The sequence below is a fragment of the Nannobrachium achirus genome (genome assembly GCF_963921795.1).
Source record: "Nannobrachium achirus genome assembly, chromosome: 9".
Taxonomy (NCBI): domain Eukaryota; kingdom Metazoa; phylum Chordata; class Actinopteri; order Myctophiformes; family Myctophidae; genus Nannobrachium; species Nannobrachium achirus.
In genome coordinates, this window is record NC_137818.1 from 57773089 (window position 1) to 57917267 (window position 144179).

The window sequence follows — 144179 nt, forward strand, 5'->3', positions numbered from 1 at the left end:
ACATAAAGCCTAGGTGATAGCTAGGAAACTACAACGTGGTGAAGTGACTAGCTTTTCACCCTGGACTCTGATAGAGCCTTAACTCCACTTTCTGCCAAACCAGCTAACTCCACCCAATTGGCCCTCTCTTTTTTCATAAGTATATTGAACACCCTTTACTTATGTGTGTTGGTTAAAATAATATTGAACCAATGAAAAGTAGTAAAAAGTAAAAAAAAAAAAAAGAAATGCACTTGAGCTCATTTTCCCAGAAAATGAACATTTTGGAGTTAGGAGGTTTTGGCCCGACAGCAGAGATATACTGTGTGTGTGTGTGTGTGTGTGTGTGTGTGTGTGTGTGTGTGTGTGTGTGTGTGTGTGTGTGTGTGTGTGTGTGTACTGTAGCACTTTTCATGACATCAAATGTGGCCCCAACTATTTTCACAATATTTGAAACAGGGCTGAACTATATTTGTGTTACATTTTGGTCTCAAAAGACCCATAATATTAGAGAAATGTAATGGAGCCAAAAGTATTTACTTTCACATCAGGGTGTAATGATCATTAGACTACCCTGGACTTGGACTAACCCTAGGAGTTGGAATAAATGTAGAATTACGTGCAGAATATAATTTGTATATAGACTACCTAAACATCTTTTGAATTAACACTTATGCCAGTGATCAGCCTCCCCTGTGCCAATGTTGCCTACCCCTGCCATAGGCCTCTAGTTTGTGCAGTCTCATACAATTTGAACGTAAAGTTCACAAGTTTGGACAGGAATCCAGTCTCTACATCAATAATCTCTTAATTCCATCCATTTTGATGTAATAGTTATAAAAGGCAATATTTATTCTGGGTTGACAGTCAGTGGAGTGCAGCAGACCACACCAGCACCAATGCATTTACCAAATGACAGAATTGATAATTGACAGAATTGAGAATCATCTGGCTGCATATTGGAATAATTAGCCTACATTTCTTATCTTTGAAGACTTTGGAATCACACCCAATTCCACTTTAGGTCTGTAGTCTGGATTTATTAAAGACTAGTTGATAAGGAGGTATCTTTATTAAGGTTGTTTCACCCTAGTTTGGAGCTTGACTGTTGAACATGAAACCAATTCATTGCTTGACTGATGATGGACTTTTTCAAAGATACGGATAGGTTACCCTCTGCTGGCCACATTTGGTATTATACTGTATTCCTGTACTGTATGTATGTCAACTTAGTATACCAAGTCACTGAGGGCAACAGGTCAGTGTTTAGAGATTTGCTCTGTCCTAAGAGCAATTGAAGTCCCAGCACAGCAAGTAGGTAGAGGATTCCAACATAAAACCACAAATATTAGGTCATGTAGTTGACAGAAGTCACCATCTGATATCCACTCTATTCCCCTTGAGAATGGAACAGTAGCTAATTTTATTGATTGATTTCCTATGACTAAACCCATTCAACTGTACCCATCTTGGACAATGTTCCTTTAACTGTACCCTTATCTTTAAACCAATTAATGATGACTGAGAAACATCTAATGGCCATCAATTATACACAGACAATTAATTCTCAACCACTGACTCAAGAGAGGTGGACCAGCTCTTGCAGCTCAGTGTCATTGTGGTTAAGAGTCTGCCCTGAGATTGTGAGGTCCCAAGCTGAATCATACCAAAGACTAAAATGATGCTTGGCACTCAACATCAAGGGTTTGGTTTGGAGACTCCCTGCGACATACTATCGGCATGACATGTACTTATATATCAAGCTGCCCCACGCTAAAGAAACATGATAGGCTCTTATAGGGCCATATCAGGAACCACTGGTTCCCAAGGCTAGTTAATTCTTCTGGGAGACCAATAGGTCCATATTATCTTGACTACAAAAGGTTTTGTTTGGTATATAATTAAGATACTGACGGAAAATCAAAAAGATCCAGCATACAGTAGATTTTAACTAGATGAATAAATGATCACTTGCTGCAGTAGAGCAAAACTCAAGCCACATCATCACATATTATGTGCAATCACCTTAGCAGCCAGCGCACTGATGTCCACAGCATCACACTGGTATCCATGGTCAGAACACCATCAACATCATCATGCTGGAAGTATTGCAAACTGTTTTATTCATCGTAAATGAAACGTGTGCCATTCAGTGAGGAGGGAGAAAGACAGGGAAAAAGGGATGAAGAATGTGTTTATACCGTATTGTACGACGGGTGTCGCTTACCGAACAAGCGACATACGCAGCGCACAACAGTATAAACTCAGCTTTATGGGGGAAGGGAAGATGTCTTTGGTCCATATTTGGTGGTGAAAAGGGGTTAAATGAATCGGGAGACAAGAAAAGGCACTTAAGTTTACAGTTGTCTCTGTTTTTTTTTAACAGAACATGGACATAAAGGTCTACTGGAAGAATGAACAGTTGTCTCACATGTTTTTGAACAGAACATGGACATAAAGAACTACTGGAAGGAAGAATGAACATGTCTAAAACATGAATATCACATACAAAATGCCCGGTTGTGAGCAAAAAAATTATATAGCTACATAAAGTATATACAGTAATGATTCAGAACGATAAACAAAAGTGGGCGTAACAAAGATGAACGTCTTTTATGCCCGATTTATACGTAGTTTGCGCACCGGTGTCGCTCACCAAAAAAACAGCCAATCCACAAGCTTGCCATGCGGCGTGTTGTGAGCCGGCAGGTTGGCCATTTCCGCCCCCCACAACGCAATGTATAAATCAAGCATTATTCTACATTTTCCCAGTTGTAAAACAATCACACAAGTCTCTTTTTTCCTCTCTTTTTTTGTGGCTTTTTTCTTCTTTTTCTTAAACAGGCTGTGGAAAGAAGGCAACAACTTGGAACACAATGAAATTATTTCTTTGGCGATAAACCTAAATATTACAAGTTTGGAATGTAAAAAAAAAAAAGAAAAAAAAAGAAAACAAAAGTGACATTGTTTGGTTGAAAATAAAGTTACCCAGGTTTTACCGAACAGACAAAGTCGAAGTTTCAAAACCTCACAGCGACCAACTAAAGAGAGGGAGCAGAACACGCTCTCACACACACACACACACGCGCACCCCTCCGAAGACAAGTATTAAGGAGGATGCAGCGATAATGTAATGATTGGTTTCACGCTATAACCTTGCAGTTCCAACATTATGATGCACATTACTACAAAAGACAGGAGATGAGTCTGTCCGTTTTTGCTCGCAGGCCATGTAGGAAGGAACAACAATGAGGTAAAAGAACCAGCGTTTTTTGTTCACACACTGTAGACACTACAGAAGAGATGCGGCCGCAACTATTACATCGCCACACATCAAGACTTAGACAGCTATTAGGAGAGTCTGTCGCACCACAGTTTGACAAAAAGCATCAGTTCGATTGGATCGGTTTGACTTCATTTTGTTTCTATAGATTTGGGTTAAAGTGAGAAGAGACAACACAAGATCGTAACCGTTCAAACCCTATATACTTCGTTAAGTATATAGGGCCATTTTCTGCGAATGATCCGACCCATAACAGGGACGCTACGGTTTAATGTGGTTAAGTGGTTTCTACTCATCGATACCATCCTCCTCTGCAGCGTGCAGACCCTCTGCTCTACGAGTACCGCGTTACACCGCCATCCGTGTTCCCAGAAAGGCATAGGTGAAGTTGCTGTGACTTAGCGACGCCGTCGTAATGACGGATTATAAATTAGGCTTTATAAAAGGCAAGCGTTTCGTTTATTTGCCATTTGTGTGTGTGCAAATCAAACACAAATAGCAAAAACTAAACAAAACCCAAAAGAAAAGGGGGCAAAAAGAAATCCCACGTGGCAAAAGTCTGGTCTGTCCAGACATTCCAGAAAAGGAGACAACACGTGGACAGGTTAAACGTCGCTTTCTCATCAGCCTTGACAAGTGATGTTGTTTGACATTATTCTTGGCAAAAAAAGGCAACAAGCTAACTCTTTAAGTATCCAATTATAATAAAGAATGAGAAGGAACAATTGCCAACATAAAATATAACTAGTTGGCCGAGAGCGAGGGCATTTTATCACTGAAGCTATTTGATCAGCTCTATTGTCGTAAAGATATTTTACACCTCATTCAAATCTCTGAATCACAGTTTGATATGTTTGTCTTTCACTCTAAAGGATGACAAGACCATCTGTAGTGTCGACTGAAAGTCCGTTCTATCGGCGACGAAAAGTTCCCCTTTGATGCTTCTACTAAGAATGCACTTCCAATGTACTTTCTAAGGCTAAAGGATTCTAATGAAAACGGTAGAAATTAAAGTGATTGGGTTCATGCATCGAGATGATGCACCACAGCAGTAAAAGAAAAAACTAAAACAAAAATTAACTAAGGGATTCATACTTAAGTTGACTGGAAGTAATTATGTCAGCAGTCTCATGTCTGCAGTAAAATCCTCAGTGTTAATTGAAGCGTTATGTAAATCCTAGAGGTACAAATGTAACCAAATGGACTTTTTTTTTTGCAATTTTCTACAACAATGACATGTCCAATACAGGGACGCCAGGGTGATAAAGTGGTTTAAATTAACACTCAGGATTTACCGGTGTGAATCGTTAACCATTTTCTGGGAAGCGGCGAGGAATGGAACGACAGAGACGCGACGATCTCGCAGCGACGAGATCGCCAAGAGGACAAAAAGCGGGGTTTCTACGACGACGATGGAATGATACAAGAAAGTAGCATCTAATCAGCTTATACCGCCAAAAAGAAGTTACACTTTTTTATTATAAGAGAATAATAGTAATAATAACAATAACGAGAACTTTTCAAGTTTGGAGGATGAACAGGGTTTTTTTTTCTTTTCTTTTCTTCGATGCAGAGGTGGCAACTACAGCTCAAACCGACAAAAAAAAAAAAATATGTAAACTCGTATTTTCTATTCTTCATTGAAAGGAGTTAGTGGGAGGGAGGGAGGGAAGGGGGTGTGCGGGCGAGGGGGAGAGGGGGGTTAGTAGGTGGAGGTGGTGGTGGTGTGTGTGTGTGTGTGTGTGTGTGGGGGGGGGGGGGGGGGGGGGGGGGGTGACGGAGCGGGAGGGGGGGATGCCAGGGTCAAGGGCAGTGCGCCCGCGGGGGCCTCTGGGGAAGCCCGTTGGAAGCAGCAGCGGCGGAGGAGGAGGAGGAGTTGGAGCGGTCTTGGCGATGGTTGTACGAGGACGTAGAAGAAGACTGATACTGCGGAGGACCTCTGGAGTTGCTGTTGGCGTACTGGGAGGGGGCTGGTCCGCCGTCGCCCCCCGGACCGCCGCCACCGCTGGTGCTGTTGTTGCTGCCGTTGCCGTGGTAGCCGCGGTAGTGCGAGCGGTTGGGGTTCCTGTCGTGGTAGCCGCCGCCGTTGTAGCGCTGGCCGCCGCCGGAGTGGTAGCCCTGTCCCTGGAAGGTGCGTCTGTTCCCTTGGAATATCTGAGGAGAGGCGGCGAGTCTGAGAGTTAGTGCCATTAACCGGACCTGAGCCCGATTCGACAAATGCCTTATTTAATTGTTTAGTTTTTATGCCTTTTAATTGATAGGACAGTAGACATGCACGAAATGGTTATAATGATGGGGAGTGACACGCAGGAAAGGTCGTCGGGATCCGGTTTCGAACCTGCGACACGCTGTCCGGACTGCCAGGAGTTATTTTTTTTTTATTAGAAGACGTACAAGCTTGCGTACAAGCTTGTATATCTGCTATTTTTGAATAGCCAACACTAAAATATAAAATGCCACAAATGCTTTCCCGGTTTTAATGGGTTATCATAGCCATCATCATCATCGACAACCTTTATTTCAATCTAGAGAGACACGTTAAAACCATTTAACCCCTGTTATGCTTCATAATAAGATGAATAGCAAAAACAGGATATCCATGTACAAGCTCACAAAGCGCTGCAAAGCTTTTTTTTTTTTTTTAATAGTTGACATTTCCTTTGTGATAGCTTTTGAAACATCTTGGAACATTATCACCCATGTCATATCCGGAATAGGGATGCCAGGTTTTGAATGAAGCAGGTTTAATAATGCATGAATAATCAACTGAATAAGGGTTGAACAGTTGATCAAAATGACTGACAGAAAATGACAGAATTCAATTGTAGAAATAAAATGTGCTTTCAACAACTTGTACACAGTTTTTTATACAGAAAAAAAAATAAGTTTTGTACAAAACGCATCACACATTGAGGGGGTTCCCAGCTAAATGTCTGCTAACTTTTGAGAGAGTGTACATATGGAACCAAATGGACCCGTTTTGGGGGTCCATGACCCCAATGCTGGGAGTCTTTGAAATGAAAGAAATAATTTGCTTGAGAATCGGCGTTAACAGACGATGAAAACAATGACCTGTTTGGCTGGTGGAGGGCGGTGCTCGTTGGAGGGCTGGGATGGAGGTGCAGGCGGTTCCGCCAGCGGTGGACTGGTGACGGACGAGGAGGTCGAGCTGCAGCGAGAGCGGGTGGAGTAGCCCGTCCGTGGGTGGTACACTGTATGACACGACACGCATAGCTCATACACTGTATGACATGACATCCACAGTTCATATCCTGTACATCCACACTACAGGACACAACACCAAGAGATCCTATCTTTGCCGTCGGGCAACCACAGGATCTCCAATATATCGTCGTTGTCGGGTGGAAACCTTGTAAGTCCAAAACCTTTCATTTTGTATTTATCATTTAATAATGATTTAAATCAGAAATAAGCAGTTTTCTGCTGACATAAGCAGGAATCATGCAATTGCTTATTTTAAAAATGTATTTTTATTTTATTTTATTCAGGCGGCTAACAATGCTTCCTAAAGAAATGTTGTGTGTGTGACACTTCCTGGGGCTACAATCTGCGGCTCCTAGAAGCTCCACAGAGACTATTTTTTTAGGGAGCATTGTTAATCGCCTGAATATAATAAAATAAAAATAAATAATAAAAATAAGCAAGTGCACGATTCCTGCTTATGTCAGCAGAAAACTGCTTATTTCTCCTTTAAACTAGTGAAAATAGCCGATCTAGAAGCACACAACAGCTATTTTCGCTATTTGAAACTTGGAGATATGCGTGTCGTGCCAGACAGTGACGATATACTATATAGCTTCTTCCTACAAATGATGCTTCGTTTATAATCAAGGATGTGGAGCCACTGTACCTGATCCAAACCCTATTATGTTCGTCTTCAGTGGTTCGATCTCAAACGTGAATCTGACAGCTTTCCCAAGGTCCTCGTCATATTTACGTTCGCTCACAAAGTGCTGCAAAAAACAAAGACATGATTAGTGACGAGTTCGGTGAAATGCTGTGCAGTATACTGAACAACTCATCGTGGTAAGTAAGACTATCTGGTTCATTTAAAGCAAGGGTGGGCAAACATGTCTTGAAGATCTATCGGGCTATCTGGATGGGCTTGTGCGCATAAAGGCTGCCATCTGCACAGTGTAACAGGCTACAGCATCTATCAAAAAGTGATGAGAAGTGATACAAGGAATAAAAAAGCTCTAGGGGAGGTACAAGAAATGATACAAGGAGAGAGTAGTGCTATGTGGTGAGGTGGCAGCTCGGGAGTGAGTCTGCAGTCCTTACTGCAAGGCGGGGATTGTATTCCCCTTTATTTGATGGGCATTTATCTTAAAGTTTATGAATTTCTGTTCAATTATTGAATACTTCCAAAATGAGGTGGTCTTCACTGTCTGGAACTGTGTGATTTCGCCAGCCTTGCAAAAAACTGATCTTGTGAACGAAAAGGTTGTAGATGCCTGATTCAAAAAGCCAAAAAGCACTACAGCATTGTAGTACCAACATATGTCAGCAGGGGGAGCCAATTTCCACTTCAGATGTGTGCATTTTACATACCACACCAATTATGTGTTTATCAAAAAGATAAGATTTCCCCTTTTTGGAAAACGTTTAAATGTCTAACCACTACTTCCGAGAATATTTAATTGAGAGTGTCATCTCAATGCGACTGTCACAGCAAACACGAGAAATGAAGGAATGAGAACATTAGCTATCGATTATAGCAAAGGGAACAGGTCGAATCACGGAGCATCTGAAATGCGTTTGTAACTCGTACAAGAGGTCATGCACAACACAACTTTAAATATCATGAAGAACAGAAGCACTGATCTTATTGTGTTTTAATTAAGTATTTGTGTACAAATGCAACCGTATATTTGTTTGATTGAATAACATCACATCCCATATGAACCCTAGGGGCTCTATTCTGGGGTCAAAGTTGCAGATCTGCAAGTTTAGAACACAACGCACTGCCAGTTATCGAGTCGCTTATTTTCAGTGATTTGGTGTTGAGGGAAATGCCAGTGGATTTAGTTATAGTGCCCTAGGGGACTCCAGTCATCGGGTTTAGCCAGGTAAACATTTCACTGTGTACACACACAGTACAAAGTACTACAGGGAACATGTACATGAGCCATACAGCCAACACATTGAAGAGAAATCAGCCATATGAACACTGACAAAAAAAAGGAGTCATTTTGTATTTTAAAACAAAATGCCACATGCCAGAGGGTTAACCTTTGCTTTTATGAAATATCTTACGAGATCATTAGGATTTTCTAGAAGATTGAACATGCTAGTTTGACCACTTCATATATTCTTTAAATTTAAAAAGGAAGATTCTTGGCGTAGAGGGGAACAAGAGCAGACTAAGTACAGAGTGAAATGTCAAGTCATGTGTTGACAATTCCAGTGGTTAAATACGTATCTGAAAACACAAATTGACATGAATCCAAAGTACACTGATGATTGTGCTGTCAAACATTCAACTATATGGAATCTATGAAAAGATTGTGGTCCCTGCTTCATCTCTCTCTCTCAACTAAGAGGTCCTTGGCCTGAAAACGTTTAAAGACCCCTGTTTTATGGAATCCAAATGACTGAAATCATGGTGTCATGGTGACTGAGATTCATGTGATCCTCAGGTTTAAACAGACTGCTATGTGACTTCATTGGTAACATTCTTACGGTATCTAACATTTAAGCGCAAACATTCATCCAGGGGCCAGATCTTATCAACTAGAGCAGTGGTTCTCAACCTGTGGGTCCCAAATTATTTTGTGGGGTCCCCAGATGATTAACTTAATGTGCAACATTGTTTTCTCTCTCAACAGTAAACAAACCAACATAAAGTTTAAGTGTATAGAGGGTATCTGCACATTTCTAAAGTGACAATTTAAGGACTTTTTAATACCTCAGTCTAAAATGACAAATTAAACACTGGCCATATTGTCAAATATTAGAGGCAGAAATTGTGAAAATAGCAGATCTACATGCTCACAACGCCTCATGTTGCGAGGCGTTGTGAGCATGTAGATTTGCTATTTTCACAATAGAACTGTGTTATACAAAATGTGATGCCTCAACTCTTAGTGCTCGTCAGAGTGGGGTGTCCCCAGTTAAAATCTGGTTATTTTGAGGGGTCGCGGCCTGAAAAGGTTGAGAACCACTTAACTAGAGATGGGCAATTAGATTTCTCCCATATTGCCCATTCCAGCTACCAAGTGAGCAACTGGGGGCACCCCACTGATCTACGCATGCATTTACCTTGATGTCAGCGCGTAGTTCACTTAACTGGTCCTCTGACATCGAGGCTGACTTGTCTGTCAACCGGCGCAGTTCCTCCGCCTTCTTATGACGACCATCCAAAATGGCCACTGAAATAGAAGTTTAAAAAGACAGTGGCAGGTCAATCAATAATTTACGGGAAACAATAGTTTTATATATTTCTTGTTATGTTACAGTAGATGCTGACTTTGGACTCAATCTGTGTGTGTTTTCCTGTGACCCACTGAAATGCAATCACAAAATGTGACCCATTACAGACTTCCGTGTGTGTGTGTCGTTCAGATCTCCATAACACTGCAAAAGGCTAAAGAGTTTGGGTATCTTGGCAACGCAAAATAGTCTTTGGATGTGAAACAACAACATCAGAGATCAGGAGTGCAGGCTATCTTTAAAATCACAGCACTTTAACCTTACAGGTTATTTAAGGTCCCATTTAGCCCCCCCACATGTTTTTTTGTTGACTTTACCGTATATACTATCTGATAAGGCTGTAGAGAATACTTAGAAGCTTCATTTATAAAGTTGACATTCAAAAGTTTTAGTGAAAATTCTTTCTGAAATAAAAATCAAACCTCGGTTCGAAGTGGAGCGGTGAATCTGAGCAGCTATACCCTGTGTGTGTTGCTAAATGCCTAAACTGTAAACTGTGCCTGTGAGTGAGTGGTGAGTGTGCCTGGCCTGCACAAAACAGCGCCCCTCCTTTAACTAGTGTGTTGTGTGTGGCCACTCAAGGTATTGCCAGGCTACGGACACGGCCAGCCAGCCACCCAGCCAGCCACCCACCCAGCCAGCCACCCAGCCAGCCACCCAGCCACATACCCACGGACATACCTGTCTATTGGGAGCGCTTTCACCGCTCCAAAAAGCCACTCCAGTCACAGCTCATTTAAACAGCCTAGGTGCCTGGACCACTACCCTGTGGCCCAGGCCTAAACTTCTTCTTTAAGGGGCCTTTTCCACTAAAAGAACCTTGGTTCCAGAACCAGTGCCGGTTCAACTTTCTTGGAACCTTGGTTAGTCCTTGTGAACCAGCTTGCGTTTCCACCAGATTGAACCATGATTGAACCAGAGGAACCAAGGATTTTGTGGTTCCCGTTCGGAACCAACTTTTACAGTTCGGAACCAACTCCGATTCTTGGTGGAAAAGCTCACCTCTGGTTCATCCCATAGGCGGGAGAAAGAACCAGAACCGGTTCTTTGCCGGTGGAAAAGGCCCCTTAGTGTACAAGGTTCCTTATTTCAGAGAGTCGGATTCCAAATGAATTGCTGGGTCCTGAGCCACTGCTGCCCCATACGTAACGTAACATCCCACCTTTGCATAAGTGTTTTACGATGACGTCACAAAATATGATGACATAGATTGAAAGCTTAGTTAAACAAGAAATGACAGTCCTTTTATACCAACTTGCGTTTTGTGGACTAGCCTTGCTGAGGCGGTGACCAAGAACGCTGAGGAGAAAGTAACGTGAACCCCCCCCCCAAAATCATGTGGGGACCCCCCCGGGTGACCCGACCTACAGGTCGAGAACCACTGATCTATGAGATCAGCACTGTGATGTCAGACATCTATGGCATCAGAACTGTGATGTCAGACATTTATGACTGCAAGATTAATACACAGTCAAATTCTTGGTCCATGAGTTCCATTAGTACATTCTTCAGAGTTTAAGTCATCCTGTGCAACTTTGCTTTTTGGAGTGATTTTTGGCAACATCTGGTAGCTACGTGATCCTTACAGCATCTGCTCACAGCTTGTGTTTGCTGCTGGCTTAAATAAAAATGTAAGAAGAAAAGGAAAGGAAAAAAGACATGACTGATTCCAAGGCACATCCCATGAGTGCCTGCATTATTTTGACGGGAGGTTAGGGGAAGACACTTGCAATTATCATTAAACATAGAATTTAAGTGATCACACAAGTTACACAGTATGGCTTTAAATGAACAGAGGACTAGAGATGCTCCGATTGGGATTTTTGGGGCCTTTACCGATCACCGATCAACTGGAATCTGAATATCGGTATCGGCAGATACCGATATTCCCGATCACAGCGTCAAATCCATAAATTCTTCTATTTATTGTGTTACTGTAGCAGCATTTAGATATTTAATGTTTCTTCTTACAACACATTGACATTGTATATTATTAAGTATAAACATTAAGAGATTGCAGGCTGAAGTCCTTTAGTATCCATTCCAATTCAACTTGTAAGAATTGAAGCTGAGGTTAGATTCAGTGCCACAGATACACATTTTGAAAATAGCTGATCTAGCTTGTAGATCGGCAAAGCCGATACCGATCAAAGCCGATAGAGGCATTATCCGCCGATCGTGATCACACACCGATCAATCGGCACATCTCTACAGAGGACTTTACTATGTAGGACAGTTAGAAGCTTTGACAGATATCCTGGGCAGTAGACACAGCAACATTCTGAAACCATAGCCCGACTGTTACATCCGTCTGACTGATATACACCAGCCATTATTTGGTATTGGCAGTTATGCAGCCAATGTGTCCCAATGTCATTATAGGTGGACATTGTCAAACAAGCTCTCAACACACTGCATTGAGCTTGCAGATTGACCCATTAAGATCTGGAACTCATCCATGTCACTCTAGATTGAGACGCTGTCGTAATATTTTTAAGTGAACATTTATAACTCAAGTCTTTCTTTCTCAGGGGTCCCTGGAACAAAATATTTTGAGATGGGGGTCAGTGGCCAAATACATTTAATGCTAGGGGTCCTTGACATGAAAAGGTTTGAGCACCGCTGATGATAGAATCATGAGTTTTTCAAAAACCTTCTAAGGATTTTGAAGTCATTTATAGAATCGGGTCAATATACTCAAAGACTTCAAAAATAGCAGATCTACAAGCTCACGAGTGCCGTGCTGTGAGCTTGTATATCTATAGCCAAAGTAAAAATAATGGTTAACAGGTTCAAATGTGAAGTGACACATAATGCGTTACAGGTCTAAGAAATAAAATATAAAAATGTTATAATTATAGAGTGGTTAAATAAAAAAGATCTTGTACAAAATATATCCATCATAATAATTCATCTGTAATCAATGGTCTAGGACTCTCGAGTCCAAGTTCAGGATCGGCATCAAACATTTGGCCTCTATTCCCGAACATGAGGATTTGACCACGGGGAGGGCAAAACGAAAAACGGATGAAAACACACTTCAGCTCCTGTGATTGTGCGTTTTGTGGACGACCGGCGGCGACTTGACACAACACAAAAGGAGAGGGAAACAGCCACACTGACACAGATCTAACAACAGAGGAAGAGATTAGTGGGAAGAAGCAGCCTGGTTAAATTGTGGAGGAATGTGGGGTTTTGTAATGTCAGAGCCAGGTAGTGGAGCCCACCCCCCCCCCCCCAGCCCCAACCACCATTCCCTGAACACACCTCAACACAAAGACAGCATTGAGGTTCCCCCGACACCTGACACTATTCACCCAGAACGCACAACAACCCTACACTGCAGTAGGACACAAGAACCCACAATGCCCTACTTCTGGAAATATGCACTCTTGCTCTGTCATGTTACACAACCACACACACACACACACACACACACACCACACACACACACATACACACACACGTTTGTATGACTGCGGTATACTTGCGTGGACATCCTACATTTTAGAACAGCAATTTTAGGAATCCCATGTTTCCTTTTTTTTTTTTTTTTTTTTAAACCATAAACCCTAGAGAGCCTGAGTCGTTATTAGTTGTGGGTGCCGGGGTCACACACACTGAAAATTGTCGCTCTGTAAGTCGTGAGTTTGTAGATCAGCTATTTTCGGGTCAAAATATAAATTGGCAAAGCGCCAACCCTGTTGAAACAGAGTCTATGTGCTAGACTAAAAAAGAACAGTGTAAGATGAATAAGAAGAGGAGAAAAAAATCACAAACCCTAACACCAAACCCTAAGGCCTTACCTTAACCCAAATCTGAATCTTTTCGTAATTGTAAGCCTAAAGCTGGTTGCATTCTTTCGTTGCGTTTTGGAAAGCCGAAATCCTTGAAAGCATTTTTCAGGCCAAGGAGAGAGAGAGAGGAGAGAGAGAGCAAGGCACCCAGTGGAGAGGGTTGCGATCGGGAAAAAAATCAACCCTGGTCCGAAAATAAATACTAAACGGGCGGCAGTGTGCAAACGTGATTGTCATAAGGTGAGGTTGTTTTTTTTTATTTGCCCGAAAAACGCAGCAGTGTGCAACAACCTCATCTCTAATAAATAAAAAATATAACCATTACATAATTTATTCTCCTCACAATGTCTATATCTCAAATTCTACCTTACTTCCATTCGCAACTGGCAATAACAAACTTTGTATTTACCAACTGTATGTATTTTTGCGCTGTTTATTTTATTTTTATTTACTTCTTTTTACTATATCTACTGCATAGTACTGTGTTCTATCCGTCTGTCATTCAATGTTATATGAGATACTTCAATGGTTTCCTATGGAAATAAGCTTAGTCTTTTCTAGGATCTCCTTTTAGTTGACCTTGTACCAGTGAACTGTACCGTCATGAAACTGTAATTTTTTTCTATGCAAACTTCTAATAAAGTCTTCAATCAATCAAATCAAACTTGTGGGGACATTTGGCCTTCACAAGTACAGTAACACAAGTACACACACACGAACGCACACACACACACACACACACACACACACACACACACACACACACACACACACACACACACACACACACACACACACACACACACACACACACACACACACACACACACACACACACACACAGGTATGTTTCCTGGCATAGCAAGGCCCTGAGGGGCACCTCTCTTACATATTTGCACATGGCTTGTTCTAGCTGTTTTACAACGCCTTGCCTGTGCTCAGATTCAGCGCAACGGCAACTCTGTGATACTCTTGTGACGCTTCTAAAACATTTCCTCAACGTGTCAGCTGCTGGGGCCCGCAGGCGTGGTGGTGCTGGCTGAGTGGCTGGCGTGTACGTGCATGCATATTATACGTCAGTCACACACACAGCATCTGAGTTGAGAGCAAATACTTCAATGAATGTACTCACTGGCCTCAGCTTTGACTTTGTCCATTTCTGCCAACAGGGTAACTTCTCTGTCCATTAAACTGGGGAGAGAGAGAGAGAGAGGGGGAGGGATAAAAGGGATATTCTTTACTTTCCAAAGATAAGACAGCTTTTGCACTTTCAGTCAGACTGGAACCCAGATATATTAACCAACCACTTGAACCCTAGAGCGGTGTTTCTCAACCTTTTTTTTCTGCATGGGCACACTTTTCATGTCCCAAGAATCCATGGGCACACCGACATAATACCGAGGTGTAAATATCGTCACTGTCGGGAAGAAACCTTGTATCTCCAAGTTTCAAATTTGTACGTTTATTCGTTAAGTGAAGCCCTGCTTCATCATACAAGGCCGTCGCACAACAGTAGTGAAAACAGCAGATCTACAAGCACACAACGCCTCGCGGTGCAAGGCGTTGTGTGCTTGTAGATCGGCTGTTTTCACTAGTTTAAATCATTTTTAAAATGATAAATACAATACTGGCTTTCAAGCAGTTTCAAGGGGCACACTTTACCCTTCTCAGGGGTACACCAAAGGGCCCCAGGCACAGTGGTTGAGAAACACTGGTATAGTTGCATGTTGCAAGGGAGAGAGAAGAGGGACCGCAATTGTTGGTTGAACAATTAATGTGGTTAACCTGCATTAACCTGCTCATTTCAGAGGAAACAAGCAGGTTAATGTTGTGATACATTGACTTTCATTCCATGCAGTAAACTTCTAACCATAGGGCTTGGGTTTCGTTTCATAAGACATAACAAAACTTCTAACCATAGGGCTTGGGTTTCGTTTCATAAGACACAACAACACTATCATCGCCATGTCATGTTGAGCAAAGGTAAGCTAAATTGCACTTTGATTCACTGATGGACATTGGAACCTTTAAAACCACTTTCCCTAGACTGCTTAGGTAAACTAAACAGATGAGCACAAACACTCTGGAACACGGAGGAGATAATGTGAGCGGAACAACCCAGGTCATGTCAGCCCCAGAGTCTGATAGCCTGTCAATCACCAGCGACAGATTCGTTTTGAGTCCCTGCTGGCACCGCTGACCCCCTACAATTGGGTCATGTGGGAGCGTGCAGGCCACCGTTTCCCCATCGTGGGCCCACGGGGACCACCGGTGGTCCAAATTATTATAGTATTACTGTATACTAATGGCAATTAGGTTATGGACAGATTATGGGGTGATTGACAGATGATATGTGGCGATTGACAGGTTAGGGTGATTTGACAGATTATGGGGTTATTGATAAGACTTCTGGGGGATTGACCGACATTCAGGTGATTGACAAGACTATCTGGTGATTGCCACACATTCGGCATTTGACATATTTATCATAGTCGGGGGCCTTATGGAGATAGAATGGTAATTTAGTGCTAATCAGTCTAAAAGCGCCAGATTTTGCACAGATGTAGCCCAGGGCATGCTCTAATGATTTAGCTGGGGCGCCCGAGTTGGCGACCTTCGGGGTCGCCACAGCGGCCAAATCAAGTTGGGCTCCCATTGACTTTCTATACAGGAGGAAAATACCCAGAAAAACTTTTTTTTTCTGGTAGGATGTGAGGGGTCTAACTAGGGGTTTGTCATGAAGCTGAATCCATTGCAAGCAGTTGTTTTGCACAATAAACATTCCTTGGGCCCCAGAAAACAATGGTTTAGTGATGAGTCATCACTTTTCATCAGTTTCATCAGTTTTGTGGGCGTTTTCTGGGGCTATTTGTAGCCCAAGGAATATTTTTCGTGCAAAACAAATGCTTGCAATGGATTCAGCATCATGACATACCCCTAGTTAGACCTCTCACATCCTACTTAAATACCCAGAATTCTTTTTTTTTATTATTTAAGTAGGATGTGAGATTATTTTCCTCCTGTATAGAAAGTCGATGGGAGCCCAACTTGATTTAGCCACGGGGTCGCCGACTTGGGCGCCCTAGCTAAATCATTAGAGCAAGCCCTGGGCTACATCTGTGCAAAATGTGGCGCTTTTAGACTGATTAGCACGAAAAATCCCTAAGGCCTCCGACTATCAGGAGATTGACAGATTATGGGGTGACTAACAAGTACTGTGGGTGACCCGACAGAATATTATGTGATTGACTGAATTTGAGACCATCAGGTGGTATTTAAGGACCCACTGGACGTTTGAAAAAGGAGAGGAAACGTACCAGTTCTGCAGTTCAGCGAACGTCTGCTTCATCCTCTTGATGGAGGTGTCCATCTCGTCTTTAACCACCATCCTGTAGCGGGTTAGCGAGGCGGCACACCTCTGCAGGTCCTTCACAGAGCGGTCGATGTTGGACGCTGAGGACAAACCAACACATGGTTCAGAGTTAACCAGACATTAAACAAGGGCTGCACGATATGGACAAAATTTCATATCTCAGTATTTGACATTTCGATATCAATACGATATAACGGTACAGATTTTAAGTGCTATTTGGGTTCCCACACTTGTTATTTGATATTCTAAGTGTAGCAAAAGGCAGCGGTTTGGCCGATATATTTCCCAGGGCGATATATCGCCCATCGTCGTCTTTTGCGATACTGATATTGTGCAGCACTAACATGAACTACATTATAGCACTCCAATCCTGGGCATGTCATGTTAAGTGAACATTCGGTGAAAATAGCGGATGTCACGGCCCACTGTGGGCTTGTAGATCAGCTATTTTCGGCATTTTTTTTAGATGGATCTGTAGTACAGAGCTCAGAGATATATTTTATTTTATAGCAAATAAAAGGTGGATTTGTCTTCCAACCGCGGAGAAAAGGCTTTCGACAACCAATAACCGTTCTTTGTTTGTGAGTAACAAAAGTATACAATTTACTTTGACTAAAGGTTTAAGCCATGTGTAGCCATCGTAAACCTGGTCAATGAGGAAATGCATAGTCTCTGACATAGTGTTGAGAGAGACACGCGGCCAGCAGGACAGGTGTCTTACCTATCTTGTTTCCAGATGTTGTGTGTTGGCTGCTGTCAGTGGTGAGCTGCGAGGAGGTGGAGGAGTTGGAGCCTGCTCTGTGTCTGTTCTTGCCACCTCCTCTGTAACCCTGGTGATTTCTCCCGCCTTGGGGAGTGGTGGAGGCCGGGGGGGCGACGACGCTGCTGCTGGGACTTTCTGCCTCTGCAGCTGCAAAGGGAAGACCCATGACAATAGAACATTCAGCATGTGCGTCCATCTAGAGTCCCAAGTGAAGTCCCGATTTACACTTTGCAGTAGAAACGTTTGTGAGCTTGTAGACGACATACGACAACATATAAACATGAAAGTTCGCAACACCATTGTGTGAAAGATTTCATTTAAGTTTCAGTTTTCATGTAGTTGACAGGCGGGGGCCTTCCTCCAATCATGCTCAAGTGGGGGCGGGCCTTGGTGCACGTAAGGCCCGCCCCCACTCGACCATGATTGGAGGAAGGACCCACTCTATCCTGATTGGAGGAAAACATGTCTCCTCCACCAAAACATTTTGTTATTATTTGAATTAAATGAAATCCCTAACCATACCTTTAAGTTTCACCCCCATTAAGGGAATATTCTTGAAAGAGAAAGAAATATATATATATATATATATGTTTTGCACGGAGAAAGGTCAAAATCAGAAGCAAAATCAGATAAAAGAGCTTTTCTGTTTGCCAAATCCTTTGATTTATATGGGCATGTTTCAAGAGAAGCTCATATGTAAACGCTTCAGTGCCATAAACCTAATTGTAGGAGCTATTAATGTATGTTTTGTTGCCGACATGTTATTATACTATATTTGGCACTTGCTGGCGGGCATTCGATAGACACAGCACATGTTTTCTATACAGGGAGCACAGGTGCACAGGTGCAACAATTAGCATGGGGACGGGCAGAGGGGAGCACACACTGTTCTTTAGCAGACACCAAACAATGACGGACAGAAACTGACAATCAAGAAGAAACAAAGAGAGAGAGAGAAACTACAAAAGGTTCTCCGGTATAGTAAAGTTCCTCTTTTTGTCGTTGTCAGTACTAGGGCTGTCCAATTAAAACATTTACATAATTTTCACAAAGGTAATTGTGATTTAATCGTGTGTTTGGCATTGAACAATGGAACATATCACTACATTTTACATTTCTGTTTGGCTTTTAAGCTTCATAAACAAAAGAAGCAAAGGGCAGATACGAAAAATAACAACTTTATACTTTATATGAATAAAGTATAAACTTTATATGAATAAAGTATAAAGTAATCTGCTATTTCCACTATTTTTTAAACTCCAACATAGAAATTGTTATGACGATTATTCAAAAATAATTGCGATTGTCTCAAATAATTGCGATTTGATAATTATATAATGATTGTGACAGGCCTAATTGTCGGGCAGAAACCTCTGCATAAATCATCTCAATATTCTATTGAGATGATTTTTGGTTTTTTCACAAATTAACTCCCTACTTGAACACACGACAGCGTCACACAAAAGCATCAGAAGTAACAGATCCACAAGCTCGAAACGACTAAAGCTACTTTTGCCATTTTTGAATTTGAAAACGGAAAATTAACAGTTTTGAGGTTTCCACCCGACAATAAGTTCACTAAGTTAACAACTGCGGGAAAATCGACTGGACATTCTCTTGTCTGTATCCGCGTAGGATCAGAGGGATGGGATATTGGATTCAGTTGCTGTTACAATAATCATCTGCACAGGGTTCCCACGGTCATGAAATTCCTGGAAATATTTTGAAATTAGAAACATATTTTTTCAGTACTGGAAAAGTTTTGGAATTTATCAAGGGTCCTGGAAGGTCCTGGAAAAAATAGCTATGCATTGTCTTTGGTTATTGATTTTGTTAATACCTCTGAAATGACAAATTAAACATTGGCCAAATTGTCAAATATTAGAGGCAGAAATTGTGAAAATAGACGATCTACATGCTCACGACGCCTCGCAACGCCTTTTCAGGCTGCTCACAGCCTGAAAAGGTTGAGAACCACTGGCATACCCTACCTTCTTTGGGCATTGCGCATAGGAGTAAGCGACTTGTTATTGAGCTGAATTATTGTTATATAGTCCTGGAAATTGGGTTAAATATTCTGGAAAGTTTTTGGAAATTAATTGGTAAAAATGTGTGGGAACCCTGTCTGCAGTAATCGTGATATTAATATCTATACAAAAACAAAATGCTCAAGCAGAAAGACGCCCCGGCCCAGGGCAGGCCCATCACCTGTGGTTTCGGAAGTGGCGGGTTCAGAGTCCAGCTCGGCCGCGTCCAGGGAGGCAGAATCCAACTGTTCACTCAGAGAGTCCAGGGACTCTCCGTCCAGCACCGAGCCGTTGGCGTGGAAACCGTTCACCTCCTCCGCGTCCTTCTCCTCTTCGGGCTGGGCCTCCTCTGGTGGGGGGGTGGGGGTGGCTTCCGCCTGGAGTTTGGGCTTCTTCTTCTTCTTGGGCTTAAGTGGAAGGCATCACAACGTTAGGGCTGTCACGATTATGACATTTGACATGACGATTAATTGTCACTCACATAATTGCGATTAACGATTTAATTGTGTTTTTGTCGTTGACAATTACATTTCTGTTTGGCTTTTAGGCTTTGAAGTTGCACATGGCAGATATGAAACATAACCTATATACAAAGAAATTACATATTTGACAACTTTATACTTAAAAAAGAACATTGATAGTGGAAATAGCCAATCTACAAGCTCACAACGCGTCACGATGCAACGCGTTGCAAGCTTGTAGATCTGCCATTTCCACAATGTTTTACTTTAAAAAAATATATATTTCAACATGGAAACGATTATGAAATATAATCGCGATTATGTCAAATAATTGCAATTAGACCATTATGTAATAATTGTGACAGCCCTAATCAACGCCAAGAAAATAAACTCCCAACGTTTTGAAAATCGTGCAGATTTGTCTTTGAATATTTCAAATCCTTCTAAGACTTTTTGAAAAACCAATGTTTCTATGTCAGTGGTGCTAAACCTTTTCACGTGAAGGACCCCCAAAATGATATGCATTTGGCCACAGACCCCCATCTCAAAATATTTAGTTCCAGGGACCCCCAGAAGCAAAATTTGAGTTACAAATGTTTGCTTAAAAGAATACATATATTCAAAGATTTGCCCACATTTTCACGACTTTTCAAAAATAGCAGATCTACAAGCTCGCAGCGTGGCACTCGGTGCCGTGCTGTGAGCTTGTATATCTGCTATTTTTCAATAGCTAATTAGGGCCCCTCCACCTTGGGCCCTAGTAACTCAGTCCCACTTTCCTCCCCCTTGTGATGCCCCTGCAAACAGTAGAACAATGGGAATTCCTCACCATATTCAACGTGGGATCAGATTCAACCACAGATCATAAATACATAAATAAAGAAATAGTTTGGACGTTGTATTACCTTCTTTTTACCGGTGACACTCCATTCCTTTAGGATCTCGACTGCACTGCCTGGAGTGGAAAGGAAAACAAAAGATGAACTCACTCAAAGACAGAATACATCTTTCAAGTGCGTATCCAGGATCTTGCACTTTTATTGCACAGGACACGAAAACCCTCTCGCACAAGAAGTTGTCACCACCCGATTAGCCCCGAGGTGTCGTTTACTGTAACTATGTAAATAAAAAGGGAACAAACAGAGTTGTGACGGAGGCAGACATCATTCTTGTTCTATAATTAACCTAGCGGCGCTGAACCAACACCTCTTTGTATTGTATCTGACCAGTGACGCAAGCCGCGACAACTATGAGCGAAGGCATGCGTCCCAGAGAGCTTGCAGTAATAACAGACTGCGTGGTGAGAACACAGGTCTGATTGCAGCGCTGCGCTCGGTAAGAGAAGACTGTTACATGTGTTTCTGGCCCCAGTCCAGTGAGGTTAGGGATGGGACGATAAGCGATGTTATCGTCTATCGTGATGAATAAACACTCACGATAATCGTATCGTGGAGATTTAATTTATCGTGATATCGTCCTCCGTCATGCACTGGGATCAATTCACCTTTTATTTGCCGAGCTGCATATCCGGTACCTTTTAAACCCTCTATACTTGGTAAAAGGTACTTAAAATATAGGTTCTTGATACTGTCTTTTTTTCAGTCTCTATCAAATGTCTTTGCCAAAAAATAGCCGATCTACAAGCTCACAAAGGACACAAGCATCTCTGAAATGTTCATGTTGTCCCATCCCTAAGTGAGGTTAGATCACACAATGCAAGCCAATGTCAAATCATGTTTAAACCACAATTAACCACTCAAAAGTCAAAATCCAGTATACTTTGTTGACCGCAGTGGTGGTAAAAAAGTACTGTTTTACTTAAGTAAAAGTATCAATACTGCAACATAGAAATACTCTGTTGCAACTAAGAGTCCGGAATTCAACATTTCTTTTGTACAAAGTACTCATTATGCAGACTGTCCCATTTCAAGTTTTCAAATATATAAAAATCTTTTGAAAATGGCAGAGGCAGATCTATAAGCTCACAATGCGTCACAATGGGACGCATTGTGAGCTTGTAAATCGTCTATTTTGAAATGGGGCCGGAAAAATGGTGAAAAGTGATGAGTCATCAAAAAAAAGTTTAAAAAATCCATCGCAAGCATTTGTTTTGCATGAAAAACATTCCTTGGGCAAAAATTCAGACCCAGAAAATGGTGAAAAGTGATGAATTATCACCTTTTTTTAACTTTTTTTTGATGACTCATCAACTTTCACCATTTTCTGGGGTTGAAATGTAGCCCAAGGAATGTTTTTCATGCAAAACAAATGCTTGCAATGGATTCAGAATCATGAAAACACCCCAGTTTGACCCCTCACGTGCTACTTAAAGCAGATTTTTTTCTTTTTTTTATATTTTTCTTTTCCTGTGTAGTCACAGTGTATTGGAGTTGATGGGACAGTGAATATACAAATGGCCATAACTTTTTTTCGCGATGTTTCTGGTAGAGCAGGCCTGTCATTCTGTGGACCTTAATGACCAAACTAATAGATAAAACAGAAATATAAAGTACGGCAGAAAATCACAGGTCCCCTCCCATTTTTGGGACTGGGTCCCCGACTATAGGGTTCAAGTGGTTAAACTTTATTGCATTGGGTTTTGACCTAGCAGTCGTTACCCCTGGGTGGTTACCTAGCTGTTGTTACCTTAGGGTAGTTATCTTGCTCTTATGTCACAAGTCACACTTTAGTACACAAATGAACAAAGCAGTTTCTAGCAATCTTATATCCTATATCAAAATTGGCTGACGGGAGGGCGGGCGTCACTCTGACTCAGACATAATCATAAGCAAGCCCGATATGCCCATATATAGGCATGTCACAATCTATGAATGTGCCGAGTTGAGTCTCCTTTGTGTATCTTGAGAACGGTGTTCAACCAACCGACATCAAACTTGGTGTTTTGTCACTGAGGACCCAAGGGAGTGCAGTGCCCAGTGGAGAAAGTCGGCCGGATGAGCGGTTTTACAAAATATCTGTCAATCCACAAATCTCTTTGTACCTATCTGTCTATGTCCCTTTTATGCCCATATATGGAACTGCCTGGTGGCCTCCAAGTACAATGATAATGGGTACTGTACTGCACCAAGTAGTCTGATTATCGAACGAGCATTGCCCAACTCCTAGTGTTTTTATTGTCTGTATACAATGATTGATAAAAGGTACCATCATCACAATACGCGCAATAAAAACACAAGATTCCTGTATCATACATAACCCGACATTGCTCATTTGTGTGCTACTAGAAGCTAGATCAGCTATTTTCACAATATTAATCTGTGGGACTGAATGTAACCTCAGCTTCAACTCCTACAAGTTGAATTGGATACGAAAGGACCTCAGCCTACAAAAGGAGCTCAGCCTGCAATCTCCTACTAAATAATACAATGTCAATGTTTTGTAAGAAGAATCATTAAATATATAAATGCTGCAAAAGTAACACAATAAATAGAAGAATTTATGGATTTGGCGCTGTGATCGGGAATATCAGTATCGGCAGATACTGATTCCAGTTGATCGGTATCGGCCCCAAAAATCGCAATTGGAGCATCTCTAGTTATTCCATACTATATTATATATCAAGTAGGTCGGGAGTGGCTTATTGTCGGTATCAGCCGGTAACACGCGGGAGTCTGTCCCCGTTACAATGCGCTAGACCCCTGGGAGATGGACTGCTGAGGTGGAGCGCCACACCTACCATCAGCTCCCAGTACTTGCCGCACTACTTGCCAAGCCGTGCTACTCATACGCTGAGTTAGGGGTGGGCGATATGGCGATAATTATCGTCTCGGCGATACAGCTTTGCCACGATAGGCCATTTCAGAATATCGTTTCTCTCGTGATACAAACAGTCATTTAGAAAAGGCTCTGGATACAGCGAGTGCACGTTCCATGAGTCGCAGCTCTATTGCTTAATTTATACTTCTATAGTACTGTGGTGTAATTCGCCAAAAAGAACAGATCTACAAGCTATAACGTGTCGCGGCTCAACGTGTCATATAGTTTGAGGATCTGTCCCCTGCTTTCACGGCCCCTCCCCCGTGCAGCACGCAGACAGGCTACAGAGTGTCTACAGCACTGACTGAGTTGTGATTGTGTGCAGGAGCACGGCACAGTGGTCCACGATTTAGTTTCACTTTCACGGGACTTTAGTAAAGCAGTGATGCAGCTTGGCCTGCATTCTTTGAAGCATATTTTTTATAATGGATGCATTAAACTAACAGGACGCAAACTACTTATCCGTCCTGCTATCGCTATCAGCCATCTCACTGCTTGCAAAGCTGAACTGTGCTGGAGTCTCATCCATAGCTGTGTGTTCTGGCAGTATTGATGAGATGATTTAGATCACCTTGTAAATCCATGCATCTGTTTTTATTAACTATAAACAAGTAGCTATTTGCTGCTATTTGTAAAGTGCTTATGTTTTCACCATTGATGCATGCGTGTGTCGTCGCGAATCGCGGTGAAATCGTCGCGTCTATTTTGCGTCTATTTTATCTATTACATAATTGGCTTAGTCATAAAAACCATGCCATTATTGTTAGTAGAAAAGCGAAAAGCTAGGATGATAATGAGTGAGTAATTCTCTAAAAATAAAGCTTGTATCATAACAAACCTCCTGACTTTGGTTGGTCATAAGGTAATTTGTTTTCCCTCAAGTTTCAATGGTAAGGCATGGGTTGTTGTCAACCTGTGGGTCGAGACCCCCAGAGAGGTCCCGCCAAATTGTTTTGAATATAGCCTATCTACAAGCTCACAACACTCAAAAAACATTTCAAAGGAACCCATAAAACATTTCTGGGACCCATTTGAATGACCTGAACCATCATCACACCAACTAGTAAATATTTTGAGGTAAAAGATGATAATTGTTTAATCAAACATCTGAATGTTATCATTAAAAAAAAACTATCTTTCTATCTGCAGCATAAAAATGAATAGATTATCTATAGAATATCTGTGTGGGTCTAATAAACCAACCATAAGGTAATTTGTTTTCCCTCAAGTTTCAATGGTAAGGCATGGGTTGTTGTCAACCTGTGGGTCGAGACCCCCAGAGAGGTCCCGCCAAATTGTTTTGAATATAGCCGATCTACAAGCTCACAACACTCTGATAACATTTTAAGGGAACCCATAAAACATTTCTGGGACCCATTTGAATGACCTGAACCATCATCACACCAACTAGTAAATATTTTGAGGTAAAAGATGATAATTGTTTAATCAAACATCTGAATGTTATCATTAAAAAAAAACTATCTTTCTATCTGCAGCATAAAAATGAATAGATTATCTATAGAATATCTGTGTGGGTCTAATAAACCAACCATAAGGTAATTTGTTTTCCCTCAAGTTTCAATGGTAAGGCATGGGTTGTTGTCAACCTGTGGGTCGAGACCCCCAGAGAGGTCCCGCCAAATTGTTTTGAATATAGCCGATCTACAAGCTCACAACACTCTGATAACATTTTAAGGGAACCCATAAAACATTTCTGGGACCCATTTGAATGACCTGAACCATCATCACACCAACTAGTAAATATTTTGAGGTAAAAAATGATAATTGTTTAATCAAAAATCTGAATGTTATCATTAAAAAAATCATAGATTAGTCTATCTATCTTTCTATCTGCAGCATACAAATGAATAGATTATCTATAGAATATATGTGAGGGTCTAATAATCATAATAAACCTAAAAACCCGCATAAAACAGTATTGTGATAATATCGTGTATCGTGATACTGCATGAAGCATATCGTGATAATGCTTTTATCCAGTATCGCCCACCCCTACGCTGAGTTGGCGGTGCCCAGAATCGAACCCATGACCTTGCGGTACAAAGGCGAGAGCTCTACCGACTGAGCTACCCAGGCACAAAATACTACTGAGCGGCACGGGGGCTTTGACCTGCTCCGTTTCCGACCTGGGCCGGTTCACCCCTCCTTAGGCGACCTGGTGGTTCACCCCTCCTTAGGCGACCTGGTCTTAGGCGACCTGGTATTGTGATGATGGTACTTGTATTTGCCTGCATCTCTCTCTCTGCTCTCCTTCTCTCTTTCTGTAGCGTTAAGTATATGTAAAGTGTCTTTTTTTTTAATACATTTATTGCAGATTGCAAATTTACAAAACGGACTTCTTCTTGAGAACTTGTTGTGATTGACACTTGAATAAAATTGAATTATAGAATATATATATATATATTGGATCATCGATTAGTATTTACAGACTATTGAAGATATCTCGCCGATATTGGGAGTTACATGATGGCAAGGTACCTACACAACCCAAACATCTACCAAAGTTTAAAATGTGCTTTAGGCAATCTCAGATTAGAATGGATTGCAGTCTATTGATCCAAATGCGGGGGGGGGGGGGGGGGGGGGGGGCAGCAGCAAGGAAAAACAAAGTCAGTAATAAAACAAGACAGGGTCAAACAACGATGTGGCTTCCTCCCATGTGGATCCCTGACAACAAATTGATGATAAGGTCAATATGGCGACAGTGACTGTTTCTGGCATCCAAGCCTTTTGTTCTCTTTCTGCACTTTGAAGTAGATTTGAGTGGATTTGCAGCGAGTCACTGTGTTGTAGACACAATTTGGACAAGGTTTCAGGCAGCCTGACCTGAGCCCCACTGACTTCAATTGTAGGTACCGAGTCGGCCTACTGGCAGTATGCACAACTTTCTTTTGGCACTGATCGGTCCAGCGAGATTAGTGATAAACAGACAGACACACACGCTTATAGATGGCTAGCCTCTTACGGGCAGTAGCTAGCTACAAGTAGCTTAGCTACATAGCTTAACTACATTTCTAAGTAGCGTAACGGAAGCTAGCTACATTTCTCTGGGGATAGCTTGTAGTGTAGTTGAGCTAAATTTAATCAAGAGTAACTAGTAATCTAGCTTACTACATTTTCCAAGTAGCTGGGCCATCACAGTCGGGATGAATAAATAAATTAATAGAACAGTCATTACAATAGTGTCCCCAATAGTGAGGGGTATACATTTAATTTAAAGCCAGACAGAAGGTTTCCAGTTTCAGTCTGTTTTATAATAAACATTTTTCTCCCAGCATTTTTTGCCTGCATGCCCATTTGTTTAGTGGAAAAAAGAAGAAAGAAAAAGTAGTTTTGATGTAGCCAGCTATTTTTGTCCTGTAGCTTGTAGTGTAACTTGCTAAATTTCTCTGGGGATATCTTGTAGCGTAGTTGAGCTATATTTAATCAAGTGTAACTAGTAGTGTAGCTCACTATATTTTCCAAGTAGCTTGCCCATCACTGCTTACGGGGCCACAACATAGAAGAAGATGCGAGGTGATTTACATCCGTATCTTTGCTGTCGGGTGGAAACCTTGCATGTCTAAATTCCTTTTTTTAATTTGAATTAAAAGAAAATATTAAAAAGGTAGTGACAATAGCATCGCAACACTTTGACTGAGCTTGTGGATCGGCTATTTTCACTACTTTTGTGCGACACTCTTATGTATGATGAAGCAGGGCATTCGTTTACGAAAAAATTAAAAATAAAAGGTTAGAAGCAGTGAGAAATACGGAGAAGAAATGCAAGGTTTCTGCCCGACAGCAATGATATACAGTTAAAACATGAGACACTGCTTCCGCAGCTAGCATGGCGATCTTGGGCTTGTGCTTTAGAGCAGTGGTTCTTAACCTGTGTGTCGCGGGACCCCCAGGGTGGTCCCCAAATTATTTTGGGGGGTCCCCAGACGATTAACTTAATGTGCAATATTGTTTTCTCACTCAACAGTAATCAAACAACATACAGTTTAAGTGTATAGACTATAGAGGGTATCTGCACATTTCTAAAGTGACAATTTAAGGACTTTTTATTACCTCTAAAATGACAAATTAAACATTGGCCAAATTGTGAAATATTAGAGAGAGAAATTGTGAAAATAGCCGATCTACATGCTCACAACGCCTCGCGTTGCGAGCGCTGTGAGCATGTAGATCGGCTATTTTCACAATAGAACCATGTTATACAAAATGTAATTCTTCCTCAGCTCTTAGTGCTTAAAATATGATTATTTGGGGGGTCCCAGCACAGTCTGCGTTGTCCCTGAAATGGTTGAGAACCACTGCTTTAGGGGCAGTCTTTGTAGGCCAATCAGTCAAACCCTCAGGTCAGGTTGCGTCACCCATACCTTCTAAGAAAGCTTGGACAGCTTTGTCGATGCTGCACTCGTAGTGCTGCAACACCAGGGTGATCTCGTGGTTGCTTTTGTTAGGGACGACGGCCCTGACAGCGCTGATCTGTAACAAACAAATAGACAAATCAAAAGTAAGAGCAGAACAGGTTCAGCGTCAATATCACTGCTACAGAATCATCTCAGATTACACTGAAACACCTCCACGTTACGAGAAGGAATTATGTAAACCAATACATTGTTTCCTTACCTATAAATACAGTACACATACGTGTGTGTGTGTGTGTGTGTGCGTGCGTGCGTGTGTGTGTGTGTGATATTGTCGTGCACGAGTGCATGCATCTAGTCTCAAACTCAGAATGTTCAGCGAGTTGAAAGGTGTCATCATCACGGGACGAGACAACTTATATTTTCATTTGTTATTTTAAATGACATGACATAACAAAACAAGTTTGATTTAAATATTCAAGTACTTTTTTTGGACCCCTAGTATTTTCTTCCATATACAAGGTAGAGCATACAGAATCCCTTTAATGAAAACGTGATACCATTCTAACATCTAACATGTGGGACAATTTATGAGCGCTACCGAGATCCCTGAAGTAAATTTATGACAAACTTGGAATTAGCCAACATTACGCTTAATTTATACTCCACGAAGGTGCCGCCCGCCAACGTGAACACATCTACGTCTGTTCTTTTTGGCAAGCGACACGTCATACTGCACTGTAAAATCCTAAGCTCCAAAGAGTACTCACCAAAACGACAACCCAACTCAGATATTAGTTTAGTTACTTGGGAACTAAGACAGACCAATTCTTAGGCTCTTTTTCCTGCCTGCTAGCAAATCCGATTTGTTTCTCAAATCTGATCCTTAGGATCGACTGTCCAGTGTCCATGCTGTGAATTTGCAAGTGATCAGATCAGATTTGTGTATTCAGACATTGTCGGCCTATGCGCTTTGGATGCTATGGACATTGGACAGGCAGCGACACTCGTCAAAAATAGCCGATCTACAAACACAGCTTATAGATCGTCTACTTTTATATTTCATTCCAAACAATCTAAGAATGTGCTTCAAATCTCCTTTGCAAAAATATGTTTCCATGTGTTTTTTTTTCCTCCAACCAACCTCAACCCTTTTGTGAACAAATACAGTTTGTATTACAGCTTGTGACCTAAAAGAGGGATTAGCGTTTGCCTGGGACCCAAACTAGTCAAAACAGCAGATCTACAAGATCACAACACGCTGCGTTGCGCTGTGAGCTTGTAGGTCGGCTATTTTCTTTTTTCATGAAATTCTTAGCTTTTTGGCAGAATGTTTTTTGAAAATGTTTTGAAATAATAATTAAAAACTAAATATAGAAACCAAAAATTAAGGGACCCAAGTTCTACAACTTCTACGCAGTTAAATGAACACTACTTGGCTGCAGTGTTGTTCATTTTGACAGCAAATTTTGATTTAGTTTTAGTCATAGTCTATTGAATAAAATGTCAATTTCAATAGACTAGCTTTCAATAGACTAGCTTCCAACTGAATATCATAAGATTTTAGTCGACTAAATCTGCAGTTTATTTCGTCCACAAAAATGTATTTTGGCAGGCCTTGATGGCGTCGTAATGACAGATTTTACACTTGGTTCATGTTGGTTGCATGCTGAAAATAGGCGATCTGCTGTTTTCAGAGCACAACCAAACATAAATAAAATGACCTGTCTTTTTGTACCACTGATCTCTTCTCCACTAGTCCCTCCCTAACATTTTAGTGTTATTTTTATTTGTTGACGAAATTGCCAATATTATTTAGGTCTTAGTTTTAATCATCATGGCTTAGTTTTTATTTATTTTCCGTCATTAAAAAAATGTCATTGTAGTTTTAGTCTACGAAATTAACTACGACTGTGCATGTCAATATTTTAAGCAATATAATAAAAGCTTACCTTCTCCTTCATTCTTTCACACGTCCCCCCCTGGGACATGACCACTTTTGTGTGAGTGTCAAACACCACCCCAGCAGCATCTGGGAAACAGGACAGAAAAGGAAGCTTTATTTTCTGTTGGGCTTCCGGTTAAGGATTTGCAAACCACTGTGGCTCCATTTGCAAAACAAAAGACCGGTGTCAGCCATTATTAGTCCAAGATATGTTCTGGCGGTTTCCTGGACAGAATTGATTTCTAATGGCTAAACCTGCGCTCACAAATGTTTTTTTTTTTTACAAAAGGTGACCCTATAGACTGAAAACGCAGACTGTGCATATGAATTGTTTAGTACGCTATCGCTTCCAACCCAACTTTATTATTCATGACTAAGACACGAATAACCTAAAAGTGGCCTTGCACGACCCCTTGCGGTATTTGCCAAAACGTTATTTATGTCGAGGAGTTGAGGAAAGAGAGTATTGATGCAATGCAGTGAAAGTGGTATTGGGCTGAGATTAGGAAACATGGAAATAAGTCATTTGTTTACAGGTGGCCTCTGGGTGGCACCTGCTGAAATAAACCAGTGGCTTACCACTGCCTGGAATTAACCGCTTTCAAACTGGCATAGCTGATCTACAAGCTCACAACTCTCCGCAATTATTTTTGAATAGGGCTTAAGTGGTTAATGAAAACACCTTTGTCATAGGCCCAAGTGCTGACCAACACGTTATGGGGCTTTTAAGCCGTGACATCATTTTGTAGGCAGAGGAGAACTCTACCCCCAGAGCATTTTCTGTCCCTCACTATTTCAACAGATCCGAGACAAAAAATAACGACTAAAGTATAGTTCTAACACTTTCCTTTCAACAACAAAGAGAAGAAAAATGTGTAAATAGTACAAATAGTAAAAAGATTCACGGAAACTGGGGGCAGAAATTCTCCTCTGCCTACAAAATGATGTCATACGCGGCCCGGTGGTTCACTCTGACCGGCCCTTATAGGGTTAATGTCAAATTACAAAATAAACACATTTTCAATTTTTTTTCAAAATAAAAGATGCCAAATGCCGGGTTTTCAAAAAGAATTGGACCGCTTAAGTATTTATTTACTTAAGTCGGAGGTAAACCTGTGTCTTTAGTTTGCGGGGTGCATATTTTGCGGGGAGCACTGCCTTTTGGCCCTGCTCTATATGGATAATAGCCATGACTTAATCAAGGCTGTCCTCAACAAGACCAAGATCTCAATCACGTTTGAATGGGTAATGCCCAATAGTGTACATAACGTTAATAAAGAACGACTCTGCAACTCTAGAATTCATATGCATCAGAGAAATGGAATTATAAGTCTATTCAAACTCATGTCAATGAGTTCAGCAGCAGCAGCAGAGTTGGTCTCTAAAGTACAACATGTGGCAGATCGCTGCATGACATTTCTCTCAAGAATGGAAAAGATTTAAAGAGAAAAAAAACAACTATAGCTGAAATGAAATGGGTCAGAGTCGAGAGAAGAGTTAACTAATAGTAACAATAAACACAGAGTTCTTGTAAATGTGGTTCATCCAGATGCATGAATGCATTATGACGTATTACTCCACACACTCGTCTTTTGGGCTCTGACAGTAGCTCATCCACCTGCGAGGCCACGTTTACACACACGTACGCATGTGAAATGACTTAAGGATATGAACTACTTGGGAATTAGGTCTCTTCTTGCCTGCTGGCCTGTCAGCAAATATTTGATACTTAGTGGCTAAATATACACTGCAGTGACTGTACAAAACCAAACATAGTATAAATGTTATAATCCTGATAGGGTTAGGGTTAGGGCATTCACCAAATATTCGAATATCAAAGTCACTATTCGACTTTGTTCACCGAAGTCGAATATTCGCTAATTTATATTTTTCTTTAAAATATATATATATATTTCTTCATGGTTTATAAAGCTTGGCTTGATAGGAAGTCATAAGAACCCTGACAAGCACTTGGAATGGTATTACATTTAATGTAATCTCTCGAGACAGCCTCAGATTCACTACAGACCGATCGGTGTCGCCCTTTCTTTGACGATGGGTTACCAGGGTTACCAGATTGCATTTAATGTGACTCGGTTCCGCAGATAAATATTGTGAAAATAGCAGATCTACATGCTGTTGTGACCATGTAGATCGGCTATTTTCACAATGTTCGCCTCTTGCTTACTTAATATTTGACAGTTTGGTCAGTTTGGCCAGTCCTGTCGAATATTCCACTATTCGAATACTTTGAGGTCGAATAATTTGAATACTAAAAATCACTATTCGTGAATGCCCTACATGATAGCAGGAGATAAAAAAAGATACATACCATTTTGGCTGTTTTTCTTTGCCATGTTGGGGAAAACTCCTATTCCACACTACGTTAACCAATAAATGTTTTGCTGTATAGATTCTCAAGTCAAGAATGATAAATAGCCCTTCGGATATTCCGTTTACTCAGATCGTTCAAATAAAGAGGCAGGGGTGTTGGGAGTTGGGTTGTCTTCTCTTCCACTGGAGGCCAAGCGTGGCTGACAGCTGGCAAGAGAAGGTTGGAAGATCAGGTCTCCTTCTCCAGGCTACGAGTCAACTTCTCTTCTCGGTTTTACACAAAGTTGATCCAATTCTGGGGGAGAGAGGGAGAGCAGACACAAATGTAGTCGATGACTTAGCGATCAGAAAATGTTCAACGTCAGGATAAATGCTATACCTCAAAGTTTCAATTGCTATATTAATACCAGTAAGACTCCCTAATCGGGAGATAAGCGACCGTAGGTCGGTTATCTCCACAAATAGGGCAAAAATGTGTTTTTCCAAAATCTCCCTGATCCATGTTGATGACATGAGTGTAGACATACTGTGTAGTGATTTTCGTGATTTTAGGGCAAAATCTCTAGAAGAGGGCCATGTGAGAAATGAGGGGTGGGGTCTCCGCGTTGCCTTGGCGGACGAATAGGTACCGGCCCCGGCTCTCCCGGACGCTCCCAGCCCGAGTTACGGCATTTTATGTGAGCTGCAGTGGAGGGGGTCCTCCACTGGGGGCGTCACCACTTTTGCATCCGTTCTGGAGCACCAGGAGTGGGTGGTCCCCGGGAATTCCCCGTGAGCAGCCCCGTTGGGGTGGTCATTTGGTCATTTTTGCACATTTGGTCATTTTTTACACCTGGGGGTCCCCCAGGGACCTGGGGGTCCCTGGAGCTCCGGGGGTCCTTGGAGGTTGTAGTTTGGCAGGTAAGGAGTGTGTGTGCAAAATTTAGCATGGATGGGGGCAACGGTTGTGGAGATATGAGCAGGGCAAAAGTGTGACGTGTGACGTGTGACAGACAGACGGACAGACAGACGGACGGACAGCCCGTGGAGGTTTTGATAGTAAATGCTCCCTACAGTCGCAACTAGAATTTAACAAAAGCAAAAGCAATAGAGATGTTATAGAAGTGTCTTAGCTTTTATTTTAGGTATGTCAGTTCTATAAGCCAGTGGTTCTCAACCTGACAAATAAAACATTGGACAAATTGTCAAATATTAGAGACAGAAATTGTGAAAATAGCCAATCTACATGCTCACAACGCCTCGCGTTGCGAGGCGTTGTGAGCATATAGATCTGCTATTTTCACAATAGAACCGTGATATACAAAATGTAATGCCTCAACTCTTAGTGCTTGCCAAGGTGGCTCCGAGTGGGGGGGTCCCCAGTTAAAATAAGATTATTTTGGGGGGTCGCGTCCTGAAAAGGTTGAGAACCACTGCTATAAGCAAGTACTATTTACAGTAGTCTTCTTTTCATTCAAAACGTTAAAATGGTAACACACAAATCTATTTCCTTTGGCCATAAAACATAGAATGAAAAACAGACTTCAATAAATGAAGTCTTTCTGGCGCTCTGTTGTGGACAATCTGCACTCACTATTGCCTTTGGCAACGCAACACATTTCACGTTTCAAATTAAGTTGGCCTCCGTTGTAACATCTTTGCGGGCATTGATGATGATGTGGCCTAATGGGGATGTGGGCATTGATGACAGGGTCTAATTGGCAGACATTGAATTTCCGATGACTCAAACATAACATTATGACTGACTATGAACTGGTCTCAACAGGATTTTACATCCTAGAGAAACACTTTAAATTAATGGCATGACTAAGTACATGAGTACTTAATTTAGTACCACTTCACAACATTTGACATGATATGCATATAACATTATTTGAAATATGTACAGCTAGGAAGTATGAATTAAGCTTATAGTTGGGAGTGCCACAGGCCTCATTCCCTCCTAAATATGATCAGATCACTTGGTTTTAGGCAGGTTTCTTTTCCAAATATTTTACATTTAACTTGAAGGAGTAGTTCACCCCCAAAATGACTTTCTTTCTATTGATTACTCACGCCATGGAGACTTGAGTTCAATAATATTTTTTTTGTTTCAGTCACATTCCTAAGATGAAATTTCATTTCAATAAATTTACCCCCATTGATTCCGGATGGGGACCCGAATGCATTTGGGTCCCTAGCCGGAATCAATGGGGGTAAGTATACTATAATCACTTTTTTGTCTTAGGAATGCGAAAAATACAAACAAATATTATTGAACTCATGTCTCCATGGCGTGAGTAATCAATGGAAAGAAAGTCATTTTGGGGGTGAACTACTCCTTTAACAGTTAAAAAGCTGTATTTCTGGTGACACATCCAACAACGGCTCATAATAAAATTTATACTGGATTTGACGGTCACCATCAACTTAGTCTCGCCAAAGCACTTCTTTCTCTACCTTTTGCAAAATGGAAATGTCAATCTTTTTAGACACTTCTCTTCCGAGTCTGAGTTACCTGCATCACAAAAACAATACTGGTCTAACTTAGATATTAGCTGTTTTTTTTACATGTGGATTACACATCCACAAGTTCCACATTCGCTTCACTATACATGATAGTTGAGGTGCATTCACATTGAGCGTGACACGATCATGTTTTTGAGAGCCCTACATAAGTCAATATGATGGGAGGTGCATAGTCCCTCCTAATACAACAGGAGTACAATATGTTTTGTTTCACGTGTTTGCCAGAGAAGCTTGCAGCTTACAAACGAGAAACCAAAAATACACAGGCGTGGTATGGGTTTGCATGCCAAATCCTCACACATGATCATTTTAACCAGTTTAGGTGGTCCATAAGTGAAGTTGACTCCAGTCCTTAGACAAATGCAAAAAACTGAAAAAGTGGCAAAACCATGACAATGCATCTGCAAGATACTATACTGTTGCCTATACCATCGAACCTGCAAATTGATATCCAGGAAAGGGGGCAGTGGAGTTAAAGGTGAAGACTGAAGAGCCTGTGAACTGCCTGCAATCTAATCATGTGTCACACTAGTTACAACAGGCTGTAACTAGTAAGTTACATCCCATGTCCCAGTTTAGCCTATATACGAATTTGAGTGATCTGGAGCTTGACAGATTAACCTCACTGTTGTCATACCAATATGAAGGAGAGGGCTTTGATCAGAGTAGCAGCACACGTTCACGTCATACAACAATGACAGATCACAATCTTACAACAGAATCCACGCAACAAATTATGTGTGTGAGCGCTCGGCTTCTACTGCCGACAGCTGCTTTGTCCAAATCAGATTTAATTACGGCCCTTCATGTCCCCTTCAACGCTTGCCTTCAAGGCTGCCGTTAAGCAAACCAGGTTTCTCTTTCTGAACCAGGAGCTCGGGAAAAGGAAACGTAAACTTTGTAAATCCACACCCCCGTCATTATGTGTTCGCATGCCACAGTCCTGTATTACGTGCCACCACACCACACCTTTTGTAGACGTCAAAGGCACACAAGCCCAGTCAACAAGTGACACTCGACGGGGTAATCATGCAATGACTCGGACACATTATTGTGTTTATCAAGAGGGATGGTGCTTGAATCTTCGAGAACACTTAGTGCACTTTGTGTTGACTTGATTAACACACAAGCTGCTACCGCACAATAACCTTTTGAAGACAGCAAATGAAGCAACAGATGTAAAGTGTCTAGTTGACAGAAATGGGAGAGGAGTTCCATGCTCCTGAATGACATAACTACTCTGAAACCCCTTCGTATCATGTCACTTGATTAAATAAGCACACTCTAGTCTACTTGTTGGGTGCTTTGTTGTCATTACTTTAGAATAATGTCTATTTTTATGTTATACTTTATAGTATATAGGCTTAAATGGATATTAACACTAGTTACAATAATTCTAAATGCAGAGACAGGGAATGCAGACAATTTATTCAACATTCAGGGAAATCACTTTATCCCCCTAGGATTGATCAATTGATTGAATGCTTTAGTAACAGCTTGCAAATAGTACAGTCGTACAATTATACAATGGTGCTAAAAGGATCACACAAAGAGCCTTAAGGCCTTGTTTCCATTGTGGTCCTGTGTATTCAATTCATAGAGAATGCTTTGTATTGATGATTATTATCATTGTCATCACCTGCCTAACCGACTTGCAGCATGCTACAATGCATTCCACATGTTGCACTCCATTTTCCATGACACACATACCAATTCCAAAGTCAAACCAAAGGAATGATGTCGCTGGACCCTTCACAACCCCGGCTTAGATAAGAAACCAAATTTGAAAGTGTCTTTGGAGATACATGTAGGCTAGCCCCTCTCGAGACCCCAAAATCACCTCTTTTTGTATTTTGAAGTTAAGAGACCCCAAAATCACCTCTTTTTGTATTTTGAAACTTCAAAATACAAAAAGAGGTGATTTTGGGGTCTCGAGAGGGGCTACATGTAGGCCTATATACCTAGTCATTTCATAACTAGGTTCAATGTTGCAAATCTCAGATCAGAGATGTAAGATTTTGTACCAGTTGCCACTTGCCAGCTACATTTAATTTCAGAACTTATTTGATATTGTGTTAAAAAACTATCACTGCCAGACAAGCAATTCTGATACAGACCGACAGTAAATATAAGACCAATTTCACCAGTGAAATAAACATGAATGAAAAATTAGGGAGAATTACAAGTCGGTGGTGGGTTTCTAACTTGGGTGGGATACAGTGCATCCATCAACAGCTTTTTTTAAGACCTCTGTCGCATAGCTTGTGATCTAAGCATCAAACGTGAATGCAATCAAATGCATTTTCAAGAGATGTGAGCAGATCTCCAGACAGTTCCGAGACTGTTCCAGGACCCGCTGCAGACAGCAGCACACCCTGCTAAAAAAAGGGGGAACCAGAGAGGGCTCCGTCTTTCATTCGCTCATTCGCATAATTTTGGCTGCAGCTCTGGACTGAAGCTGATGGAGGGAGGGGGGGTTCTTTTGCAGCTTGCTAACGTTTTTCCACACACACAAAAAAAATGACTGACCACCATTTTGTAGGATTTTAGAATTTCCAAAACAACAACCACCACTACGGCAGCAAGGAGCTGTGTATTTCACCAAGAATAGACGTTTTCTGCAAAAAAAAATACAAAAAATAAAAGAAATCTGCTCTGCTCTGCGCAGCATCAGCTACTAGCATAGCAGCAGCAGCAGCCAACTGGCTAAACGCTTTTTATTATTCAACGTAACGCTATATAGCTGCAACACGGCTAACTAACGTTACACGAGCTTACTTGGGCGTTATGAGCCGTATAATGCGTTCGTCTTGGATGTATTTCTGGTGCTCCGCGTTAAAAGAGGGTTAGTTTTTACCTGTGAGCTGCTGTGTGTGGGAGCCGCTGCTGCAGAGTCCTTTCAGCCTCTGATGTTCTGACGTTAAAACGTCTCTGCAATATTTTCCTCAGCAGACACCTCGCGGGTTGCCAGGTCTGACCGCAAAACCTCCCCTTTTTTAATGGCTTTAGTTCAGTGGTTCTGGAAAAAAAATGTTTTGAATGAATTTGCCCGCGGACCCCCATCTCAAAATATGATGTGCCAAGGACCCCCATACAAGATTTGTGGTGTTAACATTTTCAAAAATATTCAGACATTTATTAATAATGAGGAAGTTTGGTGTTTTGAAAATATATAGGCCTAAAAGATGGAGACATAGGCCTATAGCCTGTGGGCTCTGGGGGCCCCCTATTAGACCCCGGACCACCATAAAGGCCCATTCCCACTGGGCCAGATAACAGATATAAAAAATCTCTTTCTCCATTCAAGTGGATGGTAAGATACAGATTTTTTTTTTAAATTTTGTATCTGTATCTTACCATCCACTTGAATGCAGAAAGATATCTGTTATCTGGCCCAGTGGGAATGGGCCTTTACTCTGAGTCTCAGAGTTATGGTGGTCAGAGTCTGAGAGTGTACAAATGGAACCAAATGGACCCGTATTTGGTCCATTTGCAAGGTAACGTAAGTGAACCATTTGGTTCACTCTCAGAGTGAACCAATTTAACCAAATGTTGTAGGCCTACACTCTCAGAGGTTCCTGACTATCCATCATTTATCTGGGGACCCCCTGGAACCCCCTCAAGTTCCCAAACGTTTTCATGTCAAGGACCCCAAAACTACATGACACTTAGCCCGCGCGGACCCCCATTTGAAAAGATATGCCAGGGACCCCCAAAGAGAAGAAACGGCTCTAGCAGTGATTCTCAACCATTTTCATTTCAAGGACCTCCAGTTTGACATGCATTTCAGCTACAATGGACCCCCATTTAATGGCATTTCTAGATCTGGGACCCCAATTTATTTTCTAAAATCAATGTTAATTTAACTCTGACACTGAGAGTGTACTCTAGCCTATTTGGTTCCATTTGTACACTCTCTTGAGATACCCATAAGGGTCCATTTGGTTCCTGACTATCATTTAGCTGGGGACCCCCTGGGAACTCACTCAAGGACCCCTGGGGGTCCTGGTCCCCACTTTGAGAACCTCCCTGCAGCAGGCAACTGGAGTTGTTTTGTCACGATTTCATAATACTTTTGGATAGACCCTTTATTTATCTCTCCTTGGTTATAGAAACAGTAGAATAAAAATCTATAGGAATTTATTGAACTGAACTGAACTGACCTAGTATTTTTTGCTGACTGGCATTTCATGAAAAATAAATTATCATAAATAGAATGTGTCTCATTCAAGTCGACTGATTCGTTTAATGTTAAACTAATCATCATCAGCACCATCGTGTGTGTTAGGCTACGATATAAAACTGTGCGTAAAAGTAATGTCTGTAATAGATTTGCCTTAATAAAACATTTATTTAAAAACAATCCTGAAAACACCCGAGTGAGAAACATTGTGAACCTGGCAACCCCGGATCCACGTCGTCATTTCCGAGGTCCAGGAATCATCAATGTAGGTGTGCTTGTTTTGCTGCCTGAGGCAGCCCGGCGGTCATTTACACCAGTGGTTCTCAAACCTTTTCATGTCAAGGACCTCAAATTGACACGTTATTAGCCCACGGACCCCCATTTGAAGAGATATGCCAAGGACTACCCATATAAGAGACTAAAGAGCAGTTATTTTTACGGCTCTAGCAGTGATTCTCAACCATTCTTTTGAGAACCAACACACTCAAATGCCCATCATTTGTCATCGACTTTATGAATGTGACGTTTCTAAACCAAACCCACATGATTATTCTGCATATTCGGCATTGTGTTGACAGAACTTGCCACGAGTCACGACACAATGTTTGCTTGGAGGGAGGTAACGTAAGCTTTTCAATAAAAACACTGAACTGTGTGCCCCCGAAGCGAGATGAAGTGAGGAAAATCAATTTAAGATCGACGTCACCAACAACTAGCTACAATAAACTAACCTCGCCTACCAGGCTTTCTCCCGGGAGAGAGCCTGGTGATCGTTCACAACAGACCGTTTGGTTTCCGCCTAAAGCGCGGAAACCACTAGAAGAAGCGGCGTCGCTTTGATTTGGTTCCCACCGTTTGTTTCCCCAATCCCTATTAAAATGCTCGAGTAGCCTAGTGTGGTCTTGCCGGTCGCTAAAAGTTGGACTAAAACATGCATATACCAAACTAATTTTTCAAAAGCAAAACTACTCCGCATCGAGGAGTTTATTAGATAGGCCCTAAAAGTATGTCCTTGAGCGCAGGGGAATTATTTTGGGTTAAAACTGTTTCCGGTGGATATTTCCGGCGAAATTGTAGTCCTTGAGTACTACAAAACATGACGTTTTGTGGTTTCCGCTCCAGACCGGTTACAAACCCGAAAAGTGAAGTGATCCCAGACTAACAATAAACATACCAAGGATACGGCGTTGACGTCACGTCACAATCAACCAGGAAGTGTGTGAGTAGCCTCTAAAGCAGGGGTCTTCAACAGGGGGTCCGCGACCCCTAGGGGGTCCGCGGAGGTACTGCAGGGGGTCCGCGAAATTGTTGCCAAAAAAAAAAAAAAAAAAAAAGTTTCAAAAAATGTTTTTTTTTTTTGTGTGCCTTTTTCCACATTTATGTTAAAAAATAAATCATGATTCTATTCATTTTGAATAGCTTGAATACATGATTACTATGCAATTGACATATTGTTGATATTATTGACATTTGTTCTCAGTTAATAAGTAGTATGTTTAGAAATGGTTGTGGTACGGCCCACCCTGCTCGCTGTAACTTGTACATGTTTAAAATAAAAAATATGTCGTAGCCCCGACCCCCCCACCCTACGAGGTGGTAGGGGGTCCCTGCTCCATCTCCCCATCAGTTTGGGGGTCCCCGGCCTGAAAACGTTGAAGACCCCTGCTCTAAAGTAAAGGTTCAGGAGTTGCTCAACAATATGATTTTTCCCCCCCTACTGAATGAATGCATACTTTTGGGGGGTTTCGCAATGAGAAAGCGGTTGAGAACAAGCTTGAGTGTGTGTCAGAATCTGCACATTTTATGTAATGTGACAAACAAATACCCCATAATAAATAAATCACAGTTATGAAAACCGGCACTTCTTGTCCGTATGTATGTAGGCCTATCTTTGTAACAATGTCAACAAACAGGACAGCAACTATATCTCCTGTCCTGTTTGTTGACATTGTGACATCATATTGTTGCGACATCACCTCATCAAAGGTCAAACCCTGGATGTCCATCCATAGGCCTACATGGAGACTACTGGATCATCAGCTAGATTTCCATATATGGAGCTGACCTCTACATCTGATTCCCAGAAGAAGCCCTGTTAGGGCAACCACACTAATAGAATCCCTTTTATGACATCAATATTAGGGAATGCCCATATTTGGGCATATTGTGCCATTTTAACCAGTGTGGTTGCAGCGACTTGCAAATTAATTACGTCCTTGTCCCTTTATGCCCATATGGAAATCCCTGTCTTCTACATTGGATTCCCTGTTAGGGCAACCACACTAATAGAATTCCTTTTATGCCCAACAATATTAAGCCCATATCTGGGAATTCCCATTCAATAGAATCCTGTTTATGCCATCAATATTAATCAATTAATTAATTAATTATGAATTAGTCAATTAATCAATTAATTGATTAATAATTATGTTTTCAGATCCAGAAACAAAACAAAGAATCAAACAATGAGAGCTTGTAAGCTATTTCCAATATATTTTTTAAATAGAGTGGAGTGTTTAATTCATGATGTAGGCTATTTAGGATCATCCCGAGGAATCTGGGATAAGACACCAACATATCTTTTGGGTTATCGATCTGAAAAACCTTTGGGGCCCCTGCGGCACGCTCATGTGGTGACATCACTGTGGCATCCTGATTCCTTGGCATCTTCATCCCAGCGGTCCAGTGTGCACTGTGCAGGAGCAGTGCAGCAGCACCACGTTCAACCAAAATGGCGACCCCCTATGTTGAAGATGAATCTGGTGAGGGTGAGACTGCTGCGGCTGCTTTGTTGTTAAATGTTGTTGTTGTTGATAATCAAATGTTCTGCTTTGGAAACGTGGCTATTGGTTTGCAGCCAAACTTTGGATTATTGTGCATTATGTGACTACAACGTTAATAACAGTAGAGTGCGTGCAGTGGAACGACATGCTAAGTTGCTAAACGTTAGCTGATGTTAGCATCCCTCTTCAGTGTGACAGTGGCTTAAACTTAAAAAGTCCTGAATATAACAGTAATCACACTTTATTTCTCTGTATATTAAACTGTATAAAAGTTATCAAAGCACACCTGGCCTGGCCGCCTAAAGAGATAACAGCATCTTTGTCAATATTCATATTCATAATTAATCCATTTATATTGTTTATGGTGGTAGGTTGTGTTTTCTTTTATTTTGGCAGCATGCATCTGTATCTGTGACTCTCAATACTCTACCTCATGCATTAACCAAGGGAAGGTGCAACCCTTACCTGTACCCTCGCCCCTCGGTTGCTAATTAGTGTGGTTAGGTCCGAGAATGTTTTGCTACAATACTACAATACTCTCTCTCTCTAGGCCTGTATTCTTTGTTTTTGATTGATTGATTATTTTATTTGACAAAAATGGATTCTACATGGATGCTACAATATTCTCTCTCTGGGCCTGTATTTCACTGCACATGATGAACATGTGACAAATAATATCTTTGAATAGAATTGTATCCTGCTTACAGTCCAACAACATTATTCAGTTCATCACTTTATAGGGGTGTGTGTGTGTGTGTGTGTGTGTGTGTGTGTGTGTCCAGGTATTATGTGTAATTGGAAAATTGTTTCAACCTCTCTAGGCCTAATATAAATGTGTGTTTTGTTTTGTTTTTTTGTAGGGAAATACATTGCTGCTACGCAGCGACCGGATGGAACCTGGAGGAAACCGCGGAAGGTGAAGGACGGTTACACTCCGCAGGAAGAAGTCCCTGTGTAAGTTCAATTCTTTTTGATGTACAGTTACTGTACTGGGGGTATAGTAGCCCCTCTCGGGACCCTAGTTACCTTTGTCAAAGACAAAAAAGGTAACTAGTATGGTCCCGAGAGCATTCTATGTATTGGGGCTCAGCAGAGTTTTTATTTGGCTACCTACCACCTTTCTGCCATGCATTAATCAGGGTTCCCACGGTCATGAAATATTTTGAAATTAGAAAAATATTTTTCCAGTACTGGAAAAGTTTTGGAATTGATCAAGGGTCCTGGAAAAAATAGCTATGCATTGTCTTTGGTTATTGATTTTGTTAATACCTCTGAAATGACAAATTCAACATTGGCCAAATTGTCAAATATTAGAGGCAGAAATTGTGAAAATTGCGAGGCGTTGTGAGCATGTAGATCGGCTATTTTCACAATAAAACCGTGTTGTAAAAAATTCCTCAACTCTTAGTGCTCGTCATGGTGCCCGGGTCCCCAGTTCAAATATGATTATTTCGGGGGTCACGGCCTGAAAATGTTGAGAACTACTGGCATACACTACCTGTCTTTGGGCATTGTGCCTAGGAGTAAACAACTCGTCATTGAGCTGAATTATTGTTATATAGTCCTGGAAATCAGGTTAAAAATTCTGGAAAAGTTTTGGAAATTAATTGGTAAAAATGTGTGGGAATCCTGATTAATGCACCATGGCAGCCTCAAGTAGAATATAGTTCAATATTTGGAGAGGAACTCTGCTCATCCTCAGTCACCAAACAAACAACATAGAAAAAAAATGTGGCAGAACCTACCTCTTGCTGAGATCCAACGCTAGAGCGGTCACAAGGATTCGGTATCTGGCATTCATGTTATTGTTTACTGTTATTTACTCTGTTATTGCATTTTGCTTGCCTTTTGACTCATTCATAGTAAAACTACTTTTCCCCCCCTGTGGACACAGCCCCATAGACTAGGGTAAACCATTAAATGTCCACATATTAATGTAGACGTGTAAAAAGAGAAGGAGGCGTATTATTAGTTCCCAAGGAAGTACAGTGTCGAGTGAGATGTCGATCGGATGAGTAGTTCTCCAGAACCGGTGCAGTCTGCACTCTGCACTAACTAGTACAGAGGTACCCAAACTGGTTAGCTAGAGAAATTTGACGTTTGGCCAGGAGGACCCAAACTAGTGAAACTAGCAGATTTACAAGCTCACAAGGTGTTGCTTTGTGCCGTGTTGTGAGCTTGTACACCATTTTCACTACTAAACATGTGTTTTGTAATTTATGGAATTTCTTAGATTTTTGTTTTATTTCTTTACTGAGCTTTTGGGAATGGTTTGAAATAATGATAATTAAATAACAAAATGTAGGAAACAAAAAATAAAGTGACCCATAAACATGTGTCCGCGACCCACAAATGGGTCCCGAGACTCCCGACCCACTGTTTGGGAAACGGTGAACTAGTATGTCAAAACCTGTCGTCAGACAATCTTTTCTTTTTTTGCAGATACGAGAACAAGTTTGTGAAGTTTTTCAAAAGCAAGCCGGACCTCCCACCGGGCATGAGCCCAGACGACGCAGAACAGTCCAAGAAGCCGCAAAAGATCCCCGGCTGCGACGGCGGCGGAGGTGACACGGCGGGGCTGTCCAAGACGGCCAAGCGCAACATGAAGCGCAAAGAGAAACGAAAGCAGCAGGGCGGCAGCACCGGCGGCGGCCAGGAGGAGAGCGAGGCTGACGCCGTGGAGTCGCTGAGAGACGCGGTCGAGAACGCGTCGATCTCGGAGGGGGGCGACGACTCGACGCAGCCGCCCGCCGCCAGGACACCCGCCCGCGCAGATTCTGCTCCGCCCGACGCCACCGAAAAGGCCAAAAAGGTGAAAAACCTCAAAAAGAAGCTGCGGCAGGTGGAGGAGCTACAGCAGAAAATGGACTCTGGGGAGATCAAGCAGCCGACGAAGGATCAGTTGGAAAAGTTGGAGCGCGCCGACGGCTTACTGGAGGAACTGAGGGAGCTGGAGGCCGATTCGTGAAACGGACAAACGGTTGGAAGCACTAACTATGAAAACACAGAATAACAACAGACTTTGAGATCTTGGCGTCTTTTGGAACACGTGGTCTCTGTTTTGAGGTATCTTGTCCCCACTACTCAACATGAATGAACACACTACTACCCGGTAACAACCTCAGTGCTAAATTCATCCATTTGCAACTCTTTGGGAGTGCACAAATGGCTTTGTGCACTCTCAGGGTTAAATTAAGACCGTTGTTTTCCCCAGCAGTAGTTGACACACTCCTGGCAAACTGTTGACATGGTCCCGCAGGCAGGTGAAAGCTTTTGGAGTCCTGCGTATGCGTTTGGATTGGCCACAAAACTGCTCACTGGTTATTCATCCATAGTTGCGGTTTCTTTTAAAAACCACTGCTTATTGGATTGTTTCTTTTTCTTTTTTCTTTTCTTTTCTTTTTTAACCTTTAAAAACAAAACAAAGGGATATTAATTACACCTGACAAACACATGATATTGTATAAATGCAGCTGGTTTGAATTGGTTGGTTGGTTGGAAGAGGAGCTGTCTGTCACCCTCACTTCTCGCTGTGTCTTCATTCAATCATGAGACTAGATATTCCTTGTTTTTAATCATCACATAGTCTAGCCTGGTTTTTATACTATTGAAAATAAAAGAAATCGAAAATATAATCTACACTATCTATTGAGGTATTTGGTCAAAACTTAGATTGGATCCAAATCCACCTATTGGAAAGAATTTAGTTCAGAGGACAGTGGAAAATGTGTCCAAACTCCAAACTGAGCGACAACCAACGTAAAGAACAGGACATTTTGCATAACATTTGACTGATTTTGAGCGAGCAACTATGATTTTTAACAGATTTCTTTCCAGTTACTTGAATAGCACCTGGAGGGCATTTGTGTGACAAATACCCGCTGTTACTGACAACACTGTGTCGTATCTCTGCAGCAACGTCACACATTAAATCCTGATGTAACTGACGATACAGGATTTCTCACAAATCTAGTTTGACCTATGTGACTCCTCAGTGTTAATTTAACTCTGCAAATGGAACCATTTTGTTACATGCTTGCCATTTGCCCAGCCGGCAACATTTTACTATTCCAGCCAGGCGTAATGAATAATTAATCGTCGTAATGTAATAGAGGTCACGTGCGTATCTACATTTAATATCCGGCTAGCCTAATAATGATGATTGCACTCATAATAACGTAATAAGGCAGCGGGACAATGTGGCCGGTGATCATTTTTGGTCGATTCGGCCTCGAACGGAAAACCTGATTTGCACACTTGAGATACAAATGGATAAATTGAAACTGAGGTACATTCTATTGTGCAGGATGTAACTGTGGCATAATAGCAATGCAAGTCTTAGGAATTCCAGTTTTTCATGGATGTTCATACGATATTTTATATAAATGGAAGTAGGGGTAAAACGGTGAATCCAGTAATTGGTTACTCGAAGGACACAAAATTAATAAAACTCAATTTTAGTAAATAAATAATGGGTTTCGTTATGTGTCATGTAAACGATTTCAATATGTGCTATTTATAACTGAATATGTTCCTTCCACATGTCATGAAAAGTTAGTTTTTTCTTTTTTTACTTCTGGCTGAACAGTATTAAGCAATTTCATTTTTGGGGTTTGAAAACTTGATGAGCACTACATTACCATAATTTTGTACTTACCATATTTCACTGTCATTTTATAAAATGCCTAAAGTAATTTTTTATTGCAGCCCTAAATGAGATTTCCATACCTTTAATTAATCAAAAGAAATCTGTTCACCGACTATTATGCCTTCCCTGCGTGGTCCTAAGCTGAACAATGTCCCATAAATTATAACAATTTACCAGAATTATGGCACTTGACAATAAAATATTGGCACACTTTTTCTTTTCCAGCACTTTTCTCCCCAACAGTCTAAATTTCTTTGCTATTAAAATAGTGGTTGAATATATTTAAATATACCAAATGTCAGCAGACGCACTTTATAATCGCCTCCACCAGGCCGTATAATATTTGCCTCTGAGATGTAATGGAGTAGAAGAAAAAGTACAGCAAATTGGCATTACTCCAGTTAAGTAAAAATACCACAAAATTGTACTTGAGTAAATGTACTAAATTACTTTACACCACAGTCAAGTTCTGCCTCTCTGATATCAACAAACTATGTTATTTCTCTGTAATGGGGTGGGTGTGGGGATTGTAAACTGTTGCCACAAAGCTGGAAGCTCCCAAGAATGTCCAGAATGTATCTTCTGTAGCGTTAAGATTTCCATTCAATGGAACACACTAATAAGAAACACAAATGCCCGATGTATCCTTAATAAGTTACACACAAGCTTGTATATCTGCTGTTTTCAATTTGAGACGACAGCACGTAACTAAGAATACCTCAGGCCACTTAACCACAAGCCCTATTGTGAGGCAAAACATTCAGAGAAAATAGATATGTTCACAACACGACACTTTGTGAAGTTGTAGATCAGCTACTTTCAGCCAAGTCATTTTGTGTAGAGGGGAAAAAAAGGAGTTGTCTGTAATAGACCCCTAGGGCTTTATGGGTCATATAGTCAGTTTGTATTGTATCAACATTTTACTGTTATGAGTTCACACAAATCAAGAGTCTCTTCCTTCCTGTCTGTCGTCTCACTTTACACGTTTACACGCAACATACACTGACATAACATAGGCAGGTTTACACGCAATGCACTGACAGAACATGGGAGGGGCCTTCTGCCCACATAAAGGAGACAAACAATTTGTAGCAATGGTTACATTGTTTTGCATGAACAAGATCCTAGACTATACGCACTGTAATTTACTCTAGTCTTAGAGGGAGTGTGGCAAGTTGTTTTGCTCAAGGAATACTTGCAATAGCCATAAATTCATACCCGAGGGTTATAAATATTTTCATTGAGAAATATGTTTTGGGGATCTTTGGCAAACACGAATCCTCACTCTGTTAACAGAACTATAGAGAAACGACGAGTATACATCAGGCGTAATCACTCTGCAGATAACAAGTCTGTTTGGTTCCATTTGTACACTCAGTTAAAGTAAGACTCAGGATTTCTTTGTGTTCTGTCAATCCACTGGAGTGATGTGCTGAAGTTACATAGGTCAATCATTCAGGAAAGAAATTAGCTTAATAAACACATGGTACAAAAGGGTATCGAACTACAAACATTTATCACAAACCCAGGGGTGTCGCACCGAAATCTGGGCCCTGGGTACTTTAACTATTGAAAAATAGCAGATATACAAGCTCACAGCACGGCACAGAGTGCCGCGCTGCGAGCTTGTAGACCTACTATTTCTGAAAAATCGTGAAAATGTCTTTGAATATTTCAAATCCTTCTAATGTTTTTTGAAAAACTTAAGTTTCTATGTCAGTGGTGCTCAAACTGTTTCATGTAAAGGACCCCCAAAATGATATGTATTTTGGCCATGGACCCCCATCTCAAAATATTTAGTTCCAGGGACCCCCTCAGAAGCAAAATTTGAGTTACAAATGTTTGCTCAAAAAATACATATATTCAAAGATTTGCTCACAGCATGGCACCGAGTGCCGCGCTGTGAGCTTGTAGATCTGCTATTTTTCAATAGCTAAAGTGTAAAATAATTCCAGGCCCCTCCACCGTGGGCCCTAGTAACTCAGTCCCACCTTCCCCCCCCCTGTGACGCCCCTGCACAAACCAGTTGTCAAGATGAAATTGACTAATGAAATAATCACTTTAAACCTATAACAAACCACTTTGTTGAATGGGGTCCCCGTGCCCTATTTTAGGCTCCCTCCTTTTTACCCTTGTCAAAAAGTGGTAGTGTAGGAGATCAGCACCAAGTCAGTAAAACAGTGGAAAAACTCAGAAATGGACCAGGAAGCAAGCTTGCAGCAAAGATCCAACAACTCTCCGCATGGCAGACCTACACTCAGTCACAGTGTGTCACATTGTGCCACACTATGAGCTTGTAGATCTGCTATTTCTGAACAAATCATATTACAATTGTATAATTGTAGGGTTCTTGACATGGAGAAAAAGTTTGAGAACCACTGAGCAAGGATTTAGAAGACATTTTCAGAATCGGACTCAGGTCTTAGTTACCGGTAATGGGGAAAATGTGTATCTAACAGACTACTCTGTGACAACCCTCTGCTACACCAAATGTCTTTGCAGAAATTACCTATTTTCAAATATGACCAAATGTTCACCCCAGAACAGAGATGCTAGGGTTCAAGAGGTTCTTAAAACTGGCAATCCCCTAAGAAGTATATCATTCTGAATCATGTTAGTCAGTGCACAGAAGGCGTTCCTCTCCTGACAGCTTGAATGATGTTCTGGTCTCATGTAGAGTACAATGCATTCCTTCTGGGTCCATTGTGTGGTTGTGTGGTGCTATAGAAGCAGTGATGGTATAAGAACTGGATGAGGAGTGGACATGTACTGCAGTTCCGTCAGACCTCTCTTGGATTGAATTAAGATGATGAGCCACAGTCCAGTTATGATTAGACAGACATCTCAGTGTGTGTTTAACTGAGACAAAGGCTTCTCAATAATGGAAAGATATCAGCATATCAGAATGGATTACTTGAAATCTGTGGTGCTTCTTGTTTTGGCCACAACAGCACCATCTGCTGCCTTGAGCAGAGACGAAATCACAGAAGCTTTGGTAAGAAAACACTTTGCCTCACCACATCTGAACAAAAGTATAATATAATAAAAAAAATATCTAGTTTGCCTATTATTCTCTGGGCTGACCTGAAGTGTGCAGGTATTAATTATAGATTCCATCTACAATACTGTGGAGGGAATTTATGGAGTTAATTGTCTTTAATCCTTTTTTAAGCAATAGCTCTTAAAATGTTTCTATACATATAAATCTGGTATTTTTTTGGGAGCAAAATGGACTACTGAAATGCATTGGTTTCTATAGATTTACTTGCAAAATAATTTAACAGAGAGCTGTCATTAGTTAGTGATCAGTAGCTTTATGCGTTTACCAACATGACCTTTAAATATTCCCTGTAGGTCTATTTGAGAAGTTATGGCTATCTGCATATTCCACTGGACTCTAGGAACCAAAACGTTCCCCGCGAAGACATAGAAGCAGCCCTGAGGTAACTGTCTAATATCTTTTGTTTTTATACAATATTCACTTTTAGGTGTAAGACTTGTTGTTATTGTGATGTTCATCCCTTGTCTAGCTCTATGTTATGTTCTAATATGTAATGGAGTAAAACCTCCATGATGACATATTGTTTTGTTGTGTGCATTTTGGTTCTATAGACCACTGCTTCCCAGTAGGTCAGGACCTATTTGTGGGTCGCGAGTAGGCCTACACATAAAAATCCATGTTTTTTTATATATTATTATCATTCTTTTTTCTTTTTTTTTATGAATAAATGAAAAGCTTTTGGACGTAAATAGTTTTGGACATACAAGGTTTTTTACGTGTTAAATTATTTTTGTTGCACATAATCTTCTAGATCACGATGCCAGACTAAATTGTCATATTTGATTTGATCAATACTATAGGGCTGTATTTTGATTGTCTTGAGTACCAGCTCTTATGACTTAACTTAAAGGCCTGTCCATATTGTCTCCGACCACCGAACTTTTCGTCAGAGAGTTACGACTTTACGGCGTGTGGCTTTCCGAACTGTAATTCGGGGTAGTGCTTTTCAGAAAATGCGAGTGACGTGATTTTGTAGTTGGACCGGACCTTTCAGACGAAAAGTTCTGTGGTCAAGTTCAAGTTACTTTTATTGCCACACAACCAGGTTGGTGGTATTTAGTTTCAGCACATAAAATGTTGCAGCTCTGACAGAAACAAGGAACAAAAACAAGTACATATAGACATTTGCCCTATTACCACAACCAACAATAAAAACATGAAAAACAAAAATAAAGGACAGACAACCATTTAGCTAGTGTGAGGAGGGAGAGGGAGTGGGGTACTGAGGGAGTTTAGAGTTCGTATGGCTGTAGGGTAAAAACTGTTTTTGAAGCGGGAGGTCTTGGCATGGATTGATCTGTAGCGTTTCCCTGATGGTAGTAACTTAAACAGACGGTGGGCTGGGTGGGAGGGGTCCTTAATTATCTTACTGGCACGAGTGATGGTTCGGGATGTATATATAGAGTCCAGAGTGGGGAGGTCACAACCAATGATTTTTGCTGCCTTGTTAATAATACGCTGTAGATTGGATTTTGAGAGACAGGAGACAGTATGGACAGGCCTTAAAGTTAAGGCATAGGAGCTGGTACTTAAGACAATCAAAATAGAGCCCATATATCTATAACATCCTTGTTTTTTTTTTCTTGTTCTTCTTAATTTATCTCTCAGAGTCTTTCAGAAGGCCAATGACCTTCCCATGTCTGGAACGCTGAATGAAGCCACTCTGACAGTGATGAGAAAGCCTCGCTGTGGTGTGGAGGACTCTTTCAGCAACACATCCCTCAGATACAGTGTGATGGGTGGGTATTTACACTAGCCTCGCGTAGACAGACAAATCTGCCATTGCAAAGAAAAATTGCCCAGTGATATTTATTGTCTTGCTATGCGAGGCTATATTTACACGGCACATTTTGTTTCCATAGCCATATTTAAACCTGGCATCCCTATTTTGGGCAAAGAAGTTAAAACATTTCCATCCATTTTTTCCACAATGTTGCACGGTTTATTATTATATGATTTAAAAAAGATCTTCATCAGTCAAAATATTTAGAAAATAAATCTCTTGTCTCGCAAGTTACTGTACTATGAAAAGCTTGTTGAGATTTTACGTGACACAATTTAACAGGCCACTGGCGTAAGAAGACGCTGACCTTCCGCATCTATAATTACACCCCTGATCTGGGACAGGCAAAGACCCGGCTGGCCATCCTCACCGCTTTTAGGTACTGGAGTGACGTGTCGCCGCTCCGGTTCCAGGAGGTGCACCGGGGGAGGGCAGACATCAAAATCTCCTTTCACAGAAGAGATAAGACGTGTCCGGTGCCTTTTGATGGCCACGGTAGGAGCTCTTTCATGGATAAATGTTCTCAGTCGTCCCTCACGACTGATTTCAGTCATTTGGATTCCACAGAAGCCATGCAGCATGTCTTCTATTTTCAGTTATTACTTATTTTAAAGGAGTAGTTCACCCCCAAAATCTCATTTTTTCTCATTATTACTCATGCCATGGAGACTTGTAAGTAAGTAGCCTTGCCAAGCCATGAGGCCCATAGGGCAGGAGCCTATCTCCTGTTTCTGTAGCGTGAGGCAGCTTGATGTACAACACGTACACCCCCTGGACATGACGCTAGTATGTTGTAGAGACTTAACCCAATCCAACCCTTGATGCTGAGTGCCAAGCAGGGAGGCACTGGGTCCAATTTTTCACAGTCTTTGGTATGACCCGGTTGGGGAATTAAACCCTGACCTCCCAGTCTCAGGGCGGACACTCTAACCACAAGGCCACTGAGCTGGAGACTTGAATTGAATAATATCTTTTTGTATTTGTCGCATTCCTAAGACAAAAATGTGATTCTAATGAATTTACCCTGACAGTTTCCCCACCCAGTGCCATCCAGGGCCAAGCATTCGGGTCCCCATCAATCAATGGGGGTACATTTACTATAATCACATTTTTGTCTTAGGAATGCAACAAATACAAAAAAATATATTATTGAACTCAAGTCTCCATGGCATGAGTAATCAAATGAAAAAAAGTTATTTTGGGGTGAACTAGCGTATTTGAAGTGATCAATATTACAGTATAGTACAGCACTTTAGTAAAAGTACTTAATTCCACCACTGCTTAACAGACTATATTTTTGTGTGTTGTGATGGGAGATTTGTCTTATGATGATTCAGATGTGGGATGATAGTTGTGCAGACTCTTAAATGATAGTGGATTCTAGATGTGTGTTTTTAGGTAAATGGACTTTTAGATAGGCAAATGCGTTTTTAGATTTGAAGTTTTATATTGTAATCAGCAAAATAATTCAGTGTTTTTTACTTGTCTTTTTTAACTCTGTGATCATGCTGAAAGTTGAATAAAGTTGATTACAGTTTATGATTAGATTGTGTGATGTCATGATGGTTGTCTTGTGAATAGGACATGATGGTAGTTTATGATTGTGTGATGTCATGATGGTTGTCTTATGATAGGACGTGATGGTAGTTTATGATTAGATGGTGTGATAATAGTTGTCTCAGAGGATGTACGGTATGTCGGCTCATCATCAGGACGTGTCCTGGCCCACGCCGAGTTCCCTCAGTCCGGCATCGTCCATTTTGACGAAGATGAACTGTGGACAGAAGGGAGGGACTACGGCTCCAACCTGAGAATCGTAGCTGCCCATGAGATCGGCCACGCTTTGGGTCTGGGCCACTCGCGGCACTACGGCGCCCTGATGGCGCCCGTTTACATGGGATACCGTTCCGACTTCAGGCTCCATCCAGACGACATACGAGGCATCCAGGCTTTATACGGTAACATCACAGTAGGCCTATGGTAATAATAAAGGCAGGGGTCTTCAACGTTTTCAGGCCAAGAACCCCTTTGTTGAGAGAGAGATGAAGCAGGGACCCCCCACAACCTTTTCATAGATTCCATATAGTGTATTTTGGATTCATGGCGATTTGTGTTTTCAGATAACCACGTAAACTGTCAATACTTAATCAACTTGACCTTTCACTCTGTACCTAGTCTTGCTATTTTTCCTGACAATCTACAAGCTCACAACGCAGCGTGAGGCGTTGTGAGCTTGTAGATCTGCTATTTTTGGCTAAGGTTCTCAGGATATGGACACTAGGGTTTAAGTGGTTAATGTAAAAAAAGGAGAAAAAAGGTTACTATCACACAAAGATTTGGAGGACCCCCTGTAGTAACTCTGAGGACCCCTGGACCCCCCGTTGAAGACCCTTGTATTAAGGGCCAAAATTCTTCTTTTTCAAGTAATACTCTATCTATATGTAGGCTAATCTGCATAACATGTTCCCCTCCTCTCTGCTCTCTTTAGGAAAGCCAGTGAAAACTCCCCCATCCAGAAGATCAAGCCCACCGGTGGCTGTCAGACCCCCAGTACCTTGCAGGGCTGCTATGGATGCAATTATGCTTGGTACAGTCAGGCTGGTCCCACAAATACAATGATGTGCATTATTCATCCATACCATGTGTTGGACATTGCTGACACATTCATAATTATGCCGTGAAATAAGCCTATCACTTTTACACTATTTGGTGTGTTCATAAGTGATTTTCTGTGTTAAAACTAGTTTCTGTGTTACTAGTTTCATTAAAAACGCATCCATGCCTTGGTTGTCCCACACAAGCCATCACAATCTCATAAATCATGTTTTGGTGTGAGCATTCGGCACAAGTGCCAATCAAAGTGACTGTACTGGCCAATCACAGGGCTTATCCCGGGACTTGGCAAAACACATAAAAGCATAACATCCGTTTAGCAGAGTGTGATGGCTTGTTGTGTGGGACAACGATGACATGGATGTGTTTGTAATGACAACTAGTTACACATTCATGAAAAATAAAAACACTTTTGACCACAACTAATAGTGTAAAAGCGATAGGCTTATGGGCTCCACTCTATGATATGAGAGCTGCTGAGTTCTGCTGGGGAAACTGGACAGCAGGGGCATTTGTGCCTAATAGACCCCATGGACATGGTCTTTTTAGATCAATACAAGTAGGAAAATGAGCCTAGAAGTGATTTAGTTGTCAACTCTGAAAGTGTACAAATGAACATCAAACCTAGCATCTGTCTAAAGTAACAACATCCAAATAACATTCTTAATCCCCCTTGTGGGGAAACAGTACATGTCTATCGAAATATAACATAACAGATGTGAACAAGGATGAGAAAAGGAAGGGAAGTCTGCACACTATTGCTCCCAGTTGAAAATCCATTTTAAGTTTCAACCAACATTTCGACCACTGTGGGTCTTCATCAGGACTTCCCTTCCCTTCTATGTACTTATCGTCGTTGTCGGGTGGAAACCGTGTATGTCCAAAACCGTATGTTTTGTATTTATCATTTAAAAAATGATTTAAACTAGTGAAAACAGACGATCTACAAGCACACAACGCCTCGCGGTGCGAGGCGGTGCGAGGCGTTGTGTCCTTGTAGATCTGCTGTTTTCACTACTTTTGTGCGACGGCCTTGTATGATGAAGCAGGGCTTAGTTTGCGAAAACATTTACACATTTAGACTTGGTGATACAAGGTTTCTGCCCGACAGTGACGATATTGTTGTTCAGCACCCGAAAGGGTTTTTGTTGGGATGTGCGTGCATCCCCTTGGACTCTATTTCAACAAGTAGCTTACCTATCCAACATACATCCGCCTAGTACATCTAGCATCAAAATATGGACCACAAGCAGTGATACAAGCAGTGTGGAATGCTACAGTAGGTGGGCATGGAGGTGCAGTTTCCTTTTAACTGTGTACTTACATTATTATTTTGTTCCCTAAAGGTCCACAGCATAAGACATATGTCTTCAGTGGTCAGCATGTGTGGACAGTGACTGACAGAGGTACCACCAGCCCTGTTCCCATCAATACTCTGTGGAAACATCTACCTGGAAACATCAATGCAGCCGTTCACTCCCAGAGAACAGGCAAATCCTACTTCCTGAAAGGTACAGTATGTTGATACTCTCTGACTTGTGTGATTGTACAGTGTATGACGTGTTGTGTATGCATATTTGATATCTGCTGCTATAATTGTTGTGATATTTGTTTCTGTTACTTTCAAAAGTGGAAACACAATTTGTGGGAATCTTGCACAGAACAATTCACCCACTCTTTGGTGTGAACTTGCAATATGACAATAAACTTAAGCTGAGATGAGTTGATAGCCATTATAGTGTGTCCATGTGAGCAACAATTAGTCTTTAACATTAAAACGTAGTGTTCTCTCCTTAAGCTTTGACTGGTTTTGTAATACTGTGATTGCAATGTTTTGCAGTAAACTGCATTACACTGTCCCTTGTTAAACACACATAATGTAAGTGTGTGTTAGGGCATTCACAAATAATGTTTTTTTAGTTCAAATTATTCGACCTCAAAGTATTCGAATAGTCGAATATTCGACAGGACTGGCCAAACTGTCAAATATTAAGTAAGCAAGAGGCAAACAATTTTCACAATATTTATCTGCGGAACCGAGTCACATTAAATGTAATACCTACAATTCCAAGTGCTTGTCTGGGTGGGGGTCCCCAGTTGAAATATGTTTATTTTGGGGGTCACGGCCTAAAAAGGTTTGAGAACCCCTGGTATAGAGCATTAACAAATTAATTCAGGGGCATTGACAACTCATTCTTATGACTTCCTATCTAGCTAAGCTTTATAAACTATATATTTTTTAAAGAGAAAACAATAACAAAATAAAAATAAGCGAATATTCGACTTCGGTGAACAACGTCGAAAAGTGACTTCGCTATTTGGTGAATGCCCTAGTGTGTGTTGAACAATGTAGACAGTAAACATTTGTGTGTCTTTCTCTTTAACAGGGGACAAGGTGTGGAGACACACAGGCTTCAAACTAGACTACGGCTTCCCCAAACCCCTGACCAACATTCCCGCCAATGTTGATTCAGCCCTATACTCCAGCAAGAACCAAAAATTGATCTTTATCAAAGTATGTCGTGAAAATTGCAGTTGCTCTCAACTAGTAGTCCGTGTTTGTTGGTTTTTGCAACCCACGTGCACGGGAGGTTGACCTTTTACCATCTGTGCATATTTCAGGGCAGTGGATACTGGCAGTGGGATGAACTTGGACCGACAGACTTCGGAGCCTATCCCAAACCCACGGGGCAGCTGTTCCATGGCATACCCAGCAGTCCAGATGCCGCGGTCACGTGGGAGAATGGCCACATATACGTGTTCAAAGGTAGCCAGTACTGGCGCGTAAACAAAAACCACCAAACAGTGGAGAAAGCCTCCCCTCTCAAGCACTGGATGCAGTGTGACGACTAGGTCACTAGAGGCCACTGCAGGCCCATGATTCTAACGTCTGGTCAAAATGAAAACATTATACCACAATGGGAGGACATGATGATGGACATCAATACTCAATATTTACTCAACTCAAAATGGAATGTGGACTCCTCCTTTTTGCTGTATCATCAAATTAATGCTGCATCTTTGGCATCACAGGGGCTAAGCTGGCAGTCAGAAGGACATAAATAACAAACTCAGATGTTGAGATGTGGACTTCTCCTCTAATTAACACTTCCACTCATTTACACTGGGTTCACAGAACAATGGAAATGATACCACTCATTTCACTCAGCCCAGAATTACGAGAATTCTGATTTGTGTTGGCGGCACTGCTGTGGTGGGAAGTGGGCACTAGGCTGCAGGCACACTAGTATATTATATTTATTGCTATGGTGCTACCCGGCAGGGGAATTTGTTTTGGACTGTGGTGGTGATATATAACGGCATCTCTGAAATGCTAAATGAACAACCTCTTTATCTTTGCCCACAATATGCCACCTGTTAGGTGGTAATCATATTAAATCAAGAGGTAAACAGAATGTCATCATGGCATTGTTCTGCCTGTGCCTGGCAAAAGGTACTGTAATGTCGAACTGGGAGGTCTATATCTAAAAAGGATGCTTTAGCTTATGGATGTATGGAGAGAACGATAGCCCCCATGCAAGGACTAGAGCAGTGGTTCTCAACCTCCGCAAAGGCCGCAAACCACCAAAAGAATCATATTTGAACTGGGGACCCCGCAAAATAATCATATTTGAACTGGGGACCCCAAAAAATCATATTTATTTGCGTTGAGGCATTACTTTTACTGTAGATTGACTCAGTTCCACATATAAATATTTTGACGCCACGCAAGGTGTCGAGCTTATAGCTCAGTTTTTTTCAAAATATTTGCCTATTTCTTAAATTATTTGACAATTTGGCCAATGTTTGACCAGTTTTATAGTAGGATTATAGTTTATTGATTACTTGTTATGCAGTAATGGTCTTTTATTTTGTTTTTGTTTTGTATTAAAAAGGTCTTAAAAGTCCTAAAATTGTCACTTTCACTGTCAGAACTCAGAGTCAGAATTATAGCCCAAATAGATATGGCAAATTACTGTTAAATTGTTTTGAAGAGGTGAAAATCCCACCCCCATCATGTTAGGGTTTATTTCATGTCATGTAAATGGTAAATGGTGGATTTATATAGCGCCTTTATCAAAGGTGCTTTACATAGATTGTGCATTACCTTCACCCATTAACACACACACACACACACACACACACACACACACACACACACACACACACACACACACACACACACACACACACACTCAAACAGCGATGGCGGGGGAAACCATGCAAGCCATCAACCAGCCCATCGGGAGCAATTAGGGGTTCAGAGTCTTGCTCAACTTAAGGACACTTTGACAGCCCAGCCAACTGGCCACTCTACCTCCTCAGCCACTGTCAATCAATCTATCAATCAATCAAACTAACTTTATTTTCTCGTCACACAGTTACAAAAGTAAAAGAGTTAAATTATCACCATATTATCATCAACAGGGTTTCAATGATGTTTGTTGAAAATATATAACAATAGCATGGTCATGTCAAGATGGATGGTATAATTAAAGAATATAACAAGTTTTCTTTTTACAGATTTATTTTTATTTACATGTGTTTAATGATTGGAGATTGTTCTAGTGCACACATAATAAGGCATATATCCATATGTTACATTCTCAAAATAACCTTATTGTACATATTTCTGCCAATTGTGAGGACTGCTAAACAGCATAACATAAATGTTTGGTACCTTTAATTGATATTATATTATATATATATTATATTTTGTTTATGACACCAAACTGCCAGGTGTTCTGTCAAACTTGCGGTCAGTTCACTCTTAGCATTCAGCAGGCCTACACACAGTAAAATCATTTAATGGCGCTGTAAGTATACGGTATATACTGTACCGCTTTTTGTAGCTCCATTTTCTGATGCTAGTCATTGCTATCGAGAGTTTGTTCAGCAACAGGAGTCTCCCAGTGTCCCTAGCTCTAAACAGAAACTACATCTTCAGGTGGGACGCCAATTTCACCTCTCTCGAGGTGAAATTGAAATCAGCTTCAATTTTGTAGTGTTCCAGTTCAAATTATGTCTGCTCTTTTTGTTTAAACCTGAAAATGTATTTTTGTTTACCCAAATATATTTAACAATAGCTCTATATTCTCGTGTTCATTTGATTCCGTGTGTATACTCTCAGTTTTAAATTAAGGCAGGTTTTCACTGTGCAATAGGTTCAGTAGTACATTTTGATTGCATATAGGATGATATTAATACACCAAACCTTGTTGTAATTGTGTTGGCATTTGTACTGTAAGACTGTTATCTCTTCAGCTATTCCAGACACATTGTTTAGGCATGTAGTCACCAGCTATATATGAATGGTGGAGCATGTAAAGGTTAGTATTTGCAAACCTTTAAAGGGCATTATAACTGTCTAACACTCGCAGCAGAGCTGTAGAAGATTATGATGATAACCAGTTAATTTTGAAACATACACTCATGTTGTTTTCTCTCATCGTTGCTCGCCATCTTAGGTGTTGGGTGATGGAAATAATTTAAGTGGATAATATAACTTTCTCCTATAGGGACATTTACTGTTTTTTATGGACTGTTAGAGGAACATTTTCAAGTGAAGTTGGATCCCTCCATGATTTGACACTTTTTGTGTGTTGTCTTTTTAGTAGGGATGTCCCGATCATGTTTTTTTTGCTCCCGATCCTTCCCGATCCGATCTTTCGGCAATGCATTAAGGAAAAAGAAAAGAAAAAATGCTTTTATGCTGTCCCTTGAGGTTTTTATTTATTTATTTAAATAACAGTATCCATTCTATCCAAGCTTCTTTTTTTTCACTTAGTGCAGCATTGTATCAAAACAAATTAAAAATAAAACTCATCAGCTTATATATTTTTTAAATATATAAAGACAAGGTGTTTCTCGATCTTTTTCTCCCGATTCCAATCTTTTGAAATCGGCCCCCGATCTCCACGATTTCCGATCTCCCGATCCGACCGGGACATCCCTACTTTTTAGTGTACTGTATAGATGTTTTGACTTTGACTAGTGTATGTATAGCCTACTGCAGTGTCTATAGACTTAATAGTGTATGCTATAGATAGAGATGTGCTGTGAGTCTTTGGTATACAGTAGTATACTGTTGACTGTATACTGTAGAGAAGTGTGTTGTGTTTTTAGTGTACGCTGTAGAAATGTGTGTTGGGTCTTATAGGTGTGTTGTGTCTAGTATATACTGTACTGTAGGTCTCTACTAAGACAGTGTTTTTCAACCCTTTTCATATCATGGCCTATTATTTATTCAGCATTTGAGCCACAGACCACCATTTGATGAGATTTAGCCTCTCAGAACCAAAACGTAGAATATTCTGTTATCGTTGGATAAGATTTTGTCCACAATTTCATGCTGTATTGATGTGGTACCATAGGAAAGATACTGTAACAGGCAAATGTTGACCAAAATAAAACAAATTCTTCCACATTCTCTAATTGTGTAGACTTGTTATAAAGTAAGTGATGCGGATGTTGAACAATAATGTAACTCTTTTGAGGGTGTAAAATGAAACCAAATGGACCCGTAATGTCAATTTGGTTTTATTTTACACTCTCTATATGGATCAATTTGGTTACCAACTCTCCATCATTTAGTTGGGGACCACCTGGAACCGCCTCAAGGACCACTGGTGGTCCCCGGACCACTGGTTGAGAACCACTGCTTTATATACTGTAGAGATGTGTGTTCCTTCTATAGGGCAGATTTGTTCAGTCTTTAGACGGTCCATACAGGTGAAGAGGCAGTTAGTGGCACAGTGGATCGAGTATCGAAGTCATAGTCAACCACTGTGTGTGTGATGGTGCTCAGGCTGCTGCTAGACGACCCTGTACCCATCTGGCGCTCTTGAAGGCTCTGCAGATAACTCTGAAAGTCAAGTGGGAGAGAGAGAGAAATTGATACACTCAACTTCACGTCATGAAAAAACACGTGGTCAGGCTATAATTGTTAAATGCTCCAATATTCTCCATGCATGTCAAGGGAAAGACACATTTTTAAACTATTGGCTTAAAAATGCGTTAATAATTGAGACGTATAGTAGGCCTATATCTAACTATTAATTTACCGAATGTCTGTCTGTCTGTCTGTCTGTCTGTCTGTCTGTCTGTCCGTCCGCCGTCTGACCGTCTGTCATGCTGACATCACTGATACTAAACAGTGTCGCCACCATGGTAACAATACCCAACTGACATCACTGACTGACATCACTACAGTGCCCAAATTTGGAGATGACATCACAGACTGTCCTGGACACGGAACACCATATATGGGCATTAAAGAGTGCCAGCCAGACAGACGGTTACAACTATTCTGCCCAGCGGGCACCGGTCTGGGTTCTCCAACATTACTACTGAGACTCCTACATTCAATCCCTCATCGCACACCTCCTAGCACAGGACTAGTTAATTCTGAAAATGGGAAATACCGTATGTACAGTATATCACCACACATTCACAAGCAACACAGAGGTAAATCAATATGTACATAGACTAAACTAAAGACAAATGAGTGTGTGCATAGGCATAATAATCAGTCATCTGGGAAGCTGAATTGTTAAGTGTCATTTTACATCTTAATATGAGCTACTGACCGGAGCTAGGACGTCGCCAGCGTAGCGTTTGAGGAGTGGCGGCTTGCGGCGGCGCTGTGTTCCACCTGGTCTCCTTCTGGAAGGGGCGTAACTGTACTGTGGGGTCTCATCTTTCTGCTGCTTGCTGTGAGAACCTGAGGAGAGATCCAAGAACATGATTATGTATAACCTCATGGAATATCTGTTATTTGAAGCATGACCGTAAAATGCTGTCTAAAACGATGGTTCTTAAAGTGGCGTCCGGGGACCCCCAGGGGTCCTTGATGGCCTTCCAGGGGGTCCCCAGACAAATTATGGATAATTAGGAATGTGGCTGTAATTACGGGTCCATTTGGTTCCATTTGTACACTCTCAGAGTAGAAACCAAAACAACCTGTGTGGTGACTATAGAGTGAGAGTGTACAAAATCTCTCAGAGTTATGGTGGTCCGTGGTCTAATGCAGGGGGTTCTCAATGTGGCTTCCGGGGACCCCCAGGGCCCTATCAGCCATTAAAAAAAAAAGAACAAGAAAATCATGACATCCTACATTTACAATTGATAGATAGAAGAAGAAAATTCGGTGCCAGTGTGTGTGCTGAAACCCAATTCTGTTTTAACATGGACATTTATTATATAGGTAGGCTATATGTTTAAGAATTTCACCATGAAACTTTGCATGAATAATGAATGAAGGCTTTTTAAATCATTTCTCTGAAGAGTGCCTTGGGTCTTTTCTTTCTTTTGTTGAGCCTTTATGTACAGATTGCGGTTTTCTTTTTTGGAGCTGTGCAAACCGCTTCCCACGCTTGACTTAGTGTGTATGTCCCTTTGTATTCATGTATGTATGCAGTACCAACAGCTGCAATACCGCTGGGTTACCAGTGGCAGGCCTGGGTGACCAAGTGGCGCTGTTGAGCAGCCGTGACACACACAAGCACAAGCACAAGCACAAGCACATTCCTCTCACACCCACACACACAGGTTATAGCTTAATGAAATGAACTGCTCAAATGCACCGCTCACTTCAAACTGGGTTCGATTTTTCACGGTATAGGTTAAACAGAAGCACAGTTTCCCTCACCTTGTCTGTGGACCACACCGCGGGCGGTGACCCTCCACTGCACCAGCAGGCCCATCAGACACAACACGGGACAGATCCCAGCGATGGCCCAGCTGACCCAGCACAGCGGCCGGGGCGGGCCGCCCTGGCAGAGCACGTCGTACGCGTGCACGGTCAACCTGAAGTCCTCCGCTAGGTAGTCCACGCACACCATGACCGCGGTCGCCCCGAACGCGGCCGTGGCGACCACGGTGAACGGCTTCTGCCACTGCAGCGTGAAGACGGCCGCCGCCACAGCGGCGGTCAGCAGCGCCGCGAGGGGGAGCCAGGCGGGCGTCAGGCTGTGGAAGTGTCCGATCAGCGCCAGCACGGAGGCGCTGAGCAGGCCGCCCAGCTGGAGGCCCGTGAGGAACAGGCCCATGGTGGGGACCAGCATGGTGACCAGGCCGCACAGCACGCCCACGCCCAGGCCCATGCCCGCCTTGGTCTCCAGCGCCAGCTGGGCCTTGTACCCGGCCTCCTGGTGGTACAGCAGGAACACGGCGGACGAGCCCAGCTTGAAGCCCGCGAAGAACATCACCATCTTGAAACACCGGTATCCTGGAAACAAGAAGGTGTGAACCTTCGTGTCGTCTTGCATTGATTTAACTTCATGTGGACTTTCTAGAATTAATTGATTTCATGCATGAATGCTAGAAGACAAGTTAACATATTGCTTAATACTGGTTGCCCTCACATGTTTGACTGATGTACAGAATGTAGAATAAACATCAACTTTTCCAATCAGATGCCCCAAGTGGCCCTTCTTCAACTATACACCCCCCATCTGTCTCCTCCATCAAGGGACCTATCCACCCTGACAGCTCATTACACACACAAAATGTCTAGTTTTTCAGTGGTACTTTGGGATGGTTCAGGTGCTACTGTACTTTTTTTTAAATGTTATCCCATAATTTTTGTAACCCATTTTTTTCACCCGTGTTAGTTGTCTAATCTAATCCTGGGCGTTAGCTCCCTCTGCCAACCTGACCTCATGCTTCCTTCTATGCATGAGGAGTCCAAGCCGCTTCTTTTCATCTGACAGGGGGGAGTTTCCCTATAGTAGGACGTAGCGCAAGGAAGGAACACTTTATTCCAACCAGTTCCTTTCCCCTCCAACAGGCTGGCCAAGGAGAGGAGGTATAGAGACCAGGATTACTGCATGTTTTTCTTTTTCTTTTTTCTTTTTTTGAGGGTACCTACACTTTTCGGGGTTGTAACCGGTCTGGAGCGGAAACCACAACACGTCATGTTGTAGTACTCAAAGGACTACAATTTACCGGAACTATCCACCGGAAACAGTTTTAACCCAAAATAATTCCCCTGCGCTCAAGGACATACTTTCAGGGGCCTACCTAATAAACTCCTTGATGCTGAGTAGTTTTGCTTTTGAAAAATTTGTTTGGTATATGCATCTTTTAGTCCAACTCGTAGCGACTGGCAAGACTACACTAGGCTACTCGAGCATTTGAATAGGGATTGGGGAAACAAACAGGGGGAACCAAATCAAAGCAACGCCGCTTCTTCTAGTGGTTTCCGCGTTGGGCAGAAACTAAACAGGCTGTTGTGAATGAACACCAGGCAAAATGCTACTGTACTGTATTAGTACCGCTGTCAGAACCTGTGAAGCCCCTGCATGTTTTTTTTTTCTTCTTTAGAACAGCCATTCTAAACTGGTGGGCCTCAGAGCACATCCCCAGAGGTGCTGCCATTTATAAATATTAGATATATTCATTGAGACATTCATGTTTTGTTTTACACATTCCAATTTTGCAGACAAATAACTCCCATATATTATACAATGATCGCAAATATTAGATAGATGTATTCATTGAGTCAGTCATTCATGTTCTGTTTTACACATTTCAATTTTGCAGACAAATTGCTCGCATATATTAGAACATTTTCGCAAACACCTGTCACATTGATCTGTGTGCAGTACTGTTCAGCAGACTATGGGCCCGCTTCCCAGTGCATTGGAAACACAAATAGCCTGATTTGTATTTATTTAAGCTCATCAGAAAAGAGATTGACAAATGCCCCTTTATTTATTTCATAGGCCTATACATGTATTTTGGTACATGGGCCCTGACCATCTCTTGACACATGACCCAGGTGGGCCTTGAGTTATTGAGAACCACTGCTTTAGAGGTTCTCTACCGGTTCCCCTGCTTAGTTTTCGGCACGTCGGTTCTATTCAACAACTAACCATTGTTAATTATTATATCCATACTGGTATAATCTGAGTTGTGTATATTAGTGTCTACGTTATGTTGTGTTTGTTTACCTAAAAAGCAGTAGACAAGTCCGAATACGATGCATATGGAGCAGAGAATGCAGGGGACGACGTCAAACCGGTCGTTAATGTCCAGCAAACATAGGTCCACGTCGAATGAGCCATCTGGTCCCGGCTCCTCAGTGACATTCAGCGACGTGTTGGACATACTGGCAGATTATATTATTGTTCCAGTTATTGTGTTATTGTGCTGGGCCTTACAGGACGCCACTTTGAAGAGGGGGCGTTGGAATGCCGCTAGCGTCCAGGGAAAGAGGAAGCACCATGATTAACGTTGTAAACCATTTCCTGTCTTGGCACCTGCAAAGAGAAGAGGGATTTTCAGCTCAGTACACACAATAAAATGTGTGTTCATGTATCCATTTGTACACATGTGAACCCATAAGGGTGCATTTGGTTCCATGTGTAGCCTATTGTGTACACTCTCAGAGTAAAATTGACACACAGGAATTTATGATTTTTGGAGCGGTGGAGCCGCCTCCCAATGTTTCGCTTTGTCTGTGTCTGTCTGTCTGTCCCTGTTTACAGTTTACAGTTTAGGCATTTAGCAGATGCTTTTAATCCAAAGCGATTTACAATAAGCAGGTAATACATCAATATAATAAGCAAGATAATTATGTCAGTACATCAACAACAGTACAACAAATGCATAGGAAAATCAGTCTAGAAAAAATAACAATAACATAGGTAGACCACACACCTAATCTTCTAAAAACGTCTAAAAACCTAAAAAAAAAAAGAGAAAAGCTAGCTGTTAGGATGAACTTTGACCAAGTGGCGCGCTATGTTTCTTTAGTACAACGGTGTGTGGCCAGAATTATTTTTCATTAGTACAACAGTGTGTGGCCTGACGGAGTTATGTTTCAAGAGTACAACGGTGCGTGGCCGCAATTATTTTTCATTAGTACAACGGTGCATGGCCAGAATAATGTTTCATTAGTACAACGGTGCGTGGCTGGAGTTATGTTTCATTAGTACAACGGTGTGTGGCTGGAGTTATGTTTCATTAGTACAACGGTGCGTGGCTGGAGTTATGTTTCATTAGTACAACGGTGCGTGGCCGGATTTTTAAGCTAGAAAAACAGGAACAGATTGAGAAGACCACTGTTGTGCAGCCTAGACACACGCACACACTCACAGGGTATAGCTGCTCTAATTCACCACTCCACTTCGAACTGAAGTTTGATACATTTTCACTGGTTCATCTCAATGAGTCATCCATCCATACAATGAACACGCACGCACGCAATATTACTATACTTTTGAGTACACACCTGGGGTGTTATCCAAGCTCACGATCACGTATGAGAGAGTCCAGTTCTTTCCTTTTCCTCACATACGGGAAGCAGAGTAGGAAAGGAAACCAATGCTAACGTCTGTATTTCCTAAACCTTGTGCAGGACAGCACACGGATGAGGAAATGACCCGCTGTCACCCTCACGGAATCGTATTGTTTTGAACATGTGGTTAAGTGCTCCGTCTACCCAAAACATCGTTAAACAAACACCCCGACAATAGCTCACACTGTTCCGCAATGTCACATAGGAAATACCAGTTTTGCATTGCATACAATGGGCTAATTGTGGCTTAAAAAACGGATTCAAGTAAAGGATTGTTGCCAATAACAAATGCCACAGAAAAAAAACATTACTCACCCAACACAAAATTAGTGGGGGAAAAATATATATATTATAATACTGTAGTAATAGGATAGCTAATTACGAACGATGGTGAATGTATACATACACTTTGTATGTGTGTGTGTGTGTGTGTGTGTGTGTGTGTGTGTGTGTGTGTCATATCGTTGTAAATATGTATTTTCACAAGCTGAAATTCATATTTTCGACATTTTAATAAACGTTTTTGGGTCTGAAAATGTATTTTTTAAACCCTATACATACGTAGTTGACCGGAGCCCCTCAGGCCTCTATACTTGGGCCTCTGCACTGAATCCCTTCACCGAAAATAGCAAACAGATCTACGAGCTTGTAGATCTGCTATTTTCGCCGAATATTAACCCCAGAATAGGGACACTGGGTTCATGCGGTTGCCTCAGGGCCAAGAGAATTCCTGATAACAATTCCAAATCAAACATTGATTCAATTATATTGGAACTAAGTGAACCGCACTGTGCCGTGCAACGCTTTCTCACAAATTGTTTCCATATACGCTATGGCTCATAGTTTCAGATAAGGTTATCTGAATCTAATTTGGGCCCTGCCCAGGATGTAATACTAATGTGAGTTTCTGGGAACCCAAAACCCAGGACACGTATACTCCAAAAATGTCCCAAATCAAAATCACAGAACTTTAGGGGTTTTGGATTACCCTTCGTCGCGGATCCTACACTCATGAAGAGTGTGGGATTTTGTAGAGTGTTTTGTTTTGTCTCCTAGACCTTGTATAAGCTCTTCAGGCTGAGCCTCGGCTCAGCAAATTGGAATTACAGGAGCTTTAGCAGCCTGTGGTGTCAAGCTGCCTGTTTGTGAGTGTTGAGAACAAGACACTGTCTCTTTCTGAAAGGATCTCTGCTGGTATAATCAATATTTTTTCTGTATTTCAAAAGAATATGCCCAAAATTAACAATGATTTATTTATTACTCATTTTGTGCTGTTTGATATTTGGACCCAGACAAAACAACTTTACATTTACTATTTCTGTTGCCATAGGCCTACTGAACAAAGTAAAAAACAAAACAAAAAAGTCAGTGACTCGTCTGACAGACGACTAGAGGTGCTCAATAACCCATTCTTCTCCTCTGTGGAAAATTGTTTATAAGTGTCCTACCTGCTGATGAAGCATTATCTTCAAGGAGCAAACGTGAGAGCAATATAAGTCCTCTGCCTTTGCCAATTTGTCAGGTATATACTATAAAAGTTCCTGGGCCGTGTATTTTTCCTCCGCGCGAGCTGCTGCCCGAGGCAGTAACTCCCTCATTTGTGCTTCTGTGAGCAGCTGACAGTGTGTTCCACTCTGTGAGAGAGGGACCATCTGTCCCCATGCGTGCTGGACAGTGACGGCACGGCCAAGGCCAAGTCAAATCACTCAGCTCTCATAAGAGCTCTCACTGTCATTATAGGGCAGTGCTTCTCAAACTTGGGGTCGGGACCCCGAGTGGGGTCCCCAAATTATTTTGTGGGGTCCCCAGATGATTAGTTTAAAAATGTATGTCTCTTACTCAACAGTAAACAAACCAACATACAGTAAAAGTGTATACAGGGTATCTGCACATTAAAGTGACAATTTAAGGACTTCCATGACAGTTTTAATACCAAACTGGCCAAACTGTCAAATATTAAGCAAGAGGCAAACATTGTGAAAATATTTTCACAATATTTGTCTGTGGAACCGAGTCACATTAAATGTAACACCTACAATTCCAAGTGCTTGTCAGGGTGGGGGTCCCCAGTTCAACTATGTTTACTTGGGGGTTTGTAGCAACTCATAATGTAATAACGGCTCATAATGTAATAAGGGCTCATAATGTAATAAAAAAAATGTAATAAAAACTCATAATGTAATAATCAGCTCATAATGTAATAAAAAAACGAGCGCATAACGTAATAACAGATTTTTCAATAATGTAATAATGTAATAATGTGTTACATTAAGAACCTCCACATAGGAGGCTCATAATGTAATAAAACTTCATAATGTAATAATGGCCTATTTTTTTGGTAAATATCATGGTATTTGCGACCGACCTCCACGGACCCCCAGGGACCCCCAGGGACCCCCTGCCACCGCCGCCAAATAGTGCAAAAATGACCAAATCAACACCCCAACTGGGCTGCTCATGGGGGAATTCCCAGGGACCACCGACTCCTGCTACTCCCAACAGTCCTTCACCTTCATTGGTTTAACTTTGCCCCGCCCCCTCCCCTCATTGGCCGAAAGTTTATTTGGCTTTACTCATCAACTGTTTGTCGTACAAACTTGTGGGTGGTGTCAATTGACTTGATTAAGAGTCCTTAACCTTAATTGGTTTAACTTGGCCCCACCCCCTCCTCTGATTGGCCGAAACTTTATTTGGCTTTACTCATCAACCATTTGTCGTACAAACTTGAGGGTGGAACCAATGCCACTCACAGGCCTTTTTGTGTACATACTGTGACCTGATGGTCGCTTATCTCCTGATTAGGGAGCCTTACTGGTATCATGGTAGTATCATGTCAGTATCATGGTCATTATCCTGGTCAGTATCCTGGTCAGTATCATGTCAGTATCCTGGTCAGTATCATGCCAGTATCATGTCAGTATCATGGTCAGTATCATATCAGTGGCATGGTCAGTATCCTGGTCAGTATCCTGGTCAGTATCATGGTCAGTATCATGTCAGTGTCATGGTCAGTATCATGTCAGTATCATGGTCAGTATCATGTCAGTGTCATGGTCAGTATCATGTCAGTATCATGTCAGTGTCATGGTCAGTATCATGGTCAGTATCATGTCAGTGTCATGGTCAGTATCATGTCAGTATCATGGTCAGTATCCCAGTCAGTATCATGCCAGTATCATGTCAGTATCATGGTCAGTATCATGGTCAGTTTCATGTCAGTGTCATGGTCAGTATCATGTCAGTTTCAAGGTCAGTATCCCAGTCAGTATCATGCCATATCATGTCAGTATCATGGTCAGTATCATGGTCAGTATCCTGGTCAGTATAATCTCAGTATCCTGGTCAGTATCATATCAGTGGCATGGTCAGTATCATGGTCAGTATCATATCAGTGGCATGGTCCGTATCATGGTCAGTATCATGCCAGTATCATGGTCAGTATCATGTCAGTGTCATGGTCAGTATCATGTCAGTGTCATGGTCAGTATCCCAGTCAGTATCATGCCAGTATCATGTCAGTGTCATGGTCAGTATCATGATCAGTTTCATGTCAGTGTCATGGTCAGTATCATGCCAGTATCAAGGTCAGTATCATGTCAGTGTCATGGTCAGTATCATAGTCAGTATCATGTCAGTGTCATGGTCAGTATCCCAGTCAGTATCATGCCAGTATCATGTCAGTATCATGGTCAGTATCATGTCAGTGTCATGGTCAGTATCATAGTCAGTATCATGTCAGTGTCATGGTCAGTATCCCAGTCAGTATCATGCCAGTATCATGTCAGTATCATGGTCAGTATCATGTCAGTATCATGGTCAGTATCATGTCAGTGTCAAGGTCAGTATCCCAGTCAGTATCATGCCATATCATGTCAGTATCATGGTCAGTATCCTGGTCAGTATAATGTCAGTATCCTGGTCAGTATCATGCCAGTATCATGTCAGTATCATGTCAGTATCATGGTCAGTATCATGTCAGTGTCAAGGTCAGTATCCCAGTCAGTATCATGCCATATCATGTCAGTATCATGGTCAGTATCCTGGTCAGTATCATGCCAGTATCCTGGTCAGTATCATGGTCAGTATCATGGTCAGTATCATGTCAGTATCATGGTCAGTATCATGCCAGTATCATGATCAGTATCATGGTCAGTATCATGGTCAGTATCATGCCAGTATCATGGTCAGTATCATGGTCAGTATCATGGTCAGTATCATGGTCAGTATCATGGTCAGTATCCTGGTCAGTATCATGGTCAGTATCATGGCAGTATTGTAGGCTATATCATGTAGGGAAGGAAGGTCACCAGTCTCTGTCTGTCTGTCTGTCTGTCTGTCTGTCTGTCTGTCTGTCTGTCTCACTATCAGCAGGATCACACCCTTATTACTTCATAATGTAATAAAAGTTATTAATGTAATAATTGCCAATTGTTTTTGAAAACTATCATAATTATTACCTCCATTGAAAAAGGGCCAAGACAGAATGTCTGTCCACATATATAATTACAGTCTTCTTGAATTCTTCACCAGCATAAATGTATAATGCAATACCTTTTAGTCTCTAATGTATCTTGAAATATTATCTATACAATCAATATAGTGTAGGCATATGTATATATGTGTACAAAACATTGGTGGAGGGGTGTAGTATTGGCCAACTTGGCCAAAAGACCCGATAAGATATAATATATATATATAATATATAAGAAAATAAAAACATGTTTTGACAAGGTCTTTGTCATGTGTTTTTGAAAGAAAGATGGTTAATTTACTTATTTGAAAAGACCAATCCTTTAAGTGTTTTAATGTATAAGATAAGAGATAAAAGTTGTATTGATCCAGCAGGGAAAATTCAGGCTCCACAGTCTGCAACAAAATATATACAGTATATGTACACCCTGAGCAGTGCTAGCATAGTGTTGACGATTAAAAATAAAATAGAACACACAGAAGCATAACTGCTTGTTTCCGAGCAAGTTAGTCCACCAAGCGAGATGATTGTAGATAATATTGTAGATATTGATTGAATTATTACCTATAATATATACACATATATACATATGCCTACACTATATTGATTGTATAGATAATATTTCAAGATACATTAGAGACTAAAAGGTATTGCATTATACATTTATGCTGGTGAAGAATTCAAGAAGACTGTAATTATATATGTGGACAGACATTCTGTCTTGGCCCTTTTTCAATGGAGGTAATAATTATGATAGTTTTCAAAAACAATTGGCAATTATTACATTAATAACTTTTATTACATTATGAAGTAATAAGGGTGTGATCCTGCTGATAGTGAGACAGACAGACAGACAGACAGACAGACAGACAGACAGACAGACAGACAGACAGACAGACAGACAGACAGACAGACAGACAGACAGACAGACAGAGACTGGTGACCTTCCTTCCCTACATGATATAGCCTACAATACTGCCATGATACTGACCAGGATACTGACATGATACTGCCATGATACTGACCATGATACTGACCAGGATACTGACATGATACTGCCATGATACTGACCATGATACTGACATGATACTGGCATGATACTGACCAGGATATCTGACATGATACTGGCATGATACTGACCAGGATACTGACATGATACTGGCATGATACTGACCAGGATACTGACATTATACTGACCAGGATACTGACCAGGATACTGACCATGATATGGCATGATACTGACTGGGATACTGACCTTGACACTGACATGATACTGACCATGACACTGACTGAAACTGACCATGATACTGACATGATACTGACCATGATACTGACATGATACTGGCATGATACTGACTGGGATACTGACCATGATACTGACATGATACTGACCATGACACTGACATGATACTGACCATGATACTGACATGATACTGACCATCACACTGACATGATACTGACCATGATACTGGCATGATACTGACCAGGATACTGACCATGATACTGACATGATACTGACTAGGATACTGACCATGATACTGACATGATACTGACTGGGATACTGACATTGATACTGACATGATACTGACCATGACACTGACATGATACTGACCATGATACTGACATGATACTGACCATGACACTGACATGATACTGACCATGATACTGGCATGATACTGACTAGGATACTGACCATGACACCGACATGATACGGTCATTATACTGACATGATACTGACCATGATACTGGCATGATACTGACCAGGATACTGACCATGCCACTGATTGCGACCGAAGGTCGCATAATACTCTGAAGAACCGTGTCACTTGAGTGTCCTTCCGTATCCTCGTGACCGTCCGTATTCTCTGTGATGTCAGTGTGATGTCAGCGAGTTGTGACATCACTTCCTGTACAGGGCGGCTACACGAAATGTGGATAACACTATATATGGAGATAGTCCAGTCCATCATGTCATATGGGACTAACGTCATAGAAAGTAGCCATTGTTAGGCCGGAGTCATTGGCTGTCTAAACATGGAGATGTGGATAACACTATATATGGAGATAGTCTAGTAGTCCAATATGTCATATGATATGGGACTACCGTCATAGACAGTAGCCATTGTTAATCCGGAGTCAATGGCTGACTGTCTGTACAGGAAGTGATGTCACATGACATACTTTTTATGCCCATATATGCAAGACTACCTGGCTGCAGACACTAGGGTCCTGTTGATGTCCACGGGAGACAGGAACATCAACAAGTGGCAGGAAGTGACCTCACACCTCTTTCTTGCTCTACCCCATGGAGGTTCTGTTTAGGGTTAGGGGGTAGAGTTGGGTTGTCTAAAAGATAAAAGATAACATGTACACATAGCGACAATGCGGCTCAAAGGGACTGTAGTGCCTTGGACTGCAAGGCAGAGACGTCACGTGACCTCCACAAGCGGCATGAAGTCACTTGACACTGTGAGGTCACTTCCTGCCACTTGTTGACGTTCCTGTCTCCCGTGGACATCAACAGGACCCTAGTGTCTGCAGCCAGGTGCTGCTCCATATATGAGTCCTAACATGGAGATGTGGATAACACTATATATGGAGATAGTCTAGTCCAATATATTATGGAACTACCGTCATAGACAGTAGCTATTGTTAGGTCGGAGTCAATGGCTGTCTGTCTGACAGTCTGTACAGGAAGTGATGTCACATGACATACTTTTTATGCCCATATATGAGTCCTTCTGTACCACATCTCCATGTTTAGGCAAACTCCACACAGAAAGGCCCTATCGCCAACCCAACCTAGGGTGTGAGCGATAGGGCCTTTCTGTGTGGAGTTTGCATGTTCTCCCCGTGTCTCCTAGGGTTGATACCCTCACAAAAACATGAACAAACTCCCCCCAGAATGACAACAACTAGAATCGTCAGAGAAACGCTGTGGTTGGCCAGATGGTCAAGAATTGGCGCGACCTCGCCCTTTAGGGCGAGGTCATTTGGACCTATACATGGAGAAATGGAGCAAACCTGTTTGGCCTAAACATGGAGATGTGGTACAGAATGACTCATATATGGGCATAAAAAGTATGTCATGTGACATCACTTCCTGTACAGACAGTCAGACAGACAGCCATTGACTCTGGCCTAACAATGGCTACTGTCTATGACGGTAGTCCCATATGACATGATGGACTGGACTATCTTCATATATAGTGTTCTACACATCTCCATGTTTAGGCCCTATCGCTCACACCCTAGGTGGGGTTGGCGATAGGGCCTTTCTGTGTGGAATTTGCATGTTCTCCCCGTGTCTCCTAGGGTTGATACCCTCACATGTTCTCCCCGTGTCTCCTAGGGTTGATACCCTCACAAAAACATGAACAAACTCCCCCCAGAATGATAACAACTAGAATCGTCAGAGAAACGCTGTGGTTGGCCAGATAGTCAAGAATTGGCGCGACCTCGCCCTTTAGGGCGAGGTCGCATGTCACCCTGAGGTCGCATTCCACCCTCAGGTGTCTTACTAGTATGATACTGACCATGATACTGACATGATACTGGCATGATACTGACCATGATACTGACATGATACTGGCATGATACTGACCAGGATACTGACATGATACTGACCAGGATACTGACCAGGATAATGACCATGATACTGACATGATACTACCATGATACCAGTAAGGCTCCCTAATCAGGAGATAAGCGACCATCAGGTCACAGTATGTACACAAAAAGGCCTGTGAGTGGCATTGGTTCCACCCTCAAGTTTGTACGACAAATGGTTGATGAGTAAAGCCAAATAAAGTTTCGGCCAATCAGAGGAGGGGGTGGGGCAAAGTTAAACTAATTAAGGTTAAGGACTCTTAATCAAGTCAATTCACACCACCCACAAGTTTGTACGACAAACAGTTGATGAGTAAAGCCAAATAAACTTTCGGCCAATGAGGGGAGGGGGCGGGGCAAAGTTAAACCAATGAAGGTGAAGGACTGTTGGAGTAGCAGGAGTCGGTGGTCCCTGGGAATTCCCCCATGAGCAGCCCAGTTGGGGTGTTGATTTGGTCATTTTTGCACTATTTGGCGGTGGTGGCAGGGGGTCCCTGGGGGTCCCTGGGGGTCCCTGGAGGTCGGTCGCAAATACCATGATATTTACCAAAAAAATAGGCCATTATTACATTATGAAGTTTTATTACATTATGAGCCTCCTATGTGGAGGTTCTTAATGTAACACATTATTACATTATTACATTATTGAAAAATCTGTTATTACGTTATGCGCTCGTTTTTTTATTACATTATGAGCTGATTATTACATTATGAGTTTTTATTACATTTTTTTTATTACATTATGAGCCCTTATTACATTATGAGCCGTTATTACATTATGAGTTGCTACAACGTTGCAGTAGATTAGAGATTATCATGATTGATTATGTGTGACGTTATAGAGTAGATCATGTGTTCATTGATTATATTAATATCTAGGTCTTTATGATGATAATAATACTTGATACTTGCCAGACTGAGGCGCGAAGTGACAAAACCAATCCACTGAATGTAACGTAGCAGGCTGGTAACCAGACTACCTGGAACTCCCACGAGTAGTTAGTCGATTAGACACCAACCCACTAAGGAGAAAAATGCATGAGAAAGGCCACATAAATAAACTGCATAAACGTTCACGGATTGGTCACTCTGTCACTGTAGCGGGCTGAATGCTTATCTTGCCGATGCAATGATGACATGTTTTGTAGCTGAAGTTGCGGTGCTTTATTTACTCCACAACAACACAGTTAGATGATATTAGCGGTGAAGCATGTCTATAGTCAGGTAGCAATATTACCGCTACAGAGCGGATAAAAGCGCTACATTTTCATTGAGGCTTCTCTAGGACCTACTGATGGATTTTAGCCTAGGGGCCCACCATAAATGTTGAAATGTTGCACACAATAGCAACAGCACACAATATAATCGTTTTTATCAATATGCATTAAGAGGACAGACCAATTCGCCTTTTGATTGTACAAACTACGCTTCAAGGGATAAGGTGAACCAGCCTGTTCTGTTAATGGATATTGACAGTTATGTGTGCTGTATGTATACAAAGTTTTGACATTTCTTCTGGACCCCTAGGCCAAAAGTAAAAGAAGCAGGATGCTAAATTTGGTGCTTTATCCGCTCTGTAAAGTTAATGTTAAAAAACAGCATTAAGCCTTTGGACTAGTATGGCCCAGCAGGGGTGTTGCACCAAATTCTGGGCCCTGGGTACAAAGATTCACTGCGTTATTTTGTGCTTTAACTATTGAAAAATAGCAGATATACAAGCTCGTGCCGCGCTGTGAGCTTGTAGATCTGCTATTTTTGAAAAAGTCTTTAAAAGGTTTTGTGAAAAACCTATGTTTCTATGTCAGTGGTGCACAAACCTTTTCCTGTCAAGGACCCCCAGAATGATATGTAGTTGGCCAAAGACCCCCCATCTCAAAATATTCAGTTCCAGGGACCCCCCCCCCCCCCCCCAGAAGCAAAATTTGAGTTACAAATTTAACCTTAAAAAATAATACATAAACAAACATTTTCATGACTTTTCAAAAATACCAGATATACAAGCTCATGCCGCGAGCTTGTAGATCTGGTATTTTTTCAATAGCTAAAGTATTAAATAATTCCAGGCACCCTCCACCGAGAGACAGCCGCTGGCCGCCGCGTCCACGTCCATGGACGCGGCCGTGGACGCGTCCATGGACGCGGACGCGAAAAAAACGTCCGTGGACGCGAGGCCGCGTCCACGGACGCAAACGGCCGGCCGTCCCGGCCGTGGACGCGGCCGTGGACGCAGACGGCCGGGGACGCGGCCGTGGACGAGGCCGCGGACGTGGACGCAAACGGCCGGCCGTGGACGAGTCCATGGACGAGGCCGCGAAAAAAAGGCAGCGAAAAAAGAAAAAAAAGGTGTCTATTGTATGTATTTTTTGATGGAGAATTCAAATATGACCTTCTTTTTTGCATAGGACAACTCTAACCTGCATCAATTGGTATTTTATAATTGCCAATTGTACCCTATCCATCTGAAAAACAAATTGGATGTCTATTGTATGTATTTTTTGATGGAGAATTCAAATATTACCTTCTTTTTGGAATAGGACAACTCTAAACTGCATCAATTGGTATTTTATAATTGCCAATTGTACCCTATCCATCTCAAAAACAAATTGGATGTCTATTGTAGATATTTTTTGATGGAGAATTCAAATATTACCTTCTTTTTGGAATAGGACAACTCTAACCTGCATCAATTGGTATTTTATAATTGCCAATTGTACCCTATCCATCTCAAAAACAAATTGGATGTCTATTGTATGTATTTTTTGATGGGGAATTCAAACGTTACCTTCTTTTCTAGATAGGACAACTCTAACCTGCATCAATTGGTGCATCAACCTACTATCTATCTATCTATCTATCTATCTATCTATCTATCTATCTATCCATCTATCCATCTATCTATCCATCTATTTATTTATACTTCACCTTTAGTCCAGAAGAGAGTTCAGCATCAGGAACTTGCACACATGGAACTGTGTCATGACTGTGTCATGGAGCTAAAACAGGGCTATGTTAAATACTCAAAATGACTCTGATGGACCAATCAGGGTGGTGGTGGGGGGGAGGGATCAACAATAGACAGAAACTGGATAATGCTTTGTTAACTGTCCCACCTAAGTCCCTGCTAGTCTGAACAAACATCACCTTCCCTCTCATAACACTACTACTACTACATTTATATAAAGCTGCTCTTGCATTTGAATTCAAGTCTGACACAAGTTAAGGTTAACTTAGGTAGTATTTCATTTTGCTGGCTTTTAGGGTCTGTGTGTGAGTGTGTAGGCTCACAAATTATTATAATTGTCATTAAGTGACTCTATCTATCTATCTATCTATCTATCTATCCATCTATCCATCTATCCATCTATTTATTTATACTTACTGTTTACATTTTCTATAAATATTTATTTCTATATAAAACTCAGTTGTGTGGAGTTATTGTGTGCCTTTTCTTGTAGCTAAAGAGTCCATTTGTTCACTAGACATTAAGTCAAGGTTACTATTTTGAGTTGAAGCTAAGTGTTTTATTGCTTTGTGGTTTAACATGATTTAAAAGGCAAATTCATTGTTATGGTTACTTTAGAAGACTGCTTTTGCATTCATGAGTTAAAAAGAGAGCCAAGCTAATTTAAAGAGTTAAGTTAAAGGAACACAAAACATGACCTAACTCGCTGCCATTGGACAGACAGTTACAACATAGGCCTACTCTTATCTTTCACAGAACAGACAATTATCATTTGTTTTATCTATTTGAGACTATGTAGCTGCTCTATGGGAAATAGAGCATTATATCAGCCTATTCAATTGATAATGACCAATGGGTGCCAGTTTCTAAGTAGTTAACCATATTAACATAACAATATATGTGGCCTAGACATGGATATTGCCCAATCAACTCGTAATCTACAGAAATGTCCACCACATCACACAGTATAAAACTTAGTAGGCTCAGTGGATTCACCTATGTTAAATCATGTCAGGTTAGTTTGGTTCAAGGTTCAAGTATAATAATTTATGAGACAAAAATGTAAACAGCACAAATGTACAATCACATCTCGGCTAGAATGATAACATAAAGTCCTGACTACTCCTTGTTATTGTGGTCCTAAATACTACAATGATTAGTTTGGATGCATTGCTTCTATCATGTCCAATTAAAAATAAATACATTACATACATACAGAAATCTGCCTTCTCCTGTATTGTATTAGTGACATTCATTATAAATAGTAAAATAACAGGACAGAGCAAAAAAGGCCTCTGTTGTGTCTTTATCTGATCACATGCAATCAGACACTCACACTGCACAGCAATATATAAACTTTATTACAGGCTCAAGGCCCACAGGGTAAGAAGACAATACATTACAAAGATAATAATTTAAAAAAACAACAACAGAGAGTACATTCACAAAGCACCACCGGAGCTAAAGAGGCACTCATGCCACTCATGCCAGTGTCCACTAATGGTAGACGTGTACCTGACAGAGCTACATCCAGGGTCTGTCATCAGTCTCTGGAACAATCTGAAACAATGTATCTTTCCTGTGGCTGTTATAATGAACACAAACAGATCAGAAAGTAATTTAACATACAACAATGTAAGGGATTCCTTTCTATTAAAAGCAAAATCATAACTGGGTCAAAGTTGCTTGGTTCTCCCCATATAAAGGCATGTAGGTAACAGTAACATGATATTATGTCATGAATGATAAAAGTAATGTTTAAACACTTTGATGTGTGTGAGTTTATCTGGAGACTTACTCAGTCTGTGACTTACAGAGATCTTGATGGTCTTTGGGTTCCACCCGTTCATCAGAATTGCCGCTGGTGCCGTCTAGAGATTTCATCTTCACTTGAAGTCTGGAGTCTATTATGTACAGTGTATTCTGGACAGTTGTGGACACTCTGCAACTAACCTAACCTAACACACACTATGTGTTAATGTTGATCAATATAATAATGTAAAAATACAAAGTTAAGTAGACCTAAGTAAGAAATAGTAAATACATTGTAATAATACATTGAAGGGGAAAATGTAGGAAAACAAATGCAACTCAGCATTGAATTTATGGCAAACATTTTGCTAACCCTTTCCAAATAATATACAATTAAGAAGTGGGATGTTACACTTAGTAAGAGAAAGAATTAATGAAATATTACATTTTTAAAAAGCTAGAAGACTCACCTATTATTGTAACCATGTGAATTGCTAATAATGTTATGGGTCAGATGTGTAAAGATCTATCACATTGTATTGTTCTTTTCAGACTCAACAATAATAATGATGATGTTACTTAAATGCTGATCAATGTGTGAATCTGGCTCTTATCAGGTGTGTGTTTTCTCTCCCTGTCCTGTGCTGTCCTCAGTTAAACCAAGACAGTGCTGTTGTGACCAATGTGGAAAAAGCCTTCAGCTCAATTTATTATCTCAAAGTAGACCAGAGAATTCATACCGGAGTGAAGCCATTCAGCTGTGAACAATGTGGGAAGTATTTTGCTAGGTCTGGACAATTAAAAGATCATAAGCGTTCACATACTGGAGAGAAACCTTATTGTTGTGACCAGTGTGGGAAAAGATTTGTTCAAAAGGGGATTTTAAAAGAACACCAGAGAATTCACACTAGAGAGAAGCCCTATTGCTGTGACCAGTGTGGGAAAAGCTTTACTCGATTGTCTTATCTCAAAATACATGAACGAATTCACACAGGAGAGAAACCATACAGCTGTGTCCAATGTGGGGAAAAGTTCAGTTTAATGGCTGCTCTGAAAGTACACCAGAGATTTCACACCGAAGAAAAGCCTTACTGCTGTGAACACTGTGGCAAACGTTTCACTGTAAAATCTAGCCTCGTACAACACAAGAAGATTCACACTTGAGAGAGACCTTACTGCTGTCACCAATGTGGGAAAAGGTTCACTCTGAAGACGGCTCTGAAAAGACACCTGAAAATCCACACTGGTGAGAAGCCATATACTGCTGTGTCCAGTGTGAGAAAAGGTTCAGTGATATGCATCATCTCAAAGCACACCAGAAAAATCACACTGGAAAGAAACCTTATTGCTGTGACCAGTGTGGAAAGAGCTTTCCTAGACTGGAACATATCAAAATACACCAACAAATTCACACCGGAGAGAAACCTTATATCTGTAACCAATGTGGGGAAAGCTCTGTCAGGTACACGTCTACCGTTAGAGGACACTGGCATGAGTGCCTCTTTAGTTCCGGTGGGGCTTTGTGAATGTACTCTCTGTTGTTGTTTTTTAAATTATTATCTTTGTAATGTATTGTCTTCTTACCCTGTGGGCCTTGAGCCTGTAATAAAGTTTATATATTGCTGTGCAGTGTGAGTGTCTGATTGCATGTGATCAGATAAAGACACAACAGAGGCCTTTTTTGCTCTGTCCTGTTATTTTACTATTTATAATGAATGTCACTAATACAATACAGGAGAAGGCAGATTTCTGTATGTATGTAATGTATTTATTTTTAATTGGACATGATAGAAGCAATGCATCCAAACTAATCATTGTAGTATTTAGGACCACAATAACAAGGAGTAGTCAGGACTTTATGTTATCATTCTAGCCGAGATGTGATTGTACATTTGTGCTGTTTACATTTTTGTCTCATAAATTATTATACTTGAACCTTGAACCAAACTAACCTGACATGATTTAACATAGGTGAATCCACTGAGCCTACTAAGTTTTATACTGTGTGATGTGGTGGACATTTCTGTAGATTACGAGTTGATTGGGCAATATCCATGTCTAGGCCACATATATTGTTATGTTAATATGGTTAACTACTTAGAAACTGGCACCCATTGGTCATTATCAATTGAATAGGCTGATATAATGCTCTATTTCCCATAGAGCAGCTACATAGTCTCAAATAGATAAAACAAATGATAATTGTCTGTTCTGTGAAAGATAAGAGTAGGCCTATGTTGTAACTGTCTGTCCAATGGCAGCGAGTTAGGTCATGTTTTGTGTTCCTTTAACTTAACTCTTTGAATTAGCTTGGCTCTCTTTTTAACTCATGAATGCAAAAGCAGTCTTCTAAAGTAACCATAACAATGAATTTGCCTTTTAAATCATGTTAAACCACAAAGCAATAAAACACTTAGCTTCAACTCAAAATAGTAACCTTGACTTAATGTCTAGTGAACAAATGGACTCTTTAGCTACAAGAAAAGGCACACAATAACTCCACACAACTGAGTTTTATATAGAAATAAATATTTATAGAAAATGTAAACAGTAAGTATAAATAAATAGATGGATAGATGGATAGATAGATGGATAGATAGATAGATAGATAGATAGATAGATAGATAGATAGATAGATAGATAGATAGATAGATAGATAGATAGATAGATAGATAGATAGATAGATAGATAGTTAGAGTCACTTAATGACAATTATAATAATTTGTGAGCCTACACACTCACTCACACACAGACCCTAAAAGCCAGCAAAATGAAATACTACCTAAGTTAACCTTAACTTGTGTCAGACTTGAATTCAAATGCAAGAGCAGCTTTATATAAATGTAGTAGTAGTAGTGTTATGAGAGGGAAGGTGATGTTTGTTCAGACTAGCAGGGACTTAGGTGGGACAGTTAACAAAGCATTATCCAGTTTCTGTCTATTGTTGATCCCTCCCCCCACCACCACCCTGATTGGTCCATCAGAGTCATTTTGAGTATTTAACATAGCCCTGTTTTAGCTCCATGACACAGTCATGACACAGTTACATGTGTGCAAGTTCCTGATGCTGAACTCTCTTCTGGACTAAAGGTGAAGTATAAATAAATAGATGGATAGATAGATGGCTAGATGGATAGATGGATAGATAGATAGATAGATAGATAGATAGATAGATAGATAGATAGTAGGTTGATGCACCAATTGATGCAGGTTAGAGTTGTCCTATCTAAAAAAGAAGGTAACATTTGAATTCCCCATCAAAAAATACATACAATAGACATCCAATTTGTTTTTGAGATGGATAGGGTACAATTGGCAATTATAAAATACCAATTGATGCAGGTTAGAGTTGTCCTATCCCAAAAAGAAGGTAATATTTGAATTCTCCATCAAAAAATACATACAATAGACATCCAATTTGTTTTTCAGATGGATAGGGTACAATTGGCAATTATAAAATACCAATTGATGCAGGTTAGAGTTGTCCTATGCAAAAAAGAAGGTCATATTTGAATTCTCCATCAAAAAATACATACAATAGACACTTTTTTTTTTTTTTTTCGCTGCCTTTTTTTCGCGGCCTCGTCCATGGACTCGTCCGCGGCCTCGTCCACGGCCGCGTCCCCGGCCGTCTGCGTCCACGGCCTCGTCCACGGCCGCGTCCACGGCCGGGACGGCCGGCCGTTTGCGTCCGTGGACGCGGCCTCGCGTCCACGGACGTTTTTTTTCGCGTCCGCGTCCATGGACGCGTCCACGGCCGCGTCCATGGACGTGGACGCGGCGGCCAACGGCTCTCGAGACGCACCTCCCCCCCCCCCCCCCCCCCCCCCCCCCACCCTTGTGACGCCCCTGTGGCCCAGTCTGCTGTCTGCTGCTCGCCAATGCAAATGGCCTTTTCTCTGGCATTGTGTTTAAGAGTCCGGGTCCACCAGGCAGCACACTTCTATTTTACCAAGCGGAGAGCACAGCAGATTTGTCAGTCCCTGCATTATGTATGGGTCAATGCACATTGGCGAAACCGTGGAGGAAAGAAATGCTTAAAAAAAGCACAGAGTTCACAGATTTTGGACAAAAAGTCAAAGTGAAAAAATAATAAAATCACCCCCAGCTTTCCCTGCATAGATGGTCAATGTGCATGTTGAGATCGACTGCAGTCAATCCACTAAGGACGGAAATGAGAGTTTGGGATTATACAGCGCTCACTGCCATTAGCTACTTTACTTGAAGTTATTTGTTTATATACGGAACAGCTTGCACGTTAATAAACATTCAATAGGCTACATGTACAACAGTACAAGATATGAATACATTGAACATGATGTCATGTAGCCGGAAGCTAATTTCCATCCGTGTATAGTCCCACGTTGGCCATGTATAAAAACATCACAACAACATCATGACAAAAACCTTAAAATCAACATACAATAAACAACTGCCAAATACATTAAGAACTAGAACTGCACTCTGTTGAGGTGCCAACTTGCGTCTTGTGCAGTATCCACGGGTTTCCAACGCCCCATAGTGCATTGCGCAGACGTTGTACCGAGCTTCCGGCGCCGCGGCCGAGTGTGATCTACAAGCTCACAACGGGCTGCATCTGCGACGCGACGTGAGCTTGTATGTCTGCTGTTAAACCGGAAATAATCTCCAGTAAACTCCCGCGGAAACAGGTGGATACAGGCCATGCATGGCCTACTTGTGTGCCAGCAGAGCGCGCCATGAGGTGCGCTCACCACTGGCATCACCACTGGCGATGCCAGTGACATCAACAGTGGCATGCTTTGCTGGTCCCTCATTGGGCTACGGGCTTAAACACACACGGACACCAACATACCTACATACATACTGTACCTACATACACAGCCGAACACAGTACTTGCGCGCTCTGCTGACGCAAGTAATAAAAAGGTATCAAAGTACACGTGCATATCTCCTGGTATGGACAGTTCTGTCTATGACGTCAAACAAAAAAAATCATGCATTCCTAATGAAGGCTCCGGTCCCTGCAGTCTCTGACATTTACATTCAGACACTTAGCTGATCGTCTCCAGAGTGACATGTCATAATTGAGCCAGGACATGGTTGGTCATCATGGACAGATCTATGGCTCTGTTTACAGTACCTTGTCTAAACAACAGCCCACGCGTATGCCTTCAAGGTGCTTGGGAGGTCTGACTCTCTGCCAGTTTGAATCAACTTAAAGCTACAGTCAAAAACAGAAAATAAATTGCAAGAGCAATGACATGAGAATATAAGAGATAGGTAACTTGGATTGTGACTTTATATCGGTATTTCACAATTTGATTCCAAATCGATTATTATTATTTTATTTTATATATATATATATATATATATTTTTTTTTTTTTTTTTTCAATTCAAAATCAATTCTTGATTCAAGTAGCTATAACTGCATAGTTGGATTTCTGGATCTAACTCCAGTCCACAAGACATAATGTGACAAATGATGGCATGAAAGCAGAGTATAGTGTGTAAGGTTTTATGAACTGATTGCAATAATGTAAACAAACAAGGGAAAACCTTTTTTAGTCAACCAGCTCTTTTGGGAACCCCATGTCTGAGAATGTACTGCAGTTTCATTATGGGTACAAATGTTTTACCAAGAAAACACACTGACAAGAAAATGAAGGCCATATCTGTCTGAGGCTTTAACAAAATAGTAAAAGGCAGCGAGCCTCGCCATGACTGGGTTGCGCCGTATAAATGGTGCCAACAGTTCACAGCGTATCATATCAAATATGAGAACAATTGTTATGGGAATGACAGGTAGACTATTTGCCACATAGACTGCAGAGACACAGCAGGACTGCAGCGATGCTGACATAACCAGACATCATAAAGCTGATCTCAACTTCACCTGCTGTCATTGCATATGCATTTGCTATTAGAGCTGTCAGTATAGATTTTGTGAGGATTTGTACCTGCATCAAAATGTCTTTTCAACGTCTCTCTCTCTCTTTTTTTTAATGATTTCCTCGTAATCATAGCATCCTGCATTGTCACCATCGACTTGATTTACAAAGGATTAATTGATTTTCTAGGAATATGATTTTCAAAGAAAAGTGTAAGACCCAATAGATGTAGGCTATTACGTTAACAACAATGGGACGATGGTGTGGTGCATTAATACAGTGGATATAAATTCATCTGGCTGAGTGCACTGTAAAAGTGTAACAGTGTTCATTTATAACTCAATGGAACCAAATGGACCCCAAATGGACCCGTATGGGTCCATTTGGTTCCATTTGTACAATCTCTGAGTCAACCGAAATCAATAAAAGCATCTGAACGCTTCCCGACTTGCACTGTATGAGAGCAGCCAGCAACCATCAGAGATGCCAGAAGAAGGTTTCGGTGACCGAAACATAATAAAGATTTTCTCTTCAACTGTGAAAGTCAGGCAGCGTGCGGGACAGACAGGTGCTTTTATGGATTTCATTTATCTCTGTGTGCTTCACAAAGACATTTTCTACCATGGTGTGTGAAAGTCTCTTCAACAGTTACAATCCCTGAGTTAAATTAACATTGTTAACATTGTTAGTAGGCCTACCTGACAAAAGAGAAATGTCTTTTCTGATGTCATTGCATGTAAAATTCAGAGTTAATTAAAACATTTACCATATGAATTTATGAATATATAGGCCTAGATAGATAGATAGGCCTATAGTTTCCATCTCGCACGCACGCACTCACACACATGTGGATTAGTTGTATTGATGCAGGGTTATGGATGGTCATGTTTCACATTAAGAGGACAGAACAGGAGGTGTGCATGATTAATCAGTTAGAAAATTAACAAGCCATGCATACAGTATCTGTGCCATAACCTGTACAAACGCCTTCATTAGGCTATATACCTCGAACGTCATACGTCAAAGTGACATATTCATGATATACTTACAGTACATGCAGAATGGTGTGTAGACAATTATGTAGAATAACTCACTTTAAAGCAAATGTCCATACATAAATGTACAGTTTCATTGATAAGCTCTGTATTCATGCATCCATAATATTCCTTATGACAGGGACTGTTTTATCGTAGCTCTTGATATTGACTAAAACAAAACAAGCTCACAGCGTTAGCCTGCAGTGAAGTTCAAAGTACAGTGTGGTGCCCACCAATCGATCTCAAATGTTTACGTTGTAAAGCTGAAAACTTTCCCCCTCATAGATACTACGCACTTCAGTAGTTTATGTCCTGTCTCCAATAGGATATATGCACAGCAGCCATATTAGAGAGAAGTTGGGTCTCTTCTCACTTCCTTCAAAGGTGTTACCAATGATACTAATGAAGGCTTTGTTCCATTTCATGTACCACAGTGGTTCAAACTTTTTTTCAAGGACCCCCATAACTCTGAGAGTGTACACATGGAACCAAACGGGTCCATTTGGTTCCATTTGTACACTCTCAGAGTGTACAAAATCTTAAGGGGTCATTTGGAACCCCCTATAGGAACCATGTCCATAAAGGTTCCTGGGCCGCATTTTGAGAACCACGGGTGTAGCAGAGTGTTTCCAGTGAGCCAACATCTTATGACATTGTCCCATTGACCACATGAACCCCTGGCCTACTGTATATATACAGTTGTGTAAACCCATTAAAACTTCAAACTCCATTTTAACCATGAAAACACACATCCCTGGTTTCCGGTGCATGACTGATCTTTTCCTAATACGTGACTCTGCTATCAGGTATAGGACACCTGCTGAGTGACAAGTAGTGGGCTACTGCCTGAAGCTCACAAGAGCAATGTTAAATAAAATAAATATGGATGAATAAAGAGACAGCCAAAGGACTATATCTTAAATTGTTGTATTTGAAGAGAGTCAGACAAAGAGACAAAAAGACAAAACAGTTAGCATATATCGGTACATGGCAGCTTTCTCTCTCTTTCAAGATGGAGGTTAGACATACCGGTACAGTATATAAAAGAATATGGTAGAACCGTGGAAGTCTTTGTTTGGTTCACAGATCATAACAAGACGACTAGTTAACTTTACACTAGCAGTGAAAAGTGATAACCAAAATATGAACTTCAGGGTCATATGAGCCTCATACATGGATCATACATTTATGTATCATAAATTCCTATCCATCAAGCATTATCTCCCCTAGGCCAAGCAGGGCCTCTTAAAGCCAAGCGGTAGATGTTTGACCCAGTTTTGAACTTTTGAATCCCACTGGTAGGACATAGAATTTACAGACTACAGCTTTCATTTGTAATACTCATGAATTACTAACGCCGGCAAGAATTGATTTTCACGCTGGCAAGTCGCATCGGTTCTCGGCAAGCAAGTACGGGGGACTAAGGAATACAAATTAAGCTCAAGGGGTGGCGGACAACAGCACAGCGATGAAATATTCATGGGATGGACAGCAAATGGTTTCGAGAGGTTTGTACTGCAATGATTGATGGGAAAGAACCTTTGAGCCAAATGCTATGCACGCACACATATACACTCGCACGCACGCACGCACGCACGCACGCACGCACACACACACACACACACACACACACACACCATTATTGAGCGGTGGTCACACCGTCTCCATAGCGTGGCCGTGTGTGTATCTATGTATGTGGGTCCGTATGTAGCCTAAGTACCCCTGGTGACCAGAGAGGTGCTATTGAGTCTAGTCTGCCCTGAGCATCAACTGCAATACCAGTGGTGGCCTGAGTGACATGGATGGATGGATGGCTCTCTCTCTCACACGCAAGCAAGCCCCCCCCCCCCCATATTATATATATATATATATTTTTTTTTTAATATTTTTTATTATAATTATTATTATTATATATTTGTTTTGCTGTTGCGCAGCCTCCACGACCACCGCTCAGTTCACACGGGTGTGATTTTTTTAATCTATGGTGAGAGATAAACCTGAAGTGCCCTAGGTCAGTGTCTCATAGCAACCATGAGGTCTATTCCCACATTATGATGTTAATAAACTCCAATAGCAAACTGTTGATTCATTTGAATGCTTTTCTGCTTCAAGCAGTGTAATACGGGCAGTCACTTATCCCTAGGCTATGTGTAAAATGATATTATAGGATATGATTCACTGTCATAGAGTATATCGTTGACGTCTGGTGGAAACCTTGTGAGTCCTAAACCGTTCCTTTTTTATTGTTATTTAAAAACAATATGATTTAAAATAGAGAAAATAGCCGATTGTACTGCTCACACTACAAATGTGAGCTTGAGCTCACACTTGTAGATCTGCTATTTTCACTCTTGTATGATGAACAAGGGTAGGGATGCGGTATCGGTACTCGTGGTATCGGTACTCGCCCCGATACCGGCCTATTTTGCGGTATCGGTACTCGTCAGATACTGCTCACAAAGCGCCCGAGTACCCTGTGTGTTTCGCCACTTCGCCTTTCTCTCTCTCTCTTAAAGTATCAAAAGTAAAAATACAAAATGTTTGAGCATAGCAGATCTAGAAGATCATGCACAGTACAGGAATTTCCATTTGCTAAACCTGAAAAAAAAGTGAAATGTGTGGCAGTTGTGCCATGTTCTGGGAAAGCAATGCATGTTATATACAGCCAGAAAATGAGGAACATCTGATAAAAAAAAGTAAAAAAAAACGTAATTTAACCCTCTAAGGCCCACGGTTGTAATATTGCAACGTTTGTATTTTATCCAAAAAAAGGTTTAAATCATTTTATTTTAGCTCCCCCTGCCACCTAAACATCACCATTGGATTCTATTGTTTAGTATTATAATGCCATTGGCCACAATATTTGCATATAAATACCCCCCACAGGGGCTGACATTCACACCCGCCACACCCGCTGACATTCCAGAGTTTTGACGAACAACATCTCACTTTTTCATGGAAGCTATTCCTCACAAAAAAAATAAGTAAAATGCCTGTACTATTTTTTTTGGTGATCATTAGAATGTCTAGAACATGTACATATGTTATTATTGTGAAAAATATCCCCCATATGTAAATTAGAGCATGATTTATGATTTATGATTTATGGCTATAAAACCTTACAAAAACATTTTTTTGAAAAAAACATTACATTTTCCTCTTATTAGGACTCCTACAACACCATCTGATTTTTTTCAATTTTTTATTTCAAGTATTTCTATATTTGGGCCTTAGAGGGTTAAAGACATTTTGTATTATTAATTGTACTCGTATCGGTACTCGGTATCGGCGAGTACTCAAAATGAAGTACTCGTACTTGTACTCGGTCAGCAAAAAAGTGGTATCGGGACATCCCTAAACAAGGGCATCAACCAAAATAAATAAACATAAACATTTGAAACACAGAGATACAAGGTTTCTGCCTGACAGCAACAATATTGATTGATTGATTTCTTTTTTTTGGCATATTAGCATATGAAAACACGTGCAATAGTCAACAGGATGAACACAAGAAAGCTTCAGGCTTATTTCCATTGTGGTCCTTTCAAAGATGGTTCAATTCACAACAGTAATATGGACTATGGGACTATGCTGTACTCAACTCCCCACGGCCCGCCTCCTACATTCAGGGCCACCACTGCGTAAAAGGCACAGGAAGCCCTGTTGAAGCACTGAAGATGCAGTTCCAACTTTGACAAACTTTTCTTTACCACATACAAAAAATCATCCATATTAAACAACTCGCACAGAAGCTTGCACGCATAAATCGCTGCGGGACATTTCACACCACTATTCCAAATTTAAGCACCATGTTAAACAACTCGCACAGAAGCTTGCGCGCATTCAAGCGTAATCATCGTGGGACACTTCACCTCACAATTACAAATAGATTTTTCATTAAGCTACGTGTCCATTGCATGCTGTGCACTGTTAATTATTACCAGGATCTCACAATACTTTACATTATTATTTCACAATATAATACTGTATTCTGAATATTACTGTGTAATCACACCATCCTCTGTGATAACACAACGAATGACTGTACTCTAAATTGTTATCAGGATTACACAACACTTTACAATATATCTCACAATAAAACATTGTGTTCAGAATGTTATTGTGATATCACAACAAATGACTTGAACCGCGCTGCATTGTGGGATATCATTTCAAATTTTCATCCATTGTGAGAGGGAGAAGCAGTGAACTGATGGTGAAGATGGAATTATGAAATTATGAAGTCAATTTCAATTCAAAGGAGCTTTCAGAAGTCGTGTGAAGTTCATAACAGTGCTCTGCTAAGGTAAGTCAGTTTTCTCTCCTCCACCTTATAGTTGTGCTATCAGTCTTGCTCCAGCAAATTGTGTGCAGCACTGCCGCCGAAAGTTTTTCATGTCTGTAATAACATTTTAAATGTGTGTTTCCCTCACACACCGTTATAAGTAACTAAATAACAGATATACAAGCTCACAGCGGCGGCACTCGGTGCCGCGCTGTGAGCTTGTAAGCCAAGCCGGTGTGTGTGTGGTTTGTGCCGCTCACAGGCTCACGTCCATGGGGCTTTAGTGTTATGTAAGTCGGCTACGCAATGTTCGCCCTGTCGGTTCAATACGACCGACGCGCGGGGAGCTCTCCCGCGACGCACAAGTTACGCGGGGGTCCATTGTGTGGTTTCTGTGTGGACACAGGCTCACGTCAGCGGGGCTTAGTGTCATATGTTGGCTGCTTACTAGCGGTAGGGAACGTTCGCCCCGCCGGTTCAATACAGCCGACGCGCGGGGAAGAATGCGGGTCCATTTGGTTCCTATCATTTAGCCGTGGACCACCTGGAACTCCATCAACCGGACGCGATAATGACCGGACACCACTTTGAGAACCACAGACAATCCTTGTGTCAGTTGTTGTATCCTTACGCGTTACGCCGGGTCCATTTGGTTCTCAACTATATCAATGATAATATTTGCACCGCGGGGGAGGTTTTATGCTCCAGTGTGGCTAAAAGTTGCTGTTGTAAAAGCAGCCGATCCACAACACAAGCCAAGCGTCACGACACAGGAGTCTGTAGATCATTGGTTTTCAAAGTGGGGTCCGGGACCCCTCAGGAGTCCTTCAGGGAGTTCCAGGGGGTCCTTGGCTAAATGATAACAGGTCCATTTGTTCTATTTGTACATTCTGAGAGTTAAATTAACATATATCATCTCAGAGATAGAAATGCCATTAAATGGGTGTCCTGGGGGTCCTTGAAATTAAAATGGAATCACTACAGAGCCTTAAAAATCTTCTCTTATGGGGGTCCCTGGCGTGTATATCTTTTCAAATGGACGTCCACTGGCAGATAAGTGTTAAATTGGGGTTTGTTGACGTGAAAAAGTTTGAGAACCACTGGGTGACACCATCAGATTAATGATTGATTATTACCATACCTGACGTTGTGCTGTCCACTGTAGGAGCATAAATTCAATTTCTGTCAGAAATCCCATCATAAGTATAATGTCCTTAAATCCTTATGCATGGATTACATCTATATATTTAATTGCCTACATTAAAACTTTGTTTTGACTTTGATGGAATCTCCTCGCCCCTCCCCTTTCCTCCACATGTGAGACATTATGGTCATTAGGGTGACATAGGGTGATTTTTTGCCCCTTAATATCATAATGTAAGCATACCTAGAAAATAATGTAAGTCAGAAAATACTGGAATGTGTCTGAATAGAGATTTTATTTTTTATCTTCATCAAATAATATTAAAGTAAAATAAACTGAACATTTTGGAAAGATTTCATTTTTTTTTATGTACCAAACAGTACATGCCACAGAGTGATACGCCACTCTGTGGGCATAAATAAATTGTGTGTGTGTGTGTGTGTGTGTGTGTGTGTGTGTGTGTGTGTGTGTGTGTGTGTGTGTGTGTGTGTGTGTGTGTGTGTGTGTGTGTGTGTGTGTGTGTAGATTGTGGAATGCATTTAGCATTTCACCTCTTAACAATATCACACGATGGGTATCTCTGTTCAGGTGATACAATGAAACCTTGGGCCTGGAAGGATGCTGTCCATTGAAGAACAAGTGATGGGACCACATGATGTCTGCAGTATCCTGAGGATGGCACGTGCACTCTGGAGTTTATCCAAAGGTATTATACTTATAGGCTAATGAAAATTAATTATACTGAATTTAACATTGTTAATAGAATTTGGCATAGAATAATACAAAGTAGATCTAATGTGATTGACAAATTGATTGAGGTTCTAGATAAGGTTTTAGAGGTCCTGGAGAGAGTTTGGTGTCAGCTTGAGATCTCTTGGGCATGGTCATTGAGGTGGTTGTTGTCTTGTCTTGTCTTATTTATTTTACAGGCGTGTGCCGCAGCCGCTGATGTGCAGAGGACAGAGAAATTACCAAGCACCCCCTGCTTGATTGTTCAAGGTACTGTTGATATCTGGATTTTATATTATAATCTACATGATCATAAGCTACTTTTCACATAAGCTGATCAGTGTCTTGATCTAGGACCCCCGAATTGACAAGCCAGTAGACCCCATTTGAAAAGCAATGCCAGGGACCCCCATAAGAGAAGATTAGGCTACAGACCCCCCATTTAATAGCATATCAATCTCTGAGACCCCAATCTACAGTATATTGTAAAATCTATGTTAATTTAATTCTGAGTGTACAAATGGGAACAAAATTGACATGTTAGGGTCCATTTGGTTCTGAGTTACATACCCAATAAGGGTCCATTTACAGTATATTGTAAAATCTATGTTAATTTAATTCTGAGTGTACAAATGGGAACAAAATTGACATGTTAGGGTCCATTTGGTTCTGAGTTACATACCCAATAAGGGTCCATTTAGTTCCTAATTATCATTTAGCTGGGGACCCCCTAGAACTCCCTCAAGGACCCCTGGGGGTCCCCAGACGATTCATCAACCTGGTTGTAAAAATAGTGTAAGTAAAGTGACTAAATCTGGCTTATATTTCTGTCTTACCTTCAAAAACCCTTCAAAATCCCAGACAAAAAAACATTGCTGAATCTGACCCTAATTTGAGAATTGTCCTAAATGCCCGTTAAATCAAAATAAAGTGAGTTGTGTCACAGTTTGTGATGTTGCTGATCATTGAAATTCTACTCTTGTTCAATTAGCATTTCACCTCTACAATATCACATAATGGGTATCTCTGTTCAGGTGATTTAATGAAGTCTATGGCCTGGATGCTGTCCATTGAAGAACAAGTGGTGATGGGACAACACGATGGGATCATTATTGGATAGCTGTGGTTTTCGCGATCTACTACAACTTCAATCTGCTCCTGAGGATGGTGTGTGTACTCTGGATTGGAGGTATTGTAACACTGAAATTGTACTGAAACATTGTACTAGGGGGCACGGTGGCGCAGTGGTTAGTGCTTCGCCTCACAGCTAGAAGGTCCTGGGTTCGATTCCCGCCGGGGGACGCTGTGGGTGCTGGGGGCGTGTCTCTCCCTCCGCGTCATCAGCGCCCACACCCTAGGTGGGGTCGGCGATAGGGCCTTTCTGTGTGGAGTTTGCATGTTCTCCCCGTGTCTCCTAGGGTTGATACCCTCACAAAAACATGCAGTAATCCTGGTCTCAATAATGCCTCCCCCTGGCCAGCCGGGGCGCTTGATGGAGGGGAAAGGAACTGGTTGGAATAACGTGTTCCTTCCACGCGCTACGTCCATCCCGGGGAAATCCCCCCTGTCAGGTGAAAAGAAACAACTTGGACTACTCATGCATTGAAGGAAGCATGAGGTCAGTCCGTTGTCTCCCCAGGCACGGCAGAGGGAGAGCAGAGCCCAGGATTACATAGACAATTCGCACTGGGTGAAAATGGGTTGCAAAATTGTGGGATAAAAATTATATTTAAAAAAATAATAAAAAAAAGAAACATTGTACTGGATTGCTTGCAACATTGATACTTGAATGTTACTTACTCTCAGTACTACTTTCTTTCTGTGGTGTGTAGGGCAGGGGTTTTCAAAGTGGGTAACGGGGCACCCTGGGGTGCTGCGACGGCAGTCCAGGGGTGCCGCGAGATCATTTGATAATATTTGGAATGTATTTATTTGGACAAATATTTAGTATCATTTAAGTACAGTTCTAACCAAAATGGCTATTATCGCAACGTTATCCTCTCAACATAATCACTTTTCACTAGTTTAGTACATTTTATGGATGATAAATACAAAACTAACGGTTTTGGACAAGGTTTCCACCCGACAACGATGATATGCTATAAATATAAGGTGCTGGGAGTGAAAATTATAATGTAGGGGTTCTTCGGATTAAAAAGATATTTATGGGGTACCCTGAGACAAAAAAGTTTGGGAACCCCTGGTGTAGGGTTTACTTAAGGGAAAGGGGAACTGCTGCATGTGCCTTGTATAAACGGTGCAATATATGTCTATGTGAAACTAAAAGTTGTTGTCTTATTGTTTACAGGTGCTTCATGGGAGAGAGGCTCCAAATCGAAGAAGCGTGGCGGTATCAACCCACACGTGAGCACACTTTTGAGACAACTTGTGGACTTTGAATGGTCGATGGTATTCAGGACTCCAATATGAGACACACTCATACGCATTTGAAAGAACTTGTGGACTTTGAATGGTCGATGGTATTCAGGACTCGAATATGAGACACACTCATACGTGTTTCAGATGCCCTACTCTTGTTTGTCCAACTCCACCTGCCATTATTCTTATCTGGATATGTAAAATTGCCAATATTCTTTGCTGATGCCCTGTCACTTCATTCAGCAATGCTCGCCTCTTCTGTCTCGGCCTGCACGTTAGCAAGGTGCATACTGTAATCATTAGGTTGCTTTGTTTTTACCACTGCTGTGTTGCCTTATACCTTCAGGACTTATGTGACTGAGTGCAATGTTGAGGTGTACTTCACATACTTCGTGCCTGCTGAAGTGTGTTCATATAACACACAGGAGGGTTGCCAGAGAGAACCAGTCACCATTTCTTCCCAAGTTGTGAAGGCAACCTCCATTTGTGTTATATGGACACATCTCACCTCTGTTCCAACTGGCATGAGGGTGAGTAGATGAGTTATTTTGCAGTTAAAGGAACAGTTCACCCAAAAGGGAAAATGTTGTATCTACTCACCACCATGCTGATACAAAGTCAGGTGAAGTTTTTTAGTCCACAAAATCACTCCTAGTCAAGAGTTTCACAGGAAAACAGTGTTGCAGCCTCCTAAATAACTAAAGTCTATGACAACCAGTTTTCAAACTGGTTAAAAAAAAGTGCCTCCAGACACCAGACCAAACTCCAGGAGTGTTTGTAGACTTAACACTTCTAATGAGTAAAAGGCTTTGAGAGAGACTGGTGTGGTTCTTCTTTGTCCATTTGAAATGTTGCACTTTGTGTTGGAATTGTACAATAAAAAGTTTAAATGAATGAAGTTGTATTTTTTTGTTTGTTTTTGTTTTAGCATGTTTGTTGTATGTATGGTAAAATCACAGTTAAGACCCATTCCCACTGAGCCAGATAACAGATAAAGAAATCTCTTTCTTCAGATATTTTTCCATTCAAAGTGGATGATAGATAGTTAGATACAGATAAAAAAAATATCTGTCACAGATAAAAGAAATATCTGTGGCAGATATTTTTTATCTGTATCTACCATCCACTTTGAATGGAAAAATATCTGGAGAAAGAGCTCTTTTTTATCTGTTATCTGGCCCAGTGGGAATGGGCCTATAAATTCAAATTTACAATATTTTACAGTATTAGATACAATTTACTGTAAATTTACAGTAAATTACTGCCTACTGAGCTGCCTTACATTCACAGTAATAGTGTAAAAATACAGGCAACTACTGTAATATTACAGTAAATAACTGCAATACATACTGCTAAATCACAGTAAATTACTAACATTTCACAGCTGTGAAATTACAGTAATTTACTGCGCAATATTTACTGTGAAAATTACTGTGAAAGTAATGCAATTATTATCCAGTAATTTACTGTAAATTTACGGCGAATTATTTTACAGTGTGTGTGTGTGTGTGTGTGTGTGTGTGTGTGTGTGTGTGTGTGTGTGTGTGTGTGTGTGTGTGTGTGTGTGTGTGTGTGTGTGTGTGTGTGTGTGTGTGCACGCGCGTGTGCGTGCGTGCTTGTGTGTCGGCTGCTCAACAGTACTTGCTCCCCCAGCGGTATTGCAGCTGTTGGTACTCATACATAGATACGGACATACTGTAGTGTCCTACACAAACACTTCAAACACGTCAAACATGCACATGGGAGCTGTTTGCACCGCTCAAAAACAAGATGAGACAAAAAGATGATAACAGAAACAAAAACAGAACACATATAGGGCCCAGAACTACATCAGCACCACAAGAGCACACAACCACAAATCTATATGAAATGTAAAGACGTTCAATAAAAACTATGTGATGAATGTATAATCAATAGAAAAGCCTGAGAAAAAAGAAGAAAAAAAATAAGTTCTGTACTGTTTCCGCTTAAGCATACACATCACTTGTGTGATGAGTGAGTGTCTCTTAAACAGGATTGTGTGACAGTGACATTAGACCTATCTTAAGATGAGTTCAAAACGGACTTTTGAGACATACTGTACAGTACCTTGATCTGTTTGGAATATACAGTAGATACTGCCCACAACTTTCTGGATTACCAATCTTCAAGTTGGTGCCTTGCAATGTTTCCTCCACTGTCTGTGAGTGAAATTGAATGTGTGAAAGTATTGCACATTGTAAACTAAGCGCTTTGGATAGAGGCACCAATTGAACCGTTTACCAATTAATGAGAAATGAACCGTGACTTCTGCTGTTGATACTGAGAAATAACTTCAGGCTGCAAGACCCGAAACTGGGAGAAAACGATCGGAGGCTAACGTACTGTAGTATTAACCCATTTAGGCCTGAACACATTATGACGCAATATTTTATGCTTTAAATATAAAAAAAATAGCAGATATAAAAGCTCACAGCGCGGCACCGAGTGCCGCGCTGCAAGCTTGTAGATCTGCTATTTTTGAAAAATCGTGAAAATTTGAATTTTGACCCGATTCTATAAGTGTCTTTTGAATCCTTCTAAGATTTTTGGAGAAAACCTAGGTTTCTATGTCAGCAATCTGGCCAGCCATCGTCAAAGAAAAGGTCCTTTTCACTCAACTGGAGCTCAGTTAGTCTGTTCTTGAGAGACTACTATGTCAGTGGTGCTCAAACCTTTTCATGTGAAGGACCCCCAAAATGATATTTATTTGGCCACGGACCCCCATTTCAAAATATCTAGTTCCAGGGACCATGCACCCAGAAGCAAATTTTGAGTTGAAACTTTGAAAATACATATATTCAAAGATTTGCACACATTTTCACGACTTTTTCAAAAATAGCAGATCTACAAGCTCGCAAGCTCACAGCGCGGCACCGAGTGCTGCGCTGTGAGCTTGTATATCTGCTATTTTTCACTGGTTAAAGCATTCAATAATTCTAAGCCTAAACTGGGAGAAAACGATCGGAGGCTAACGTACTGTAGTATTAAGAGACATGTGAACGTCTGTGACTATTAATATCCAGCAGCTGTGCACAATTGAATTCGCATACGTTAGAGTTATACGTTAAGCTTTGTTTAAATAGGTTGACAAATTGCTATGCTCAGTGATTTGGTGACAGGATGTGAATACCCCCGGCTGCAGTGTGGACCAGGCACATGCACACATAGACATCAAAGGGGGCTTGAGCCCCTGCCCTTTTATCTGTCTGTAAAAAGTGCCCTCTCCAGTCCATGAATGTAGTTTTTACTATGGTGAAAGAAATGCAAATGCCCTCTTTCCATGCCATACCCAAAGGCAGCATTCAAAAGAATTGCCTTGTCCAAACTCTCCTGAACTTGAATGCAGCATCTTATGTTGAAATAATTGCCCTCTCTGCGTAGAAATCCATGCCGTAAACCACATCTCAAGTATTCACTTGATTAGTTTAGTGTGGTATCAAGTAACGAAAATAGGCGACCTCCTTGGAGGTCTGCTATTTTCGATATTTTCACCAAAAAGCCCTTTTCGAAATTTCAGCCCCTGCCTCTCTAACATTCTCTGCATGTCCCTGGTGTGGACAATAATAAAACTGTGTCTTGACAAGTACTGCAGGTTCACTAGTTTAGAACCACCACTTAAGTTACTGTCAAACAAAATGAAACAGCACAAGAGGTGACATTGTGTACTGGGAGCATGTGTGGTCTGCAGAAGTGATACTCAGCCTGTGGGCAGAGGCCAACTGGTGGGCCGTGAGGATATTATAAGAGGGCCCCCACATAATTGGCAGAATTTATTGATAGTTAAAAATAATAATAATAAAAAAAAAAAAAAAAAACATTAAAGGGATAGCTCACCCAAAAATAATCATTTTTTCAATTGATTACTAACCCCATGGAGACTTGAATTCATGGATATATTTTAGTTTTTGTCACATTCCTGAGCCAATAATGTGATGACCAGCATGGTTCCCTATGGAGACACAAAGAGCCTGCTTTCTTCCCTATGGAGACACAAAGAGCCTGCTTTCTTCCCTATGGAGACACAAAGAGCCTGCTTTCTTCCCTATGGAGACACAAAGAGTCTCCTCAAATTATTGGCTTAGGAATGCAACAAAAACAAAAAAAGAAGGTCACAAGGTTTTCTTTAAAACCTTGTGAAAGGGGGCACCCGCTGGACTGGTCCAGGCGCATACCACATATGCGTCGCCACATAGGCATTGATGCCTGCTGGCGTCGCCGGTTCGATTCCCAATCCGGACGACCTTCGCTGCATGTCACTTCCCGTCTCTCCCCCCATTTCCTGTCAGTCTACTGTCCTATCCAATAAAAGCCCAAAAAACTAATCTTTAAAAAAAAAACCTTGTGAAAGACTTCCGCACACCCACCCAGTCCCTTTCCAAGCAGGTGCCCAGGATGAATGTGAACAGATTAGACCTGCACAGTCGCGCACACACACTGCCACTTGCAGGTTCAAGACAAGAGCTTATTAAAGCGCAACGTTTCGGTCATGAGTCCTTCTTCAGACTGTTCATGTAGACGCACATATCTTGAAAGAGGAAGGTCTCACGACTGAAACGTTGCTCTTTAATAGATTGTTCTTTAAAATCCAGGAAAAGTGAGTTTTCGTTGTAAAACAGATGATGAGTAACTTAAAGTATAGATCAAAGCTGGAACTATTGGAACTATTGATCATAACATGGTCAGAAAATGCACGCGGTCCAGCCATCTGACCACTTAACACCAGTGGCCGGATGGCTTGGCCATGAACCAACGCCTTTGAGATTTTTACGTGGGCCCCAAACCAGGAAAGGTTGAGAACCACTGGTTTACAGAGAATGAAAAGCAAACAAAATGACAAAACAAAAAAACATAAAAAGAAAGAAAAACTAATTCCGTCAATTTTCACTTCATTGGTACTGTAATAACCTGACTTTCGCCAGATGGTTTGCAGCATTGCGTATGCCTGCATAACGCTCTGCTTCTACCATCTGGACTCGGGTCCAGCACAACCGATGTAAGGGGCGGGCCATTTTTTAAAATTCTAAAGCAGGTGATTGGATATGGCCGTGCCAACTCCAACGACTCATATTGGCCTGTCTGCATGACGTTGCACCCAGAATCCGCCTCCTGGGTTTCCACGTGGTCTGCAATCAGACTCTATTGGCTCAGAGCCGCTCAGAGCCCGCCCATAGCTGCCGCTGATTGGTCCGGCCAGGGACATTCCGAAGGGAACCCCTCCTCCGCAAGTGAACCCAGATGGTAAAGCAATGCATAAGCAATGCTGCCACCATCTGGCGAAAGTCAGGTAAGTACTGTAATGCTTTAAAACTGATCTTCACTAAAGGACATTTACATTTTTTATGACTATAATTTGTCCCTCTAATGATGTAATGGTCACTTAGTGGTGATGTCACACGTCAATACAACCACAAAAAAATATGAAGTAATTACGTAAAATATAATTATTTCAGCATGATTGAATTTAATTGAGTTGAATTACTAGTCATTTTCCTTACCTATTTACTTACTTACTTACTTACTTACTTACTTACTTACTTACTGACCTTTTCAGGGATCGGCCATTAAATTAAAATAATTTGTTAACCAATGCTCCCCAGTTGTCCGCTCCTGTTTTCTCATTAAAATAATTTGTTAACCAATAGTAAGGGAAGGTTAGGAACTCCTTCCCTTATTTTAAAATCATGTATGGTGACTTGTTGTGTGTTTCTGCTCACCTGAATATTTCTTGGACTGAAATGTCTAGCAAGAACATTTATTGTGTCATATGTGATGATCTGTACGGTGGCGTTTTCCCATACAGAAATCTTGATGACAAACAGCAGCGGGTGTTTCTAAAAAATATTTGGAATAAAAACTTATCAGAAAAGAAGAGAGACATCATGTGGCTGGTATCTGTAAGGCGACTGGCCGTTAGAGCAGTGGTCAAGTGGAGCTTATATGTAAAAACTGCTAAATGCCCTTTTGTCAATTGTAACGAAGACGAAACAGTAGAACACCTGCTGGTGGATTGTCTCAGGTCACAATACGTTTGGGGGGAAATGTCCCGTATTGGTTTTAAAGTAAAAATAACGTATAACGCAGTAATGTATGGTGTTTTTGAGGAGACTCTTTCAACCATGGACCAGGACTTTTATTGGTCTGTGGTATGTACCACAGTTAACAAACTGTGGAACACCCGCTGTGTAATGACAATCAAGCAAGAGGCCACATCTGGAGAGGTGGTCTTTAAGCAAATAGTCACTGAGCTGAAGAGACAAAGAACTTTGGACTCGAAAAAAAAACGTACTGAAGCCGTGGCACCTTTTGAACTTGTAATTCTATATTTATATATATATATATGTCACGTTTTTTTTGCGTCTCAGAGAATTAGAGAAACGGAGCGCTTGCCGTGCCGCACAGGGCGGAACAAGCGGTCGCCACAACAACGTCCTCCAGGCGGAGCCACTCGATTGTCCACGACATTGCAAGCGGCGCGAAGGCCAGCGGACCTTGGTCCTGCTCTTCGCCCCCGAGCGCCGCAGGCGCGAGTGGCCGCGAAGAGCGGGCCAGGGCCGCGTGGCCGGCGGAGCGCCGCGCGAGTTACGAAGCCGTGGTGAATGCAATCGTTATATTTATGCCCAGGCCGTAAGGCCTGGGCAAGCCCACGATAAACGCCCTGTCCAAGTGACTACAATGGAGCTAATGGCTAAGCTAGGCTAGGCTAGGCTAGGCTAGGCTAGGCTAGGCTAGGCTAGGCTAGTAAATAAAGAAAGAGAGTCGCAAACGAGTGACGTCAGCGCCTTCACTATTGAATGGCTGCGTCGCCATCTGGTGGTGATTAGTGTGTGGTGAACTACAAAACGAGCGCTCTTACCACAGTCTCCCTGAGTTACCCAAAATGACTGTAACATATATATATTTTTCTATTTTTCTATATTATTATATGCTTTCTATCTAAAGGCCTATTTTGTTAGATGTTGGGGAAAAAAAGAAAAAAAGGGGGAGGATTTCCAAAAAAAAAAAAAAAAAAAAAAAGTAATGCCCTTACATATATTTCCTGTACTTATAATGTAATTACTAGGGTTGCGGTATCGGTACTCGCGGTATCGGTACTCTGCCCGATACAACCCTATTTTGCAGTACTCGTACTCGCCCGATACTTTTCACGCCAGCGTCCGATACCAAGCAGGGGCGTCACAAGGGGGAGAAAAGTGGGACTGGGTTACTGGGGCTCAAGGTGAAAGCCAGGGCCTTAATTATTTTTATACTTTTGCTATTGAAAAATAGCAGATATGCAAGCTCACAGGGCCGCACTGCAAGCTTGCAGAGCTGCTATTTTTTAATACCCTATGAAGAACATTCATGGGGGGCCAGCAGTGAATCCTTGTACCCAGGGCCCAGAATTTGGTGCGACACCCTTGGCAATGAGTGAACGGAGCGAACGCTGGCATTCAGCGGCAGCAGGCTGTCTGTCTGTCTTTCTGCTGTTCAACATGAGTAGGGCTACATTGAGTTATTTAGCAGCATCATTCATCATTCATTAATCTTAAAACTTGCTACGATGCAAAGTTTGTCTGAGTGCTTTGCCTTTGATGGAGAAATCAAATCCAAAAAAGGCGACTGGATGTGAATCACTCACTCATTACCTCGGCAGCTCGGCTCGAGCCTGTTGCATCAGTGTGATCCGCTCATCTGAAGAATAATCCATTTTGAGGTGAGATTTTGAGAACATGGAGAAAGTAGTCTCAGTCATAAGTTGGCTGCGAATGCCATAAATAATGGTTTAAAGTAGGCCTAACAGTGATGAGAGATGAGCGAGATGAGAGAGGTCGCTTAACGAGAGTCCTGTCAGTCCAGCTGCGCTGCTGTGCGCTGTGCTGGGGAGTTAATTGGTACTTGCCCTAGTTTTACGTCTTTCACTGGTGATGTAATCAATTATTTTGGAGCAGATTCCAATAGTATAAACATTATTAAAAGGCTTTCATATACTCTTGATATCTTTTTCAAATGAAGTTTAGCCTAATAGATTGAAATGTGCTAGATTTTGGCTATTTTCTGCTTGTTAATGTCAATAAATAAATTCATCAATTAATTTTCAGTTATCCGAATAGGTTTCAAAATTGTCGTGTACATGTCAGTGAAATTAGTCGCTAGGAACATCCCTAATTTTAAGATTTGTGAGGATGACAACACATTGTTTTGTATTATTAATTGTACTCGTATCGGTACTCGGTATCGGCGAGTACTCACAATGAAGTACTTGTACTCGTACTCGGTCAGCAAAAAAGTGGTATCGGGACATCCCTGGTAATTACATTCTAATGTATTGACATGCCTGTTCCTGATTTGCTTGTATGCATGTAAATGCTTAAAATAAATGACTGTAAACTGCAAATTCTCAATAAAGTTTATTTAAAAAGCAGGAAGGTTAGCCTATTGCTACATCAATCCGGGAACTAAATCTAAATCACTAGCTTTCTTCACAAATGTGTTCATAAAGGTGTCTACTATCACCTCTGAATTTTGTCAAACCCAACTCCCTTGACATACTTTGTGGGAGCCAATCAAAGTTGGAGGTATTGGGATACCCAGGGCATGGGATTAAGGGGGGGGGGGATGGCCAATATGAACGTATGAAGTGTATAATTAGGGTATTGTTGGGCTGCTGAATCCATTCCAACCATTAGTTATCAGTAGAAATGACTCCTTGGCCATAAAAAAGGCCTAATTGGCTAAGGCTTAGCCAATCATGTAATTCGAGTTCACCTGTGTCCTGTTAGTCCCTATGTTTTAAACCCTGTGTTTGAGTGTTCCTTGTCAGATTGTATCATGTTATCCTGTGTGTCATGTGTGATTACCCACCTGATCTTGAATAGTTTTCATGAATTCAAACCCTACTCCAATTTTATTTTTTATTGACAATATTATATGTCTCATGGACAAACGAAAGTAGGTGTGGCCTATTTTATGGCCAAGGAGTTATTTTAACTGAAAACGAATCGTTGGAATGGATTTAGCAGCCCAAAAAAATACCCAAATTACACAACTCACACATTTATATTGTCCATTTTTTATTTTAATCCCAGGCCCTCGGGATACCCAATAACTTTGATTGGCTCCCACACAAAGTATGTCAAGGGAGTTGGGTTTGACAAAGTTCAGAGGTGATAGCAGACACCTTTATGAACACATTTGTGAAGAAGGTTAGTGATTTAGATTTAGTTCCCAGATTGATGTAGCAATAGGCTAACTTTCCCTTACTACAATGCTCCCCAGTTGTCCGCTCCTGTTTTCTCATTAAAATAATTTGTTAACCAATGCTCCCCAGTTGTCTGCTCCTGTTTTCTCTCTACAGCAAATCTGTTCTCTGAAAACAGAAAAAAAAAAGAAAAAAAGCCAGAACTCAGTCACACTCACAACGTGGCTCGACGCAGCGTTTTGTGAGCTTGTAGATCTGCTGTTTTCACACACTCACGACTGAATAGAGTCACTTGGGTTTCATGTGGTTATTTAAAGTGACATATCTGTCGGTTCAAAAGCAGTTGAAATGGTGTATGTAGTAGCTAATCTCATTTCAGCCGCACTTGTTATCTAAGAAAAATACTGAAAACATAACTCTGTCAAGTTGCATTTAATTTCACACTCATAAATATTTCAAATGACAAGCATCTACTGTAGACTGCAGACATTTTTAAGGAATTACAAATAAAAGGTTCACAAATTCCTCTGAAGCATGTATACTGTAGTTATGTGTATAACATGTACAAATATGTTAACATAATGTCATATCAGATAACCTCACAAATGATGGTGTGTATTGCAATGCTTAGCCAATAAACGACTTAAACTCTTTACAGTACTTAATTGACTAGAGTACACAGAGCTCTATACTAGATTTCTCCTTTTTCCCTCTAAACCAAATCTCTTCACCCAAAATAACATATCTACAAGCTCACAAGTTGCCACACAATGTGAGCTTGTAGATCCAAATGTTCGCCAGGATAGGGACATTTAAGTTAATTTGGGCAAATGACAACACTACAACGACAACATCATAACCAGTAAGACTCCCTAATCGGGAGATAAGCAGCCGTCACGTCACATACACAAACTCTAGAAGGCAATCGTAGCCAATCAGGAGGGAATATGGGAAATGGGACAGGTCCATGTTGATGACATGACTTTAGAGATACTGTGTACCGCTTTGAATGATTTTAGGGCAAAATCTGTGGGAGCGGTGTCCAACAATGTGTTTAGCAAAAATAGGCCTGATGGTGGCGCTAGAAGAGGGCCATGTGAGAAATGAGGTTGTGGTTTGTCAGCCAAGGAGTGTGTGTGCAAAGTTTGGCATGTATAGGGGCAACGGTGCGGAACAGTAGGGCAAAAGTGTGACGTGACGGACATACTGGCGGACTAACATCCGGTGGAGCTTTTCATAGTAACTTGCGACCTGAAGGTCGCAACTATTCTTTCATACTTTCCAGAAATATATATTTTTATGACATGCTATTTACAATAAAGTTGGAACTGTTACCCCCGTGACCGATTCCAGATAAGCGGTTGAAGATGGATGGATGGATGGATATTTGATTGGATGTAAGTCTGGACAACTAACAAAGTGGCTTCAGTTCCATCCGTTGCCATGCACCATTTCAATTGAAATTGTCTAATACCCAAGTTTTATGTCCATTACTCGCTCTCCCAGTGGAGAGAGGGCATTGCAACAATGTCGAAACTACAACAAAGATGGTGGTGCATCTAGTGTCCAATCTGTCGTCTTCAAATAACTTAGTCAACATTGTCAATAGAGCATCGCAGTGAGGTGTCGGAAGTAAACTGCCCATTCATTTACCCCATAGGGGATTTCATTATCAGCCATACAATCCTAACAATTCAATGTACACTTACCAGTAGGCTTGTGGTTGTAAAATGGTTCTATATGCTCCTGTAGAACCCCAGAGTATGTATGCAATCACTCTAGTTCTAGTAAAAACATGTTTAATAAAGATCGCACGGAGAAGAACTGCATTACCCATACTGCAAAAAATTTACATCCGGTGAAATCGACGTCTGTGATTGCTGGAGCTTCTTCTTCTTTCATGTAGTTTGCGGATTGCGGTTACCTCGGAAGTAGTTACTGCCCCCTGTCTGCCCGGCCGATTATTGCACTTCAGCAGAACTCCGTGAGCGAGTGTCTTTCTTTTACAAATATGATGTGCTATTTTAAAGATGACGATAATAGCGTCCACAGAGATGGAAATCACCACATGTCAGGCCATATGCTGGCCTGGATAACTAAACTGAGCGTGATTTAAGGGATATATTTCAGGAAATAAGTGTCATTCGCAATGCATTCTGGGAGTGTTGTTTCCGCAATTTTGAAAATAATGATGTACACAGTCTTGTACCCTGCCCTTTTTTTCAGCTTTCTAATTAATTGTTGCATTAAAAAAAATTGAATATTATCATGATTCCTCACAAGCCGGGGTGGCTTTGTCAGAGGCTTAAAAGACGTTAAATAAATACTTTATGAAATATCTATGGAAGAAATGAATGGGGAAAACACTTCTGACAACGGAGTGAGGACGGGGTGGGGCTTACACTGCGACGCTCTATCAGGTGTCCTGCCTGACATCGGCTCCACCAGCTCCAACCACTGCCGATGGCAGATGCAGATGTACTATTTACATTGTACTAACATACTCTATCATCTATCAAGCATAAAATAGGGTTAATTTGGGTAAACTGTTCCTTATTTTTGCTGGGGACCCCCTGGAACCCCCTGAAGTACGGTACGAAACTGGGGATCCCCGGACCCCACTTCGAGAACACCGCCCTACTTGATCAAACACTGGACCGGAGACGTATTCAGCTGATACTGAAAGCCGTGCATGTGTTGTCCTCCGCGAAGTCGAACCTCTTGTTCTCCCGGGCCGGCTCGGTGCTCTCGTGAGACGAGTCCTTGATAACGCTGTAGTACACCGGCGCATCGTACTTGCTGGCGTTCTCCCTCTTGCCCCGGCCTCCCTTGCACCGGCAGAGGTTTCGAAAGGCGGCGCGGAACTTCTGAGACATGAGGTTGTAGACGACCGGGTTGATGGCGCTGTTCATGTAGACGCACATCCGGCAGAAGAGCACCAGCCAGGTGTTGTGGTAGGGCGGGTCCATCAGGGAGTTGACCACCACCAGCGTCCGGTACGGCAGCCACAGCAGAGCGAACAGAACCACCACCACAGCCAGCATCTTCGTCACCTCGAGAGTCAAGGAGATACGGAGGAGTGAGCTATAGCGTCTCGCGATAATTAGGAGGGATAAAATAATTATCCTGATGGATATTATTATTATGTCCAATGCAAGCCCTTTGGGCACGGTCGTTGAAAGATTATAGGTTATAACGAGTTGACTAAGAATAGCATGGAGATGACGAGCAGAAAAGGTGGGAAATGTATTAATGTATTACTATAACAAATGTTTCCAGTTACCAGAAATAGGCCACTTAATGATAATCATTAATATTTGAACGAAGGGCATAGATAGTAGTTGAAGCCGTACCACATATGGTAGGCTTTGATGCCCAACAGCGAGTCTTCAGTTGGGTGGACCTTTGCATGGCATGGCACTCCCTGACTGTCTCTCTACTACACACTAAGACTATAAATAAAGGCAAGAAAATGTAAACAATATATATCTCTGCTGTCGGGTCGAAACCTCCTAACTCCAAAATGTTCATTTTCGGGAAAATGAGCTCAAGTGGAGTTAGGAGGTTTTGACCGAAGGGCTTTTTACTACTTTTCATTGGTTCAATAGTATTTTAACCAACACTCAGATGTAAAGGGTGTTCAATAGCCCTGATTTACCGGTATGCCAAAAAATCAAAAACCTCAAAAACAGAGTTAAGAGGTTTTGGCCAGACAGTGACGAATATATAACTTCATTTATGACTACCAGTAGTCACGTTATGTTCTATTTCCTTTGGTGTGTTACGACTGACGCGTGTGTGTGTCTCTGGTTGGGGTACCTGTTTTCTTGACGACAGCGCACCCCTGTGAGCCCCGGCGGGCCCCTGGTGCACGGAGCCCCTCTCGCCGAGGTGCGACGGCAGCGGGCTCACGAACAGGATCCGGGCGATGAGGCCGTACAGCGCCACGGCCACGGCCAGGGGCACCACGTAGAACAGGGTGAAGTCCAGGAAGTAGACGGGCATGTAGAGGTTCCGTGACACGCGGTAGCCGCAGGTGACCGCCACCCCGTCGGCGTAGACCGTCTCCTCCGTGTCCACCAGGAAGAACCACATGATGCAGTAGAGCGACGTGAAGAGCCACACGCCGGCGATGATCCGCTTGGCCCGGGAGACCGTGCACAGGAACTGGGCCTTGATGGAGTGGCAAATGGCGATGTAGCGCTCGACGGTGAAGGCCGTGATGGAGCAGGACGACACGTTGATGCCCAGGTACTGCAGATAAGTGATGCAGACGCAGCCGCTGTAGCCGTACACCCAGAAGGCCAGCACGTCGGAGATGTTGGGCAGGCCGGCGGCCAGGAGCACGATGAGGTCGGCGATGGCCAGGCTCACCAGGTAGCAGTTGGTCGGGGTCACCATGTGCTTGGTCCGCAGCACCACCAGGACCACCATGACGTTCCCGGCGATCCCCACCCCGCAGATGAGCATGGTCAGGAGGATGGTGATGACCTGCTCCTCGACCGGGTTCAGCGGCATTTCCGTCAGGTTCAGGACGGTACTGGAGTTGGCGTCGTGAGCGACGGTGGCGGTGGCGGCGGTGGCGGCGGTGGCCGCATCCACGGTGTCCATCGTCTTATATCAGGGGTCTTCGACGTTTTCAGGCCAAGGACCCCTTAGTTGAGAGAGAGATGAAGCAGGGACCCCCACAACCTTATCATAGATTCCATTTAGTTTCATTGTTTGACAGCACAATCATCAGTGTATTTTGGATTCATGTTGTGTTTTCGGATATTTAACCACTTGAACCGTCAATACTTAATAAACTTGACCTTTCACTTTCAGTACTTGGTCTGCTCTTTTTCCCCTCTGCACCAAACCTCTTTGCGAAAAATAGCTGATCTACAAGCTCACAACGCCTCGCAGCGCGAGGCGTTGTGAGCTTGTAGATCTGCTATTTTTGTCTGATTTTGGTTGATATAAAAAAAGGAGAAAAAAACTTTCTATCACTCAACGATTTGGAGGACCACCTGTAGTAACTCTGAGGACCCCCTAGGGGTCCCGGACCCCCTGTTGAAGACCCCTGTCCGTTGATCATCAGGCCATGGAGCAAGAAGCCTTTAAAAAATTGTAACAAAATACAGATCCAAGTCTAGGATTGTTTATTCACTTGTCTTGTCTGCCGGGGCTCTATACTAGATCTGCTGATCTACAAGCTCACAACACATCTGTACTTCTATATTCGCAGATTTTTCACACCAGAATATATTATGCTATGTGGTTAAAGCAGATATTAACACAATCCTTTTCACTTGGGGAAACACATATTTGAATATCTGTATAGATACAAATACCTCTGATAAAACGCCACTCAAACACTATTATACTCTGTTGGCCCGGGGTCCCCCATGGGTCTGTACTTGGTCCCCCTCCTTTTTTTTCCCCTCTACACGAAACGTCTTAAAAATTGCTGAACTATAAGCGAGGTCACAGCATACGGTAGATGGGCTAGCGTTGAATGATCACCTGTTTCTGCCGAATGTGTGGTTGTTAGGGTTAATACTTATGGTTATTCTATGTTATTTATTTAAGTGATAACATAAGATTCCGCACAAAAAATAATAACCAGAGCATACAGAAATGACACTTTGGTGACACTCGATATTTGAATTGATGAACATCTGACAGCTCTCTTTTAAGAAAAATGAAATAAGGGCTTACCATGTTCTGCAAAGAGCCAGACTCAGTGAGCATCAGGATGATGAAATAGGCAGAGCTGCAGACCTCCGGGTTTAAGGAACAGCAATGACTCCTTACACTGGGCAGCACTTCTCTATACAGCATCACATCACTTACAACCAACAAGACCCTCTCTCTCTCACTCTGTGTCCCTCTCTCTCTCTCTCTCTCTCTCTCTCTCTCTCTCTCTCTCTCTCTCTCTCTCAATTTCATTTCAATTCAATTCAATTCAATTCAATTCAATTTAACAGGCTTTATTGGCATGACATTTGTGTTGCCAAATGCACAAACAACATGAACATGATCATAATATGACATGTCAATCTCTCTCTTTCTCTGTCACTCTCTGTCTCTCTCTCTGTCTCTCTCTCCATCACTCTCTCTCTCTCTCTCTCCATCACTCTCTCTCTCTCTCTCTCTGTATCTCTCTCGTCACTCTCTCTCTTCTCAAACTGTCTCTCATTCGCACTCTTTCTGATCTGTTTCTATCTGTCTCTCTCTCTCACTGCTTGCCTCGCTCTCTCCATCTCTTTATCTCACTACCTATCTCTGTCTGTCTGTCTGTCTCTCTCACACACACTCACATGCACTGACGCACGCACGCACACTCACCAGACACTGACTGACAGACTATGCTATGCGTTGTCACGTAGAACCACCTACTCCAAAATCGATTTGTGCTCCAGCCAACCGTGGTGTGTCCACTGCGGGCATGGCTCTCATGATAAAGACCCATGTCATTATTGTACAACACAGAAGATAGCCAGCGATTCAACACCTCATCTATACTTCAGATATTAACTACCGAGCACGACTGACTCATGCAATGCATTGCGAGCTGTTATTGGTATTTTCAGTGAAGAGATTTGGTGTAGAAGGGGAAAATGATAGACCCCTGGGATAGCCTATATACGGTATACACCCCAGTCAACATGGGTTCATTCCAGTTATACGTTGTAATGAACCATAAACAAAACATAATTTGTGTGCATATACAGTGAGAGAAAATCACACATTACTACTACATATACTACTACATCCAACCACTTTACAAAATAAAATTCACGCAATCCGTGACCAATTACTGTAAGCCCAAATGTATTCAAACCAGCTCAATGGCCTTAGAGTGTTTGCCTAGAGATTGGGAGGTTGGCGTTATAAAAATGGTATCCAATGCCAGGGGCGTCACAAGGGGGGAGGGGGGGAGTGGGACTGAGTTACTAGGGCCCAAGGTGGAGGGGCCTTAATTAGTCTATACTTTAGCTATTTTTTTAGCTACTTTATGGGTCCTTTAACTGCAAATTTCACCAAGACTTCAAAAAACCTAGGAGTTACCTTTGACCAAAAAATGAGTTTTGAATCGCATATTAAGAAAGTAACCCAAACATGCTTCTTTCAATTAAGGAACATAGCCAAAATTAAACCTTTATTAACCAAACACGATCTTGAAAAGCTCATCCATGCGTTTATTTCCTCGCGCTTGGACTATTGCAACGCATTGTTTTCCACCCTGAGCGCCTCCTCCATTCATCGCCTCCAGTTGGTGCAAAATGCAGCGGCCCGGCTTTTAACCAACACGAACAGGAGAGCACACATCACCCCTGTTTTAATAACGTTACATTGGTTACCGATTCAATGCAGGATTGTTTTTAAAATTCTTTTAATCACTTACAAAGCTCTACACGGCATGGCTCCTAAATACATAGCTGAGCTATTGCATTATAAGTCTAATGTGAGAACTCTGCGATCTTCCAATCAAGGCCTCTTGGCTATTCCGTCAACAAATTTGATAACCAAAGGTGATAGAGCTTTCGAAGCAATGGCTCCCAACCTCTGGAATGGCCTGCCTCTATCTCTGAAACAAGCAGCGTCAGTCGATTCTTTCAAAGGGCAATTAAAAACGTACCTTTTTCGCAAACATTTTTATTTATAAACTGGTTTTATCCATTGTTGATTTTTATGTATGATGTCTAGTTTGTTATTTATTTGCCTTGTTGTCGTTGTTTTATTTTGTTGTTTTATTTTTGTGATGTTGTTTGACTTGCTCTTTTAGTGTACAGCACTTTGTAACATTTGTTTTGAAAAGTGCTCTATAAATAAACTTACCTTACCTTACCTTACCTTACCTATTGAAAAATAACAGATATACAAGCTCACAGCGCGGCACCGAGTGCTAAAGCACAAAATGTGAGTGAATCCTTGTACCCAGGGCCCATAATTTGGTGCGACACCCCTGCCCAGTGCCTCTCTGCTTGGCACTCAGCATGCAGTGCTGGACAAAGACCTCAGCCTCACAGCTCACAAGGGCTTAACTGCATGGTCAATTCATAATGTACCTTTTCCCTTCCAAAAATGTAGTGGGAGTCAGCAGTTTACAGTTTAGGCATTTAGCAGACGCTTTTAATCCAAAGCGACTTACAATAAGCAGGTCATACATCAATATAATACGCAAGATAATGTGTCCGTACATCAACAACAATACAACAAATGCATAGGAATATCAATCTAGAAAAAATAATAACATAGCGATGGCCAAAATGCAAAACCTCCTATTTGTAAATGTCATGATTTTTGGATTTCACTTGAAATGAGGACAACAGGCTATGCTGCACATGGTCAGTCTGTCTGCAAGATTGTTCTGCCCCTCATTTTTTTTTTTTTTAAATGTCATTTGAATAGAACCCCGATTTTTTAGTAAGTGTAAAACCTCCTATCTGCATTGCCTTGTTGATTTAAACCTTTACCACACAAAGAGGGTGAGTTGATAAAAAATGTTACTGATAATAACAGACCTGTAGAATGTCTTGATCTCAAAAGGAGCATAATTATGTGCTGTAAAAAGTGTTATTTAACAAAAGAAATAGCCTAACTATTTCTAGGTAAAAACCTCCTATCTGCATGTTGTCGACTGCAGATAGGAGTTTTTAACCTAGAAATAGTATAAATAGTAGATAGGAGGTTTTGGTGTTGAACACACATTTTTCTTTTTCATTTTCCCAACAAAGTGAATCTTTCAGATAGGATGTTTTGCATTTTGGCCATCGATAGTAAAGTACAGATACTTAAAAATATATACATTCAAGTGCAGAACCCAGGTAAATGTAATTCATTACTGTCCACCGCTGGCGTCATGTCCAGGGGGTGTACTTGTACATCGACCTGCCTCACGTCACACCTACAGAAACAGGAGATAGGATCCTGAGCCAGGATCCCTGACCCGGGGCCACATGGCTTGGGAACCATTGGCTCCCAAGGCTATACTTAGCATGTTTAAAGTCTTCTGGCCATCCTCGCTGGCATGTTGCTAAAGCCCTTTATGGCCAAACTCATCAGAAAACCTAATATAACCATCTGTACATCAGAGTGAGACAACACATTCTAATGAACCACTTAAAGCCCCCGTTCGGCCTGGAGAGCTCTTGAGCCCTCTATCTACACAGCACACAGAGACATATGAATACTAATGGCGACCGATGAGTGTGAAAAACGAGTTTTCTATTATATGCCAAGTCCGGTGTCCAATAGCATATTACTGCCTTTCAGGACTTATTTTTACAGTAAACCATCATCAAATAAGATATAATAAGACATAAATGTTTATTCTGTTGCAACATGAGGCACAGACTTTTGCATTTGTTGTTTTTTAGTATAACAAACTCTCTGAGTCTGAGTCAATACAGTACATCAATGATCCTATATAAATGCACAACTGACAAAGAAAGCATTTATGCATTTATTTATTATTAAACATGTTGTTTATTTGCACAGTCAATCATTTCAACTGTCATTCAAACTGGCATGTATAATAGGGTTATATACATTTATGACACATTGCATTTGATTGCTGTGACCGATAAGACATACTGTAGTGTAAAGCATCGTGACGGAGTGGAAGATGAAAGGTAGACTGATGATTGCATTTAGTTCAAAGGTCCCAAATCTCTGCTGTCACACAAATAGTACTCTTTATATTTAGCACATTGATGTGAGGCTTTATTTGACCAGAAATGCATGAATAATTCATAATATCTTCCAGACCCCACACAGACTGTGACATTTAAAAAAAGAAAATCATGGTTAGATGAGGCTGGAATTAAAATAGACCATAAAGAGGTGTGCTCTCTAAATATTCCAGGAATATGAATCATTGTGAATCTAAAGCTTGGTTCAGTCACGGTTTGTGACGAGACAAAACAGTTTGAAGCCTGATTTGGTTTGTTTGTCGTGTATCTTTGCGTGCCAAACATGTTAAGCATGTAACATCGTTCAACATTAATAATCTTTATTTATAGAGCACCTTTCAGACTATAACTGTAGTTTCAAAGTGCTTTACATTCAAGTTAAAACACAGGTTAAAACAAAGCAATAAGTTAAAATATAGTCAAGAGTCAAATTAAAACTGTGAAATTAAATGTCGATCCGTTAAAGGCAAGATCATAGAAGCGGGTTTCTAGCTTAAAGCCATCATCAACAGAGGTTGCCTGTCTGACATGCAGGACATTAGTACTGTAAGTAGCTTGTAGCCTATTGGGAACCAGTGGTTCCCAAGCCATGTGGCCTATGCTCTGAAGCTTGATGTACTGTAAAAGTACATCCCCATGACGCTAGCATGTTGCAGGAACCTACCCCCAGACCAACCCTTGATGCTGAGTGCCAAGCAGAGATGCATGGATTGGGTACCATTTTTATAGCCTTTGGTATGACTCAGCCATGGACAGTCTCAGTCTCAGAGGGCAAATACTACTGAGCTGGTTAGAAGACTTAGTTTAAACATAAGCTTAAGAGACCACTTCGGACATTTTCAACCATCTTCATCATCTTCTTTATATAAATGGTACTCACGTTCACGTTTGTCATTATAATATGGTACCATGTTTGTCTTTCTCAGTCACTCAGTGTTTCAGAGGAGGGTTGTGGACCATCCATAAACCCACCTACCAGCAGGGCCGTAGCGCGTCTAATCGGCGCTCTAGGCGAGCTCTCTCGAATGCGCCCCCCCCACTCCCGCGGGCGCGTTGCAGGTTTTGCCGTGAATTTAGTCGGTTTTGGGCCGGTTTTGGGCTGGTTTGGGTCCACTCCCTCCATTTCGGCACCCCCTCGGCGCCCCCTCTAGGATGGCGCTCTAGGCGACCGCCTATACCGCCTATAGCTAAAAACGGCCCTGCCTACCAGGGACATCATCGATGGGGAATCCGAGCTAAGGCTTTCTATTCCTGGCTGGTAAGTTAGCATTCTATAATAGAAGCCATTGTTCTGGCATTAATACATTTGAAACTAGAAGCAGTGCTCTTCCGAGCACAGGTCTCCACCAGGCCGTGCGTCCTGGTGGTGCTACTGTATAATAGGCCAATGTAAAAAGGGTGGCATATGTTCTTCACCTTAGATCTTTCATGGCAATCGGACGCTGCATGCATGATTTCAAGCATTGTGTTCCAAAAATGTGTTTTGCTAAAGTCTACCTGCTGGTGGCGCTATAACAGGACAATGTTAAAAAGGTAGCATTTGTTCCTTGACCTAGTGGGAATATGTATGGCAAATGTCACGGTAATCGCAAGCTGCGTTGATGATTTGAGGCATTTTGTTCAAAAACGGAGCAATCCTGCAAACTTTGGAAGCTAATATTAGCCAATCAGGATGGAATATGAAATATCAGACGGATCGGACTTGATCACATGACTATAGAGGTGTACCGATTTGCATGATTTTTGGATAAAATCTCAAGGCGTAATATCCAAAAATGTGTTTTACATAAGTCGGCCAAAAGGCTGATGTGAAAAATGCAGGGCAAAGGTTTATCCTTAGCCTCTAGGGAGTGCGCTTACAAAGTTTGAAACTGATCGGTGGAGTTATAGGTAAAACCACAAATCGGGCTGTTATAGCGCCACCATGAGGCTGATTAAAAAAAGATTGAGTGGCATTTCTACCTCGGCCTAGTGGGAACGTGTGTGCTCGATTTCATGATAATTGCACTTTGCGTTTGTGATTTGAGGCATTTTGTTCAAAACGGCTCAATCCCACAAACTTTGGAAGCCAATCTTAGCCAATCAGGATGGAATATGCAAAATCGGACAGATCCGTGTCGATCACATGACTGTCGAGATATTGCCTACCGATTTGTAGGATTTTTGGACAAAATCTGTAAGAGTAGTGCACAGAAATGTGTTTAGCAAACATCGGCCACTAGTTGGCGCTAGAAAAGGCCCATTTGAAAAATTTAGGGCAGAGGTTCTAGATTGGCATCCAGGGAATGTGTGTGCTCACTTTGGCAGCGACCGGGCCAACGGCGACTGAGATTTGGCGCTCACAAACTGCGAGGACGCACGGACGGACGGACGGACGCACGGACGCACGGACGGAGAGGAAAACATACTCTCCCCCATGCCTTCGGCTGGTGGAGACAATGACCAAACCTGTCTACTGATGATGTCACTGGCAGGCGGGTTTCTGAACTGTCCACAGCCCTCCTCTGATGAACAAAAATGGTACCATATTATGAGCATTGGTGAGGACAAATTATATGAAGATAGGTTGAAAATAGCTGAGGTGGTCCTTTAACCATTTATACCTTATAGTTTTATCAAAAATCACGAAAATTCAAGAACAAAGCTTTATTTGCCACTACACATACAACTAGAAGCAGTGCTCTTCCGAGCACAGGTCTCCACCAGGCCGTGCGTCCTGGTGGTGCTACTGTATAATAGGCCAATGTAAAAAGGGTGGCATATGTTCTTCACCTTAGATCTTTCATGGCAATCGGACGCTGCATGCATGATTTCAAGCATTGTGTTCCAAAAATGTGTTTTGCTAAAGTCTACCTGCTGGTGGCGCTATAACAGGCCAATGTTAAAAAGGTAGCATTTGTTCCTTGACCTAGTGGGAATATGTGTGGCAAATGTCACGGTAATCGCAAGCTGCGTTGATGATTTGAGGCATTTTGTTCAAAAACGGAGCAATCCTGCAAACTTTGGAAGCCAATATTAGCCAATCAGGATGGAATATGAAATATCAGACGGATCGGACTTGATCACATGACTATAGAGATACTGTGTACCGATTTGCATGATTTTTGGATAAAATCTCAAGGAGTAATATCCAAAAATGTGTTTTACATAAGTCGGCCCAAAGGTGGCGCTATAAAAGGCTGATGTGAAAAATGCAGGGCAAAGGTTTATCCTTAGCCTCTAGGGAGTGCGCTTACAAAGTTTGAAACTGATCGGTGGAGTTATAGGTAAAACCACAAATCGGGCTGTTATAGCGCCACCATGAGGCTGATTTAAAAAAAATTAAGTGGCATTTCTTCCTCGGCCCAGTGGGAACGTGTGTGCGCGATTTCATGATAATTGCACTTTGCGTTTGTGATTTGAGGCATTTTGTTCAAAACGGCCAAATCCTGCAAACTTTGGAAGCCAACCTTAGCCAATCAGGATGGAATATGCAAAATTGGACAGATCTGTGTCGATCACATGACTGTCGAGATACTGCCTACCGATTTGTAGGATTTTTGGACAAAATCTGTAAGAGTAGTGCACAGAAATGTGTTTTGCGAACATCGGCCACTAGGTGGCGCTAGAAAAGGCCCATTTGAAAAATTTAGGGCAGAGGTTCTAGATTGACATCCAGGGAGTGTGTGTGCTCACTTTGGCAGCGTCCGGGCCAACGGCGACTGAGATTAGGTGCTCACAAACTGCGAGGACGCACGCACGCACGCACGCACGCACGCACGGACGGACGGACGGACGGACGGACGGACGCACGGATGGACGGAGGGGAAAACATACTCTCCCCCATGCCTTCGGCTGGTGGAGACAACAAAGGTTGTTATGTATATGGACAATCTAAATCAGGTGGTATGACTGGTCAGTCATGCAGAGGATCTTGGGTGTTCCCCAGCCCATATTGGGTTAAAAGGTCAACAGCTACATTCAAGGATGTGATACTTGTTCTATGATGAATTTGACTCACACTGATGAGGTACAGCTAAAAAATATAATGAGTGTTGCTTTTGATTGTGACACAATGGACATTCCTATGTGAAGCAATGAACGTTGAATCATGGAATGTTATCATATTCATCTGAAGTGTTTTCTAACTGAACTTTGAATCTAATCAGCAAAGTTTTGACCAAACTATTCAAGGTAATTGTGCACTGAGGAAAAATCACAACGTAGTGTTGCACCTCATGCTGTTGTATTTGTACTGACTGGCCCAAAGAGGGGCAGCACCTGAAAGAACTTCTGAGAGGTTATTCCCTGTATAGACTCATTGGGGTACTGACCATGAGGGCGAGGGGACAGGAGTGGATATTGGCATGGTAAATGCAGCAGTTCAACTCGTTGGCATTGTTCCATTCGGCTGGACACTTGTGATCGTGGCAGAACCGCTTGGCCTCTGCTGCTTCACTGGAGAAAGATCATCAAATAGAAATCTTCATTTGTCATGTCATACAGTTCATGCGTAATGCAAATTAAAATTCAAGTTCAAAGGACCTTTATTGGCATGAGAAAACATACGTTTAAATAATTGCCAAAGCAAGTATCACAAATACAACTAGTGGGAATATGTGTGGCAAATTTCACGGTAATCGCAAGCTGCGTTGATGATTTGAGGCATTTTGTTCAAAAACGGAGCAATCCTGCAAACTTTGGAAGCTAATAATAGCCAATCAGGATGGAATATGAAATATCAGACGGATCGGACTTGATCACATGACTATAGAGATACTGTGTACCGATTTGCGTGATTTTTGAATAAAATCTCAAGGAGTAATATCCAAAAATGTGTTTTACATAAGTCGGCCCAAAGGTGGCGCTATAAAAGGCTGATGTGAAAAATGCAGGGCAAAGGTTTATCCTTTGCCTCTAGGGAGTGCGCTTACAAAGTTTGAAACTGATCGGTGGATTTATAGGTAAAACCACAAATCAACCTGTTATAGCGCCACCATGAGGCTGATTTAAAAAAAAATAAGTGGCATTTCTTCCTCGGCCTAGTGGGAACGTGTGTGCGCGATTTCATGATAATTGCACTTTGCGTTTGTGATTTGAGGCATTTTGTTCAAAACGGCTCAATTCTACAAACTTTGGAAGCCAATCTTAGCCAATCAGGATGGAATATGCAAAATCGGACAGATCCGTGTCGATCACATGACTGTCGAGATACTGCCTACCGATTTGTAGGATTTTTGGACAAAATCTGTAAGAGTAGTGCACAGAAATGTGTTTTGCAAACATCGGCCACTAGGTGGCGCTAGAAAAGGCCCATTTGAAATATTTAGGGCAGAGGTTCTAGATTAGCATCCAGGGAATGTGTGTGCTCACTTTGGCAGCGACCGGGCCAACGGCGACTGAGATTAGCTGCTCACAAACTGCGAGGACGCACGGACGCACGCACGGACGGACACACGGACGGACGGAGGGGAAAACATACTCTCCCCCATGCCTTCGGCTGGTGGAGACAATAAAAGTATAAGAAGCTAAATGTATTTGTTGACTTGAGTCTGCCAGGGCTCTATGCTTGGTCTACTCCTTTTTCCCCTTCTACAGTCCTGTTCATTCTGGACTGAAATGACCATATATGGACATGAACGGGACACACAAAGCCACTCCTTGGAAGCGGCTTTCACCGCTTCAAAAAAGAAAACAAACTAGAAGCAGTGCTCTTCCGAGCACAGGTCTCCACCAGGCCACACAAATCGGCCTGTTATAGCGCCACCATGAGGCTGATTTAAAAAATGTGGGGCAGAGGTTCTGAATTAGCATCCAGGGAGTGTGTGTGCTCAGTTTGGCAGCGATCGGGCCAACGGCGCCGGAGATTAGCTGGTAACAACCAGGCCACACAAATCGGCCTGTTATAGCGCCACCATGAGGCTGATTTGAAAAATGTGGGGCAGAGGTTCTAGATTGGCATCCAGGGAGTGTGTGTGCTCAGTTTGGCAGCGATCGGGCCAACGGTGACTGAGATTAGCTGCTCACAAACTGCGAGGACGCACGGACGCACGCACGCACGGACGGACGGACGGACGGACGGACGGACGGAGGGGAAAACATACTCTCCCTCAGCCTTCGGCTGGTGGAGACAAAAAGAAGAAAACTAACAACCAAAAATTTGCCACAGACAAGGCCAAGTCTCACCATGGACACGTTTGTCCATGTATGGATGAATTGATAACAGTGGTCAAATCTACTTCATTGCTGTCTGACCTTGTAAATGTGTTATTTCTGTATAGTTCCACTAAAGTGAAGCATTTCTGCAGTATTTCTGCTTCCTCTTTTACTATGTGACATCCCATGTTATTTCTGAGGTGTAGCTGAGCTGTGGTCAAATGGACTTCATTCCTGTCTGAGTAAAACACTGGAAGGATGATTGTCACTGATGTTTAGGAGTTCAGGTAAGATTCATCATTACAATTCCTTCATCCTGGAAAACACTGTTCATTGTGACTTACATGTGTTACAGTATATTCTATGTAGGGCCTAATGGATGATGTCTGTTCTATGTTAAAGGGCTGAACCAGTCAAAGTTTTAAATTTCTAAGTTGACATTCTTTGTGTGTATATACTGTAGGTTAAGTGTATGCAAGTCGTTGGTGCCTGCATTTCCCCCGCTGGATCGATAAAGGTCATCTTTGATCTCGTAATTCACTGCCTTTCATTTTGAAACACTGTGGAAATACACTCAGTTTGGAAGCCACAATGGAATCAGAAACAACTGTAGTATTTTCCTAGCCATTCAAAATTGCTCATTCATTATCAAAATTAGATCATAAAAAAATTAGTTCATCAAAATTAGTTCATATCATTCATATCAAAATTTGTTTTGTGGTGTTCCCACTCCTGATTGGATAAAATTGATGATCAACTTAAAAAAAAAAAAAAAAAAAAAATTACTTCTTAGGCTATTTATTACATTTTTCGCTGAAATAATTGTTAAATACTGTAGCTGAAGTTCAAACTCAAGAGGGGGGTTTTTAATGATACAGTGAGTTGAAGCGAACGTGGCATAAATGTTGACATTTATATCTTAAAAGCAGAAAATGTGACAATTGTGACATGTACGAGCTTGCCTGGCATTGCCAGGTTTATTGCAGCTAAAGTCGTGGCAACTAATGCAAGGGGGGCAACAAAATGCAAAGCAAAAGTTAGAGTAGACTGTACTATTGTCAAAAGACAGGTGAAATATTGAAACAATGGCTGCTGAAATAACGGTTAAAACGCATCGGCAGCACCCGCTGGTGAAGAGAAAATCTTGGCCCTGCTGGCTGGGTTGTTGTATGGGTGAAGGTTCTCTCACAAGACCCCCCCTCCCTCTAGCGCGCGCACACATACACACAAACACATGCTCACACTCACACATTCACTCCACAGAGAACATGAATATTTTGAAGTGATGAAGCGACACAACAAGACCAACATGTTACTGCAAATAAAAGCCTAAACCTGTATGAATTAATTCACCACATTAATAAACTAGTAGTGAAATATTCCAGACAGCAATTTGTGCAATGATCTCCTGGAACAGGAGCTACATAGCTCCAACATCTGGCTTTGTCCGGTCAAAACCCGATGTGAAAAACGTGTAAAAAAATGTCCAGGGCTTAAGTAAACTGAAGCGTGGCTTACATCTGGGCCTAGATATGGCCAACATCTTGGCACAAACTGCTCAAAGTTTGTTGTACGCCCAGGGTCCCACAGACAGACAGGACAGGCAGACAGGCAGACCTTTATCCAGTACAACAGTTATGAAACTAGGAACAGAAAAAGAGATACATCTACTGTAGGAGTGTGTCCTTTTGTCATGTTTTTCCCCAATATGAATGTCTCCCAGGGCTCCATACATGATCAGCTTGCATTTCCCTTCATACACCACATCTCTTCACCGGAAGTGACCAATCAACAAGCTCACAACTATGAGCTTGTAGAGCTAGTACCTGTAGAAGTAGTTACTAGCAACATATAGTGGTTAGGAATGCGGTGTCAAGTGTATAAAGAGTATGACATGGTTTGTATATTTGATACGTTATTGGGCTATATTTTTTGATAATGAAACTTTTATGAAACAATTAACTTGATGACTGTCAGTAAAGTGAAACCTGCTAAATGGAGAAGTTGACAGTTCTCTACAAACTTTCGAAAGTTCATCTGATACGGCTTCATTTGAAAGTTTCAATGTGAATGTCCAACATTTACACATCTTTTTAAGTTTGTAGGTAAGTCCAAAATCACAATGACATGAGACAAGTCTGTCCACACATGATGCTTTATACATGATGTGCTTTGAGAGGAACATGAGACATGAGGAATATAATACTAATAATCTAGAGTTAAAGATCAGATAAAGGGTCTTGTGTATTGTAACCATTTTACTGTTTTATCCCCTTAAGATCATCAATGCTAAACACTGTTGTCACCAACCAGTGTCCACAGCAGAGTTACTCGACCAAAAGTACCTGACGGTTGACCCTGAAGACAGCCATGATGCTACAGACAGGAAGCTGGCATTGTTTCCCCTTCTTATTTCTGTTGTTCATGCTTCATCTTAGTCCCATACTGGCTTACTTACTGAAAGACTGCACTATTCTTTACTCTGACAATATCACTGATGGTGTTTCAGTGGATTGTGCTTCTCCTGATCTTGTTAGCGTACCAGACAACCTTCCCAGAGATGTTATATTATTAAGACTAACGGGCAACATCCAAAAGATACACAGGACAGATTTTCATCACCTGTCAAATCTCACATATTTGGACATGAGTTTTAATTCAATAACTCATGTAGATGATGGGGCTTTTGTCCCTTTGGTGCAACTTAAAATGCTCTGTATGCACAATAACAAACTAACAACACTGACAGACAATATGTTTCAGGGACTGTCTAACCTCTTGATACTGAGCTTGGATTATAACAATATCACCTCCATCAACCCTGCTGCCTTCCAGTCGCTCCCCAGCTTACAGGAACTATCTCTGACGCCCAATCATATTACAGATATCATCACCATCTTGCAACTACCATACTTACAGGTGCTGAGCGTCTCAACAAATGAGTTAGAATCTTTTCAGACAAAAGATCTGCCATTAAACATATCTTCTGGCCTCAAAGAGTTGAAAGTGACGTCACAGTCTATAAAATTGTTTAGCATCACAACTGTATTTCCACATCTTAAGACAATCGACCTTTCAAAGTGTTGTAATGATAAATGGGAGTGGGATATACCTGACAAGTTTTTTCTAAGGAATATAGCTACTGTGTATTTGACTGGTTCATCTTTTAACCCCATTAGAAAGGCTCTAGAGAGCCTTGGTTCACTGGAGTACCTACAGCTGAGATTGGAGGGTGTGTGGATAAATAGAGATCTCTTAAAAATGATCTGCAAAATACCCACACTGAGAACGCTCATCCTGCTTGGTGGCATCAATGCCAACCTTAGTAAAAGACTGTCACATTGTACTCGGCTAACCAATCTGGATCTATCACACAATAACCTGACTGAATTGTCTAAGAATTCAATTAAAAATATGAATAAACTTAGTCACTTGAACCTAGCCTACAACAACCTTTCCACTGTGCCACATGATGTTAAGAAACTCTCCACGCTTCAAACCCTAAATTTAAGTAATAATAATATTCATGAGTTGAACTGCTCAGACTTCAAACATTTAACCAGACTCACACACCTTCATCTAGATTACAATCGCGTCACTAAACTCGAACCATGTGTTTTTAAACATCTGAATGGTTTAAAGGTTCTGACTTTGATTCACAATTTTATTAGGAGGTTTGGCAACACATTCAAGATTGGCTTACACAATCTAGAATTATTGGATTTAAATAAGAATATCTTCTACAAGCTCAGCAAAGGGGAATTCAATGGTCTGAAATTGCTCAAAAACTTACACGTCATGGTATTCTGTATCCGGAATCCATGGGAAAACAACTTCTTGGAAGGACTAGATGAACTTGAAACACTTAGTCTACATTTTAATAAAATATACAAAATGACACCTTCACCTCCTTATAAATTAGAATGGCAAACCAAAAGCACATTACTGAGGAGACTGAAGAGCTTTACATTAGAAGTCGGTCCACTCTACAGGGATCCAGATATATGGGACATGCTCTCGAATATGAAACTATTAGAACATTTGAATGTGTATGGTTTACTACTAGACCCAAATAACACATTTAAACATGTACCCCAGCTCAAGACTCTTTCCTTAATAAACTGTAATCTGACATCCCTGGATTTCCTGGCACAAGCCAATCTGACTAAAATCTCCTGGCTGGACCTGAGCCAGAATGAGTTGACGGTAATCAATGTCTCTGTGTTCAGCTTTCTCCCTGCTCTCAGATATTTAAAAATTGATAAAAACCCTTTAGCTTGTGATTGTTCTAATGCTGACTTTCAGCAATGGATGCAGAACAACAATCAAACACTGGTAGTTGACGCTCAACACTACAAATGTGGCTTTCCTCTAACTAAAAAGGGAACCAGGTTTCTGGACTTTGACTATCACTCCTGTTGGGTGGATGCTAGCTTCATCTGTTTCATTTCCTCCACTTGTGTGATTGTGCTAACTCTGCTCACATCCTTCACCTACCACTTCCTGAGGTTGCATCTTCTCTATGCCTACTACCTCTTCCTGGCTTTCCTTTATGATGCCAAGGAAAGAAAGAGGGGGTCTCCCCAGTGCTACGATGCCTTCATCTCCTACAACGTCCACGATGAGCTCTGGGTTTGCAGAGAAATGCTTCCAGTGCTGGAGGGAGAGCAGGGTTGGAGACTCTGTCTGCACCACCGAGACTTCCTACCAGGTACAAACCTCTCTGTCTCTAAGTAATACTGTATTTACATAAATACAGTATGTCTGTCTCTTTCTAGGCCACAGTATGACTAACTGTCCGTCTGTGTCTATCGACCGACCGATCATTAGTCAGACCAACTGACCGACCGACGGCCTACATACCTACCTATCTACCTATCTATCTATCTAGTGTGGCTCCGCCTTAATTTATATTAATTTGTTAGAGAATACATTTTCTCCATTGACTTGAATGGGACAATGCAAAATAAATATATATAATAATAATCTCTCAAATATGGAGATGACCGACATCATAGATGTCTGTCGTCATAGACCACATAAGACTTACCAATAATGTCCATTTATGGGCAATCCAAGATATGGGCTTTAATATTGATGACATCAGGCATCTTCATCTATGGGCATAAAAAGGGACAAAGACTGACACACAGATTAATTTAACTGAATTAATTTCAGACTTGTTTCACAACAACCAAACTTGCAATTTCCAGGAATTGCATCATATTGCATAATTATCTGTCTCTCAATAAGTGAAATAGTTTTGTTTCTGCTGTGAAAAATGTCAGTGTGTTTTATGTCTAGGTAAACCCATCATAGAGAACATTACAGATGCCATCTACGGCAGCAGAAAGACCATCTGTGTGATCAGCCATCATTACCTGGAGAGTGAATGGTGCTCTAGAGAGATCCAGATGGCCAGGTGGGGGCACCATTTCTCTGATGTTTCACTGCAAAGTATGAGGGCCACATTTACACACATGAGGGCCACATTTACACACATGAAATGGGCAGCACACTTGACTTAGTGCATTATGCTGAATTGACTTTCATTCTTATTTGTGTGTTTATTCATGGCATAGAATGATAATAACCAGTAATTAATAATCAACAGCAATAATTATATTAATAATAATAGAAAATAAATGTATAATTATGAATAACAGCAACCAATCAAAAGTTTCGTCCAAACAGCGAATGTATGGGCGTGTTCATCAAAACAAAACACAATTTTCTGTAGACAACATTTAGGTGTTAAATATTCAATCATATTCTTTTATCAATATATTCCCTTTGTTATCACCAAGTATGTTGTCAGTCATTCAATACCAATACATGGACAGGACCTTTCACACATGGCAGTGTCACAATATAAACTTTATTTACTGTAAATAAAACATTATTTACAGAAAGTACATTACAGTGAGACAAACTCTAAAAGCAGCAAGGGAAAAAAAGCTGGAAGAGCAAGAAGTGGTAAAAGAAATCAAAGAAAAACTAGAAGTAGTGCTCTTCCGAGCATAGGTCTCCGCCAGGTCAAGTAGGTATTAAAGTTTGCCTTTTGGCCAATTGGAATAAGATTGGTTTCAGTGATATTTGAACTAACCCTCTACATCTGTGCCAAATGCATGTATGTGTTAGAGGCAGAAGAATAATTAGCATAAAACAGCAATATTCATTGAATTATTAAAAAAGAAATCTGAACTTTAAATATTGTTCCAAAGTTCATGCAAAAGTTCTGTTTTTCATATAATTCAAACTGGTGGGAGATCTAAAGGTCAGAGGTCAAAAATCAGGTCAGAGGTCAAACGTCAGAGTAGCACAGTTGTCCGGCATGATGAGACGCATATGTGTATAAAGGTTTCATGGCTGTGAGTCAAACAGGGCATGAGCTATATCTGTTCAAAGTGTGTACTTTTAAAGGCCTCCTACAGCGCCACCCTTTGGCCAATCGTTGCAAGTTTTGTGTTTTCACCGTTTTGGCATAGCCCTTCGTAAAAAGTGACTGCACCGTTGAAAAATGTGTCAGAAGAAAAGAAACACCACTATCAATGAGTGGCTGCAGTAAATTAAGCTTCACTGAGTGTAAATGTCCTCATGGTCTCCTGTGTGCAGCTTCCGTCTGTTTGATGAACAGAAGGACGTATTGATCCTGGTGTTTCTGGAGGACATTCCAGCCCACCAGTTGTCTCCCCACTATCACATGAGGAGGCTGGTGAAGAGACACACCTACCTGAGCTGGTCCCAGGCTGGACAGCACCCTGGACTGTTCTGGCAGAACCTACGCAGAGCTCTGGACACACCTCTCACTGACCTGGGCTTGAATGAATAATGTTTGTATCTGTATATTCGTACATTGTTACGAATGATTAACTATTTCTTAGCAAATGACCCACATGGGGCTTTTAAGCCGTGACATCATTTTGTAGTCAGACCTCCAAGCAGATTTATTGTCAATATGTGTCCCTCGCTATTTCAACAGATCCGGGACAAAAATAACGACTAAAGTATAATTCTACCACTTTCCAGTCAACAAGAAAGAGAAGACAAATTAGTAAATAGTAAAAATAGTATAAAGATTCATGGGCCCTGGGGCCTTTTGGCCCCAAAAGTTCTCCTCTGCCTACAAAATGATGTCAGACTTAAGAGCCCCTAGCAACTGTTATTCAGTTAAGTGCCCAGATACCAACAAGCCCTACCAAAACTCTAAATATCTCCCTAATCCCCTCCCTAACTCCCTAACAAACTCAAAACTAAACCAAAAGAAGAACTCCTTTTAAACTACAATTGGGCTTAGTTTAACACCTTTGAAAACTTTGGTAGTAGCATCTTCTTTGAAAAATATATTCAAAGATTTGCAAAAATATTCACAATTTAAAAGAAAAATATAGCAGATCTACAAACTCGCAACGTGGCACTCGGTGCCGCCCTGTTAGCTTGTGTATTTTATAGTTAAAGCAGGGTTGCCAACACTCCTGAATTCGGCATGGAGTCTCCTGAATTTTGACCCCAAGCTCCTGCCTTGCTCCTGAATTGACATTTCTCCTGATTTTCACCTGGATTGGGGGATTTTTGTGGCTTTGCATGGCAACACATGCAGTTAAACTGTGCATGTGCGATGTGATGACTGTCTCTGTTTGATGATTGTCATTTCTCCTGGATCTACTATGTTCAAAATGTTATGTTACCCCTTAGGGGGTGTGGGCAGTGCATGCAATCGCACAGATATATTCACTTACAGTAATAGTGAATATTAGTTCAGATGGGTCTTACATTGCTTCTGTTATCAAATAAAATTCTGTACACCCACTTCAAATATTCACCTGAACACAGGAAATTACATCTACTATGTTCACATTTTTAAATGTGGAGAAGCAGCTTTTCGTCTTAATGTTCCACATATCTAAACTCCCACACAACTGGGTCTGCTGACACTTCTTTGACACACATCTCTTTTAAATCACAGCAAAATGCTTTTATGTTTGCTGCTGCCTTTCATTTAGTAACTTTTTTCCCTTTCTGTCCTGTGCTGTAATTTTATTTGTAACCTATGTTTCTCTTCTTTTGTTTTTATTGCATCCTAGTATCCTTTTGCAATGTGTTTCCTTTGCTTGATATTTTGTGTAAAGCACATTGAATTGCCTTGTTTCATTTTGTTTCAAATATTTGTATTGTAAAGGTATACAGTTTCAAATCAAATACTTATACAGTGATTCCCTATTTTCTGTTCACAATTCTGAATGAATTGAATTGAATTGAATTCTGTTCACAACCAGGGCTGCTTTTACTTACAGTAACTAAATTAGTAAACTGACTCAAACCAAAAAGAATCATGCTGTTGAGTACTCATAGTTTCCTCATCTCTTCTGACACTCCCCGGATGACTAACAGGTCTGGATCTCTACCTCTGGAGAATAGTCTGATATTTAAATCCAGAACTTCTGTAAGTTTGGGGAACAGGGACTGAGGGCAGGGCATAACTGTGTAGAAGAGATGAAACATGGTAAATTGTTTAGAATGTTGAGGTATTGGAGATTCTTTTGTAGAATGGTCATTAATGCTATTCAATGTTTTCAGAATAAAGCCCAGAAAGTGATCCACTGCATCACCATGTCCTGTAGTGGTTGTGGTATCCTATCCAAGGTCAGAGGTTCCATCTAGTGGACATAATATTGTACTGACATCAAGTCTATAAAATAGATGTTAGATAGATAGATAGATAGATAGATAGATAGATAGATAGATAGATAGATAGATAGATAGATACCTTTGTTATCCCAAGGGGGAAAATCAGTTGCCCAGAGGCAGCACAGCAGTATAAGGTTATTTACAAAGTTACAGAGAGGTAAGAAGAAAAAAAATAAAAGAAACAAGAACAGAGTACAGTAAAGAGCAAGGTACATCAAGAGAGTGAACGAATAATATATAAATATATATACATAAAGTGTCCTTAAGCACAACTATCAAAATAGTACAGTGTCCAAATCAAAGTGACCATAGCAGTCAATGCTAGTTAGTGCAATGACTAGTCTTTGGCAACAAAAAAAGTACAGTGTCCAAAACAAAGTGACCATAGCAAAAGTTTAGTTTCCCAATATAGGCCTATGTGTTGGCTATGTTGCTGGTTAATACAATAGGCAGGCATTCAGACATTGGAATAGGGGCAAAGGCCTGTCCATACATTGACCGAAACCAAACTTCATATTCATATTTTCGGCAGTGAAGCCAAGGAAACAGCGGTCGTTTGGAAGGGACACAACGGAAGGAGAATTCTCCTTTAAACTACAAGATACAAATTAGCTACAGTTTAACCCTGAAGAATAACACATTTTAATCTTCTGTTTTTTTCTCCTTCTCAGAGGACCGGCACCCCAAAACCTTCAACAAAGACAACAAAATGGACATGTGTGTCACAGCATGTGGCAGGAAAGGCTGTTAAACTTAAAGGAGCTATAGTCAACCTTTTCTTGAAAACCTTGAAAAAGACCACAAAAAGTGTAAAATAATGATAAAATAATCATTTTGGCCATTGTCAGGCTGACTTTGTTTACATCCCTCTTCTATTCTTTTATATGGATTGATAAGGGATGTTTACAAAGTCAAAGTTATCATTATTTTACACTTTTTGAGGTATTTTCTTAATAGAAACACATATATGAAGCTTAATCTTTTTTATAAAATATTTTCAAAACATTATTTTTACTTTAGCGTCCGCTATTGCTATTGGACACCGGAAAAAGTTGACTATAGCTCCTTTAACTTCATATTCACCAGGCTTTCATTACAGTGGAAAGATTGGTTTCTATCTGCTTACTGTATCAGCTAATTTGCTTCAACACCACCCTCTTATACAGTAGTCATCTATGTGTATATTATGTACGTGCAATAACTCATGCACTCCGGGTTCACAGAGAGGGTCTACAGATCACTAACGTGCTTGGCTGTAACCAAAGCCAGGAGCAGTGCTGTCTTAAGAGACAATTTCATCCCTATTCTCTCCAAAGCCTCCAAAGGAGGCTACAAGAATCCATCCAGCACCAATGGCAGATCCCATTTGCCTAGAAACCAGTTGGAGGCACCTCACACCCTTCATGAAGCGACGCACCAAAGGGTGGCGGCTCACCGAGTCGGTGGGGTGCCTTCCAAGCCAATATGTCTTCCAGGTAGATGCTCACCGTAGAGAATGTCCTAAAGAAAGATTGGATGCTTGGAACGCAATGAAGTGTAATCTCTCACACCAGGTTTTGAACACCACTTAAAGTCATCGAGGGATTTAGTAAAACTAGCAAGATTAAAGGGAACTGTGCTCAACTTGAGTCTTAACAGTTTGGCCTGCACACTCGCAAATAAGCATGTAAAACCTTCAATAAAACAGGGCAACAGAAGGAAATGGTCCTAGAACTAATTCCACAGCATTTCTGAGACATGTGGCCATGAAATCTGGTTTGAGGACATTTTTGAGAATACATAGTTTTACACTGGAAGCAGTTCATCATTGCCACCAAATGCTTAGTTGTATTTTAAACACAGATATGATATTGCATATTGCATTTTCTATGATTTTTATGATCAGCCATATCAGGATGAAAGTTTTTTGGTCCAATAATTAGGATGACGGTAGAGGGGTAGAAGAAAGACCATGCAGAATCCCCTGATGGAGATTCCATATTACTACAGACTGCATTACATCAAATATAGGTTAACACATAACACAAGTATTCTGATCATAAAAACAGGATGTTTCATGTTCCCACAAAAATGGGTGAAAAATGCAAATCACAAGTAAACAGAGAAGTGTTTCAAAGGGAGTGGCGTGATAGCAGCAAGTTTATCCAACCGCTTCGCCCACTATAACTTTGCAGGAGGATTCTAGATCTGATCTAGAAAAGAACCCATGTCTTCACTGTTCATCCACAACCACTGAGACTGAAGCAGAAGCAAAGGGTCTTTCATTGAGAGGATTAGGAGTTGTGTATCTATTCACTGCAAAACGAAGTAGGTCTATGCTGTTTGTTAATATTATATTTTTTTTAATGATGATTTGAATACAGTGTTAATGCAATATGTTGTAATACTAGGGCTGGCAAGTGGCAACTAATGTGTTTTGTCTGTTTCCTTAACGGGAAAGCCACTGTTTTCCACTATAATTTGACCTCTTTTGATTTGACCTCTGTTTATTTGAGTTATTCATATTCGTTTGTGGTATAGTAGGCATAGATTTGTGGTATAGTAGGCATAGATTTGAGGTTGTATTCATAGTGACGTGTTTTAATGGATTTTCTCTCTTCTTTGTGTTAGAGTGTAGTGTTCAAGGCCCTGTTACGCACAGCTTCCTTTCTCTCTTGGGACTGCACTATTTTGGTTTTATTGATGTGTATGCTACGTAATCCCTGACATGTTTTTTGTATTGATGTTACTGCATGTTATATTGCATGAGTAGTTTGGTGCCAGGCCTGTCTCCCTCACTTTCCCAAATAGTAATTTGGTAGTACCGTGTGGACGGGGCAAGAGAGGGAAGCTATTTTTTAATAAAGTATGTCCTATTTTTCCCCTGTTTAGGGGAAGTTGGTCACATCTCACAGTGTTGATTGTTTAAGGGTTCCTCCCGCCCCCTCCACAAGCAGGAGGTGGCATATATAGCCAGGCATATTATTAGTATAATTGAGGTGAGTCAGCCTCCATTTTTTTCTTTTGTCTTTTCAAGACATACCGTACATGTATCCTTCCATCATGCATGTTCAGTGTTTTGTCTCTCTTGCTGTAAAATTATTTTGTTTCTCTATTTATCCTTTCTTTCATTTCATCTATCTCTCTTAACAGCTTTTCACTCTCAAGGTCGTGAAAATGAACACCACAACCAATAACTCCACAAAGTGTGTTCTAGAAGATACCATTGTGACAGAGGTGGTCTTCCCCTGTCTATATAGTGTCCTCTTTCTAGTGGCACTCGTACTGAACAGTCTGGCTGCATGGATCTTTTACAAGATCCCCTCTACCTCCACATTTGTGGTCTATCTAAAGAATGTGGTGAGTGAAGGGATGTGTGTTGGAAATGTATTTGTCAGCGGAAACATATAGAAAAACATTACAAGGTGATTAATAATATGATCCTTCACCAATAGGTGGTGGCTGACATGCTCATGACTCTGACCGTCCCTGTGAAGGTGCTGAACGATGCAGGTGTAGTAGACTCCTTGAACCTGCGAGTCTTCTTCTGTCGATACTCAGATATTCTGTTCTACCTCTCCATGTATGCCAGCATACTTTTTCTGGGCCTCATCAGTCTGGACCGCTACCTGAAGATAGTCCGGCCATTTGGGAGATATGCTGTGCAGAAGGTTAGGGTTGGTCAGGTGCTGAGTGCAACTGTCTGGATGGTGATGTTATCTCTGGCGCTGCCAATCGTCATCCTGGCTGACAAGCCACCGCACCTCTCTGGAGGCAAAGTGGAGTGTCTTGACCTGTGGCGAGAGCCTCGCTTGTTTGAGGGAGTCCACCTCTTCTTTCAGGTAAAACCTCTAAAGTTTGCACAGTAATTATGTCTGTCAAGCCAGACGGATACTGTTTGGTTCCCACACCGCCGTTTGTGCACCACTGTTCTTAACTAAGAAGTGTGTGGAAGTAAAATGTTAATGCTTTGTTGTAGTCCAGAACGGTTTTCAACTTTTCACTAACTGACTAAATGTAAATGTAAATGTTAGTCATACTCATAACCAACCCAATGTAGTATTTACTAGTAAGACGCCTCAGGGCGACAAGCGACCTCGCCCTTGTGGAGTGGACATCAGGGATGTTGACATCAGGGTTGTGGACATCAGGGATCTCCATATATGGGCATACACGGGATTTGTTCCCCTGCCCTGACATCACAGGGATCTCCATATCTCCATATATGGGCATAAAAGGGATTTGTTCCTTTCTGTCTTTGTCTGTCTGTCTGTCTGCCTGTCTGTCTGTGTGCAGCTAATCTTAGGCACCGCCTTTGCACTTACAGTGCAGTGTACACCAAACTTTGGCCAAAGATTTCAAATCAAACTCATGGTGGCGCTATAACAGGCTGCTTACAGTTACAGTTTACAGTTTAGGCATTTAGCAGACACTTTTAATCCAAAGTGACTTACAATAAGCAGATAAAACATCACAATAATAAACAAGATAATATGTCAGTACATCAACAGCAATATAACAAATGCAATTGAATATCTATCTAGAAAACAAAAATAATCAGTCAAGAAAAAAAGGTTCTAAAAAAAAAATAAAAACAAATGCTAACTAGCTTCATGTATGGTCATTGAGTGTTTCAGTAGTGCCAAGGGTTTAGGTAGAGCCTTTTTGTCCTGGGGCTTTTAGCGATGGTTCTGTCAGCATCCCTGTGTTGGCTGATCTAAGTGAACGGGTGGGGGTGTAGGGGTTGATCAGGTTTTGGAGGTATGGAGGAGCCATACCTTTGGCTGCTTTGAAGCATCAGTGTTCAAGTGAATGCTTTGTTGTGCTTTCTATTGATTGATGTATTGTGTGCAGGTGGTGTTCTGGGGCACACTGGTTCTGATGCTGTTCTGCTACACCTTCATCAGCAGGAAGGTGTACGAGTCATACAAAGCCTCCAGGAGCAGCTCTGTAGTGACCAGTCGCAGAACCAAAGCAAAGGTCTTCGTTGTGGTAGCAGTGTTTTTCATCTGCTTTGCCCCCTTCCACTTTGTCCTTGTTCCCTACATATTGATCAAAACCCGAATCACATCAAACCACTGCAGAGCACTGAACACCATCTACATCGCTCATGAGACCACCATATGGCTGTCGACCATGAACGTGTGTCTGGATCCCCTCATCTACATATTCCTGTGCAAGATGTTCCGGAGACATCTGACAGACACGTTCAGCCGCAAGACCCATACACAAGGCAAAATGGACATGTGTGTCACAGTGTGTTGACAGGAAAGGCTGTTTAGCTTAACTTCACATTCACCAGGCTTTCATTACAGTGGAAAGCCTGGTTGCTATCTGGAGCAGTGTAATGAACCCGCGGCCCAAAGTGAACCTGTGTTTTGTAAACTTTTTGACTGATGTTATCTGGGTTGTAAGGCTGGATATCTTGGACAATATAATGTCCAATCAGACACAATTGGTCATGCTTCGTTTGACATCACAATCTATAATTTGTTGTTCACTCTTTTCTGACCACTGAGTGGACATTATATTGTAAAGATATTCAGCCTTACAACCCGGATAGCGTCGCCTTTAACAAGTTTACAAGACAGGAGTGACATCAGAGGAAGAAGTGACATCATAAATAATATGTAATATAAATAGAAGACAGAATTCAAAAAGGGAACTTTCTATTAAACCATGGACTAAAAGTCAGCAAATGGAGACTATGATGTGCTTGGACCTGAAGTCTGTTGGTGGTTGTTGAGCTTCCTGAGTAGTTGTTTAATTTTCCTTAATCAAATCATTCCTTGTGACTCGCGTCAGTGCAACCACACTTGCAATTTCCCATAATCTTTCTAGTTTTGATTGTTTTGAATATATGATTGTATATTATGCCTGCTAAATGCCTAAATTATAAATAATATATATTTTTAAGAGTGTGAGAGTATTAACTACTTACTTATACTCTCTTCTGATAATTGTCCTCTGATTTATTGTAACATCAGTCTTCCCATTATGTTCTCTTTACATGTTGTGAATAAATCCTCATTTTCTAATGTCATGACTAATCATTTCATGACAATATTTTAACAAGATTTGTCCTTATAAATGAAAATGGCTGTGTTTCCTTATTTATTTATTATTATTTAGAGTAATCATGTAGCCCATTACAAAATATTCATTTTTACATGACCAAAATATAGGACAGACTATTTTATCTTGCAGCCCTTGGACTTTTGGTATTTTGCTGAGTGGCCCCTTTGCCATCTTAAGTTGAGTCTAGCCCTGATGCAGAGATTTCTACTGTACATATTCTTGTACAAGACGTTCCGGAGAAATCTGAAAGCCACGCTCAGCTGCAAGACCCTCACACAAGGCAAAATGGACATGTGTGTCACAGTGTGTGACAGGAAAGGCTGTTAAACTTATCTTCTCATTCACTGGTTTCTATCCAGAGACTGCTAGTAATTAGCTTCAACACCATCCTTTTATTGTAGTAATAACTTATGCACTCTGGGTTCACCGAGAGGGCCTAAATACAGATCACTAAAGTGCTTGGCTGTAGCCAAGGCCAGGAGCAGTGCTGTCTTAAAGGACAACGTACCCCTTCATCTCTATTCTCTTAAAGGAGTGTTTCACCCCCAAAATTACATATTTTCAATCAATGGCCATCTATTTGTGGTGAACATTCCCCCCCCCCCCCCCCTTCCCCAGAATTGGGATGTTGGGGGGTTTTACAAAAGTGGTGTTTTAATGGATTAATTAATGTATTAAACATATTTTGATTGTCGCGATAATATTGTTAACCGCAATTATGTTTGCAACAATAATCGTGACATGTCATATCTTCCACTCCCTCTGCCAACCTGGGGAGAGCAACGGACTGACCTCATGCTTCCTTCTATGCATGAGTAGTCCAAGCTGCTTCTTTTCACCTGACAGGGGAGAGATTCCCTGGCTGGACATAGGGCATGGAAGGAAGACTTTATTCCAAGCAGTTCCTTTCCCCTCCATCAGGCACCCCGGCTGGCCAGGGAGAAGCAGTATAGAGACCAGGATTACTACATGTTTTTTTGTGAGGATACCTACCCTAGTCGACACGAGGAGAACATGCAAACTCCACACAGAAAGGCCCTTTTGCCAACCCGGAGGAGAGAACACGCCCCCAGCATCCACAGCGGGAACCGAAACCAGGACCATCTACCTGTGAGGCGACAACGCTACCTACTGCGCCTTTGGGAAGTGTTTATTTCTATAAATGGTAGCCCATAAGGAACACACATTTAGTGGGATGAGCAGAATGGCAAAGACGAATGCAACCACAACACCACCTCTCTCCAGGATGTCTTGATAACATGCTGACAACATTTCATTCTAAAATGTCACATGAGTATAATATGTGAGAATGGTGACAACATATGCGCCAATATACCAAAACAAACCATCACAGTTAAAACACTTTAAAACAGCATTGCTTTCTCTGCATACATCTAGTGAGAGAGGTGCAGACAGAGGGGAAAGGTCAGTGTGTACAGTATACATTGCAGTGGAAATAATTGGTGATGTGTGTGTGTGTGTGTGTGTGTGTGTGTGTGTGTGTGTGTGTGTGTGCGTGTGTGTGTGTGTGTGTGTGTGTGTGTGTGTGTGTGTGTGTGTGTGTGTGTGTGTGTGTGTGTGTGTGTGTGTAAAAGTATAGTAATACCAGTATAATACTATTCTGTTACAAGTAAAAGCTGTGTATTAAAATTTGACTTGTAGGCCTACAACAAAATATATGTAGGCCTACAGTGCTTATGGTTAAAAAAACCTTTTGAAAATAAACAATCTACAAGCTCACAACATGCAATGCCTCTGAAATATAATGGAGTAGGGCTACTGATATTTGGAAACTCCTCAATATTCTACTGAAGAGTAGCCAACTTGAGTAGCCTACATGTAGCCTACTTAGTTACTTCCACCACTAATGGTGATGGTGAGGGAGACAAGCCATTATAGTCAACAATAAAGTTCACAAAATGTGGATCCAATGTTTTCACAATGTTTGCCCTTCTGTTTGAATAAAAACAAAAACAAAAACAAAAAACCCTCACAAGATGGCGCCACTTGTCCATTGTAGGCTACTCAATGTGTTCATTTGTTCATTTCAGTCACTGTTTTATCATTCAATGAACTATAATAATACCCTGGCTGCACTGTCTGCATGCAGGAAAGAAAATACTTTCCACCTGCTATTTCCCGAGCCTTGCGGCCACACAGTAAACTTGCATGAGCGGCGCGCGCGAGCTCGTTCTGTTGGCAAGTAAACTGAGGTGGAGGTGGGTCGACTTGTGTGCATTAGTAGCTGTGATATTTCATCATAAACTGTTGAATTAGTTGGTGAATAGTGATCGAATTAATGCAAACTTGTTCACGCATGGTCACAGGATATTAAAAGTGATGTTTCTGAGGCTTTTATATGCTTTTTTTAGACGCCATCCCATCTTACCTCACTCATCAATAATGCCATTATGACTAGGCCTATGCGTGTTTAGTCATCAGGAGATTAGCCTACTGTTTTTATTGATTGGAGAATTTAAAGACGTTTGCGTTGGAAAAAGTACAGTTTCATGACAAATCACTGGTAGGCCTACAAGGTCAACTAAAAGGAGATCCCATTAAGCTTTTTTGCTTATTTACACAGGAACCACTTCATGTTATCTCATATTGAAAGACAGACGGTAACTTGGGGTACAGCTAGCTAAACAAACTTTTAATCAGAATCAATGTAAAACTTGTAACAAATACTGATGATGACTGATTGAGCCATATTTTCCTTTGTTTATAAAACGTTGTAGCTTAGTAACTAGCCATACACAGAGTGTCTACTCTTAAATAGGCCTTGCATGTAAAATATAGTCTTATCGGCACCTATACAGTAAAATCCTGATGTTTGCACAATTCTAGCTATGCTGTACGATGTACAGGAGAAATGACAGGCAAATGTTACAATTCTTCTACATTCTCTAATTGTGTAAATGTTCAATTTGTTACTAAACTATAATCTAACTTTGTTTTATCTTTAGTGGAAGATTTGATCAAGACCAGGTAAGATTGGTTTCATATTTGGCATTATAGCCACCTTCACGTATCACCATTTGATGAGATTTAGCCTCTCAGACCCAAAACATAGAATATTTTGTTATTGTTGGATAAGATATTGCCAACAATTCCATGTTGTATTGGTGTTGGTACCATAGGAGAGAAAACAGGCAAACATTGACAAAATAATACAATAAATAATCAGCATTCTCTTATTGTGTAGACTTCTTATGTAGGCCTATACAGATGTTTAACAATAATTGAACTCTTGAGAGCATAAAATGGGTCCATTTGGATTTATTTTACATTCTCAAGCGCTAAAGCTCTATAAGGGTCCATTTGGTTACCAACTCTCCACTGGGAACCACCTGGAAACACCTCAAGGACAACTGGTGGTCCCTGGAACATTGGTTGTGAGCCACTGATATAAGGACACATTCAAGTATCTGACAATGAAGTCAGCAAACCAACTTGGATGATGCAGATTTGTGTTACGATACGTTACAAATCAAAAGTAATTAGTTCAACTCTGTGTTCCCTCAGAAAGAAAATGGCGGGAAGAGAATGTCAAGATTCAGAGGTAAGATATTCTGTTATATAATCATTGAATCATTGAATTTGAACCATCATTACCCTGATGTCCCCATTTATATATATATTATTTTGAGATGGGGGTCCGCAGCGAAATACATGGGCCTATAATTTTGAGGGTCCTTACAGATTGAGAACCACTTATATAGGCCGATTCTTCAAAATGATATATATTTGGCCACGGACCCCCTTCTCAAAATATTTTGTTCCAGGGACCCCCAGAAGCAAAGATTTGAGTTAAAAATGTTCACTCTGAATTTGGGTCTTGCCAAATGCCAGATGCTATAAGTTACAAGTACTGTATACAGTACACACGTCTGAGACAGTTGCACTGTGCTTAAAAGCTGATTGACAATGGGGTTCAGAGAGTGTGTTTGTGTGTGTGTTATTCTTTGTGTCTATTTATATTTATGATATACATGCAAGGTAATCTATGTGATATAGACCCCCCCCCCCCCCCCCCCCCCCCCCTCCTAAAAAAAAGAAGAAGAAAAAAACTCATATACAACTGCAGGTCTATTCTCTGTCACAGGAAGACGAGCCAACCACCGCCTTCGCCCTGGCCTCTGATGATGAAGGTGATTAAAATGACTGTGATGCTATATTAACTACTCATTGCTAGAGATCTCCTGGAACCAACCAACCCAGTATAGTAGGCTACAACAAGACAACACCTGGTTATCCCAGTACAGCCTAACATTGTTTGGGTCAGAACCACCAGCCCAGTAGCTGCAAGCACATGTACAATAAAAAACACAGACACACACACACACGCACACACGCACACACACACACACACACACCACACACACACACACACACACACACACACACACACACACACACACGCGCGCACACACACATGCACACACACGCACACACGCACACTGGCGCACATGCACACACGCGCACACACACAGGCACACTCATGCACACACATGCACACGCACCAGTGCCAACTATACCCTCCCTAACTTTTTAGTCTAGTTTTTATTCGTTGACAAAATTGTCAGTACATTTAGTCTTAGTTTTAGTCATCATAGCTTAGTTTAGTGACTTTAGTCTAGGTTTTATTTTGATTTCGTCAGTGAAAAAAAGGTAATTGACTATCATTTTTTGTCATAGTTTTAGTCGACAAAATGAACTCTAAAGCTAAATGACATTTTGTTCATAAGGCTGTGAGTAAACCAAATCAAAATGAACACTGCAGTGATGATCACTCGTTCCTGTGTGGTTGTGTGTCCTTTACTGTATGTCCTGTGTTCACGACCAACTCAGAGCTCAACAGTTCAGTGAGCTGGGCCTTCAGTCGGGCCATGTGGGGCCATGGGTTCAAGAACAGGAGCAGCGCGACAGCCAGCAGCTCGTGGGTAGGGCTCTGTCTCAATCATCCCCTGAAGAAGACCTCGCCAGGTCGAAACGTTGGTCTCTTTTTAAATGAATCTTGTGCAGCCTTTTTACTTTTGCTACTTACTTTTATGGTCAGCAAGGTCTGCTTTTTCAATTATTTTGATGATCGTCATAATCATTTCTATGCTGGAAAATGTTCATATATTTTCAGACATTTTCCAAAATGAGCAGAAATAGCTGATCTACAGGCTTACAAGCTTGTGGATCAGGTTGTAGATCACAAGATCACAAGCTACAAGATTACAACCCGTCACAAAGTGACACGTTATACATTTTGTAGATCAGCTATTTCCACTATTTAAAAACAAGTCAGTAACAGAAATACATTTTGTATGCACATTTTCCAATGTTCAGTGTTCAATACCAAGTTATCTCTGACAATTAATGTTGTACTCTTGACAGCCTTTAATGTACCATGCTCCCGTGGCTCCCGGCACCGACCCAGAGGACAGCACCAGCCGAGCCTCCATCATCAGCCTGGCCTCCTCCACGGCTGTATACAGTGTCTCCTTGGCGGCCTCCTACCCGCCGCTGTTCAGCATCACCGCCAGCGAATATGCAGAGGGTGATTAATTAAATTCTGCCTAAATGGGTTAAAATGATTGTGTTGCTATATTAACTCATTGCATGGGGACCCTCCAGAACCCCCCGAAGGACCCCTGGGGGGGTCTCACTTTGAGAATCCCCCCCCCCCCCCCCCCCCCCCCCATTGGCTAAATACAACTTTGTGAGAAAAAGGTATTATCTTCTCATCAACTATAAACTGTTCTAGAATGGTCAATGCCAGCCTACATACTGAACTTTTTGGAAGATGTTCCCCCAAAAATAGCACATGTACAAGCTTGCAGCTAACCTTGTCGTGGTTGAATTTGTAGCATCAACTTAAATCTGTAAAGCTCTTGCCAATGTTGACCATGAATACAAAACTAACACTACTTTTGTTTTGTCTATAGAGAAAACTGAGGAGAAGAAGAAGCACACAGCCCAGGTAAGATTCTTGCTTCTGATGAGCAGTGTTGTCAAGGCTTAGGGTTAGGGTTATACTTGTACTGTTCTCCATTTTTGTCTAATAAAATATTCAATCAAAAACCAACTTTGATATGGTGGTTGTTCTAAAAACATGATGCACTAACTCCATCTGCTGGATAAATATAGAATTAAACTTTCTGTTTCAAATGTGATGCTTAGTTAATGAAAAAAGCAGATCAGATCATCCCTAGAAGAAGCAGATACTAGTTTCATTCTAAACTAATTTCTAAGTTGCAATTATATTTCCCATCATGCAAATAAAGCCTATTTGAATTAAAGTGAATTGACACTATATCCGAGGATGATTGGTGATTTACTGTACATTTATCTGCACAGCAAAACTCTCTATAACAGTGCTTTTCAACCCTTTTTCATATCAAGGCCCATTATGTATTCAGCATTTGAGCCACAGACCACCATTTGATGAGATTTAGCCTCTCAGTATAGTTGTCGTTGGATCCAATGTTGTCCACAATTCCATGTTGTATTGGTGTGGTTCCATAAGAGAACAGGCAAAACATTGATTTTTCCTATATCTAATTGAAAACTAAGATAAAATAAAGGATAATTAAAATCATCTTCGTGTAAATTAAAGTAATGCAGATGTATAACAAAGATTTTACTCTTGAGAGCATGAAATGATACACATATAAGGTTCCATTTGGTTACCAACTCCATCATTTAGCTGGGGACCATCTGGAACCCCCTCAAAGACCACTGGTTGAAAACCACTGCTCTAGACTGTTTCTGGGAACATAGCTGACATTATTATTCATGTCTGTCACAGGTGATTCAAGAGTCGTCCGATGAGGACAACCTTGAGGAGGTAAGACAACTTCCTGCAGTGAACAGTTTTAATAAATGAATGTATACACATTCGAGTGAACTATCACAGACTAGCTGGATATGAAATTAGTCTGATATGATTTGAGTGTTCCAAAATGAGCCCGGTGGTTTGACACATATGGATATGAAGCATCAACTGACAATGCGAAAATGCTAATGTTACCGCCGCCGAATTAATACAAATGTATGTAAAATATGGGTGACTGACTATCGTAAACGATACAGAGCCACCTCCCTGACAATAGTGCGAGACAGTTTCCTTATATTTCCCCACCACCACCACTACCACCACAACCACCAAATTACTGACAGTATTATGCATGTCTGTTTTCTGTCTCAGGCTCATCAGGTCCAGGGATACCATTGTAAGGATATTCAAGTAACCTACACACATCCAACAATTTTGCAAGACAGAATCTGATCATAGCTCAAACAGAATATAAAGCCCTTCACATGATACAACATTAGAGGAAAGAAAACAAATGTCCCCTTTCTCTGTCTGTCCCCACGCAGTTCCAATTCCAGGGTTTGCTGATGTCTTGGACAGTGCACAGGAGGTAAGACGATGTCCGGCTGTGTACACTTTTAAAGATGGGGTGCCATGATAGTAAGCCTTGCCGAGCCATCAGGCCCATAGGGCAGGAGCCTATCTCCTGTTTCTGTAGCGGGAGGCAGCTTGATGTACAAGTACACCCCCTGGATTATACTAGGAGGAAGATCTTATTTTTTTGTGTTCAATCTGTGTTATTAGATATTTTAGTATTTCAGCATGCTACAAAGCATCATATGATGCATTTTGCATCATATGACGCATCGTATGATGCAATATCATATTGAAATACTAAAATATCTAAAAACACAGATTGAACACAAAAAATAACTAAATAAGGATTGTGCTGATCGTGTCCCAAACAACAATAAAATAAGATCTGGTTGTCCCAGAGGTGAAGTGGTCCTTTAAGTATGCCTGGCAAATCCTCCAGCAAGGTTTTTCTGTAGTGTTGTCAGAGTCTACGGTTGTAAGCGCCTCATGGCACAGGGTCATCAAGCCCGTCCTTGGTGAGGCTATTTAGCTATACAATCGAAATAATATGGACGGCGATAACGCTTGGGCTTCAGCAAGAGAAGAAAGTTAGAACTGACATAAGATCGCCCCTGACATGGAAATATAGATGGAAGGGCGATCAAATCGACATTATCTGGAAGTTTATGAAAGGTAATGCTTGTGTTCATGCCAGAGTGAGTCACTGAAGTAGCCTTGAAATACAACTGTAAAGATCTGACCAATGTTGATCACGAATACAAAACTAACCTAACTTTGTCTTGTCTTTTAAGTACAAGAGAGCCTCGAAACACCCCTCCGCTCCCTCCAGCTCAGAGTCGTCTCACTCCAGTCTAGAGAGAGCGTCTCTAACGGCCAGGTAAGATTTCTGCTTCTGACGATCAGTGTTGGCATGTCTGTAACACTTGCTATGCATCCTATGTCTATAATGCATTATAATCATACTTATAATGTATTATAATCTGCTTTTCACACTGTATAATTATAGTTATATAAGAACTCATTAATGTTCATAATGCGTAATAACAATAAAAGCATAATGACTTATAAGGTCAAGTATCATAACTGTCAATAATCTCCTATGCATCCTATGTCTATAATGCATTATAAACATACTTAATGCATTATAATCTGCTTATAACACTCTATAAGTATAGTTAGAAGCACACATAACATAACTTTAACTTTATAACAATAATCACCAGTTTCGCCTAAGGGCGAAAAGCGAATAGGCCTTCTTGAGAATGCTAGAGCACTCCTTGTAGCTTGCGAAGGAAATGAGGAGCTTGTCCGTTTGTTTGGACCTTGCCTGCTCCCTGGACATGTACTGTATATGGTACGCAAAGGCCTTGTCCATAGGGGGCAGACAGTCCATCCCCTTCGCCATGGTGTCGACTGTATCCAGCCTACGCTCCTCGGGGCGGTGGAATAGTCTTTGGTCGAGGTCCAAGACGATGCTAAGGAAACCAGTGGACATGAAAAGATATTATTTTGGACTTGTGACAGACAGCAGAGATAAGAGACTTTGGACTTCTTTCTAAATTGTATTAGGGAATGCTTACCAAATGTTTAAACCAGTGTTTTTCAAACATTGTCATATCATGGACCCCAAAATTAATATGTATTTGTCCCTCCCTAAACCCCAACTGAATATATTCTGTGCCAGGGAGCCCCGTTACAGATTTGTGTTGTTGTTGAAATGTTGAAAAAGTCTTCCAAATTAACATTTATGTATTTTCTTTCTTTTTGGAAAATAGCAGCTCCACAAGCTCACAATGTGTGTCGCAATATGTGGCCTTTAGTTGCTTCTTTTGGGCTGGTTTTCATAGACCTGGTTGCTTATTTATTTCACTTGTTTCTGGCAACACTGCTGACAAGTGGAAGTGTTGAAACACAGTGGCCGATTATCAAATCAAATACTTGGTGACTTGGACTTCTTCCCTCCTTGGGAGTTCAGACTAGCAAGTTCTCCTTGGGAGAAAGGACTTCCGAGGACGGGAGGACGGGAGGAGGGTAGTTCTGCTATTGGTATAGCAGCATACTCAATGACGTCACCGTCTCAGCTTGCTTCAGGGCATTCCACTGCGCGTTTCTGTGAATAGGCCTATATTCTGGGCAGATCTACAAGTTGGACGCATTCATAGCAGTAGGCCCTACATCTGTTCTTTTGTTCCAACAGAGGATAAAATGAGGATAAAACAGTCATTGTGCACTTTACAAATAAATATATATTAGAAAAAATAAAATAAAACACAACACTGGCTCTGTTCTTTAATTCCTTTTTCCAAATGTCAACCATCCTATCTAGAA

At 41.3% G+C, this 144179-nt stretch overlaps 6 protein-coding genes across 9 annotated transcripts; 3 read left to right on the plus strand and 3 right to left on the minus strand.

Annotated features, from left to right (window-relative positions):
• Positions 1-2102: 2102 nt before the first annotated feature.
• Positions 2103-37988, minus strand: spats2 (spermatogenesis associated serine rich 2). Its single transcript, XM_080733738.1, has 13 exons — positions 37934-37988; positions 32567-32863; positions 30242-30321; positions 28299-28407; positions 21042-21091; positions 19857-20082; positions 17607-17795; positions 16830-16965; positions 14645-14703; positions 9545-9654; positions 7134-7236; positions 6335-6474; positions 2103-5416 (listed from the first exon to the last, which is right to left on the minus strand). The coding sequence occupies exons 2-13, from the start codon at positions 32589-32591 to the stop codon at positions 5066-5068; spliced, it is 1578 nt and encodes a 525-aa protein (XP_080589864.1). The 5' UTR covers positions 32592-32863; positions 37934-37988; the 3' UTR covers positions 2103-5065.
• Positions 37989-41963: 3975 nt separating this feature from the next.
• Positions 41964-45677, plus strand: pym1 (PYM homolog 1, exon junction complex associated factor; the record flags this gene model as incomplete). 2 transcript variants are annotated; one of them, XM_080733742.1, is made up of 3 exons in its annotated part: positions 41964-42027; positions 42903-42996; positions 44485-45677. In XM_080733742.1, 3 exons carry the CDS (start codon positions 41991-41993, stop codon positions 45008-45010), a joined length of 657 nt encoding a protein of 218 aa, XP_080589868.1. In that variant the 3' UTR covers positions 45011-45677. The 2 variants fall into 2 exon arrangements, with proteins under 2 accessions (XP_080589868.1, XP_080589869.1); XM_080733743.1 differs by having other exon boundaries at positions 41991-42021.
• Positions 45678-51387: 5710 nt separating this feature from the next.
• Positions 51388-57000, plus strand: LOC308291016 (matrix metalloproteinase-19-like; the record flags this gene model as incomplete). The annotated part of the gene is made up of 7 exons (XM_080732931.1): positions 51388-51490; positions 51817-52029; positions 53247-53514; positions 54023-54084; positions 55494-55658; positions 56535-56662; positions 56770-57000. 7 exons carry the CDS (start codon positions 51388-51390, stop codon positions 56998-57000), a joined length of 1170 nt encoding a protein of 389 aa, XP_080589057.1.
• A 3354-nt stretch (positions 57001-60354) lies between these two features.
• Positions 60355-86331, minus strand: LOC308291664 (transmembrane protein 198-like). Of its 3 annotated transcripts, XM_080733741.1 has the most exons (6): positions 86166-86331; positions 75444-75553; positions 65103-65411; positions 62798-63376; positions 61737-61870; positions 60355-61012 (listed from the first exon to the last, which is right to left on the minus strand). In XM_080733741.1, exons 3-6 carry the CDS (start codon positions 65257-65259, stop codon positions 60863-60865), a joined length of 1020 nt encoding a protein of 339 aa, XP_080589867.1. In that variant the 5' UTR covers positions 65260-65411; positions 75444-75553; positions 86166-86331; the 3' UTR covers positions 60355-60862. The 3 variants fall into 3 exon arrangements, with proteins under 3 accessions (XP_080589867.1, XP_080589866.1, XP_080589865.1); XM_080733740.1 differs by lacking the exon at positions 75444-75553; XM_080733739.1 differs by lacking the exons at positions 75444-75553; positions 86166-86331 and adding an exon at positions 67900-68129.
• A 20227-nt stretch (positions 86332-106558) lies between these two features.
• Positions 106559-108407, minus strand: LOC308291017 (thyrotropin-releasing hormone receptor-like; the record flags this gene model as incomplete). The annotated part of the gene is made up of 2 exons (XM_080732932.1): positions 106559-106942; positions 107709-108407. 2 exons carry the CDS (start codon positions 108405-108407, stop codon positions 106559-106561), a joined length of 1083 nt encoding a protein of 360 aa, XP_080589058.1.
• A 23141-nt stretch (positions 108408-131548) lies between these two features.
• Positions 131549-133636, plus strand: LOC308291018 (P2Y purinoceptor 13-like; the record flags this gene model as incomplete). Its single annotated transcript, XM_080732933.1, has 3 exons — positions 131549-131731; positions 131827-132213; positions 133226-133636. 3 exons carry the CDS (start codon positions 131549-131551, stop codon positions 133634-133636), a joined length of 981 nt encoding a protein of 326 aa, XP_080589059.1.
• Between the last annotated feature and the right edge of the window lie 10543 nt (positions 133637-144179).

Coding starts and splice junctions, on each gene's coding strand:
- spats2 (XM_080733738.1), bottom strand. CDS start 32,591: ATGGCAAAGAAAAACAGCCAAAATG. Junction 21,092..28,298: donor TGTCCAAGCTTTCTTAGAAG/GTATGGGTGACG, acceptor TTTCCACTCCAG/GCAGTGCAGTCGAGATCCTA. Junction 20,083..21,041: donor GTGTCACCGGTAAAAAGAAG/GTAATACAACGT, acceptor CTTCCACTTAAG/CCCAAGAAGAAGAAGAAGCC.
- LOC308291664 (XM_080733740.1), bottom strand. CDS start 65,259: ATGTCCAACACGTCGCTGAATGTCACTGAGGAGCCGGGACCAGATGGC. Junction 61,871..62,797: donor CGGTGTGGTCCACAGACAAG/GTGAGGGAAACT, acceptor ATCTCTCCTCAG/GTTCTCACAGCAAGCAGCAG. Junction 61,013..61,736: donor CTGGCGACGTCCTAGCTCCG/GTCAGTAGCTCA, acceptor CTTGACTTTCAG/AGTTATCTGCAGAGCCTTCA.